This window comes from the organism of the source record quoted next, unplaced genomic scaffold (assembly GCF_019419815.1).
Source record: "Pyrus x bretschneideri cultivar Hongxiangsu unplaced genomic scaffold, Pyrus_bretschneideri_v1 Contig12, whole genome shotgun sequence".
In the NCBI taxonomy this organism is placed as follows: domain Eukaryota; kingdom Viridiplantae; phylum Streptophyta; class Magnoliopsida; order Rosales; family Rosaceae; genus Pyrus; species Pyrus x bretschneideri.
In genome coordinates, this window is record NW_025999413.1 from 5,276,042 (window position 1) to 5,418,374 (window position 142,333).

The following is a 142,333-nucleotide window of genomic DNA, read 5'->3' on the forward strand; positions in this document are numbered from 1 at the left end:
TTACCATATTTTATTGAACTTATGTTCTTTGTAGTATAAATGATGGATGACTTTATACTACTTATGAACATGCTTTTGCACACTTCTTTATAGTATAGATGATGGATGGCTTTATATTATGAAGATGTTTTTGAGATATATATACCTAGGTTTGGAAAGTCTATGTTCAATGTTTTGTGCTTATCTAGTGGTCATTATACCGTCATAGGCGACGATTATGGTTGTTGGCTGCGGGCTGGGAGAAATAATCTCTAGCTTCGGGTCGAAAGACATGGAGCTGACATTGGGCTGGGAGAAATAATCTCTGGCTACGGGCGCAGAGACATAGAAGCTGGCATTGGGGCGGGAGATATTATTATTGGATACCACTATTTATCACACTATATACGAGATATGATTTATGAAAGATTTTATGGCATGCTAGGGTTTCGGAAACCTATTACATATTACGCTATTGATGTTTTCATAAAACTTTGGCAGTTAGTATGTTGATAATTGTTTCACGCTATTGATGTATTATATATATATATATATATATCAACTTGGTCCACTAATGTTTGTTTTGCGCCTCCTCAGGACATAGGGATAAGGCTTACGATCCGACCTACAAGGCATTCCCCTACCAGTGACTTCGTGCCATCTCTTCTACTTTAACATCATTGTAATAGCACCTTCCGCTTGTATTCTTTCTAGATTATGCTCTGAACATGTCATGCATCTTGTATTCTTTCATTGTTGGCAATTGAATATTATTTATTATATTAGTTTTCAAACGAAATTTATATGCATGTTTTTCGTGTTCTCAGCATTTACATTAATTAAATGGCTTTCGTCACCCTTAGGTGTCGGCCAGTACATGACCATCCCGATGTCCCTTAGACATCGGGATCGGGGCGTGACAAGATTTATAGGTTTTTATCACAAATAGTCTCTGAAATTGACCCACACCATCAAGATGGTCCCTAAAATTAAAAATTGATGAATGTATCCTTGAAAATAGGTGTTGCAAATCAATATGATTCTTCCGCCACAATTCTGTAAAAAAAAATTGTTATGTGCTGATGTGGATTTAATAATTAATTAAAAAAGTTGTCTAAATACATTTTTGCACACTAAATTTTTTTTTCTTATAGTAGGGCCTACTCTGAAAAGAGATCACTTCCATAAATTCTCAAAGGCACAAGGTAAGACCAAGGCCTAAGAGGGGGTTTGGAAATAGTTTTCAATCAACAATAGACGTACCTAGGTTATAACCTCATTATCTCAAGACAAACATCGTTGTTCTTTGAGTCACCAAGCCATCAGCAAAGCGCCCAAAAATTCTCTTCAGGATTAAGGTTGTGAAGATGTTCATCGCATAAATGTTAACGGTGATGTCTCAGAAGTTGTTGCCAATTGGCCAAGTTGTCACCAAAGGTGATCTCGATCCAAGTTTAATTCGATGAAGGGTGTCGAAGTAAAGATGGGTGTACTGAGAAGATTTTGTTTTTTTTTTTTTAGAGAATGGACAGAGAAGGAGGTAGATGAATGTGGAATGGGATCAGAGGTGATTGCAAGACTGGGTTTTTGCGTTGACATCTTTTTATTAACTATTAAATTATTAGGGAATCGTTATTAGCACTCCAAAAATCTCATTTTACAGTCCAAACTTTCTATATTTAGAAAGAAAAATACACTTGTGAGGAGTGTAGAATGAGATTTTTAGAGTGCTAATAACAATTCCCAATTATTAAACCTATTTGTAATTTTTTAAATTTAATTAGACTTGTGTGACTCATTTATGTGTGCACATAACAGAATTTTTGACAGAATTGTGACGGAATGACTACATTAATGTGAGACACTTACTTGCTGGACTACATTGATCGATTTTCAATTTCAGGGACCATTTTGATGTTGTGGGTCAATTTCAAGGACTATTTGTGAGATAAAATAAAAAAACTTACGGGACCCATTTATGTGTCACATCAGCACTTAACAGAATTTTTAATATAATTGTGACAGAATGATCACATTGATTTGCGACACCTATTTTCAGAGACTACATTGATTGATTTTCAATTTCAATGACCATTTGTGATAAAAATCCATCTAACAAAAGGCATAAATTAACACAATTTAATACCTTATAACGTAAAGCATTTTACAATCTTATGACCCGTTTTGAAAATCACATCAAACCTCAAAATGTAAACTGTAGTAACCCTATCATTTTTTATCTTTGACCACAAATATTATATAGGTAATATTAGGAATACTAAATTCGTAGATTAAATTTTGCAAACTAAATGATATGGAAGTTATTGGTTGAATTATCACTTCAGTGTTGATAAACGTGCTCATTTCTATTGGTGACACATAATTTAGTTTGCAAATTTTGTCTACAAATTTAGTTTCCGTAGCATTACCCAACTTATTCTTTTTATGTATAGCAATTCTATTTTATGTTTTTGCATATATTTAAAGGAGGCCATGGCATTGGCAGACGGCAATCTATAGTAATTTGGCAAGGCCACATCACGCAACCATGATATCGTACCCGCAACAAAGAAACAATCAACTAGAGGAGATCACGCATATCGTTTTGATCTCGACCAAATTAATATTTTAACTTAGATAACCGCATGTGGACACATATTTATCTTATCAAGTCACACGCAAATTTGGATAGAGGATGCACACTTAATTAATCGATTAATTATAGAACGTAATAGTGATTAAATATTAATTTGATGAAGCTGACATCACATGTAGTGATGAAAATGATGATTCAGTGAAAACGATACTATATCTCTCCACAGAAAATGACGTAAAGTTGCGATGTCATCAATGGTTGACTAAGAAGCAATAGATTAAGAAAAAGAACTCTTCCTCCATTAAATATACAGACAAGTCTCCCGATAGAAGAAACAAAAGTTTAGTAGGCGGTTTCACACAATTTGAATATTTCGGTTTCACACTCTATTAATCTTGTATAGATGTCAGTATTGGTCTTGTCAAAGACTGCTATATACGCAAACAATAAAACCAACCTACTTAAAGAAAACACCAGAACAAACCACAATCCACAAACCAAAACACACATAGATAACACAGGATTTATAATAGTACTTAGGTCTATTTGTTGATCGTGTTTTAGAGTGCATGAAAAACCTTGTTTGTTGAAACCCTAAGTCTTAATTAATCTATCTCGGACTTGCTCACAACACTCAAAATGTTTTCACTAAAATTCGCTTTGAAAAAAGAAGTACATATCTCTAGAAGAATTTTTGAAGAAACCATTACTTTTTTCTGATGAATAAGCTTAACTAATAATTAAGATCGTGTTGTGTGAATCACATGCATATATATAAAACAGATACAATATATTGTGTAATTAATCATGTTGAATAGTCAATTATGGCGGCGGCACATAAGTTAACGTAATAGTCAAAATGATAATTTCTAAGATAATAACTCTGCCTATGGAGATATGTAGGGTCGTAGAAATAAAAACGAACAACTGACAAGGATGTAGAGACAAAATTTCTAATTTTTTATTTATGTTGGGGCCACAAAGCTTGGAACCTATCACTAAAACCTATGACTAAACCTACAAGAATTGGCAAATTATGGGTTTTCAAATAACATCGGGAGCATAGACTTGGAAGTTCTTCTTTTATTTAAATCTTTACATTAATTTGATATGAATTAATTAGTAACTTTATATTATTTTTGTTACACTCTAACAAAATAATAATTTGAATTAAATAGATAAAAGAAAAAATGATTTACAAGTGAAACTCTTTCATCTCTTTTTCCTACCGGTCTCTCTCCCCTCCATCCCTTCTCTCTTCCTCGCCCTCCCTTGTCCGTCTGAATTTTTTTACCAAGAAAAAAATATGTAACATCACATTCAATGCCATACCATGCATTTCATAATTGGATCTTTAACAGTAGGCAAAACATTCCATCAATTGGCCTTTTGTTCTAATAATTATTATCTGCAGCATAGGTTACATAGCTAGAATCACCCTATCGTTCTTCCATCATTTTTTCAAATTCTTCACCATCCAGATCCTTCTCTTTAGAAACGAATAGAAGGTCATGTACTTTCCCTGTGTCATTCTAGGCTACAAGTTCTGTTTCAAATCTTCTTCCATAAAATCTAAAATCTGCAATCAATCATTTCAAAAGAGACTTCCATTGTAAACATAGATTCCATTTGTACTGCTGCTCACAGCAAAAATGCTCAGGGGGAGGGGGAGGGAGAGAGAGGGGATGAAGGAGAGAGACGAGTAAGGGAAGAAGATGGAAGGGTTCACGCGTGAGCCCTTTTATTTATTTTTATTGAGATGATTATTTTGTTAGGGTGTAACAGGAATAATATAAAGTTATTGATTAATCTATTGTCAAATTAATCTAAGAGTTTAAATGAAAGAGGACTTCATATGTCCTCAAATGAGGACCTAAGGTGAGCATTACCGATTAAGTCCCTTGTACATTGTGTTAAGTTGGGCACAAAGCCGCACAACACAATTCTTTTCCATACTCGTGTCATGTCTTTTATCGCAGATTTGTAGTCTATAGAAATACCAAGTACAAATACGTTTACATTTGTCCACGTGAATAATGGTTTATTTTTGGTTATCAAGCTTGGTTATATTCAGTTAATGTACCATTCATCAAGTTAATAAGGTAGTCGCCAGCATGTTTAGTACTAATTGGATAAATAGGAGAAAGAATTGTAATTTCATCATGTTTTAATTTTTGATAGAGAGTTCTTGTTCAGATGTATATATAGGGAACACACACAGTATCCTTTATCAAAGGGATGTTGCTGGGTTTACATTATGAACTTTTATAATCTCTTTTCACAAAGTTAAAACACAATTAACAAAAAAAAAACACAAAATGCTGGAATTACATTGTATCTCCAAGCATAAAATTGATATTTTGATTAGATAAGACTGTCAGATATTCAGAGAAATAGAAGGGTCACTGACCCACTCTTAGCCACTGATATTGTCCCAACTTAACCACCTATTATTCAATATTGGGTTTTTATTACAAAAGACAATCTCACATTACAAGAAATCTCCATCAAAATAGTGGATACAAAAACTCGGAATCCATCAAGGGCGTGTAAAACCCACTTGGAATGTAGGAATTATCAGCCAAAAATGGCTCGGTCCAGAAATCATCGATGAACTGATTGTCTGCATATGCGTCCATGGAACTAAGATTAAAGTCTTCCACAAAATTAACCCAATTATCATCTGCACTCATGGACGAGACTTCACTCGATGACGGTTGTGGAGACGACGAAAGTTGGGAGCTATTATCAACACGATCATCACTTTTTTGGGTTACTTGGAGGGCAGTGGTACTTTCTGCATTTGGAAAAATAGCTTTCTTAATTGGTTGATCCACTGCTGCTTCTAGGTTTGAGGAACTGGGAGTTTCTTCAGTATTTGTGGCTGATGATGAAAATGATGAGTTGCACTGTTTTTTATTCGTGCGTTTCTTGAGGTTTGTATGCCAGTGATTTTTGATCTCGTTGTCCGTTCTTCCTGGTAGCTGAGCTGCTATAGCAGACCATCTGCAAATCAAGGAAAACAAGATTCATATATACATATATATATATATATATATATATCATGAGATTTTGCACTTAAATAATTACTGAATTCTAGACTTTGTTTATGACAAGCAATGATCTAAGCTGAATTAAGAGGACGGGGAATTGAATCCGGGACACAAGTTGAAGAGGAATGATCTAAGCTAAATTATTAGATCAATTACACAAATTGAATCCGGGATATTTTTACGGTAAGCTAAATTACTAGATTTTGTTTTCAACTTGTTTATGACAAGCAATGATCTAGGCTAAATTAGGAGGAGGAGGAGGAGTGGGGTTGGGGGGGGGGGGGGGGGGGGGGAGGGGGGGGTGGGAAGAGGGTGGGGGATGTGGAGGGTGTTTGAATCCAATACACAAGCAATGATCTACTAAATTTCAATCCTACAATTACTGAATTCTGGATTACAAAAGGCTTTTTTTTTTTTGTTACATTAAAGGGTTTCGGACCCTGAACATAGAAAACTCCTACCTCTCACTCTACGCCCACCCTCACTACTAGGCTAACCCCAGCGGCTTAAAAACATATGATTTTATGTGATCCAAGTTATCAAAGAATTAGGTCTTCATAGGGTACATAAATTAATAAGGGTTCATACCTATTCCCCAATTTTTCGTGTAATTTGACGATAGTTTCCTCTTCTTCTTTGCTGTAGTTTCCTCTCTTGATGTTTGGCCTCAAATAATTCATCCACCGCAGTCTGCAACTCTTCCCACACCTTGACAGACCTAATTCAAGTAAAACAAGATTAATTAGTGCTAAGAACTAATTAACGCTTTAGCTAAACACTTCAACAACTAAAACGCAATTGAATCATTATCTCTAAGTACAAGTTCATCCACTTAATCAATCACTTAGTGTCTCACCTGCAAATTTGGGAAGTTGGCGCCAATTCCAGCAGCCATACCTAGTGACATAAGCAATTAGCTTCCTGTCTTCCTCAGGTGTCCACGTACCTTTCTTCATTCCATTTTCATCACGGCAAGGAGTTCTAACCATTTTTCCTGATCAAATTCTCTCTACTCTTTCTCTATGGTTTCTCTGTTGCCTTTTCTGAAGTTTGAGTGAGAGATCCAGTGCTTGTTTTTTAGGTCTAACCGGAAGTTGAAACTCCTACTTATTTATATCATTCCCAAAAACGTGTGCCACACAATACAGCATTGACACGACCTTGCCCCACATTTGTTTGGGTCCCACATTCCTGACACTAGGACTTAAAATAGGAGCATGTGGCAATTTTCTTCTACTAGTGGGCCCCAAGACGAAGATTCTCGGAGCTACATATTTCTTTTCATTTTTATGTATAAAGCGTGACTTTGACTTTATGTTGTCAGGAGGAATTACATCAAGTAAACTATTGAACACGAGTGCAAAATAGCCAGCTTCAAGGAAACAGGGCAGCCTGATCCATGATGCTTCCTACTTGCACCACACCATGTGTTGCACCACGAACGCCTTCTTTTGCATGGGTTCATTGGCCTGATCCGTACAATGTATATGAAGTAGATAAAGTAGATTCTCTTCCTTCAAATTTTTTTAATTTAAAAAATTAATATATTTATTAAAGTAATTTAATCATAACTATTTAAATAAAATATAAATATGAAAGAATAATTTAGAGTGGAGATATTCTTTTTCTGAAGTCAACCCCTGACTTTTGCTGCGCACAAAACTATGTGGCCACGGATGGCGCCGATAAAGGAATAGCAAAATAAAATATTGCGCGTTTGGACAAAGGAAAAACAAGATATTTACTTACTTAGAGACAAACTATGATAACAATGTCACGGGTCGAAGAAGTTTGTCTGGCCATGGATCATCATCCTATTATACGAGGATGTGGTGTTTGGAGTATATAATGTTGAGCTCATGTTATCGATCATATTTTGTAATAGTAAAAATTATGCAGGTAGGAAATAAAATAAAGGGATGTTTTGAAATAGGTGCCTAAATTTTGAATTTTTTAAATTAAACATCTATGCTTTTTAGAGATTTGATTAAACTTTTATTCTCATAATTTTGGTGCCTGAATTAATATTTTTTTTTGTACCAAAATTACATAACTTGCCATTGCCCCTTAGTTCTTAAAACCTCACGCCAAAATTCCCTATAATCTAGCATTTTGATTACTCTCTCCCTCTTTGGAGATAATTGTAAAAAATAAAAAAAGAGTAGTTAAATACAATATTTTTTCACAATACTTCCTACAATTTAGCAATGATTATCTACGATTTAATATATATATATAATGTTTAATTTTTTTTTCAAAACGATTTAAAATACTTTTACATCCAACGAAATCAAACGTACCAAAAATAGGACTGACAACCGTATAAACGTACCAATAAATAATGTGTACAAAATCGGACGTACCAAAATTGAAAATAATGTACCAATATCAACAATATATATCAAATCAAACGTAACAAAATCGCAAATAAACGTACCAATCAACGTTTTTTACAAAGTCAAACGTACTCAGTGATAATATACACATAATATGTTGTACCTGATAATAGTTTGTCAACAACTATAAGTAAAAAAAAAATGCGAAGAAAAATAGTCTGACAAAAAAATATGAAAAAATTAATGTGGATCACCAAAGATTTGGAAAAAAAAAATCCATAAAAACAAACCATTTGGAAAAAAGAGAATATTTAATGTTTGTAGGACAAATCAATTTATTTTGATCGAAAGAATATAATTGGAAAAAGAGATAATAGAGTTAATAACTAATATCCCACTAAATAAGGAAAAAAAAACACATCCAATAACTTTGGGATAAATTCAGAAATTAATAATTAACATTTTATTTTCAAAAAATACATAATGATATGTAATTTAAATTAACTGAAAATGCAGGTGTTTATTGGTCAAAACACTTTAATCAAATTTTGAAAAGACACAAATGTTTAGTTTAAAAGATATTAAAAAATTGCAGAGAATTCTAATTTTCTCTAAAATAAATAGATAGGTATAAAAGAGAAGTAATAGGGAAGATCAACTATTTTTTAATACGAAGAAAGATCTGAAAATCTTAATACGAATGAATATAAAATAAAATAACCCTAAAACCAACCGATGCAGTTGGAGCGTGATGAAGAATATAATTGAAAATATAAGGAATATGATAGGATAGATAAAACAAGGTTCACTATCTCCTGGTGTAAAGAGATAATAGACCTACCTGTCATTTCCTTTTTATACTTATATATTTCTTTTATTTCCCACCCTGCATCAAAAAACTTATATTCTCATAATAAGACCATTTAATATTTTGTTGAAGCATGGGAAAATAGGAGAGTATTATGGAATTGAGAATGTTAGAGTTTTTATTATAAGTAATGTTACACTTATCATCTATTTGTACCATCATTCTAATAAAGGTAGGGCCATCAACACATATGGGTCTCATCTAATTAGAGGGATGGTACAAATAAATAGTAAGATTAGCATTTTTATTTTATAATTTTTTAATGACGACAACTAGTGGCAAGCCACGGTTATCCACCTCTCCCGGGGGCCGAGAAGACTCATAAAAGCATTTCAACCTCTCCCTGGCCATAAGCCTGGCTTCCACATTAGCAGCGGGTTTCGAACTTGAGACCTCCAGTTTTTAATTTAAAGGAAGTCTCACAATCCTTCCTTTATCATTGGTCCACCAGCTCGTAGTTATTTTTAAGTTACACTTTAATTTGAAGGAAACAAAATCTGGTTTTTTTTACCTTGTGAATTAGATTTGTTGTTCAATAACAATTGCTACATTTTTGCTTTAATTAGTCTTGTATCTTGTTTTATTGGAAATATCTCCTTATAGAGAAGCCCTTTATCCAAAGGGATCCCCATTTTTGGGTAAAAATGGAGACTTGTTGTAGGGCCCACTTCGAATTTCAACGATCTGAACCGTCTATTTTGTAAGTCTCGATTCATTAATCATCCTGGCAAATATTCATTTTAATCCGAACCATTTGCCTATTTAATTATCACAAATGAAATTTCATTGTTTCATATAGAACAAAGTGTTCATTAATTTCTTTGAACTCAACTAGTTGTCTCAAATATTTCCAATTGGGCTAATATTTTGCAAGAATGATCTATGAGGACCAACTTAAAAAATAGACGGTTCGGATCGTTGAAATTCGATGTGGAGTGGGCCCACAACTAATCCTTATTTAAAAAAAAATGGGAATCCCTTTCTTTAAAGGCCCTATAATAAAATAGTGTGTATTATGACATAAAATCTAACACTGTGTAGTCGTGTAAATCATTAGTGGATTGTATTTTGGATATTAGAAGATGTTATCCCTTTATGATTGTATTACCAACAAGGCAAGTAATCTTTTTTAGTTTACTATAAATAAAGGTCGATGAAATGAGAAATACACATCCAGAAATTCCTCAACTCTTTCTTTGTCACACCCTCTCTCTCCCTTAAAGAAAAAAAAGGCCAGAACAAGGAGAAATTTGTTTTGAGATTATGAAATATTGAAATTTACCCTAAAACTTTTGCTAGCATGTTTGTCAACGAAATTGATGAAAATGTTTAATATGTCTACAAACCTTAAATAGTGATTAATTGTCTGGATTACCTCAAAAAAATTATAAGAAGTTTGGCTTGGGTCAATAATTAATTTGTATTTCAAGTATAGATTGATGGCAAAGTTAGTATCAAAATGTTGATTTGGATCAAATCCTATTATAAAAACTACTAATCATATGCGCACATGTCATACATGTGTAATTAAATTTGTCTACTATTTGTTATAAAAATATTTATATCACTTCTTAAAAAAAAAAAAAAAAAAAAATTGGGCATGGAACTTTGAAGGGGGTTAGGGGGCGGTTTTGAAGTGGGAGACGTGGGCTTAAAAAAAAAAAAAAAAAAAAAAAAAAAAAAAAAACTCTTCCATTTTTATGTTTTAAGTAGGATATGTTGTGTTTACTCTGACTATGAGGTTCGTGTAAAAAATTGAAAATTTGAGTGCTATGGAAGAATAATACTTGGTTACTCAAAGATGAGTTGGAACTCTTACGTAAAATTTCTCAAAATTGTTCGTTGTCAATTTATAGAACTTCATGTTTATAATCAGAACCGTTCATATTATAAATCACCCTATAAAGAATGTCTTTGCTAAAAATCAATTAAAACTAAGGTCATTGAGTCATCAAACTGTTTAAAAACAAATGAACATAATTAGTAAAAACTTTACGAACCGTCTAAGTATTTGCTACAATAAATTGATTAAACAACCTTAGTTTTAATTTATTTTTTGCAGAGATGATCTTTACAGTGTGATTCATAGTATGAACAGTTTTGTTCATAATCACAAAGCTCTGTGATTAAAACACTAAGAGTTTTGAGTAGGAATTTCTACTCATCTTTTAATAGCCAAGTATTGTTCGTTATGGAATTACTAAATTGCCATGTCTTTTAATTTTGTTTAGATTTGATGAGAATGTTAGAATAGTAATTTCAAAAAAATTTGGTTGATAAACAGGATTTTATTAATAGGTAGCTTAAATTTTGTGATCTAAAATAAACTACTATTTCTATCAACATTACTCTTTTATATATATGTTTACATGATTGATAGTCTATCTCTTGTAATATCTATGTATAAGAACTAGGATGATTAATGTCAAGAACTCAGAGTCGAGTTGGTAGATCACTGCTAATCACACTGATGTTGTCCCAATTTAACCAGATGCACAGTTAGTTTGGCATTTGTTAGTTTTATCACAAAAAACCTCAATGCAATTAGGAGTGGAATAATTCAATGAGAGACTTTGGATATTGTCCCTATCTACTAATGTTCTATGACTAAAACCTTGGTATATTGTTATGTCCTGTTTTCGAGATGGGATTGTATCGCGTATGACGACATCAGGGCTTTGATACTATGTGAAGACTTAAGAGTCAATTCAGTGGCATACTACTAATCACACAAAATTATTCCAACTTAATCACCTACACAGTCTCACAGATGTTAAATTTTATCACAATTGGTACGATTACAAGTGAAACCATTCAATATAAGTTGTAATTTATTCTATCAAATTTTCAAATAATAATTAATTCATTAAGTAATTGCTACATATCATACAATATATGAATGCCTTATTTTTTAAATAACACGTAGTAATTTAACTGCCGATCGAAGCAACATAGTTAGTAAGAGGTTTCACACCACGTGTGAAAAGGGATTTGTTGTTATGTGGTTTGGAATCTTTGGATGCTTTCATGGTCAATGAAGAGTCTTTCTCTTTCAAGACCACCAAATGAAATGAGATGGAAGCAACACACACCATCTGCCCATTTGGGGTGTCCTAATAAGGCAAATTGGGAGGTAACATATGTACGGTCCTCACTCCATCACGTCTTAAAAAATAGGAAATAGAAGAGGTATTTTACTCCCTGATTGATTTTATATAGTAGTGCACTTTAATTAAGGACTCCTGTTGAGAAACTGAGAATGATTTCCCACCCTATTATTGAATAAAGGCATGGATTTTGAGAGGCAAACTGAGTGGTCAATTCACTTCAGGAAAGTCGATTGAGACCTGAAAAATGCAAAGAAACATCGCCTCAACTTTTCGTCAAGATTATTTTCTCTCAGATATGATGCGGTGGATTTTATAAATTTCTTTTTTTTTTTTTCCGGTAGACTTCAAAATCAATTACACTCCAACATAGTGGATTATAAATTAATTTTATAAGCATCAATACAATTTCAATAATAATTTTAATCCAAAGATGCGATGTTTTATTTGTTATATACTGAGCTCATTTGAGGTTGCAAAGGCCTGTAGCTTTTTAGTTGAAAACATTTGAATTTTTGCTTACCTCAAGGTTCAAGAATCAAATCCCTAATCCCACTTTTGGCTTTCCTTATTGTAAAAAGAAAAGAATATAAATTCCATGCACATAAAAGATATTTTTAACAGACAAGGTATTGCCATAGCGCTTACATGCATAATTTGGTAAGTAAATTAAATTAAGAACAATCTTAGTGCTCTGGAAGCACAGACTAGAATAAGGGGTGAAGATTGATTGGTAGCATACTCGGCACAATCTCTAGTATTATCATTTTTCTAAAAAGAAAGTAACGCCAACATGCACACAAAAGCTAAGTGTCGAACCAGAATTCTCCAAATGTATGTAAGATATTCTTGAATAATAATCTAGTGAGATTTTTATTTTCAAATTCTGTAAATTAGCTTCGAGAGTTTGAACATCCTTCCTCTCTAGCTTTGAGAGTTTGAACATCCTTTCAGTTCACTTTTTGAGACATATATAGAGCACTAACAATTATGTTTACTTTTTATATATTTAGAGTCTTTGTGTAAATTTGTTTTTAATTTGCAAATCTATCCATACAGAGTCGTGAATCACGTCTCATTATACAATTAGGAACTTTAATATCATGATGAAATAAAAAATTAAAATCAAAGAATTACTTAACACTAAAGCGAAAGTGTAGTGATATTAGTAGTTTACACAAGGATTTCAACTCATAAATTTTCGACACAAAGTTCCTCCATTATTCTTTTGTGTATAAAGAGACAAAACGCTGTCGTTTGTCCATGACTGATGACTCCATATTGTTTTAATTTTAAAACCCAGTCCCTGAGCCCCATATCTTTCCCCATTGTTCTCTTTTTCCCGTTGCTTTTCCTCCAATTCCCCGTTATTTGGTTCCCTCTTTCCCCCCCATTTCAAAACACTAAATTTCTAATCCATGACCCAATCCCATATTATAATTACATAAGTACAATATCATACCTCCACTTATTTCAATTCTCCACTCCACCACTATTTGGTTCAAAATTCAAGTAAGTTTTTTGGAATTCTAATCTAATCTCAATTAAATTATAGGGTAAATTACATAAAACTACCTCAACTATTGGGTCATTAACAGTTTCATACCTCGTCTTTAAAAAGTTTCGATGTCATACCTTAATTTTGAATTTGTTGCAATGTCATACCTTCCGTCAGTTGTCTGTCAATTCCTCTGTTAAATGCTGACATGGTTTGAAGCGGGGCCTATTTTATATTAAAAAATTATTAAAATAATAATTTACCCAAAAAACAAAAAAAAAACCCCCAAACACCATCTTCCCCGACCCCCCTTCTCTGTAACCCAGATCTTGTCTTTCCTGTAACCCACCTTTTTCTTCCCCCTCCCGTCTTCCCCAAACCCACCGCGCACCTATTCTCCATCTCCTCCTCAGCACCCACCCTCGCACCCATCCTCCACCTCTTCGCACCCACCTTCCGCACCCCAAACACCATCTTCCCCAACCCCTTATTTCCCTGCAACCCAGATCCTGTCTTCCCCCTCTGGTCTTCTCCAAACCCATCGCGCACCCATGCTCCACCTCCTCGCACCCACCTTCCCACCACTTCAGCCTCATCAACCTCATCGGCACCTCCTTCTCTGATAGCTACGTCTACCTCATCGCAACCCAAGCGCGGTTACATGGCTCTGGAGTTTCAGGAGCAAGGCAAGGAAAACAGGGTGGGCCCGGAGAAGATGACTAGAATGAGGATGAGGAGGTCGAGGGTGGCCGACGGCGAGTGCTTGCAGAAGAGGGTACAATTAGGGTTTGAGGATTTGGGTTTGGGGGTTGGATAGGAGGAAGAGGAGGATGACGTGGGTGTGAGTGGTTCTGGATTTGGGTTGTAGGGAAGGGGGGTCGGGGAAGATGGTGTTTGGGGTTTTTATTTTTTGGGTAAATTATTATTTTGGGTTAATCTCTGTTTACTACCCTGAAGTTTCATGGTTTTCAACATTTGGTACATTAAGTTTTTATCATCCCAGAGTCATACCTCAAGTCTTACTTTTGGGACAGTTTCATACATCCGTTAAGTTTTCTGTTAGAACTTCTGTTAACTGATGACATGGCGGCGCCAACGTGGACAATAACTGAGCGTCACGTGTTAATATGGGCCCACTTCAATATTTAAAAAAAATAAAAAAACCCACCCGTCTTCTACCTCCCCCAACCTCCATTCCTTCTTCCCACTGCAACCCGCACTCTCTCCCCCAACCTTCCTTCACCACCAAAACCAGTCTTACTCTGGCACTTCAATTTTCCAATTTGATTTATTTGATCAGTAGTATTTAATTTTCCAGAGGTTTAACCAATTGTACTTTTTATAGACTCGGACACACTACACCCCACCCCCTATATTTTCTCTCTCTTCTGTTCCCTCCCTCGTTTCTTCGTCCGGTCCGCTTCCCCTCCCGTCCCAATCTTTGATGTCATTTCGTCCATTCTCCTTTCTCTTTCACTCCTTAAATTCCTCTCTAAGCCCCTCTTTGTTTTTAAACCTGTCGTCGGTCTTTTCGCAACCAGCTTCCTAACAGTCCATGACTTTGAGCTCAGTTTCTTCTTTGCTCAGAGTCAAAGATCAGAACTGGAAGTCTTAAGGTTTCGGTAGATCTGTGTCGCTTAGTGTAGATGGGGATGAGAGAGAGGGAGGGTGGGATCTGGGTTGGGGATGGCTGATAGTTTCAGAGGGGATCCCTCCGGTGAGCTTGTAGCGCCGGCGTTTCAGCAGCAACCCAGCGACGATAGCAATAAATCAAAGAACCCAGAATGTTGAAGCCATGACTTCAAAACATGGTTGTCCCTCCTTCGAGGTTCCATAGTCCCCTAAAGGTCACGACATGGTTAAGAAATTTGAAGAACCCAGTCCTCGGGAACCATCCTTCTGCAAAGTCAAATAAACAAACCCTCAAGCAACTCACAGCTTCGTCGCAATCCCAACACTTGCAGCTACCAACCCGCAAGCTTTAGCATCTCGTCTCTCTTGCCACTTTAAAATCGAACAACGGCTGCACCCCTTTTGCAGACCCACAACTCCCAGATCCACACTTGCAGCCATTACAAATTCTAGCCTCAACCCACGACCTTCAGTGTGCGGATGGGGATGAGAGAGAGGGAGGTGGGATCTAGGTTGGGGGAAGATGGAAGCGGGGAAGAAAGTTGAGGGAGATAAAGGGTGGGTCCTCATGCGAAAAAAAAAAAACAAATTATTAAATGATTTTATTTTTTTAATGTTTAATTAAATAATTTTAATTTCCACTTGGACCTCTTAATGCCACGTGACGCCCAATCATTGTTTACATGAGCGCCACGTCATCAGTTAACAGAAGACTTAACAGTCAAACTAACAGATGTATGAGACTGTCCCAAAATTAACACTTCAGGTATGACTCTGGGATGAAAAAAACTTCATGTACTAAATGTTGAAAACCACGAAACTTGAGGGTAGTAAACAGAGATTAACCTTATTATTTTAATAATATTTTATTAATTTTTTAATAGAAAATGGACCCCGCCTCAAGCCGCAGTAGCATTTAACAGAGAAATTGACAGACAACTGACAAAAGGTATGACATTGCAACAAATTCGAAGATAAGGTATGACATTGCAACTTTTTAAAGACGATGTATGAAACTATTAATGACTCAATAGTTGAGGTAGTTTTATGTAATTTACCCTAAATTATATTAGATATTGATGGAGATTTTTAGTCTATTATTAATATGATTGTTGATATGTTTTATATTTGTATACTCGTTTTATCATTGGAATTTAGATGAAATTTTTGTTTATTGGTTAATTGGTATATGTTTTGTGGAGAAAGGGTTGCATCAAACATCTTTGGTTTTACCGATTGCAACCGCTTCAGTGGAGATGACATTTTCCGCTATGAATATCATTAAGGGTCAACTTTGCAACAAAATGGGAGATCAATGGTTGAGTGACAGCTTAGTTGTTTACATTGAGAAAGATGTTTTTTCATGTATTGGTAATGAAGCTATCATGAAATATTTTCAGACTATGAAACCTTGTCGTGGACGTTTGAATTAGGATTTTATAGTTTGTAATGTTGTTTTGCGTATGATTTTTGAATGAAATGTATTATACTTAACTTTTTAATGCTATTTTTGTCTATAAATTTTCTGACCTTTATTATTGAGACCTCTAAATTTAAAATCATGAATCCGTCACTGATTACGTTTGTGCGCGTATGTACCGTCGTCTCGCTAACCCATTTTCTATGCAGTACACAGAGGCCCACAGTGCGGATAGCGGTCATCATCAGGCTTGAATTCCATGCATGTTGTCCACACTAAAAAAGAAGAAAATCCATGCACATAAAAAGGTAAAGCATATTTCATGCGTCGTGTCTACCTTGTAATTCCATGTACGATGAAAGGTTGTTGACTTTGAAGTCAAAGTCAAGCTGCTCATGTGCTCCGAATTATTTTCTCTTTATATGCGTTTCATGTTTTCACGTATTCTCACTATGTCCCCTTCCCACTTCTTCCTCAAACGTCACTACGTCATATGTACGTGGAATATTACACCTAAAGCTAATTAAACACAACTTGTTTTGCTATTCTGTTCACATATTTATTTACACCAACTTGGTAGCTTCCTTGGATGCAAGGACATAAAATGTGTGAACATGGGGTTAGTCTATTGTGCCATTTTTAATAAAAATTTCTAAAAAAAGTTATACATGTCATTTAATTTGAACTTTGGGTAGTGTAATGCATGTAATCATATTTAAGTATAATAATCTCCTTCAGTGTAAAATGACATTCACAACATAGTCACTGACCTTGTTGTAGTAGTAACAACTTCATTTTGTGTATTAATTATAACCATATCATAATCGTATTACACGGGCTACCTCTAAAACATCTATAAAACAAGACATTACTCATGTATGTATACGTATATATGTATTTAGGGTCCGTCTACAATACCTTAATAAAAAAAATGGGTACTGCTATTCACATATTTTTTACCTCTCACACACTTTTGTTAATTTTCATCCATTGATCTTCTTTAAATCATTTGATCCGATTGCCGGAATTTGAGAGGGGTGTATGAGAGGTAAAAATAGTGTGTAAATAGCACTACCCTAAAAAATAAAATATCAGTACCATTTAATTTGAATGTTAAATTGTAATCAATAACGTCCAAGTATACTACCTTAACAATGTAATCTAACGTCCACATCGTAAAAGGCAACCTTGGTATAGTAATATTACTGTCATTTGGTGTAATTAATATAACATTAAAAAAATTATGTAACCTTGGAGTGTAAATTTGAATGATTACGGTGTATGTTAACGTCATATTGTAACATAGTTACGATGTTGTATAAGTTCATTATGTTCCCTAGCAATCATACGTCTATATTCTAATAGTACGTCATTGGTATATTAATAAATGTTAAATTTGTAATTCAATCATGTTGAAGTACAAAAATCTAACTACCTTGACAATGTAATAGAACGTCCACAATATAACCACCAACCTTGTTATAGTAATAATTGCGCCATCCTTTGTCATTAACTTGAACCTTATCATAATTGTATAACCTAGAGTGTAATGCTGAATTATCATAGTGTATCTTAAATACTACTGATACTTTTTTTTTTTTTTTTTAATAAGTTACCATAGAATCTTCCTATATTTATGATAGCCCTCATAATCAAAGTGGCTAGCTAACTAATTAACATGGTGATATAAAATAATTTTCTTAAAACATAATTTCATTAACCACTATGAATTATGTAATTATCTATGTATTGTGCAAGGCTCCCTTAGGATATTTGAGAACAAGTATTTGGATTTGACAATAAGGTTAATTAAATTTTCCAAAAAATTAAAAAAAGATATTAGATTGAATGTATTTATTATAACTAGATGGTGTACATTTGGAATTAGTGAATCTAAATGCAAGTGACCATTTACCACAGTGGTGGAAAGGTGTTGAGCCCTTGCATGACGGCGTGGATTCAAACTCCGTCGATGGCTAATCTAACATCTAATCTTACAAAATCTACCGTTAGACAAAAAAAAAATCTAAATAACTAGCTATGTGAATAGTTTGAAATCCAGTTGTTTCATCCATATTCCTTCTTATTCAAACCCTAGCATATATTAATATGGATTAAGCAAACAAGTTACCCTTTTAAATCATTAGATTTGAAAGCACTCTCCATCCAAATCGGTCCTAATCAAGAATGCTTGTGACTGTGTATGATCTAGTTCATGTAAGATTGACCTGGGAGGCAGAAACTTCTCCTCTTGTTCTATCCCGCATCTAACCAAACTATTTGTTTTATTTGCTGGAACTTAATTTGGAATGGTAAGGAAATCCTTTGGGTATTTCAACACTAGATCAAGGTCAACCCTAAGTACGCGCTTGATTGTTTTTATTTAGTGTTATCGGACTAAGTCACAGTCAAGCTTTAAATTATTTTTTTCCCAGAAAGAAATAATTCTGCAGATGATCAGACTTGACTCCATTACTTCGTTAAAAAAAACGACTTCAGTAATCCAAGCTACACCAAGCTTAATGCATGCATGTATATTCAATTAAACTTACTAATTAATTTGTTTAAACAAAGTGATACCTTGCGCGTTTAATTGTGAGGAACTTGACTCCAACTTTCTAATTCGTATGAAGACCAGTCAATACTGCTGGAATTTAGTATTGAGCCAGTCTTTTTTTATCCATAATGTCCTAACCTAATTTTCTAGTCAGGTGGGTTGGACTAGAAAATGCTTATATGGTTCCAGGCTACAAGATCCAGATGACGATTAGGGCTTTGAGTTTCTTGGCCCAAGGGTCATTTCTTGCTTCTTTCCTCAATTTGTTGGGCCATTAATCTCTATCCCCAAATTTGCTTAGTTAACTAGTTACTAATTAATGGAAAGAAGCGCTCAAGTGCTAACTAGTTAGTAACTTAATACAAACTTAACCATTCTTTTCGGCCTGCTCCACAAAGTAATCTCATTGATTTGAACCGTTCATTTTTAGGTTCTTATTCATAAATCATTATGTAGAAATTCATCCAAAGTGGAAATCCTTAGCCCTTTAATCATTATTGTGAACATTTCAAGGTTTATCAACAACATTACGTTCGTCTATTTCTCAACTCCCATTTAGAACTAAACGTCTCTCGATTTTAGTGAGAGTTTGTAAGATGACCTTCTAGTTATGACCTTAAAATGGGTTGGTTTAGATTATGAAAAATATTGTCAAATATATCTAAACAAGTAGCTAGTGCCGTATTAACTTACTAACTGGTAAGTCAAAAACCACCTTAGGCTTTCACGAGAAAGAAAGATAACGCAAACATGAGTTAACCCAGTTGACTATAACAGTGTGGATGTCTTCTTGCTCTCGAGTTTGAATCCCCTCTTCTTTTTTTTCATTTTTTTTTTGTCCCTTGTCTTTAACTTATTGATGTACTCACCACACTGGTAAAAGTACTAATCTTCTACCTCATGTGTACTAAGAAAAAATTACCATGATGTACAAGACATGAAAGACATTAGATTCATGCGTTATGGCCAATTTCTTCCCATTTACTTGTTAATTCTCAATATATAGATTCGTAGAAGTACCTGTACCAATTTAGAGACATAAAAATGATAATATTGGCATGTACTATGGACTGTAGACTATAGTAATTTACTCTTGCTAGCTTCCTTTGTATCGACATGTTATAAAGCCAACTCGCATATGTTTTTGTTTTGCTATTTTGTTCAAAGCACAACATTTTAAAGTAAGTAAAATGAGTCATGCAATGTCAAAATCAATATCTATATTCTGCAACAATATAATTAGAGCAGGAAAAAGAAATACTCAGTTCTTAATCGCATATTCATCAATTATGCTAAAAGACAATCAAATGGACGGCCTGCCACTATCTCAAACACTCAAACCATAAGTCTCAACCACACCAACCAACTCATTACAAATTGATAACCCATAATCCCCTCCCCCTCCCCCTCCCCCTCCCCCTCCCAAAAACAAATAAGAGTTTGGCCAAATTGGATTAATGGTACTCGTGGTGATAAGGTACTCAGAAGATAGTCCGTGTGGTAAAAAAATTAAGATTCAAATCCTCGTAGCAAAGACCAGTTGCAAATTTAATCCGAAAGTGGAATTTCCTTTAAATCTTTGTTAGATGCAGGGAAAAAAAAAGTCCATCACCACCCTTTTTTCTGTTTACCTTATTCTCTTGTTCATCTATCCCCTCTTTGTAATTGTAGCTTCGTCAAATCTATGTTAGCAGCAGCATCAAAATTGTGGGAATGGCCGTGAGCTTGCCGTCTCCGCCACTCAACCCATCTCTCACTCTCCTCCAAATTCACAGGTTGGAACAGGAGTCAACAGTGGAGATCTCGATGTGGAGGAGAAGAAGCCTGGTATTATTTCTTCATATTTTGATGACCTCCGTAGCACGAACCACATAGAGAAGTTCAAGAAATATGAAGCTGACTATAGCCGTTGGTTGACTGCAAAATACTTCTCAAAGAAGAACCTATATGGAGATTGGAGAGGCAACATCTTTGATGAGAGTGTGACAGTACATGATTAGGTTATAAAGTCAAGTAGATGGCCTTGCACCCGCTCATGCAGACCCGATGCTTGAGTACATGAACCTAAATTTTTTTATGCTTGCATCTAACTGATATTTGACGGAAAGTTTAAGTTTTAGATTAAATTTGTTAACAGTCTTCTCCACGAGGGTTTTAATCCTAATTTTTTTTTACCATGAAGCCTATCTTCCTGGTACCTTATTACATGGAGACCATTAATCCGATTCGGCCTAAGAGTTCAACATAACTTGTAACCCTAAACTTGTCTCCCGTGCAGAAAAAGGTTCTAAAGCGAATGTACATACAAGGCTTTCTCTCACAATAGTTAACTACGTGATTAGTTAAAAGACGATTATAATGTGATGACTCAATTGGAAATTATTAAATGGTAATAGGTTAAGAGGTTCGGATCTTGTATACATGAGGATTCCTTGTGCCAATATTGGAAAGCAATTCCTAAGGCTTGGGCCACTTGGCTATCAACACTGTAGTAGTCTGAAAACCAATAGAATGGTCCTCCCCTCTGTGCAACAAGAACACGAAAACTAAATCGCCCGATCAACTTATCCATGGAGCCAAATGCCCTTAATCAAGGTTAGTAAAATTGTGTGTTTTAATTGCACGAAACACTAAATTAACCACAAGCGCATGTCTTGGAGAGATTTTTAAGTGTGACCGGCACACGAGGTGGTACATCACATGTCGTTATACAAATGGTGGGATATGTATGCTAAAAAGTTAATAACTTAAAAAATAAAATTTTTCACCACTTATATAAAAACACGTGTTGTTCTAGTCATAATAAAAATTTCTCCATGTCTTGGGTCAAATATTATAGTTTTTATATTAAAATATGAGTCTCCAGCGAAGAATCAAAACTAACTAATTTAAAAACAAAATCTTGGATAACATAACATATAAATCATCTATGTGACAAAAGCTTTTAATTTTTTTGGATGGCTTTTACCAAGATTCAATAAATAAATTCCATATGGTACACTCTTGTTAAGAGAGAGAACCCCCTCGTATATATCTCCCAAAAGTCGCAAAGTTCCAACCGATCACTCTTTGTCTAGTAATTGAACAAGACACCAATGCCGGCCTCCAACACCCAAAACTCCCAAAAGAAAACAGAGTCTCTCTTTCTCTTCGTGCTCTTTCCTCGTTTTGACCAAAACCTTAACCCATTTACCTCCTCCGATATATGTAACCTTCAAACCCCAATAATTATCCCATCTTAAACAAGCCCGTTTAGGCGTTTCTTTTTGTTGTTGTTAACAGGCAATGAAGAAAAACGTCTCGAAGTCAAAACCCAAGTTTTTGCACTGTTTCCGACCGGTGGACGTGGACATGGTGTTCGAGACCAAAGCTGTCCGGAGGAGACAAGTTCGGACTGTCGAAAACAAGGAGGACAAGAAGGCGGCTCTGGTGACGAAAACCATGTCTCTGGACAGAGGGTTTTCTTCTCCGGCGGATTCTGAGAACTCGAAAATGCCTCCTCGTCCGAGCCGAACTTTTTCGAAGGCGGTGAAAGCCGTGGTGTTCGAAACTATCTTGGTCAGTGTTCTGAAATCCTTAATCTTTGATGGATTATAGATTCAGGGTTTTTTTTTTTTTTTTTTTTTTTTTTTTTTTTTAACAATGTTTTTCTGTATTTTGCAGGCGAAGAAAGCTCGTGATCGGAAAGTTTGCCGGCAGGACTCGTTCGGATCAAAGCGGTGTTTTTCGCTCAGAAGCGAGGCGTCTCTGAATTTGGGAGGCGATGAGTCGGTGAAGAAATTTGAAGAAACAAAACCAATTTCTGAAATGTCATTACATTCTCGTTCTTCCAGTTCATCATCGTCCGCATTATCTTCTTCGAGTTCGGTTTCGGAATCCAAAAGGTTGTCCAAAACTTTCTCGGACCCGACGAAACAAAGCCTCCGGAATCCTCAAAACCCCGCGGCGAAACCAAAGAATACGGAAGTGGTGTGCTCCGGCTTCAACTCCGGAACATATTTTCTTCTCATCAGCCTTGCAGTGACGGTGTTTTGGGGCAAGGCGATTGCAATCCTTGTCTCGTCGATCTGGCTCTACTTTTTTCCGTGGCGGAGTTCATGTAAAATATCGCCGGAAAATGTGAGGAGGTGGTCGGATGCGGAGTGCAGGGACAATAACAAGAGGGTAATAATGGAAGGGTTGATTGAGAGGAAAAACCACCTCCACCACCACCACCAGCAGGGGGAGAGAAGGCAGTAAATTTCGACGTGAAAATTATCTGTTTCGTGTTTGATGCAGCTTCTGGTTGGAAAGGACATCAGGGTTTTAATTGTGTAGGTGCCTTATGGTACATGAGGAGAAAAACAGAACAATCTGTATTTACATTTACTTCTCCTCTGTTTTGTTTTTTTTTTTCTTGTGACCTGTGACTTTTATGTGGTTTAAGTTCTATAGCCATGCCACACAAAATTGCAAGTGGTTTTTCGTATTTGTGTTTGATTGTGAAGAAAATCTTGATTGTAACCAGGGATACCTCTTAGGCTACAATTTTTATATTTAGAACCCAACCGATGAGCATCTCTTGCTTTGCTTTCGCTCTCTTGTGGGCGGGTACTCCCTAATCACAATATAAAAGTGTCTCACTCATCATGTGATTTATCGGTGACAAGGCAAAATCACTCCTAATTGTTGTTTAGGCAAATTTGAGAAAAATCCAATACTTATGAGATTTGGCACACCATATCTTCACAATGTTGATTTGAGAAGTTAAAACGTTAATAAAAACTTGTGCATAACCTTGTAAATTGAGATAAATTTCTATATAATGTCTGCCTAGAGTAATTCTCTCACATTAAGTGAGCTCAGTATGGGGTCAAATGTGATCAAAATAAACAGGGTTTCACACTTTTGCGAAACCCTTAAAGAAAATTAGAAGTGGGTATGTGTATTTAATTGTGAAAAAATATGATTAAAATCTCGATTGTAACCGGATATTTATCTAAAGATATGAATCTATATCCAATATGCAATCAAATGATTTCCCATGCTTTGTTTTTACTCCGCTCATGTACTTTGTGTCCCTTACTCGCTACATACAAGTGTCTCATTCATCACGTGATATCTCTATTCATCAATGTGCTTTCAACCTCTTTATGGTGTCAATATGAGGTCATTGTTTAGACAAATTTGAGAAACACTCGATGCTTATACTATTTGGCACACCATATACCACAATGTGGTGGATTTGAGCAGTAAAATCTTATAAAAACGTGTACATAAACTGCAACTGATGCTGATGCGCACATTGCACATTCTTATATATTTATTAAAGATACTTTTCTTTTTCTAATTTCTCAGCATTATTTATCGAGGAGGTTCCAAAGCATCTCTCCCATGAAGGATCAACTTAGCTATCAATGCACTATCTGTGCTTGTCCATTTTGGTTGGTGCTTTGGGCATATGAATGTACCTAAATAGGGCAAAATGGCCTCCTCGATTTAAACCACGCAATTGATCTCATGCCAATATCGAAAGATCTCAAAATTGAAAAATTGTATAGTGTGTCAGGAACGTAATTTAGTATACAAAATGTCATAGTATAAATGATTGTAAATTTCTTTTTTAAAGTATTTAACCACTTATATTATGAAACTTAATATCTGAAACGTATTTCTGATACATTAAAATATTCTTCGTAAAAATTTAAATATCATTAAAGATCTAGAGAGGCATACAATTCTTTACTACCCTCCCAAAATTCATAAAGATGGTTTGATTTGATTTGGAAACTTCTTTTGTCAAAAAATTACTGCGCCTGTCATAATATTAATCTCAGTATATTAAATGGGTGTTAGCCACGAGGATTGTAGGTAGTTGAAGTATTCGTTTCCTGTGAAGTTGTAATGTTAAAATAAAATGGGAGATCACATTTTTATTATAAGCGATGTGAAAAGTAATGCATGCGATGAATTATACATTCGATAAAATAATTTTATTAACTGTTATTATATGTACACATTACACATCATGTGATTCTCAAATGTGACACACAAATGTAGTCTTTTTAATATTTTCCAAACAAAGCATGAGAGAAGTATTGATTTGGTTTATGATATAACCAAATTATGTAACTTATCAATGGTAAAGAATGAGAGATTCTTAAGTGTCATCAGTTATATACTTATATGTGCTTGTTTCTCTTAGCAAACAAACTATTTGATAAGATAATACACATAATTATATACAATATGGGATATAAATAGATTTTTTGACAAGAAGTTAGAGTGCAAGGTATCATAGATTCATATATGGTTCACTGACCCATGACTGTGCTTTACAATGTTTGAGCTTTGAAGTTTTTTTCCTTCCCCCTATTTCTTTAATTAAAGGGAATATTTTTGCTCGTCTTTCTCAAGTGATTATAATGTTAACCACCTTATTTATTATCATAAGATGAGTTTATATTTCAAGATTTGTGTAATAGATTAATATAAATCTTAACATTTAAACTCATCTAATTGTAATAAATAAGCTGATAAATATTACCAAGATTTGAAAGTGCTGAACAAAAATACATCCTTAATTAAATCAAATCAAAATAAAAAAGTTGTCTTTTGCTCTTTTTCTCTACTCTTTTTTTTTTTCAAGCTCTTTTTCTCTACTTTGATTAATAAAAGATCAAGTGGCTAGGCAGGGATTTATTTAAGGTTTTTATGTCCTTCAACTGTAAAAGGAAGATCAGAAAGAAAGGGACAGCGTGCTCTGCTTTTATCTAGATATTTATTGCAAAAGCTAGAGAAAAAGATAAGTGTTAGGTCACTCACTTAATAAAACCCCGAAAAATCACACATATTCTTGTTTTTGCATTCAACTATTAATGGAGAAGAATTTCTATAGTACGAGTATATTGTTATAATAATGTTTCGTATTAATAATAAAAGTGTGGAACAAAAAATAATTTTGAAAAATGTTGGAGCTGACACATGAATGTTTATTCACAATTGACGAGAATAATCTTTATTAAATTAGTGAGGCTCACATCCATTCCGTGCTCAATTCAACTACAAGAAGACCTGAGCCATGGACTACACTTTTCTCCAAGCTCATATGTTCACGGCAAAGAGATAAGACGAGATTAAAAATAAAATTAATAACTAATTATTACTTCAAGTTTTCGTCGGCAAATACTTAATTCCTCTATTCAAAGAAGCACAGTTAAATTCAATCAAGTATTCTACGAGATAATTCTAAGATAATGTTTTTGAAATTATTTCCTGCTTCATTCAAAAGATGATACACTTTGGTCAATTAGATGGCGACATATGATGCGAGATCCCTCACTCCATAGTTGGCCCTAGTTCCTATGAATACCTCATTATATACCATTTTTTTGGTAAGCTTGTGCTATACAATTAAGTGCTAAACTCTCTCTTTTCATAGAAACTGATTTAGCCATCAGAGATCTATTGGCCAAACAACACACCCCATCCCACACCCCCCCCCCCACCAACCCCAAAAAAAAAAAAAAAATTAAGTGCATGTGGCTTTGGTCTTTGATCAAAGTTGTTTAATTGTCCTGTAGGTACAATTTTGTTAAGACTGAAAATGATAAATTCTTGTTAAGTATATGTAGAGAAAAACAACATTATCCGTTTATTATTAGCACAAAATGTCAATGTGGCAATATACAAATAACATTCAAGTCATTCTCAAACTTAATGAGCATTGAGGCAGGCACTGCAACTCTGCCGTGTGGCAGTTTCTTAACACCAATACAAGTCATAAGAGACGACTGGATGTAAGTACAAACCATAAAAAGGGGCACAATAACAATAATGGATGCAAAAAGGCACCCAACTCTTTGTTTTGCAGCCTTGGAGTTTCACATGTTCCTTGAGATTTAGTTAAAGGCTTTTGCATCAATAGCAAGCTACGGGATGAACCCTCTCAGGCCAAGAGATTCTTAGTTATCTTCGGTTTCATATCTCCTTTTGTCTAATTGTTTTATCAAAGAATCACCAAGTTACGTGATAAGAGGCAGAGACACGAAGGGATTCTCTCCTCCTGTGACATGTACACACTTTTCATGGAATTCTAGAACAAAGATGAAAAAGGAACATCACTAAATCAATTTCAATTTGTTATCTAAAAACTAAGACACAGAACAGAAGAACAGAAGAACAGAAGAGTACATTTCCTTCTCCTTTTACCCTTTACAGATCCTTATCCATTTACAATTCTTCTTCCCTTTCCAATTTTCGCTATGTAGGCCAACTCAGATCACAAAATCAGTTCACTACGCAGGCAAACTCAAATTCACAAAACCGGAAAGAGATGGTATTAGTTGTATGTAACTATTTATGATGTGTTCTTCGAGAAATGAAGACCTCGTAATCCGGCTGCCTGTTGGAGACCATGACTTGATCCTTGCAAACGCAAACTCTTGCAAAACTTAATGCATCAACCTCCAATGTTCTGAGCCTTTCTTTGAGAATTTCTGCACTGTTAGAAGTAGATTCATTTGAAGAATGTCAGAAAGGCGTTTTGGGATCAAACCAGCATTCACCCTACAAGAAGGATATCCAGAACAAGTTTCTAAGCGGGAATTTATCAACAAGTATCAAGAGTGAGCGAAGAGTCTATGCATGAAAAGTTCAACTTTTTAAATTCTAAGCCTCATACTACTAGGACTTACAGTGTTTCCAGACACTTGCAAACTGTCACGGAGCGTGGTTTTATGCTCGTCAGTATTAATAGTTGATGTCTTTTAATGGCTTCCAACCCTTTCAGTGACTAACTGTTACATAGAAAGAGTGATACTGACTAAAATCTAGAGCATGAAAGACAGAGTATTGATTTCTTACATGTGCATTGTGGGTTTGCAACCCTAACACAGGGCGGTGACTTGTGTACTTATTGGCAAGATCTACTGAAATAGGTCTCCGTACAAAATGTCCAAGTGAATGGTAAGTTAAGAATGTTGCGCGCAAGTTCCCTTCTGGAATTCGATACATAGGGTACTAGGCCACTGAAAACCTGAAAGCCAAATTAGCCCAACTTTCTTCACTATGCTAAAAATTAGTTACATATAAAGAAAATTGAGTAGAAAAACTGATTCTCACCAAGACTCAGGATGTAAATCGTGCAAACTCAGACAATCTAGCTTTGATGGATCACCAAACATGTGTTGATAGAAGTTTCAACGTCGGTTAGCTCCAGAATTCTGCAATCAAACAGGAATATCTAGCTATTAAACCAGTGACATTGTATGTCAGAAACAAAAGGATAAACAAGCAAATAAGAGAAGTGAAGAACATACAGAAGACCAAAGCATGAAACTCAATTAGGAACCAACATAGTTGTTATGAACACTTTTTGAGTTCTTTGAGCGCATGCCGAGATTCTTATATGTAACCTGTGTATAGGATATAGGGCAATTTCTCACAGCCTAATCAACTTACTTTTTTCCTTCCATTGTTGTTTCAAACATGAAACAACCCTACCATATCATTATTTTTATATTTTAAAGGTTCATTTCTATATCTTTGAGTTTCTATCTCTCAGTCTCAGTTCAATAACTTGATAATGTGCGTACAGAAACTGAACAGCTAGAGAAGTAAATGAGCATTGTTAACATCCAATCCAATTTTATTACTGTCTACACAAACTTTGCTAGTACAAGATGGATAGAACGATGATATCTTATCGTAAGAGTAGTAAGAACATACTTAATGCACAAGGGCTTTCGCTAACATGGCGTCTCAGATTCAAAAAAATTCAAATATGAGCTCAAAATCTGGTGAACATTCTAGACTGGACAGGCCACTTCCGTCATGTTTCTCTGTCCTTGCCTGAAGATGGTTCAACTCTGCTGCTTTTGAAGAATGTGTGAAATATAATGTCTTGGAACCATGGTTATGGGGTCGAAACAATTGAACAGCGGGAAAGTAAGGAACAAAATGGGCACAAGATGGCATTGAACCATTGAAGTTTTATGAATCATCTGCCTGGACCTCCAATCCGTCGTTCCCTGGTTTCTCGTACTAGTTCCAAACACATTTTTTATGCACATATGAAGAAGCAATAACAGGGGCAGCGCAGTGGATAAATCTTTCAACCTCTGCAAGTGGACACCCCATTGTAAGCTGACCAAGCTCGGATGCTAATTGCATTCTGTAACAAGCAAGTATTTGGAGCTTCCACTGCCATTTGTGAGCCTATCAGGAACTCGCCGGCGTCCTTTGGTCTTCAACCATTTGCTTCATAACCGTTACTTTCAATTTTCCGATTCTCTATTTCAGCAAAGGCCTTGTGAAATGTTGGCAGTCATAGGACGCCGAAGGCAATTGTTGGCTATATATTGGGCAGTCAACAGTATCATCTCACAACCTTGCATTTACAACCTTGTATTTGGAAGGAATAGGAGGGTTAGGGGGACTTTGCAGTTTAGGGTTGTGAAATTTGGGAATTTGGGGGTGATTTGGGAATCATTTGGAGCTAATTAGTGTGATTAAGGTTTCAATCTTCGTCTCAGCATTCAAGATGTTTATTTATGTCAAGAAAATGGTGGGGCCCAACTGACGACGATAAAAATTTGGGCGGGAGGTTTGGGTAAGATGGCCAAAATACCCTTCACCTTCTGTTTAGGTTAAGGAAAATGCCCAATATGAATGTATCACAGTGCCACTTAACGTCCTTCCTTGAGGATGGATTGACAAAGGTACCACGTACCATTCTATGATTCAAGTAAAATTTTCAAGTTCGAGAAAAAAAAAATAAAGTTTTCAAAACTAACGGTCTATCACTTATGCATTATGATATGAACCATTGCTTATTGGGATATTTGAATAATATTACAACATACCTCATCAGAAGCCATCTATACACACACACACACACACTAACACATAGAGATACACACACACACTAACACATAGAGACAATTACTTGAGGATCAAACTCAATGACCAGATAGAAAAGGCACATCAAAATGCTCACTGATGCTCTTCAGATCTCTTGGAGATGGTTGAAGATGGGGAGCTCTTGGTTTGAGAGGAAGCCGTTGATGTGTTATTGCTCCGTGGGCGTGAACTCTGGCTCGAGGATGACTCAGTGAAGAAGATTATCTGCTCCTGGTCGTCTCCTAACAGTTGAAGAGCTCTCGGAATTGGCGGCAAGTTGACATTGGAAACCGCCTCGAGGATTTGTACCACCAGCCCCATAGACGGCCTCCGGGCCTCATCATCCTGGACACACCAGCAAGCAACTCTACAAACCCTTGTGAGCTCTTCTACATCCACAATGCCATCGAGCCTCGGGTCTAATAGGCTCAGCACATCGCTTTCTGGAGTACTAATCTTGCTAGCAGCATAAGTTGGGAAGAACCTAACTTTCCCATCTTCAGATTGCTCAGAGTTTCTTCTCCCCGACACGAATTCAAACAGCATCATTCCGTAGCTGTACACATCCGCTTTCACTGTGATCGCCACACCCGAAATCCACTCCGGTGCAAGATAGCCTCTTGTGCCTCTCATGGTAGTCAAGACCCTGCTGAACTCTCTTCCAACAAGCTTTGCAAGGCCAAAGTCTGCCACTTTGGGGCAAAGTTCAGCGTCCAAGAGAATGTTTTCCGGCTTTATGTCACAATGTATGATGCAATCTCTGCATTTCTCGTGAAGATAAGCCAACCCTCTTGCTGTCCCAAGTGCAATTTGGTACCTTGTTTTCCAACTCAAGACATTCGGATGCTGATCGTTGAAAAGGTGAGAGTCTAAAGACCCATTCGGCATGTAATCATAAACCAACATCCTTTTAGCACCTTCAGAGCAGAACCCGCGAAGGCGGACAAGGTTGACATGTTGGATTGTCCCAATTGTGCTCACTTCTGTTCTGAATTGCTTCTCCCCTTGGCTAACACTTTCGAGCTTCTTCACTGCTATGACAGACGAATCAGGCAATGTCCCTTTGAAAACAGAACCAAAACCTCCTCCCCCCAATTTTTCAGAGAAGTTCTTCGTTGCATCTTGCATTTCTCTGTACCCGAATGCCATCAACGAACCCTCTACTGCTTTTCCCATTCCAGTCCCTCGCTTTCTCTGTCCCAAGATTACAAACACAATAAGGCCTAAAAGGACTGCTAAGCCGGCAGCTGAGCCTGCCACAACACCAACAATCAATCCCTTGTTACTTTTAGAATTCTTAAACTCAGAAGCTGCAAGTCTGAGGTATAAAGTTGTTCCCTGGTCGTCACTTGATGTTAGTTGTTGCAAATTCAAGAGCTCTCCTTCCCAAATCGAACATCCACTTGTGTTATAAGAATAAGCAGTGCAAGAGCAGTTTCTAAGGCAGAACGATTCACATTCCGCAATATTCCCAACCTCCACAGATTGTTCATTTTCAGGCAATGACATGCTAGGAAGTTCAAGAAACCGGTCTGGCTTCCTGTTCACACTAGTAGCATTTTCACAATGCAGATCGGTTTTTCTCTTACACCCACCAGAGTAGTCCTGCAAATTCCAGTCTCTCTTCGCCTTTGGCTCAAAACCGTTCAAGCAATTACAGGAGAGCGCGCTTACCTGATTGCAAGTTCCGAAGGCGCCACACAAATCATAAACTTGGCATCGTTGTCTTGGTTGAGACCAAAACATATTCCATTGCCTGGAAGGCTCCAACCATGTCAGCTGTTGAATCTGCCCCGAAGTATCCATCACGAATCGAGAAATTATCTTTGGATCATAAAGAGAATAGGTGAAGTAACTCTCGTTTGCGTTCGTAACAAAGTTGAAGTTGTATATATAATTGAGCCTCATTTCCGGAACCAAGCTGAAAAGCTTTGATTTTGCATCCCATGGTCCACTACTCCAATACTGCCTAGACCTATTCCACCGTAAGAAATACGCATCGCTCCCGTTCGGGTCTAACTCGAGCGAGAAAAGACCCGGTGCAGGATCCTCCGAACTCTTCCATGAAGTAAGAATTTGGGCTTGTTTGGTAACAGCGTTAAACCCAATTCTAGCTCCTGGCAGCCATGTATGAGCCGGATGATCAAAGCTTTGCCATAACGGCTCTGACGTACTATTACTAGACCCCTCTCTCAAGACCAGGTTTCCGGTATCCGAAAGAAGTGCAGTGGCGGCGGAGGAGGAGGTTAAATTCGTTGACCAAACGGGGGTTTTGGACTCGTTAAAGAGAACTAAATTACCATCTGAAATCCTTAAAACCGAAGAAAATCTGTCGGAAACAGGTTTTTCTCTGTTTGCCACCCAAACTATGGTCCTCTCGGATACTAGTTGTTTGGTGTACCATATGCCTATGTAGAAGTTTGAAGAATTACCTGGTGCGAAGAAACCGAGCTCGAAAACACCACCGGCGGAGACAATGGTTTGATCACCGGAGAGAGATTGGTTGGCGGTGATGGAGTCGGCTGCAAGGGAGACATGGGTTCTGAGGAAGCAGAAGAAAACAACTGAAAGCACCAATCTTTTCTTGGTTTTGGTATCCATGGCTGCTCAAAGCAAATTTGCAGACAAAGTTTAGAGAGAGAGAGATTTGGGCCATATAGTTTTGGTCATTGGGTGGAGGGTAAACTTGGGCAGCGACGTACAGGGTCAAAGTAAAGATCACATCCATGAGCGGCTAAAATTCAAAGGTGAGCTTTTTTCTTCTCCTTTCCAAAAATCCAACTGAGAATCCATTGCCGGTTTGAAAGTAAATTTTTGTCATGAGGTCAGCCAACCAAACAGTAGAATTGGACAACATCAACTATATTACTATGTGAGTTTTTTCGGTTCCGAAAGAATGAATTGTCGTGACGAAATATGATTGATTGTGTAAGTGAGAATTTATTCCGTCCGATTAATGTTTAATTAATGTCGTTTAGAGTTGATTGAGTTTTTGAAGCGGTTGTAATCTTTTTATACAAGTCATTTGTATTAAACATTGTAATCATTCAAAAATTAATCAATACAACCCTTTGGAATTTCTCTCAATTTTCTGATGGATTTCAGACTTTATTCTACAAGGAAGTACGTTAGTAACTCTTTTATCGCTTTGTACTGCGTCACATTTGAACAAACTTTATACACCACCAACAACAATTCATCGGTGAAGACCATTTCCACCAAATAACCTACGGAAGAGAACAAAGTTGAGAAATTGGACCCGACTGCAAGATTTTCCTTTCATTGTTCTGACGTGTTGAAAAGGCAACACAAACCCCTTTGATTAATTTTTGTTTCAATGCTAATTTCTGTTGTTGTAACCCTTCTTCCAGGGCAACTATTTTTCCATTCAAATTAAACATCTTTGTAACTTTGACGCTGGCGGTTCAGCAGGATCATCACATCACTGGGTTCACACGGAAGCAATCTCAGCCGTTCAGTTTGTTGTTTATGGTAATTTGATAAATGTTCAAACCTACCTTACTACTTATACTTCAGAGGAATGTACGAAATATTAAAGGCTTAATAATGAAAGGGTCATAAGCATTGCGTATGATTTGGTTGCAGGTATCCATCTTGACCTGGTCTAGGCTTTTTCTGCACTATAATAGAAATTAGGGTTTATTACACTTTGGACCTTTGTGATTAGAATTCAGCAAAAGTTTGGTTCATGTCCTTCAAAATTAACAAGAACAATCCTTAAAGTTATAAGATGTTTATATTATTAGCGTCTCGGTCTGTCTAACTATCAAGTTAACTATTATTTTATGACGTGACAATTGGTTGTTTTTTAACACAGGATTAATACCAAGTGGACTGTTTTTGATCAATTATTATATCTCAGAGGTTGAGGTACCATTTTAAGAATAAAGTTACTATTGTTATACAAACTAAGGGTGGGCTTGATTTCATTCGGTTTAGTTTCTTCTCAAAGCCAAAAATAAAACCGAAATTATTATTTGGTTCAGTTTTGCAAATTTTTTTTTTTTGGCGTATTGGTTTTCCGTTTAGTTTTGAAATTTTTCAAAAAAAAAAAAAATCTTTTTCTTTTTTACTTAGAAATTGGAGAGAAAATGAAGAAATGTTATCTAGGGAATAAGACTATCAACATAATTGGGCTTAAAGTTAAGTTTTTACCTAGCTTGGGATTGAAATTAGACTAATAGTTGACTTGAAATTAAACTTTAAAAAATGAATATCCAACATAAATAAAAAATATATTGATTTGTATCTCACTGGGTTCGGTTTTTGAACCACCAAAACTAAAACCTAACCAATCATTTTTGGTTTAGTTCGGCTTTCAACCGATTTGGATTTTCGACTTCGGTTCGATATTCGGCACAATTTTTTCAATCTTCAATTTTTCGAGCCCACCTCTCATTGAAATCTTAGTTGGGTCGGTCAAAGAAGATCAACGAGGAAAGACGACACCATGGCCCAATGAGAACCTCAAAAGGGAGCCGAACTGCCCGTAAGTGCAGTGAGCCCCAGCGGCATAAGAGGGCTCAATCATCCCACAAGTCCAAGGGGCAACTACGGAGTATGGACCGAGTCGCTCTGCGCCGCCAACAATTCCCTGCTGTTGGTAAAACCGAACCGAACTAAAATGGTCTTATTTGGTTTACTTACAGTTTAAAAATAGGAAATTTTAACAAAATTTTTTGGTACTGTTTACTTTAATAAAAAATTATATTTTTACACTAAAAAGTCAATCTTGGTACTATCCACTTTACCCTTTATTTTGTCATTTTCGTTAAAACTCAAAATTTTCTAGTCATTTTTATTAGTTTTTCTTTAAAAATATTATTACCGGCAAGGGACGTTTGATCAATGGTTCAGGCTTTGGACCAAAACGAAACTAGGTCATCGCAGCAACAGCAGACTTTAAGCACAATAGGGACTGAGAAACTTGAGCATTTGTTCTTGCACTCGAAGTCAACACATATTCATGGTCTCAATTTATAGAGTTTTGACAAAGATGGAAAAGAAGAATTTGTGGAGCGAGGAGTATGCGTTACATGATGACGGGAGCACCAAACTTGGTTCTTTTTATTTTTATGAACCTTGGTTTAGTTTGGTTTCTTTACGAGACTTGGTTTGAGATTGAATAAAAAAAGTGATGCCTTGTGACTATGCAATTTTACAATTAAGTCATGGGCACTCCTAATTCGTAAGTCACAGTATTTCAACCTCACTCTGTTGTGTATGTTATTTTATGTGGATGTCTGTACATAAAACCTTCTTCTAGAGAATGCTCTCAAACATAATGGTGCTGTGTCATCCAAGAATGATCAGTGAGTAGGGTTCCCTCGACTTGGACATGAGAGCCTTTCCAGCTATCTCCAGCTTCTATTTGTAATTGATAGTGTGATATGAATAAGATAGAATGGTAAAGGCCGTTCAAACACATGACTCACACTCTCAGCCAAAAATGACCTCCTCTTCACAATTTGGTTCCAGCGAGCTTTTAAAAGCCTACACAATTCTATACTGATTTCGCGTCGTTTATCTGAGTGAATAAATTAAACGAAAACAACAAACATCATTAAACAGAAATATACGAGAGACTATAAAATTTGTGTACCTAATGTTTTATGTTTTACCGTCTAAATAATTCATGCGACGAGAAAATAAATAAAAAAGATAATACAACAGTTATACGGTAAAATCTCTCCTAACCCTATATATATATGTGGATGATTGATTTATCAATACTTCAAATAGAACCTCCTCCGTAACAGTATTATAGTTGAGAACCCATCAAACTCCCACCGAAGTCCCAAGTACGCAAAGTACTCGATCGTAACTTCGAAACAATGAACCAGCCACCGCCGGTACACATCCAACCATCCTCCCCGCGGCTAACCAACACGATCACCCCAACACCTGATGGAACCCACCGGAAGGTCGCGATCGCCGTCGATTTAAGCGAGGAGAGCGCCTTTGCCGTCCGATGGGCCGTCCAGAACTACCTTCGACCCGGGGACTCTGTCGTCCTCCTCCACGTGCGACCCACCAGCGTCCTCTACGGCGCCGACTGGGGCTCCGTCGACCCCAACGACGCCGTCTCCTCCTCATCCGAGTCGCAGCAGAAATTGGAGGACGACTTCGACGCCTTCACCACCACCAAGGCAGCGGACCTGGCGCAGCCGTTAGTGGAGGCGCAATTTCCGTTTAAAATCCACATAGTGAAGGACCACGATATGAAGGAGCGGCTCTGCTTGGAAGTCGAGAGGCTCTGGCTCAGCGTCGTCATCATGGGCAGCCGCGGCTTCGGCGCCACCAAGCGTGCCGCAAAGGTCGGCAGGCTCGGCAGCGTCACTGATTACTGCGTGCAACACTGTGTCTGTCCCGTTGTGGTTGTGAGGTATCCTGATGACTCGGACAGGTCGGGCGCTGGCGGTGAACCCGATGGCCCGGTGGAGCTCCACCCGGTGCCGGAAGAGGACCCGGAGGAATTCAACGACGGTTCCTCCTCCGATAACAATGACGCTCATGGTAAATTCCTTTTGCCCTGAACTGTAAATTACACTAAATAATCGTAAATTGACCCCTTTTTCTCTTGTTCTGTTGCAGAAGTCGAATAAATTGAAGGTTGCGGGGTTTACATAGCAAATTGAAATGGATTTATGGCTACTCTTGTAATTTCGTATTTGTTCTGCAAGTGTTTTGACCTTGCGTTCTCTCATTGTCAGACTCTAAAAATTGTGGTGGTGAATTTGACTGTTTGTCTCAGTTTGTATAATTGCAATGCATTTTTTTATTTTATAGCTTTACCCTAGTAATTGGTAATTATCTTTTACGCATTTTAGTCAAAATGATCATGTAGATTGTGGAAGTTTCTCGTTGTGGTCCTTGAGATTTGAAATCAATAAAAGTAATTCATGAGTTTGTCCACCGTTCTATTAATTTTAAATCTCAGGTACCAAAGTGAGAAGTTATCTCGCCTTTGAGACCATTTTGGTTTTTTATTTTTCTACTCGGGAAACAAAGAAATCAAACATAGAACTTCGGGTGTAGGCAAATGTTGCCGACTTTAGAGGCAGACCAGGGCTTCGCCTCTTAGGGTATACAAGCATACATGCAAACACAGGACTAGACGTATAGAAGGACTACGAGGTAACTCGGTTAACCACTTGAGCTACAAACAAGACATCAATGCTTGCAAAAGATAATTCAACCATTCACTAATAGGGTGTTCGGTAAGCACACAAAAAATACAGAATTTCAGAAGTTACACAAAATGCAAATGTAGAAATCCACACACCGAAACTCAAGTAATGTATATGATCCGATACAAAGCTTGAAATAAATTTCACATGGCTGCCATAGTTCCCTCACTCCGACTCCTGCGCATCGAGAGATCCTGCTTGAGGTTCATAATTCTGCTGCCCAAGTCGAAGTAGTGCTGCCGACTCGTCGCTGTTACTTTTGTTCCACTCGGAGGGAGGTGGCTGTGCCTGCCCCGAGACTTTTTCAGTGACGCTACAGATTGACTTGCATGACCGTGAGTTGATGAAGTCGATGGCTTTTTAGAAGATACACCGTGACTAGCCTTCCTTGGAGCCTTGTGATCGGGTCTAAGGCTGCGATCAAACTGATGGTTGCTAATGCCTAAGCGTACTGACCGATCTGCAGCGTCCTTGAGAGTGCTGGACTTGATTTGCTGCCGGTTGTAGTAAACCATGTGGGGAAGAAGTCCTTGCAGGTATTTCTTCAATTGGTCATCGCCGACATTCTTCTGAGCTGGGTTTCCTTCCAGGCTGATGGCTTGTAAGGAATTGTAGTTAGCCGCCAGTTGACCAAGACATTTTGCCGTTGAGATTTTGTTGAAGCGCAGATCCAGAACAGTCAGTTTTAGGAGGCGATGAAGACCCTCCACCTCACTGATTTTGTTTCCAGCCAAGTACAATTCCTTTAGAGACGAACAAGAGCTAGGCCTTCAAAATAATTTAGAAAAAATGGAAAAAAAAAATATGTTAGGACAGGAATTATTCATGAGTAATCAACAAGAAAGCCAGCAAATATATTAATACGTAATTCGATATATGCAAACTACCATGTCCGATTCTCAAAATCCTGTTATAGCTCAGGTCCAGTACACGAAGTCTTGTGAGTTCACGCAAACCTTCGATAGTAGAAATACCGTTTTTTGAAAGATTCAACATATGGAGTCCTCGAGGAAGAGCTCCAGCAGTTATCCTTACTGCAGCAAGTTTGCAAATGGAACGCTAATTAGAATGCAGAATCAATTAATGCAACGAATCATCACAAACACCATAACGCAGAAGCATACCGTAAGTAATAAAATATTCGAATAAAATGGAACAGATGAGTTAGATAGGCAAACCTATGGAATTTCCTGATAAATTGAGCACCCTGAGATTTACAAAAGCACTAAGGAATGGGATCACTACCAATCCATGATTTGCAAGCTGAGCTGTGGTGGCAGCTGCACTCAGAGAAGATATATATCGCTTAGCAGCTTCCATGCCAGGAGTGACCTTACCATCCACCTTCGCAGCAGTCAAACTGTTTGAATCATTGGACTCTCTCTTCACCTGATCATTAGATTGGGACAATTCATTCGTTTCTTCCACCAGACTGCTGCTATGCTGAAGATTATTAACCCACTCCTCGATACGCTTATATTTAAAATCCTTGTTTGGCAATTCATCCCAACTTTGAACTGAGGATTCTCCTTGGAGGTTTTTCTCTGCCCTTATCTCATCTGCAGGTGGCATTATCCAGTCCTTTGCAAAACTAGAGTAGTTACAGGAATCATAGCCATCATCGATGGAGTTTTCAATATTATCGTTCTCAGCTTTACTTACAATATCATCTCTTTCTTGTTCTTGCTTTACCTGCATTTCAGTCTCATGTACTGAATTCCCTTTCCCCCTCATCCCTAGGACATGCATGTCCTCGGAAGATCTTGAATGCACTGCTAAACGATTAACAAGAGAACTCTCTTCAGTAGCCAGAGTAGAAGCACTAATGTTTGCAAGAGAACAAGATTTAACAAGCCCTTTTGCAGTACGAGGTGTGAGGTCAGCAGAGTCATCAGCAAACTCTCCAGATGTTGGAGTATCACAGTTTTCATGGCCGTCCTTTTCTGATTGTAATGGTTCTCCAATCGAAAAAATTGATTCATTATTGACAATTTCAGAACTTACTTGACCAAGGTCAGAAGCAGGAGTTGTCTTAGATGGTTGAGGTGGGCTGTCTCCTCGGTCCCTACTTCCCTCGGGTACCACCAATCCATTCCGATGAAGAGAACCGTCAGAAGAAACTCCTTGATCAGTCCCGTCCCCAGCATCATTGTCAGCAGAAGCCCTCCCCTCAAGGTATAATTCACTTCCTAGAGACCTACATTTTATGGGCCGTGCTGCCTGAGTAACCTTGCTGCTACTTTCATTGATATAGCTGCTTTCCATATCACCTGCTTTCCAATCAGCCTCAAGGGAAGACACATGCTTCCAACTGCTGTTAACTTGAGAAACTCCTTTAGACTGTGATGGGTTTACGCTTGATTTTCCAGGCGAATCCTTCAAAACTTGATTTCGAGAAGAAGTTTGCAATGTTTTATGCATTATATCAACAGAAGGTTGAATACTTTTCTGTTTGAAAAAGAAGACTCAGAATCAAAATAAGGAATGGACTATAAAACCAATCAGAATAAATCAGAAGTGCCAACGACCTGATATGATGATTGTTCAGCTTACCTTAGGTTTGGGGCAATGGACGTTAGCTTGGAAACATGAAAACCTAACCATTGCTGGAAAAATATAAGAGCTAGTGAGCTACATCAACACGCGAACTACCTTTGACTACGCCAGAAACTATCAACGAGAAACTATTGTGCTCATTACTGTCTGGAAACCTGTATGAACAAACTGACCTTGCTAAGTACACAGAAAAACTACCATCAAACTTCCGAAAGGGCAGCCACGAATGTCATTAGCCATAATCAAGCGTACAAACCCACTGAAACACGGCACAATCTCCAGATGTGTGATGATCTCGATCTCCTTAAAACACAAAGCAAAATCACTCTCTCATTATTACCCCACACCTTTTTAGAGGTGCGAGAGGGAATTGATTTTGCAGTAGCGGCCAGACTGAAAGAAAATATCTGTCAAATGGAGAAGAACCCCAACCAGAACATGCGCCGAAATGCTGGCCTGATAAAAGAAGGAAAAACAAAATACTAAGACTTAGCACCCCACGCAGTAACGCAAAACATACTATATATAATACAGTAATTCCAATCGAGGGACAGGCAAAATACAACTTTCTACGAATCCATGCCAAAAAATAGACTGAAATCCCGTGCTTCCTGCTTGAATTCATGACCTCCCACCATTTCCTCGTATGCACACATTATAGGCTCGTTTGGTGCATAGGATTGGATTAGACAGGAATAACTCATAAGATCCAAGGTATGTTAAAGTAAGAAACAATCAAGGTAGAAGTGAATGGATAATTTTTTTCTGTTTAGTCTAAGGTGTTGATGACAACCACTTTGCTAGGATTTGAAGCGATAAGTTTCTTTTGTAAGTAATCCATATTCTATCTTGGACCAAAATTTCTTTAATTTTTTCCTTCAACGTGCCTTAAAATCTAGCGAATTAGCCAATCCAATCCGAGGCAGCAAATCAACCCAAAAACCATAATGTTCTAATCATGTTTAACTCAACTTTCATTGTTTATGTTATACTTTGCAGTAGACAAACATTATCATATCATTAATTGAGTGTATTTTGGCTCACCGCCTTAAAATGATGGTGCCATCGTATTAATTACCGTTAAATTAATTAAATTTTGAGAATTGTGCAATAAATAGATTAAATCCAATTCACCTAGAGGTAATCAATGGGATGGTGAGCAAATATATTTCCAGAAAGATTAAAAAACATCAAGATTCTGTGAAAGGCAATCAAACACAACCCATTAGAGGAAACAACCCAGAAGTCAAAAATAAACAACAAGAAGACGTTTTTACATCAAAAAATAAGAAACCCACAAAAGAAACGCAAAGATTACAAATTTCAGAAGCAGAGATCTGACCTCCCCGTTGCCAGATTGTAATGGAAGGCAGCGGTGAAACGGAGAAAGACCTTGCCTTTCTGCTTCTTCGTCTGTAGCAGAGCCACAAAGTTGCAATTTTTATTTACTTTTTTTTATTTTTTGGATTTATTGGTTTGGATGTATTATTAATCCATGGTTTCGAATAAACGGCGCGAGAGCTAAATGCCAACCCTAAAGCTCGTCCTGGCTCCGATTTTATACGCCCCAAAAAAGCAACGGCTCACAAAAATTAAGGGAAACTACGAGCTGAGAAAAATGAAGAAACAAAAGAAGGACACGGAATTGGAGAGGAGATTGGATTAGATTCTGTTGATTTTTTGCTTGTGTTGGTTAAGTTCGAGGATTTTGCCAAGAATTTGTGCTTGCCGTTTGTCAAATAAATGGGGGAGAATTTGCGTCCACACACGCACCGATATGCGAGGAGGGTCCTTGGTCGCCAAGCCACTCTTTATTTTACCCTTCTTTTTTCTTCTTTGGTGCTTTTCTTTTTTCTTCTTTGGTTTTTATTTTTTATTTTTTTAATTTTTTAATTTTTGTGAGTACATCGATATTTTTATATTAAGGGGAGTGAAAGTTCGGTTGAGCCACACAATGGTAACCTAATTTGGTATCGAATTCGCCATTCATGAGATTTAACTTAAGATCTCTCACTTCCAAGTGAAGAGGAATATCAACTGATTGTAGTACTGAGTGGCTTGTATTTTCGATTTTAATTTCAAATCTCTTATTTTTCATTGAATAAAAATGTGTATTTTTATTTCATTTATTTTATGCAAGTGACATTTTATGTCCCAGGTTGGGGTAGTTCTAGGTCCCAGGTTCGAGACCTGGTGTGGGCGGGGTAGGGTGGGAAAAAAATATATTAAATTTATTTTAATTACTGAGAAGGGTATTGGTGTTTAAGAAGAGCACATTATTCTAGTCAATTTAGTTATATTTAGGTTAGGTCTAAAAAAAATGTGATATTATTTAGATACACTAACTAGCATACCTGCGCTCATACATTCTTTAATATTGGTGGTCCAGTTAAATATATGTCAAAAGTTTGTCAGTTTGTATGTCCAAATAATTTTATTGATAAAAAACACGTTAAAGCAACGTTGAATATCATCCAAGTTAGGGATTTTGCAACAATACTTACATGTTTAATGCAACTACTATCTCGATGGTCATATGATGATTTTATTAGTTACATATATCACCATGCATATATCTGACGACCAAATGATTATATTAAACACATATAAGTATTCTAATCAATCTCCTAAATTATATTATCATTTAATTGAAATATGATTCCTTTCTTACATAAATTAGAATAAATTAGCTAGAATATCGCATAATCAAAGAAAACATATTCTCAGTTTTCTTTCTTTCATAGAATCAAATTTTCATCACATATTTCACTTTAAATCTTCCTAGCAATTCTCACCACATCATATCTTGTTGTTTGTTTCACAATGTGAATCGAACCTAAACACATATTAATCATAACACATTATTCTAATTCCAAAAACATAACATGTGACAACTTTTGATTGTGTATTCTAAAGGTAATTTTACCCTTTTTTTAGAAACATAAATAAACAGAAAAATAATAACCGCACATTATTATTAATTTCTCGCACACTCTTATTTAATATTTTTCTGTTGTTTCAAATAAATTTTATTTAATTTCACGGCCGTACAAAATAAAAGATACAATATATTTAGGATTTAGGCCAGCAATATGGCCAATAAACTAGGCACACGTAATGAGGGTAGGTGTAAATAAAAATGGTGCGAAATTTAATTTTTAAATTATTAATTTTTTAACACACATAGCTCATTATTTATATAATGTAACACGTAATATATTATTTTATGTACCGATCACATTGAAAAACCTCTCGGGAGTTGACGTAGGCCCATAATTAGGAATTTAGGCCCATCCCGTCTTCTACCTCAAGCTTTAGCTCGAGAAAGAAGCTGTTGGCTTTCCGCTATGGCTTCAAAGCTGCTTCCGCTGCGACGGCTCTCGAGGAGGCTTCTCAGACCTCCATCTTCTCCTTCTTCTTCTTTCACCGCCTCCAGGTCGTGCTTCCATATTCTAGAAGCTAAGAAATCTCCTCATCTCTCCTCGAACAGCCACGACGGACCTCGTCGTTGGATAGCTTCCAGAAGCTTCTGTTCGAGCCCTTTGAATCTCGATGACGATACTAATATTCCCGCCGCCATCGATTACCAGTAAGTCTCAATTTTCCGTCAAAATTTTGTATTCTGCTTGGTTACTGAGAAAATATGGAACGAAAGTTTTGATCTTTTTCTCTAAGAAGTTGTAGGAAGCAGAAATGTTGCTCCAACTAAGTTAAGATATGCAGAAATAGTACAAGGTACACAGTTTTAATACAAAAAATAGAACATTAGTGATAATAAACCGTACATTAGTCGCGGTTTAGCGGCCTTTTATTGTCTGTTTAGTGTTACGCCAGTTTTATTTTTTACTAAAAGATTGTAACCGGTTCTATTTGCGCATATTTTTCTTTATTTTTTTCAGTTATTCATAAATTGGGAATTCTAAAGATACAGATTTTGTGTTCGGATTGGAATTTTAGCTGAAATTGCTGCTTGGTTCAAGGCGTAAAATGAATGTTGCTAATGAGTTGATGCGCATACAGTTCTGTACTACAGGAGGATGAATTTCACAGGCTAGCTGATTCTACAATACAAGACCTCCAAGAGAAATTCGAGGTATTTCATTTTTTCCGTTCCTTTTCGTGCGGAGTTATTCGAGTTTCAAACTCGTTATGCATTGTTTTCTTGTTTTGGTACATAACACATTTTGTATTGTTATGCATTATGTTTTCATTGATGGTTCTACCTGGCAGGAATATGGAGATTCTGTTCAAGTCGACGACTTTGACATAGACTATGGGGTGAGAGTGGCTGGTTGTTGTTTGAAATTGATTAAGTAAATAGGAAAGTAATGTAGTTTTTGGCAAGTAATTGGGTTTGCATTTGGCAGAATGAGGTGCTGACCTTAAAACTCGGGGATCGTGGTACCTATGTTTTGAACAAACAAACACCAAACAGACAAATTTGGTTGTCTTCCCCGGTGAGGTATGTTTTCTTCTGTCGCCCTTATTGGATTCAGGTTTGCTTGTCTGATTGTGTCTCGTATAGTTACACTTTTGTGAGTCTATATGTTGGTTCGTTCAAAATGTCTGCGAGTCTTCTTGATACCTTTGCTTCATGCCATTGTTCGGACTGCATGTTAATCTAAATTTACAATCGAGGATCATTTCTCTGGGAAGAATCAATCAAAGAATTTCATTATATCCCTTCTAAGATCATTCTATTTCGTCTGGTATTTCGTAGGAATAAACGGTATATACAGATAAAGTGGAGAATCCATTTTTTGTTCCTTCTATTAAAACTAATAAAAGAGACCTTCGAGGGAAGGATTAAGGATTTACCTGGTGTGAGATATCACATTGTTCGAGGAACCCTAGATGCTGTCAGAGTAAAGGATCTCTGAATGAGCAGTTCTGTGACGTGGGAAACTCTTCCATTATGTACTTAAGAATGAAACTGGATGTATCCTCAACAGTCTATACCTTAGTCTGTCACACTATACCATAGTGCACACATATATATTGAAATGTGTGAATGAACGTATTTTTTAATCATCCGTTGATGTATTACTGCGTGTCCATGAGTTTGCTTCTGTGTCCATGCTTCTTCATATTTCCTTGATAGCGGCATTATTTTTGAGCAATTTGTACACACCTTTGCACGTGCTTGTGATCAGAAATTAATGCCTTAAACTTATGAGTGAATTATAAATTACAGAAATTTGAATACGATATTACAATGTTCTAATACTGTCTAGGTTCTTAGCTGAAGCAAGAACGGGTATCAAATGGCGCAGGCTTGAATAAAACGTCTCCTACAAGATTTTGGAAAGGAAGCTAAAAATTTGAAATTGAAACTAATTTGTAGGAAATATTATCTGATTAGCGAGTGGTGACTAGAATCTTGAATGGTAGCCCTTCAACTGGAACCTGTGACGTTCCTTCTCTCACGTGGAAGAATGTCCTGATGCCCTTAAACTCATGAAAGGGAGGGAGTTTGATGGGGCGGAGGGTCTTTACTGTTTACGCATCTTCTATATGGGAAATCCCATCCATTGCAGCACATTTTTATACATAATCAATCTCAGAAATCCATGTGCTCAGTATTCTGTGGAGATGTGACTCACTGAGTTACCATCATGCATGTGCCCATTATTCTTGGCACGACGTTGATGTATAACATGTTTCCAATGTGGTGGCCATTGACATGTCTTTGTGGAAGCTAACTACATTCATTGTAGCTTTGAGCCTTGTGTTTACAGAAGTGGAATGCTTTACTATACTGCCATGTCAATTGTGATGTAAACATGGTCTCCCGTAATCACCATCTTGACAAGTACTTGTATTAATATTGTAATCCCATGATAGAAATTTTCGTGCTCATTCTCCTACCTGCATCTTGCTCATGTAGTGTTAGAAATCCACGGTCCTGTTTACTCCTTACTATTTTGCTCAACTTCTTAATAATTTGTCTTTCGTTTTGCTATAAGATTTATGTTCTTGATGCAGTGGTCCTCAGAGATTTGACTGGGATCGGAGTGCTCAAGCGTGGGTTTATAGGAGGACCAAAGCTTGTTTATTGAAAATTCTAGAGAGTGAGTTGGAGAAACTGTGTGGTGAACCCATCAGCCTTTCATAAACTGCCTCAAAAGTTTGGTAATATAGTTTCACTTGGAAATTCAACCGCCTCAAAAGTTAGATAATATTGTCTGAAAATTTGTTTTTGTGTAAATAAAATACAAGATTTCGAGCATTTCAATAAGCAACATACTTAAGAGGCAGGCAAGAACTTCATTTCATTTCTCCAATTTTCTTTCAATGCAATTATCTTTTAATTTCCCTTCGAGTTTTTTAGTCTCGCTAATTAATGTTAATGAAAATTTCGAAGCGCAGCTTATGACCTACTGTGACAAAAATTTATACATTTTGTTTTAGTTTCCTTCTCGCTTAAGCGGACGAGATAACCCTCTATTCGATTGAAAATTTGACAAATTTGACAGTTATACCAAGTTCAATGACCATGGTTCAAAAATATTGTATGTGGCTGGGCTATCAGGGCACTCTATAAACCCCAACGCTACCATCACAGCCACAAAACTGTAATTTGACTTAGGCATAGTGCTTTTCCTCACCGTGCTTTTCTGCATAATGCATGACGAGCACCTCCTGGTTTCATGCATTACACAAATAATGGATATTTTACAGAAGAATAAATCGCTGTGAAGTGTCTATTCCGATAGAATTAAGAACTTGCTTTTTGTGTGTTGTCCCTTTCGTTTGCAGACAAGGTAGTTTCAAATGTAAGTGGAGAAGCAGCTTTTTATTTGAAATCAAGATAGAATAATCCTCGGATTCGTACTGGTAAAAATATTTTGGCTGGCATACAAGTATGATCCTCTCAATTATTCACCCAACGTACAACGCGCATGAAAGAAATTTTTTTAAATAATTAAAAACGCTCTCAGACTATAAAAAATGTTTTTAAGTTACAAAGAAGTCCTTGCATTTTTATTAAAAATTTCGATGCGTTTCTAATAAAAAATCACTTATTGGAAATTCTTTTAAGTACAGGTGTTTTATAAGTTTTGTAAATTTGTACTATTATATCCACTTACAAGAAGTCGAGGATATATCTTTAATAGTATACAATAATCTCCCTTGAAAACTATATCAACGCATCAGTATATAAGATAACATGTATATTATAGTAATTTGGCGTAAAGGTAACACTCATTTAATTTTGGAAACCAGCTGAGTGGTTAGTGTAAAACGATGGCACTATTAAGTTTTTGTCAGGAAGCTAAAATGGGTAAGCACGATGCAAATATTCTAATCCAAAACAAGCCTACTATTAGCAAGGGCGGTGAAAAAGATTACTTTCTGCCAAGATACTCGTTGGATTCTTTTGGTGACAATCTTAGAAATTCGTAAATCGTGTCTGTTCATCATATATTGTATGATAAGTTTTTGTCAAGTATTGTTTATGTTTATTTTTAAATAAAAATATTTAAAATAATTTATAACCGTACGATGAACGATGAACAGACACAATTTATGAATCTTTGGGATCATCACAAAGAGAAACTGACGAGGGCATGGACCCTACTTTCTGCAGCTGGTTTTTTTATTCTCTCAAACATCCCCTTTACCAATTTTTGTGGCCAGAAAACCAAGTGAAAATTTAGATGAACCTCCATCGTTCAAGGTGGGAAAGGGTACAAACATTTCACCGTAAACCTTGTGACAGTCATTTTTTAGATATTATTGGTTAAGAATTTTATTTTTGTTCTAATGAAGAAAATTTATCCACAAGTGATCGATTGTTCTGATGGATAGAATTGTTCTTGTCAATAAATTGCATCAAGGATTCAAATCTTCCCTATGCCCCTTTCCTTAGTCGAGTTTAGAGTGGAAATATTGTTTGTAAGAACCATTAACTAGCCTTCCAAGAAGTGTACTTGACAATTGTCCAAACTCATGTTTATTGATTGGTAATCATTAATGGATGTAAACCCCACGATCTATCAATTGAGAAAAAACTTGAATAGGGTTGTTTGACTAGTTAGATAGTTAAGACACTCTCAAAGAATCAGACCCACACACAATATTCGATATCATCCAACCGTTCATTAGCCACAAGCTCGCTCTTTGAAGTGTGACCTAATCAGCGGGTTGATCAAGCTCTTCGAAATATTTTCTTCGGGCAACAACTGATAATCACATACGTGGGTTCAATCCTCCAAGACTTGTTAGAGCTCTCTTCAACCTACTCATGGCTAGATTGATCGGTTTCGGGTCAAATAGAAAGAAGATTCCAACTCTGGAAAGCGCCTACACCTAATGGTTTAAGGCAAGCTAGTATCACTTATCTTCTAATTTAAATAACATTTTACAAAGAATGGGATGGAAAACAACCCTCCCTTTTGTCACTCCAAGTGCTAGGAACATACTCCCTCTTTTGTCACCATCGTGGTGTCATATTTCATCAAGTTATGGTCAAGATAAATAAAAGCACCTACCATACTTTTGCTTTGGCTACTAGTAATATCTTCCCTTCAGACTAGGAATCTCTCTCTTCTTCTTTCCATTCCCTTCCATCTCTTCCTTTCACATTCTCTTATTTTGTCTTTCTCTTGTTATAAAAAATTAATATAAGATATTGACGTGGCTTAACCGTGACCGTTCAAATAAGAGGGGAGGGAAGGGGAGAGAAAACAAGAGGAGAGAGAATTCTACTCCCTTCCGGACTAGTGGGTTAGAAATTTTCATAAATAAGTACAACTGCAAACACCACCACCACATAACCATTCGAACCCTAAAAGCTTCAAACAAATATCCACCACAAGAACCAAACCTCTTGATCGAGTTCAAATCCTTTATGCTAATTTGCAGAGGTTATTATTCTTTCTCAATAGAGAAAATTGTAGCAATGATCCTTAAATTTTAACCTAATTGGAGCAATGGTTATTCAATTAAAAATTTATAACCATTGATTCTTTAACTTATCAAAACATATAGCTATGGTCATTTTCGTCAATTCCGTCAGAACTGCTGTCAAAATAAATTATGTTAGAAGAACCATTGGTACAATTGGACTAAAGTTGATGGACCATTGCTCTAATTCGGTTAGAGTTGAGAGACTATTTCTTCAATTGGTTTAAAGTTGAGGGGCTATTGCTACAATTTTCTCATTCGGTTTTTCATATTTGTCCCTGATTCAGCCTCTCATTTTGGCTAAAGTTCTAACAGAGTTGATAAAAAGAATCATAACTGCACATTTTAATGACTTAAGGGGCCACTAGACAAGAATTTTAATTGAATGATCGTTACTACAATTTCTACTTCTTAATAATTAACAATCCTTGAAGACGAACCAAAACAATGTATTAAAAAATATGATTGGTTGATGATCTTGTGGTGTTCTGCTGAGAGCCTCTCCAGCCACAACCTGGTTACTTGGGATATTTTTCTCGTATTATTCTATGATAAATCAAATTAATTAATCATATAATAGAGATTTAATTTCTCGGTTTTAGTAAAGTGATTGAATCCTTGCATAAACGTTTGGCCTACTTGATGCGACGGCCGGCCATAGACCTTAAATTAATCAACTAATAAAGGTTACGGAAAAGATACTAATCTTCATGTTCTTCGTTAATCAACTTTGTTTATGGTCTTGAGGTAGATATTTGTTGAGAGAAAATAATAAACAAACATACAAAGATATCCAAACCGGACAATGTTAGCAACTAAGATTAGAACAAATTATAGGTACTTAACAAAACCCACTAGCTTGTAAAAATCAAGAGGAGAGAAACTACGATAGGTTGAAGCATTTTATTAGCGTAGTTTTTAAATCACGTGAGATAAACGTGTTAGTTGAAACGTGACACGTCTTAGTTTTTTGTAAAAGCTGGTCTTATATTTGATGTAAATCAGGTGAGTAAAAACGTTTAGGATATTAATCAAAGGTTGAGAATTTGGACAAGAGCTATTACATCGTGACCGTTGATGCATATGATACCTACGACACATAAGTGGTACGACATTTACCTGCCTGTTGTTGATCTGATACTCACGACACAAGAATGGCTAGACTTTGAAGGTGATATAATAGACACCCCACGACACATGAACAATAAAAATTATTAGCACCAATTTTTTTTTTTTAGTACATTAATATTTTTACATTAAGGAAAAAATTATGTTAAGTCACATAATGGGCAGGCTAATTTGGTATCGAATTTCATTCACGAGATTCGAACTTAAGACATCTCACTTTCAAATGAAGTAGAATATCACCAGATCGTAATACTGAGTGACATCATTAGTATAGTTTAAATACCCACAATGTATTAACGATCATAATTCTCTCACACGTGCAGGATCGATTAAATCCGGAACATCACTATGAGTTGGTGCCTGCTCCCCATTGTGTTGTGACTCGTGAGACTATTATGCGTCATGGCATTGTGTGTTCAAAGGACAAACGCATTATGTACCTTCAGAAAGGTCCCAATCTGATGAGTTGATATGGATAAGATGAGAATTTTCTTCGGATTATCTTTGTAGGATCTTCGAAATTCTCACATCATGATCTTTCAACATACATTGTATGGATAATTTTCTTTAGCTATTATTTCGGTTTAATTTTAAATAAATAAATTCTCCCAACTTGAATCCAAATTCGTCAATATGGACTAGGGCTTTCTGACAACTGCCATAATTCTAGGAGGCAGATTGTCTGCCTCCACAATTCTAAAGACAGAGGCAGGCAGACCATCACGATTCACGCCACCTCCATCCATCATCTGCACTCCTCCACGAGGACTCGGTCTTTTCACCTCCACCACACTCAAAAGTCAAATCTATTCCTTGCAAGACCGCATCTAAATCAACCACCTCGAGCGGCGGTTGGGATGAAAATTTTAACCCGTATATAAAACGGACTTGAATTCCATTTTTCAGGCTTGTGAACAAACAATAATGGTTGCTAAAATACTTATAGGAAATTTTTTTTAGCTCTGAAAATATAAATTATTACGACGAAACCATTAACTAATTTATTTAATAAAAAATATATATATTCTTTTTTTGATCTCCATAAAAATAAACTGTGATGAAAAATCATCAATTGATTTTTTAAATGGCATCTAAGAGCTAGTTTGAATGTGCTTTTAAAATGACTAAAAACGTTTTTAGAGACAATATTCTGAGATTCCAGAAGCACTTTAAATGTTTTCTACAAAAAGCACCACTTATATTCCAGAAAACACTTTAAGTACTTTTCTAGAATTTATTAATATTTTTATTAAAAATTATTTCAAAAAAAATTTATCATGAAAAACGCTTTCAGTTATTTTAAAAGCACATAAATTTTTAGTTAAAACTTTCTCATCAAATCGTATAATAAGCTTAGCAAAATTTAAGGTACAGGAGACGTGTCAATCACGTGACTAATCAAAGCAAAACAGGTAACGTATTCTACCAAGTATCAAATTTCATTAACAAATTTGACGTTAAAATATGATGACATGTTATGTTGTCAATAATTTAAATCATCAAGAAATAAAGATTTAACTTGATTGATAATTCATATTAACAGCGGGGTAAAAAGTAAAAATAATCAAAACAAACCCAAAATTCCATTTTAATACAAGAAAAAAAAAACAGAGAAAAAAATTCAAACTCTCCTACAAATTACAAAGTACTGTTTTTTTTTTATAAAATAATGGCACGACATAAACAAGGAGAATATTAAACAAATTGTCTGACTAATACAAATTTAACTAGTGCTCTAATCAGGATCAGTTGAGTTGAAACTGTTGTTAGGTAATTAAAAAGAATTATCCATCATAAGCTACCTCATATCCGACGGCTACGACGGCTGCGGTCAAGATCGACGGCTTCAGATCCTTCATTAAAGGTTACGGATTGCCTTGCCGGCGAAAACTCCTCGGGGGCTCAATAACGGGCGAGGACGGAGAAGCCGGCCGGTTTAGGTCGATTCTCCGGTCTTTTCGAGGTCTCGATGAGTCAACCGAAGTGGCTCCGCCGTTGCGTTCCGACGGACCCGCTCGAGCAGCCTTAGCGGAGCCACACCTCTGGTGAGGACATGAACGGTCGAGATCGGCGATCTGTGATATAAACTTACGAATCTTAGCCGTTGAAAAATGAAAGACGATTCTGAAATCAACGGAAACGGAGAATAACGTACCTGGGAGCGAAGATCCGACGCGGTTTCTCTGAATCGCTTCAACGAAACGGCGGTGGCGGTTTTGGAATCACCTCCACCGCCATTGTTGAAAGCAGTCGCAGACTGCTCGCCGCTCGATGCGCTTGAAGTCGGCGGAGGCGGCGTCGCGGTGGAAGACAACGGCACCACTTGATTATCTCCGTCCTCATCGAAATCAACATCCTCATCATCATCGTCGTCATCGTCGTCGTCAATCTCATCGTTATCCGAATCGAATTCCTCATCATTGCCGCCCTGGCTCTCGTCGTCGTCGTCTCTGCCTCCGTCTAGGGAGAACGCAGCTCTCGCACACCGAAAAAGTGTGGCCGAGCTTTTCGCCGGAGGCCTTCCAAGGCGTGAGAGACTGGCAGCCGTGGCAGAGGAGGCTCCGGGAGTGGCGAGACACCAGGAAATTGGCGCCGTGAACCTTGGCGTCGCAGTCCCAGCACAGAATCGCCTGGTCTGATTCGCAGAAGATTCTCGCTGGAAGCCGGCAGAGCTCGCAATTCTTCATCTTTCTCTTGATTGCAAAGGACGCAGAGTCCGCCTTCAGTTTTTGGGAATTTTCTTTTCTCGCAGTTTCTGGGTGTTTCTCGGAAAATCTTATTCTCTCTCTTCTGCAACTTCAGGATGGGTAAGATGGAAGGGAAAACAAGGGAAAGGGCCACTTGCCGACAATAATAGCATCAGCCCTGCTTTTTATTTCAATTACGATTTTACCATTCTTGGAACATGTTTTTGACACATCAACTACTCAAATAATTAAATTTCAAGAATTAGCTTAATACAAATTACTTACCTCATTTACAGATGATTGCACGTATTTTAAGTTTATTTTTAAGCTTCAAGCCTATACGAGGTTGTGGACTTGTGGTTGAAGTTGTCATTGTCTACTAGATAAACTTCTCGCCTTAGGTTATGTCATATAATCGTACAGGTAATTAAATGATGAAAAAAATTATAGGCCAAGTTATAAATATAATAGATCGTTTGAATTACTTTTGCTTAAGAAGCTTTAAATACATTGAATGCATATTTTTCAAGTGATTGCATGTATCTAAAATTTACTCGATCAGACGAGAAAATAAAAGAACAGTAAATTCACTCAAATCTCTCACCAATTTCTTTTAAAAAAATAGAAAAAAGTTGAAAAGAAAGTGCCTTGAATACCACCAAGTAGACAAAGGGCATGGAGGTCATTTCAAGTACAAAACGCTGCAGAAATTCAAAATAGTCCAAAGGTTTCAATGGGAGGACGACCAAAGGCGGAGGCTGTGGTGCTCCGCGGCGCCAGGTGTCGGCTCCTGGGGGAACAAAAGCTTGTGTGGTCTGTATGTGCACGCGGGGGGGGGCCTTCGGTCTTTTCCCTCCTTTGGTTGGTGCAGACTCGCAAGGATATTTTCGAAAATCTGGCTGACATGGCATCCAGGTGGCGTATTTCTATGTGAGGAGATTCTATTCGCTTGCATGGCGGAATTTGAGCCATCGGACCACGTGGGTCTGCACCCGCAAGATTTGATTATTTATTACGTGTACTGTGGGTCCCGAATCCCCGAATAGCGCGATTTTCAGCCTTGCGTTTCGCGGCTCCGAATCATGTCCTCAATTCCTATCCTACTTTTTTATTAAAAATATTATAATAGATAAGAATCATCAAGCCGACGCGCTCAGCATAGAAACCGCCAATAGCCAGTCGTCAAATTAGGAAAAATAACAAAGATTGAAAACATATTTTTATACCATATTTTTGTACCACTTTAAGTGATATTTAATGTGAACAACCATATTATTTGAAAAATTTACAAAATTCAAGGAAATAAAGAAGAAAAACTCTTCCTATACCACAATTGTCATTTAATTAATTAGTTTTTTTTTAATTATTAGTTTATTAAATAATGAACTAAATTTAAAAATCTGATTAATTCAAATGATATGGCTATCCACATCGAATACCGCCTAAGGTGATATAAAAATATGGTATAAATAGCATTACTCGGAAATATAATTAGCGTCGTTTTAAGCTTCTCGAAAACTCTTGTTAAATATTGTCCGTTATTTTGTTCGATTTATTTAATTTTATGATTAGATATTAAAGGTAGTGTGTGTAAGGTTAAAAGGTGTAAACAAAATATCTCCCAAGATTAATATTACAAAATTCTAAACATATATTAATTTATTTTTTATTTTCTTGAATATAGGATCAGTACAATTTTTTTTTATATTTTTTTTATGTAATATGTACCAATTTTTTATATACCACTTTGTTATAAAACTAAGAACTTTGCAAAAATCTGACTTTAGTATTGGGATATGGTGTCGAAACGAAAAATGAAAAGTGCATATGGGTGTAATATCCTAATAGAAAGTGAAGGAGTGGACACAAAGATTCGCGATAGCATTGAGTGTGAAAAAAATTGAGGTTTCATTATAAAATTAATTGCTAATATAAAGAGTAGTTCAATCTTTTATAAATCCTTACGTCCCTCACCAAAGTGGAACTTCGTCCCCACATTCTCACAAAGTGATTGCAACAAGGTTAACATTTACCAGTATGAGGGTAGCAAGATCAAAGTACGTCATTGCAGCAAGGTTTGTGAATCGCCTGCTGTTTTCCATCTTCATTTCGTATGCAATAGTAGTCTTGTTGTGCCGGAGGAAGTTTTGAACTCGAATTCTTTACCCCTTCGCCAAAAGAAATAGGAAAAAAAAAAAAAAAAATCAGATTTCTTGCACTCCAAGACTGTAACGTCCACGTGTGGGATACTACTGGAAATAGTTACAGGGCAAAATAAGCGACTTCTTCACTAGTACAAAAATGTTGGGCCAAATCCGAAGCCCAAACGTTAATATGGCCGACAGATGGGTTCGAACCTGACTGCTGAAGCCCAGCATAACTATCGATGCCACCAAAATTTTTCCAAAATTGCCTATGTACCCCTCAAGGTGCATTGAAAATTGAAAGGAAATTTAATTTTCACAAGGAATAACAGCCATCGACAATGGGGCTCCGGATGAAAGGCAAGGACGGAGCCATGATTAATTTTTTTTTTTTGGTGAGTTAGTTGAAATTAATACTATAAAATTATATGTTTATTTTTTTATTATATAAAATTATATAATAATCAATATAAAAACCATAATAGAATATCAACAATTCTTGAAATCATAACCCTAACAGATAACTTCAAGGACCATATAAATAATTAACCTACTAAATAAATCAAGGAGAAGTAAATAAAGCAATTAAGAACGCACCAAAAGTTACATTCATTGGAAAATCGGTAATGAAAAATAAGGAATTGGGGATATAGGAATTTAATTGTGAACTAAAAAACATTCTTTTTCTTTTCTTGAGTAAGAAGTACAGAGGCTAAATCGCATAGAGTAAATGATCTTTTTCTTTAATGAATAGGATAGAAGGGAGAGAGGAGATAGAAACTAGTTTATTATTTTTAGCATAAAAAGTTCTATTTATTACCTATCCTCTACTAAATATACATGAAATGCTAACCTGTTTTGAGATTGAGTGGGCTATGCAGGCTACATGCATTAACATAAGCCATTAAAGCATGAGTTAAAAAAAAGATAGTGCTATTCACACATTCTTATTAATTTTTTGCCATTAATCTTATAATTTATTCCATCGAATGACGAAAACTAAGAAGGATGTGTGAAAAATGAAAATGAGCGTGTAAACAGCACTACACTTACAAAAAACCTCCCTAAGCTACAGCCCACCTTAGCCTTGTGGGTGGCTCCGCCCGTGCTGACAGGATCGTCATCCTCATGCTCACGGTTCGCTTCTCAACAACAGCCTCGGTGTGAGGTGGTGCAATTGGCCGAGCATTGGAGGTGGAGATACTCACTCGCCGGTCGCCACAGCATTCTCGATTTCCTAATAGTATGCTCCTCATTAGTCATTACTTCTTAATCTTGCTTATTTACTTCCTTATAAAGCACAAAATTAAACTGCTTCGCCCTGCATAACTGCCATATACTCCCCAAAGAAGATGAAGACCCAAATTAAATTCTAATTTATTTGTTTATTTTTCTTTCAAATTGCATTCATCGGTAAAATCGAAAGTTTTGGATAAATTAGCTTGGACTATGGACGCTGGATAATGTATATGCATTGTCTCGTTATTGACTATTCTTGTACAACAGAAAAATGAAAAAAAAGAAAAAAAAAGCCATTTACAAAATAAGAGGGAAAGCGAGAAATAAAGTTGTGGACACAAAGAAGAGATGATATACAACAATTCAACGACCGTGACCGTGCATTTGCCACATTGCAATCAGTGAGCTCAGTCTCTATACATGTAGGCCATAGCCATAACGACATCAGTGGAAACAAAGAAGAGTTGAAAAATCTACAGAACTCGACGGCCTTGACCTTTCACTTTGGGCCAACTACTGTTCAACTATGCAGCATTGAATGATTGCCACAGGATCAACATTCTCTACGATATATGTTAATTAAGTTGTCAATCTTTTGGTAGCAGTAGCCTCTCCTTAATTAATGATGTTTCTCAGAGGGAGGTTAACAAGATCAAATTACGAGGTTGCATGGTTTGCGAATCGCATGCTGTTTTCCATCCTCGTTTCATATGCTTTAGCAATCTTGTTGTGCTCATCGCACTCAGTTTGCTTTCGCTATACTACAGATACAATAACATACGACACTCCAATTATCGACGGTGTTGAATCAGGGACTCTTGTTTCATCTGGAGGAAGATTTGAACTCGGATTCTTTAGCCCTTCACCTACAGGAACTCAAAGATATGTTGGCATATGGTATCACCAACTGAGTCCGAGGACAGTGGTATGGGTTGCCAACAGAGAATCCCCAGTTCTCAATTCCACCAGAACCGGATCTCTTGCACTCCAAGATGGGAACCTCCATGTGTTGGATATTACTGGAAAGAGTTACTGGTCAACGGGGCTTGAAACATCCAAGTCTTCAACACGGACTGCGAAGCTCATGGATTCCGGGAACCTTGTCCTAAGCAGCGGCGATGATCAGTTGGCAGTGAATATTCTGTGGCAGAGCTTTCAAAGTCCAACTGATACATTCATTCCTGGGATTGTAATGAATAAAAGCTTGGAGTTGACTTCATGGACAGGCGAAGATGACCCGGCAAGCGGGCAATTCATCTTCAAACAAGATCCAGATAAAGAGAACCAGTATGTCATCACAAAATCATAATCAAAAATTGAATCGATTCCGTACTGGAAAGGCGGAGAACAGGCACCTGTTACATTTTACAGCTTTGATCAAATGCTTCCTGCGGTTACTTACTTACTATCAAATTTCAGCAAGAAATATGTTGTTAGAAATCCCAAAATTATCAGGAATGCGAGTCAAAACTCCGCTCATAAAAACATAGCAATTCCTCCACGATCAGAATACAATTATACAAGGTTGGTGATTAATATTACTGGAGAGATACAGTTTTGGACGTGGATTAATTCCACAAAGCAGTGGAATTTGTATTGGTGGGCGCCAAGAGATAACTGCAGTGTGTTAAATGCTTGCGGCAACTATGGCAGCTGCAATTATAATAACAGGCCGTTTCTGTGCAAATGTTTGCCAGGTTTCAAACCCCTGGATCTACAGCAGTGGAATTCTGGAGACTTTTCAGGTGGATGCACAAGAAAGTTCGCATTATGTGGCGACAACAAGAATGATACCTTCTTGAGCTTGAAGAAGATGAAAGTGGGAAACCCAGATTCAGAAAGAAACGTTGACAATGAAACAGAATGCAGGAACGGGTGCTTAAATAGCTGCTCGTGCAAGGTTTATTCATATACTAAATCTGAAAACAGTAGTAATCGAAATGAGGCGGCTACTTCATTGTGCAGAATATGGAACGCGGGAGATCTAAATAATCTTGAAGAAGAGTATACCAATACGGGCCAAGACCTCTATGTTCGTGTTGCGTTGTCTGATTTAGGTATTCTTCCTCTGAAGTTTTCCGAAACTATTAAATGAATGTGTGGATGGCAGATTTTTTTTTTCTGTGTGAACATTAGTTACATGAGTTTTATCTTTATGCCTTCTGTTGTTTCACGCTATTCCATACATGTATATAGTTTCAATTAGCATGATTCTATTTACCTTTGATTAAAAGTGGGGTTAAGCCCTTTTGAACATAATTGCAAAAGCATGAGATTATTCGATATGAACATAAATGAGGTAGTGATAATTTCTTAGCTCGTTATGACAGTCAATTAATTACACCTTGTGCAGAATCAACTGTAAGAGACTGTAAGCCTTGCGGCACAACCATCATCCCTTATCCCCTGAGCACAGGACTGGGTTGCGGTGACCCCATGTACTCCCGTTTCAAGTGCAACAACTTCACAGGTCAGGTTAGCTTTGTGGGACTGAATGACACCTCGTTTAGAGTTATTAGCATAAACTCAAGTACCCAGAGATTTTTCATCCAAGGCCCCCAGACCGAAAATGTAGATAACTGTGATCCTAGAAACAGTGCGGCTAATTGGCAGAACAATCCATCATTTCCATTTGAAGTAATCAGTCCGTGTAAGGCTGACCTGGGTAATTTTAGTTCTGAAGTACTTTCATCCGGAGGTCCTAAAGTAGTGGAGATGGGTTGGGAGCTACCAAAGGAACCAACCTGCACAACATCTGCAGACTGCGGGGGTTGGGCACATTCAATTTGCAAGAGTGCACGAGATGGAAAGAAAAGATGCCTGTGCGAAGCCAATTTTCGATGGAATGGCTCGATATTAAGATGTACTCAAGGTGAGAATATCATGTTAGGTATAAAATTTCGGTCATGCATGTGCCCTCTTGCAAATCAAATTTTTATGTCGATACGAGTGCTGCAGAATCGTTTTACATTGTACAATACAGTAAAAATGATTATATGACAATAAAAAATATTTTCTTTTCTTTCTTGCAGAAGGTAATCTTCTAGGACAACCAAAAGAAGAGCATACGAGAAGAAAATTGCCATTGCCTCTGATAATTGTAGCGGTGCTTTTAAGTGTGATTTTTCTGGCGTGCATCGTCATTTCCATTTATAGATGGCGAAGAAATATGAACAACAAACGAGGTAACTGCTTTTCTATATGCGTTATTGTCATGAAAGATCTGCAGAGTTGTTCATAGTTGATGTGAATAAATGTCTTCAATTCCCTGTATTAGATCAAATAAGACGAGGACAATTTGATAGTGAAAGGAGAGTCAAGGAGTTGATAACCACAAGCGAGTTCAAGGAAGAGGAAGGTATAGATGTACCTTTTTTTGATATGCAAACTATACTGGACGCTACAGATAATTTCTCAAATGCAAACAAGCTTGGACAAGGGGGATACGGGCCTGTTTACAAGGTAATCGAACAGTTGTTTACCATTCCTTAGTACTTGAATCACCTTATATAGCAACACTTGTTTGTCATTGATGTTCATCTGTTGTGGTTTCTTATAAATTTATATGTAAGGGATTTTGTTGCAGGGAATGTTTCTTGGAGGCCAAGAAATCGCGGTGAAAAGGCTATCAAGGGTTTCAGGACAAGGCTTACAGGAATTTAGAAATGAGGTGGTGCTGATCGCCAAACTTCAACACCGAAACCTTGTTAGACTTAAGGGCTATTGCATGAAAGGAGAAGAAAAGATCTTGCTCTATGAGTACATGCCTAACAAAAGTTTAGACTCCTTTATATTCGGTCCGTTCCTACTCCTCTTTTCATTATCTGTCACTGCATGATACATGGTTTCTTGATTGACTTAACTACCATAGCTACTAAATTTTTCTCTATATGGAAAATGGAAATTCTGCAAGATCATACAAAACGTATGTTTCTCAACTGGGAGATGCGTTTTAGCATCATTTTGGGAATCGCTCGAGGGCTTCTTTATCTTCATCAAGATTCCAGATTGAGGATCATTCATAGAGATTTGAAAACCAGCAACATTCTCCTAGATGAGGAGATGAACCCCAAAATATCTGACTTCGGTTTAGCGAGGATTGTTGGAGGCAAGGAAACTCATGCAAACACAAACACTATAGTTGGAACTTAGTAAGCTATTAAGTTCTGTGTCTATGATTTCATATCCTTGACCCTTTTAGGTGAAAGTGCTTTTGTGCCTGCATAAGTTACTAAGTATATTTTTTGATGCAGTGGTTACATGTCTCCAGAGTATGCATTGGACGGAACTTTCTCAGTGAAATCAGATGTCTTTAGCTTTGACGTGGTTCTTCTTGAGATAATCAGTGGAAAAAAGAACACAGGCTTTTATCAATCGAAACAAACTTTCAGCCTCATAAATTATGTAAGTGCGTCAAATATTCCATATCCATTTAAACCCCATCAAACCCTATACACAATTTTTGAATTTTACCATTTTCCCAGGCATGGAGACTCTGGACAGAAAACAAGGTGCTGGATTTAATGGACAAGACTCTGGAAGAAAGTTGCAACGAAAGCCAGTTTATCAAGTGTGTCAATGTCGGACTCTTATGCGTACAAGAAGATCCGAGCGATCGCCACTCCATGTCGAATGTGATCACCATGCTCGACAGTGAAACTGCAATGTGTCCAGCTCCTAAACAGCCAGCATTTCTCACAAGGAGAGGCAACTCCAGCACAGCTTCTTCTTCTAGTAAGCCAGAAATTATATCTGAAATAACCAATAGTTTGGTTGAAGGTAGATAATTAAAGCACGGCTGATACTCTAATTTTTCACTCTTTCATAAACCTTTGACCTTTTCACGTCGCATTTGTTTTCTTTCTGTATATTTAACGCTTAACGAGTAATTGTAAAAGCCTATCTCTAATGTTTCTGGTCCCAAAAGTTTGAGTTTGACCTCTTTGCTGTGTGACTTGGGCTCATCGTGTATTCTTTTCTTTCTTATCCTGGAATCAACTTGGAATGAATGTTTTTCTTTTTTATTTCCTTTCTTTTTATGGGGGTCGAGGAGGAGGTGGGACTTGTGATATTTTGGCTTGGGGCATAAAAATTTGGATGCATTATGGGAAAATAAAACTTCCATCGAAGAGAGCAACAAAATAAGGAATAGGTTTATTTTTCTACATGTTAGCATTATTTCTTTGATACTTCCAAGGGGATTTCCGCATATTTTGCTTGGGGTTAGTCTTTTTTAATTATATTAGAAATTCTATAAGAACTTGTTATAATTGGATTGTTTCATCAACGGTGTTGGGTAAAAAATTTGGAGCGTAAAGTTCAATTAGATCCTTTTTTTTTTGAAGAGTGTACAGATTAACATTATCAATTAGAATAACATTTAATATATTGTTTCAGTGACACTATCGATATTATAAATATGTATATTTGTCATGTATGTAAATAATAGGAAGTGCTATTCACACATCCATTTGTATTTTCCACATACTTTTGTAATATTTGGTTATTAATATTCTTCGATTCATTCGATCTGACCCACTATCCTAAATAATACATCATTCATCCATTATATAGTTGTCATGTAGAGCTGTGCTACATGCCTTTGCATGTGCATGTTAGAGAGTTTTTAATCAATTGGGTGACGAAATTAATGATCTTAGATTAATAACGCTCAATATTTTTTGTTTAGAAAACTTATCCTCCACTAGAGAATCGTTTTATGATTTACCCCTCTCATATTTGGCAAATGGATCGTGTTTGTCGTGTTCGTATCGTTTTCGTGTAACACCTATTATCTTAACGGATCGTGTCATGTCACATCGGTTATCTTAACGAGTCCTTAATAGGTCGGGTCACTTTACCCAATGGGTAAAATGACCCGACCCGTTATGACCCATTATGACCTGTTAAGAAAAATATATATTTTTTTCTTAAATTTGCACATACCACACATTGCCACATAAATATTACTTCAATAAAACATATTTATCGTTTAAGTACTACATCTACACTCGAAAATAAGAGCCTAATAAACAAACATTCATACACTATTGGTCTATTACAAAATATTAAATGTGCAAGGATATGCAAAATGAAAGAATTTTTGTTTTCAAGGTTGTGAAGCCTTTCTCAAAAGTTTAAACCTATTGATGTTGGGCCAAATCCGAAGCCCAAAGGTTAATATGGCTGACAGTTGGGTTCGAACCTACACTGCTGAAGCCCAGCATAACTATTGATGCCACCAAAATTTTTCCAAAATTGCATATGTACCCCTCAAGGTGCACTGAGAATTGAAAGGAAATTTAATTTTCACAAGGAATAACAGCCATCGACAATGGGGCTCCGGATGATAGGCAAGGGCGGAGCCATGATTTTTTATTTTTTTTGGTGAATTAGTTGAAATTAGTACTATAAAATCATATGTTTATTTTTTTATTATATAATAAAAAACCATAATAGAATATAAATAATTATTGAAATCATAACCCTAACAGATAACTTCAAGGACCATATAAATAATTAACCTACTAAATAAATCAAGAAGAAGTAATTAAAGCAATTAAGAACGTACCAAAAGTTACATTCATTGGAAAATCGGAAACGAAAAATAAGGAATTGTGGATATAGGAATTTAATTGTGAACTAAAAAAAGTTATTTTTCTTTTCTTGAGTAAGAAGTACAGAGGCTAAATTGCATAGAGTAAATGATCTTTTTCTTTAACGAATAGGATAGAAGGGGGAGAGGAGATAGAACTAGTTTATTATTTTTAGCATAAAAAGTTCTATTTATTACCTATCCTCTACTAAATATACATGAAATGCTAACCTGTTTTGGGATTGAGTGGGCTATGTAGGCTACATGCATTAACATAAGCCATTAAAGCATGAGTTAAAAAAAAGATAGTGCTATTCAAACATCCTTATTAATTTTTTGCCATTAATCTTATAATTTACTCCATCGAATGACGAAAACTAAGAAGGATGTATGAAAAATAAAAATGAGCGTGTAAACAGCACTACACTTACAAAAAACCTCCCTAAGCTACAGTCCAAGGCTAAGGTGGCTCCACCCGTGCTGACAGAATCGTCATCCTCATGCTCACGGTTCGCTTCTCAACAACAGCCTCGGTGTGAGGTGGTGCAATTGGCCGAGCATCGGAGGTGGAGATACTCACTCGCCGGCCGCCATAGCATTCTCGATTTCCTAATAGTATGCTCCTCATTAGTCATTACTTCTTAATCTTGCTTATTTACTTCCTTATAAAGCACAAAATTAAACTGCTTCGCCCTGCATAACTGCCATATACTCCCCAAAGAAGATGAAGACCCAAATTAAATTCTTATTTATTTGTTTATTTTTCTTTCAAATTGCATTCATCGGTAAAATCGAAAGTTTTGGATAAATTAGCTTGGACTATGGACGCTGGATAATGTATATGCATTGTCTCGTTATTGACTATTCTTGTACAACAGAAAAATGAAAAAAAGAAAAAAAAAGCCATTTACAAAATAAGAGGGAAAGCGAGAAATAAAGTTGTGGACACGAAGAAGAGATGATATACAACAATTCGACGACCGTGACCGTGCATTTGCCACTTTGCAATCATTGAGCTCAGTCTCTATACATGTAGGCCATAGCCATATCGACATTAGTGGAAACAAAGAAAAGTTGAAAAAGAACTCGACGACCTTGACTTTCACGTTGTGCCAACTACTGTTCAACCAGGCAGCATTGAATGATTGCCACAGGATCAACATTCTATCCGATATATGTTAATTAAGTTGCCAATCTTTTGGTAGTAGTAGCCTCTCCTTAATTAATGATGTTTCTCAGAGGGAGGTTAACAAGATCAAATTACGAGGTTGCATGGTTTGCGAATCGCATGCTGTTTTCCATCTTCGTTTCGTATGCTGTAGCAGTCTTGTTGTGCTCATCTCACCCATTTTGCTGTGCTAGAGATACAATAACATACGGCACTCCAATGAATGAATCAGAAACTCTTGTTTCATCTGGAGGAAGATTTGAACTCGGATTCTTTAGCCCTTCATCTAAAGGGACTCAAAGATATGTTGGCATATGGTATCACCAATTGAGTCCGAGGACAGTGGTATGGGTTGCCAACAGAGAAAAGCCAGTTCTCAATTCCACTGGTACCAGACGCCTTGCACTCCAAGATGATGACCTCCAAGTGTTGGATGCTACTGGAAAGAGTTACTGGTCAACGGGGCATGAAACATCCAAGTCTTCAGCACGGACTGCAAGGCTCATGGATTCCGGGAACCTTGTTCTAAGCAGTGGCGATTTGGCAGAGAAATTTTTGTGGCAGAGCTTTCAAAGTCCAACTGATACATTCATTCCTGGGATGGTAATGAATAAAAGCTTGGAGTTGACTTCATGGACAGGCGAAGATGACCCGGCAAGCGGGCAATTCATCTTCAAACAAGATCTAGATAAAGAGAACCAGTATGTCATCACAAAATCAAAATCAAAAATTGAATCGATTCCGTACTGGAAAGGCGGAGAACACGCAACTGATACATTTTACAGCTTTGATCAAATGCTTCCTGCGGTTACTTACTTACTATCAAGTTTCAGCAAGAAATATGTTGTTAGAAATTCCAACATTTTCAGGAATGCGAGTCAAAACTCCGCTTATAAAAACATAGCAATTCCTCCACGATCAGAATACAATTATACAAGGTTGGTGATTAATATTACTGGAGAGATACAGTTTTGGACGTGGATTAATTCCACAAAGCAGTGGAATTTGTATTGGTGGGCGCCAAGAGATGAATGTAGTGTGTTTAATGCTTGCGGCAACTATGGCAGCTGCAATAGTAATAATTGGCCGCTTCTGTGCAAATGTTTGCCAGGTTTCAAGCCCCAATATCTACAGCAGTGGAATTCTGGAGACTTTTCAGGTGGATGCATAAGAGACTCTGTGTTATGCGGCAACAACAAGAGCGATACCTTCTTGAGCTTGAAGAAGATGAAAGTGGGAACCCCAGATTCACAAATCAACGTTGAGAATGAAACAGAATGCAGGAACGGGTGCTTAAATAGCTGCCTGTGCAAGGCCTATTCATATGCTAAATCTGGAGAGTATAGTAATCGAAGGGATGCTAAATTGTGCAGAATATGGAACTTGGGAGATCTAAATAATCTTGAAGAAGAGTATACCGATGCAGGCCAGGACCTCTCTGTTCGTGTTGCGTTGTCTGATTTAGGTATTCTTCCTCTGAAGCTTCCTCAAACTAACAAATGAATGTGTGGATGGCATAACTATTTACCTTGTGAATTATGAGCCAAAATGTAGAACTGAGAATGAGCTTCAGTTACATGAGTTTTATCGTTATGCTTTCTGCTGTTTCATGCTATTCCTTACATGTATATATCGTTTCAATTAGCATGATTCTATTTATATTTGATTAAACGCGGGGTTAAACCCTTGTGAACATAATTGCAAAAGCATGAGATTATTCGATGTGGACATAAATGAGGTAGCTATAACAGTCAATTAATTACGCCTTGTGCAGAATCAACTGTAAGAGACTGTAAGCCTTGTGGCACAACCATCATCCCTTATCCCTTGAGCACAAGTCCGGATTGCGGTGACCCCATGTACTTCCATTTCAAGTGCGAAAACTTCACAGATGAGGTTAAATTTGTGGGACTGATTCCTGGGCTGAATGAAACCTTGTTTAGAGTTATTAGCATTAACTCGAGTTCACAGAGATTTTTCATCCAAGGCTTCCAAACCGAAAATGTAGATAAATGTGATCGTATGAACAGAGGGGTAAATTCGCAGATCAAACCATTTAAAGTAATAAGTTTGTGCAATGCTGACCTGGGTAATTTTAGTTCTGAAGTACTGTCATCCAGAGGTCCGATTGTAGTCGAGATGGGTTGGGAGCTACCAGTACTGGAACCAACCTGTGAAAAATCTTCAGACTGCACGGATTGGCCACATTCAATGTGCAATCCTGCAAGCGATGGAAATAAAAGATGCCTTTGCAAATCCAGTTTTCGATGGGATCACTTGAAATTAAGATGTACTCAAGGTGAGAATATCATGTTAGGCACAAAATTTCGGTCATGTACCCTCTTGCAAATCAAATTTTTATGTTGACACGAGTGCTGCAGAAAATTTAGATTATATGACAATAAAAAATATTTTATTTTCGTTCTTGCAGAAGGTAATCTTCAAGGTTCATCAAGGAAGACCGTACGAAAAGAAAATTGCCATTGCCTCTGATAACTGTAGCGGTGCTTTTAAGTGTGATTTTTCTGGCGTGCATCGTCATTTCCATTTATATATGGCGAAGAAATATGAACAACAAACGAGGTAACTGCTTTTCTATATGCGTTATTGTCATGAAAGATCTGCAGAGTTGTTCATAGTTGATGTGAATAAATGTCTTCAATTCCCTGTATTAGATCAAATAAGACGAGGACAATTTGATAGTGAAAGGAGAGTCAAGGAGTTGATAGACACAAGCGAGTTCAAGGAAGAGGAAGGTATAGATGTACCTTTTTTTGATATGCAAACTATACTAGACGCTACAGATAATTTCTCAAATGCAAACAAGCTTGGACAAGGGGGATACGGGCCTGTTTACAAGGTAATTGAACAGTTGTTTACCATTCCTTTGCACTCGAATCAACTTTATATAGCATCACTTGTTGTCATTAATGTTTATCTGTTGTGGTTAGTTGTAAATTTATATGTAAGGGATTTTGTTGCCAGGGAATGTTTATTGGAGGCCAAGAAATTGCGGTGAAAAGGCTATCAAGGGTTTAAGGACAAGGCTTGCAGGAATTTAGGAATGAGGTGGTGCTGATTGCCAAACTTCAACACCGAAACCTTGTTAGACTTAAGGGATATTGCATGAAAGGAGAAGAAAAGATCTTACTCTATGAGTACATGCCTAACAAAAGTTTAGACTTCTTTATATTCGGTTCGTTCCAACTCCTCTTTTCATTATCTTTTACTGCATGATATGATTTCTTGATTGACTTAACTACGATAGCTTCTAAATTTTTCTCTATATGGAAAATGGAAATTCTGCAAGATCATACAAAAAGCATGTTTCTCAACTGGGAGATGCGTTTTAGCATCATTTTGGGAATCGCTCGAGGGCTTCTTTATCTTCATCAAGATTCCAGATTGAGGATCATTCATAGAGATTTGAAAACCAGCAACATTCTCCTAGATGAGGAGATGAACCCCAAAATATCTGACTTCGGTTTGGCGAGGATTGTTGGAGGCAAGGAAACTCAGGCAAACACAAACACTGTAGTTGGAACTTAGTAAGCTACTAAGTTCTGTGTCTATGATTTCATATCCTTGACCCTTTTAGGTGAAAGTGCTTTTGTGCCTGCATAAGTTACTAAGTATATTTTTTTGATGCAGTGGTTACATGTCTCCAGAGTATGCATTGGATGGAACTTTCTCAATGAAATCAGATGTCTTTAGCTTTGGCGTGGTTCTTCTTGAGATAATCAGTGGAAAAAAGAACACAGGCTTTTATCAATCGAACAAACTTTCAGCCTCATAAATTATGTAAGTGCGTCAAATATTCCATATCCATTTAAACCCCATCAAACCCTATACACAATTTTTGAATTTTACCATTTTCCCAGGCATGGAGACTCTGGACAGAAAACAAGGTGCTGGATTTAATGGACAAGACTCTGGAAGAAAGTTGCAACGAAAGCCAGTTTATCAAGTGTGTCAATGTCGGACTCTTATGCGTACAAGAAGATCCGAGCGATCGCCACTCCGTGTCGAATGTGATCACCATGCTCGACAGTGAAACTGCAATGTGTCCGGCTCCTAAACAGCCAGCATTTCTCACAAGGAAAGGCAACTCCAGCACAGCTTCTTCTTCTAGTAAGCCAAAAATTATATCTGAAATAACCAATAGTCTGGTTGAAGGTAGATAATTAAAGCACGACTGATACTCTAATTTTTCACTCTTTCATAAACCCTTGACCTTTTCATGTCGCATTTGTTTTCTTTCTGTATATTTAACGCTTAACGGGTAATTGTAAAAGCCTATCTCTGATGTTTCTGGTCCCAAAAGTTTGAGTTTGACCTCTTTGCTGTGTGACTTGGGCTCATCGTGTATTCTTTTCTTTCTTATCCTGGAATCAACTTGGAATGAATGTTTTTCTTTTTTATTTCCTTTCTTTTTATGGGGGTCGAGGAGGAGGTGGGACTTGTGATATTTTGGCTTGGGCATAAAAATTAGGATACATTATGGGAAAATAAAACTTCCATCAAAGAGAGCAACAAAATAAGGATTATGTTTATTTTTCTACATGTTAGTATTATTTCTTTGATACTTCCAAGGGGATTTCAGCATATTTTGCTTGGGGTTAATCTTTTTTAATTATATTAGAAATTCTATAAGAACTTGTTATAATTGGATTTATTGGATTGTTTCATCAACGGTGTTGGGTAAAAAATTTGGAGCGTAAAGTTCAATTAGATCCCTTTTTTTTGAAGGGTATACAGATTAACATTATCAATTAGAATAACATTTAATATATTGTTTCAGTGACACTATCGATATTATAAATATGTATATTTGTCATGTATGTAAATAATAGGAAGTGCTATTCACACATCCATTTGTATTTTCCACATACTTTTGTAATATTTGGTTATTAATATTCTTCGATTCATTCGATTTGACCCACTATCCTAAATAATACATCATTCATCCATTATAGAGTTGTCATGTAGAGTTGTGCTACATGCCTTTGCATGTGCATGTCAGAGAGTTTTTAATCAATTGGGTGACGAAATTAATGATCTTAGATTAATAACGCTCAATACTTTTTGTTTAGAAAACTTATCCTCCACTAGAGAATCGTTTTATGATTTACCCCTCTCATTTCTGGCAAACGGGTCATGTTTGTCGTGTTCGTGTAACACCTATTATCTTAACGGATCGTGTCGTGTCACATCGGTTATCTTAACGGGTCTTTAACAGGTCGAGTCACTTTACCCAATGGGTAAAATGACCCGACCCGTTATGACCCATTATGACCTGTTAAGAAAAATATTTTTTTTTTCTTAAATTTGCACATACCACATATTACCACATAAATATTACTTCAAAATATTAAAACATATTTATCGTTTAAGTACTACATTTACACTAAAAAATAAGAGCCTAATAAACAAACATCCATACACTATTGGTCTATTACAAAATATTAAATGCGCAAGGATATGCAAAATGAAAGAATTTTTGTTTTCAAGGTTGTGAAGCCTTTCTCAAAAGTTTAAACCTTGCCAATGGAACTCAAAGCTTGTATGCTATTCCTTTTACAAAATCCTCAATTTTCATCGATCATCATGATATAAGATTTTGTGGTATCCACTAGTGTTAATATTTTAAATTGAAAATTGAATTCATTCATTGTATTCATATAGGGGCAGAGAGTGTAGCTGTAAAAAAATCATCAAATCGGAGTTAAAATAACCATTAAATCGTGATTTTTCGTTGATAACTGTCGAAAAGTTTTGTCCCATTACTCGATATCTGAATGTTTGTTTGTTGCGATTTTTGGCGTATGCGATCTTGAAGCATATACAAACAAGTTTAATGGTTGGATTGTTGAAATTAGTTTTGTAGAATGTGTATCCCATCAAAACGATAGATTCACTAACACTTAGAGTTTATTTATACTTTCATTAAGTATAACATAAGATTTTGTGGTATCCATTAGTGTAAAATATTTTAAATTGAAGATCCAATTCATTCATTGTATTCATATAGGGTCAAGGAGTGTAGCTGTAAAAAATTATCAAAATCGGAGTTAAAATAAACCGTTAAATTGTGATTTTTTGTTGATAACCGTTGAAAAGTTTTGTCTCGTTACTTGATTTCTGAATGTTTGTTTTTTGCAATTTTTGGCGTATGCGATCTCGAAGTATATACACACATGTTTGACGGTTGGATCGTTGAAACTAGTTTCGTAGAATGCGTATCCCATCAAAACAATAGATTCACTAAAACTTAATAGTTTATTCATACTTTCATCAAGTATAACATAAGATTTTGCGATATCCACTAGTGTAAACTTTTTAAATTGAAGATCGAGTTCATTCATTGTATTCGTATAGGGTCAAGGAGTGTAACTGTAAAAAATCATCTATGTCAGAGTTAAAATAACCATTAAATTGTGATTTTTCGTTTATAACCGTCGAAAAGTTTTGTCCCGTTACTTGATCTCTGAATGTTTGTCTTCTGTGATTTTTGGCGTATGCGATTTTGAAGCATATACAAACAAGTTTGACGGTTGGATCGATGAAATTGGTTTCGTAGAATGCGTATCCTATCAAAATGATAAATTCACTAACACTTAAGAGTTTTTATTCATACTTTCATTAAGTATAACATAAGATTTTGTGGTATCCACTAGTGTAAATATTTTAAATTGAATATCGAGTTCATACATTGTATTCATATAGGGTAAAGGAGTGTGGTTGTAAAAAATCATCAAAATCGAAGTTAAAATAACCGTTAAATCGTGATTTTTCGTTGATAACCGTTGAAAAGTTTTGTCCCATTACTTGACCTCTGAATGTTAGTTTTTTACGATTTTTTGCTGATTCTATCTCGAAGCATATACAAACAAGTTTGACGGTTAGATCATTGAAATTAGTTTTGTAGAATTCGTATCTCATCAAGTTCAATGGTGTGTGTGTGTGTGTATTTATTAAGTGGATTTAAATTTATTTATTTTGTACGTATAACACTTAAGAAATTGAATGATATATATATTTATGCTGATCCAATGATCACCAATTTTTAATATTTAATTTAATATATATATATATATAATTATTATAGTTTTTAGGGGTATAAAATTGTTAAATTAATATATATATATATATATATACATAATTATTATAGTATTTTTTTTGGGTTATAAAGTTATAAAATTAATATTTTGTTTATCGTATATCGTGTTAGCCACGTGTATACCCTAATCGGGTTACCCGATAACAGTGGTGAAAAGGAATTGAGTCATTGCATGATTGCGTGAGTTCGAACCCTATCAATGGTTAATTTAACAAAATTTATCGTTTAATAAAAACAAAAAAATCTATGACACAACCCATAAACTACACAATATTTTCGATAGTACAACAAAATTTAACAAATTTTCATGGTAATAATCAACTGATTATTCGATTAATTCTCATTTTGCAAATTTTTTGCCAAATTGCACTATTAAGTTCTATCATTGTTTGTCTATAAATCCCATGCAAAACGACAGCAATCCGACCTTAGCTCAGTTGGTAGAGCGGAGGACTGTAGTGGGTAATAATCTCTCAGCCATCCTTAGGTCGCTGGTTCGAATCCGGCAGGTCGGATTTAATTTTTGGTAACTTTTTTTTTCTTTTTTTAATTTAATAAAAATATTTCTTATACCTTCGAAGTTACTTAAAAAACGGGTGAAAACAAATCCAATTTCCTTTTTTTTTTTGGGTCAAAGTTTCCAATTTTCCTGATCATTGCATATTCTTAGCAGCATATTTCAACAAAATTCAGTGGTAACAAGGTTGCCCACAAACTGTTTCCAAATTTTGCATGGAGTTGTTTGAGATATGCTCGGCCAATCATACCTTTTACATTAGCAGAATAAGGTAGCACACCGAGTGCAATTCTCTAATGTAACGGATATTTAGTTTCAGTGGCGTCACTGTTCAATAAATGTTTGTCACGTGTTTAAAAATGGCATTATTCATCCAATAGATGATTGGCACGTGATAAATCAGTGATGTGAGACAATTTCTCGACTTAGTGGGTAGGTAAAAGGTATATTTGATGCTTTTTTTGTGCCACACCTGATAAATCAGTGGCGTGAGACAATCTCTCGACTTAGTAGGTAGGTAATACTTAATAGGTATATTTGATGCTTTTTTGCGCCACAGTGGAAGGTGATCATACTCACTTTGAACCTAATAAGTGGCTGGCTGGCCAAAGGGGACCGTGAAAAAGTACATGTGGACTCACATTGTCTATTAAATTGCCGTCACTACCGACATTTGGACTTAAATATTTGATGAAATTAAGGTTGTTCATGATGCGCATTTGCAATAGGGTGCGCACTTTCACTAGTTGTTGGGACAAATATTGTTGAACACTTCTTCTTCCTCCTTTGTATCTCTGTATCTGAATGGGGTGGCTTCTTCTTTGTGCTTTTATGTTTCTCCTATCTGTTTGTACAAGCCTTGACAATTTAGTACCGGGAGAATCTATCAGCACAGACCAGACCTTGATTTCTTCCAGTGGAACATTTGCATTAGGCTTCTTTAGTCCCGGAAATTCGAAGAAATTCTTCCTTGGTATATGGTACAACACAATCCCAAAGACCCCGAAAGTATGGGTTGCCAACAGAGAATTCCCACTTGATTCTCCGGGTGTATTAACGCTTAGCAGTGATGGAAATCTTGTGGTGTTAGATGGGATGACTAAAAAACTAGTTATCTGGTCTTCTAATGCATCGGTACCAGCTTCTGCAATGAATGCCACAACTGCTGTACTGATGGATAGTGGAAACCTTCAACTAAAACTTGGAGAAGACATTTTGTGGCAGAGCTTCGATCATCCCTCTGACACATTGTTGCCTAGCGTGAAGCTTAGCCTGAGCAAGATAACAGGTCAACAAGCGCGTCTGACATCGTGGGCAGCACTTGATGATCCACAACCGGAATGTTCAGCTTAGGCATTGATCCGAAAGTTCAGAGGCAGCTAATAACCTGGAAGGCAAATGCTACGTATTGGAGAAGTGCTGTATACTTCGACAAGGAGTCAAAAACATTCTTTCGAAATCAAAGCGGAGGCTTCTTTTACGTTGCGTACAGTTTTGATGCTAATGAGATTTATTTTACTTTTGGTGTGTCGGATAGTTCAGTAAAGCTGAGGGCTGTTTTGAGTCCAACTGGGCAGTTCCACCTACTGTTGTGGACGGAGAGAAGTAAGACATGGTTTGAAGCATGGGGAGAGCCTATCAATAAATGTGACTATTATGCTAGATGTGGTCCATATGGTGCCTGTGATAAAAATGGTGATCCCCTTTCCTCACAATGCAAGTGTTTGAAAGGTTTTAGGACCGAATTTCAGAAACAATGGGCTACAGGTGAATGGCCCGGTAGTTGTGTTCGGGAAAAGGCATTGACTTGTGATAAAGGGGAAGGGTTTTCAAAGTTTGAGAAGATGAAACTACCGGATCATGCTATTATTTTAGGAAATATGAGTATGAGTGAGTGTGCATATGAATGCCTTCGGAACTGCTCTTGCACAGCTTATGCCTATTCAAATGTGACAGAAGGAGGTACTGTAAAATGCTTGACATGGCTTGGTGACTTGACGGATCTTGTAGAGAATCATGGGCTTGGGCAAAACATGTATATTCGTGTTCACCGCTCTGATCAAGGTATGTTTGTTTGGTTTCTTTCGCTGTTTTCTGTGTCAATTAATATTCTTAGCATACAGCAAAAGTTACTCAGAAAACGATAATTAGTTGGAACCTTTTCTGTTCACTGCAGGTGGTAAGGGTCATGTTCATAAGCTGTCCCTTGTAATAACACTAGTCTCAGCAACAGCAGGATTGCTTACAATATTATTTGGCTATTTATTGTGGAAGAAAACTTTGAGAAATGAAGGCAGAGGTACCGCACGTTTGCACACACTGCCACCATCTCTCTCTCACTCTCACTCTCACTCTCTCTCTCTCTCTCTCTCACACACACACACACACACACACAGACGCAGGCACCGATTAACACACAAACAAATGGTGCTCTTATAATAAGACTCAAACAGGGAGTGCAGGAGGAAGTATGAGTGAGGCTATAAGCAATGTTAGCCTTGGAGGTGGAAAGAATGATAGCGAACTACCACTCTTCAGTTTAAGGAGTATAGTCGCATCTACAAACAACTTTTCTGAAGCTAATAAACTTGGAGAGGGAGGGTTTGGCCCTGTTTATAAGGTGACCCTTCCACTGTGCGCTCTTAATGCTAGTACATTAATGGTTCTTCGTCATATCTTTTGTATATTTCTTAACAATGTCCCAAATTTTCCTAGTTAAGGAGTCTAGCAGCTCTCTTATTCTGGAATTTTTCATCCTCTACAGGGGATTTTGACTGAAAATGAAGAAGTAGCGATAAAAAGGCTGTCAAGGAAGTCAGGGCAAGGACATCAGGAGTTCATGAATGAGTTAAAGCTTATAGCCAAGCTCCAACATAACAACCTCGTTAGGCTCTTGGGTTGCTGCATTGAAGAGGAGGAAATGATATTGATCTACGAGTTCATGCCCAATAGAAGTTTGGACAAATTATTGTTTGGTATATGCTCATCACTACTACCATTAATTCTTTCATATTGTTGACTTCCATGGCATCACATTTTTATTACCTTTTTACAACATTAAAATCATTCTTCTTCATGGTTTGCGTAATCAGATTCATCCAAAAATACAACACTGGATTGGGGTACACGCTTTCGAATTATAGAAGGTGTTGCTCAAGGAGTACTTTATATCCACAAGTACTCCAGGTTGAAAATCATTCACAGGGACCTAAAAGCAAGCAATGTTCTGTTGGATGGAACAATGAACCCCAAAATTTCAGACTTCGGGATGGCAAAAATTTTCAGCATGGATCAAACTGAGGCAAATACAAACAGGGTTGTTGGGACATAGTAAGTGCTTTCCTTCATATGTAAACCTTATGCAATTACTTGCTTGTTGCTGACTTCTCTACCCTTGATTCGTGCAGCGGCTACATGTCACCTGAGTACGCACTTTACGGCCATTTTTCAGAGAAACTGGATGTGTTTAGCTTTGGAGTGTTGCTCTTAGAGATTGTAAGTGGAAAGAGGAATTCTGCTTTTCATCGTCTTGAACAGCCGCTTAGTCTTGCTGGATGGGTAAGTAATGTTTTTCAGATTTGATTCAATCTCAAGAAAGTGAATGGTCATGCATGATTGATGGGTTTGTTTATATGTTAAAATTAGGCATGGGAGTTATGGAAAGAAGGTAGAGGAATCGAGGTGATTGATGAGTCAGTAAGGGAAACATGCTGTTTGGATGAAGCTCTGAAGTATATCCATGTAGGGATTTTGTGTGTCCAAGAAGCTCCAGCTAATCGACCAACAATGTCTTCTGTAGTTTTTATGCTAAACAATGAAGCTACATCACTTCCACCCATCAAAGAACCTGCTTTTCAACGCCGAGGAAGTCCAGTCATGTTGGCTCTTCTTTTTCTCAAAATTCGACAAGTTTTTCCAATAATGCAGTCACCATTAGTATGCCAGAAGCTCGATAATGGTTTGTTAGTGTTTCCTTTCTCTAAACTAAAAACCGTGTAAGAATTTCTCAATTTCAATATAATGTTGGATTGTGCTCTTTTCCATGGGTAATGTGGGAGCCGAAGGCCTACAGAGGAATACTTTCTGATATTTTTCATTAATCAGTACTTATTTTTGGTTCTTCTTGTCACATAAATATGCCAACAAGGTATTTGGAAAATAGTAAGTATATATTGCACATGTTTTCGTTCAAGTACTAAACCTTATGTGATCACCATTACTGCTTAATTTAATTCCTCTGAGAAATTGGATATTAATCTTTGGAGAGTTGTTAGAAAATGTTAGTGGAAAGAGGCATTGTTCGTGGAGTGTTGAAGATTCACCAACGCTTGATGATCGGGCAAGTTTTTAGAAATTATAGTTAAACTCATATATATATAAACCCTAGCTAGTACTAATCTAACACATATGCCTACTCTATTCATGTCCGTTATGACTTGGCTCGCAACTTTGCATTAGTCCTCAGTCTTAATTTTTCCTAGAAATAGAAAATGCACGTCGAGAAAGAAGACGTAGTGTTAGAGTTTGGTGATTTTAGATTGAATTTTGGAATGGATTTCTGTGTTGAGCGATGCAACCTCAGTGTTCGGTTTTTCTGAGAAAGAAGACGATGAAGGGGAATATTGCAGAGGAATGTCTAACATAACTGCATCATCACATTTATTCATTCACGCACACATGAGAGTGTGGTATTTGTTGCCATTGGAGAGAAAGGAGGGAGCTTCTCTCCCTTACATCATTTCAAACTAAATCTAGCCATTCAATTTCAAACTAAGTCATCATGTAAGATGCTTACAGTTGTCATGAGCTATGAATCAATACAACTAAGACTAAGACTAAGCAAGCTGAGTGTGAATGGCTAAATGACTAAATGACCCACATTTCTGATTTGCTGTGAAATTTAATAATTTCAGTGAGTACAAGGCATGATCCACATTTCTGAATTGATGTGAAATTTAAACCATTTCGGTTAGTATAAATTATAGCTTGCGACCGAGGCATTCTCTGAACAAATTTCTTCTTATTCCGCTACTTCTGTTTTATGTCCCTGACTGGAGATGGAGATGGAGTGGCTCTTAGTTTGTCTTGTTACATTACCATTCTTATACTTTACTATGCCGTCATGTGCCAGCCAAGCAACTTTAGTACCAGGGCAATCTGTTGGTCCAAACCAGACCATGATTTCTCCAGCAGGGAACTTCACATTAGGCTTCTTCAGTCCTGAAAATTCTACCAAACACTTCTTTGGTGTCTGGTACAGCAGAATGCCAAAGGCACCAATAGTATGGGTTGCTAACAGAGAATCCCCACTTGATTCTCCGGGTGTTTTCAAGTTCCGTGGTGATGGAAATCAAAGTGGAGGCTTTTTTTACATTGCTTACAGTTTCGATGCTGAGGCTATTTATTTTACTTTTGGTGCGTCGGATAACTCCATAAAACTGAGGGCCGTTTTGAGTCCATCTGGCAAGCTTAATCTGCTGCGCTGCATTGATGAAAGTAAGACATGGATTGAAGAGTGGGCAGAGCCTACCAATAAATGTGACTTTTATGCTCGATGTGGTCCACATGGTGCCTGTGATAAAAACAGTGATCCATTCTCGTCACAATGCAAGTGTTTGAAGGGTTTCAGGACCGAATTTACAAAACAATGGGCTATGGAGGACTGGCCCGGTGGTTGTGTTCGGGAAAAGGCATTGGCATGTGATAAAGGCCAAGTGTTTTCAATGTTTGAGAAGATGAAACTACCAGATCATGCTATAATTTTTGTAAATAGGAATATGAGTGAATGTAAATCTGAATGCCTTCAGAACTGCTCTTGCACAGCTTATGCCTATTCAAAGGTGACAGAAAAAGGTGGTCTAGGATGCTTGACATGGTTTGGTAACTTGACGGATCTTGTCGAGAATCATCGTTTTGGGCAAACCATGTATATTCGTGTTCACCGCTCTGATCAAGGTATGTTTGTTTGGTTTCTTTTTCTATTTTCTGTGTGTATGTATTTTGCCTGGAATGGAAATTACTTGGGGCCATCATTTTATTTGTTAAAGGGATCCATTTCTCTTCATTGCAGGTGGTAAGGGTCATGTTCAGCAGCTTGCAATAGCCATAGTCTCGGCAATAGCAGGATCGCTGACAATAATTTTTGGCTATTTCTTGTGGAAGAAAACTTTGAGAAATGGGGGTATAGATATCACACACACACAACATCTCTCTCTCTCTCTCTCTCTCTCTCTCTCTCTCTCTCGTACATGTGCAGTCACCAATTAGCAAACCCGATTCTATCCAAAGAAACGGTGCTCTAACAATAAGTCTCAAACAGGGAGCATCGGAGGAAGGATGAGGGAGGTTGTAAGAAATGTTAGCGCTGGAGGTGGAAGGAATGAAACAGAACTACCACTCTTCAGTTTAAGGAGTATATTAGCTGCTACAAACAACTTCTCTGAATCTAATAAACTCGGAGAGGGAGGATTTGGCCCTGTTTATAAGGTGACCCTTCCAATATGTGCACTAAATGCTAGTACACTATTTGTTCTTCATATTGCTTAATAAGGTTAGAATTAAGTTTAACAATGTTTGAATTAGGTTTCATAACGAGTCTATTGGTTCTCTTATTGCGGTAATTTTCATCCTCTACAGGGGATTTTGACTGAAAATGAAGTAGCGATAAAAAGGCTGTCAAGAAAGTCAGGGCAAGGACATCAGGAGTTCATGAATGAGTTGAAGCTTATAGCCAAGCTGCAACATACCAATCTCGTTTGGCTCTTGGGTTGCTGTATTGAAGATGAAGAAATGATATTGATCTACGAGTTCATGCCCAATCGAAGTTTGGACAAATTTTTGTTTGGTACATGCTCATCACTTCTAACATTAATTCTTTCATATTGTTTGGAAATCACATTTCATTATCCTTCTGCAAGATCTTTTCCAACTTTTAAAGAATTTTCACTAAAACCATTTTCCCTCATGGTTTTTGGCAATCAGATCCATCTCAAAAGGAAAAACTGGATTGGGGTAAACGCTTTCAAATTATAGAAGGCGTTGCTCAAGGAGTACTTTATCTCCACAAGTACTCTAGATTGAAAATCATCCACCGGGATCTCAAAGCAAGTAATGTTCTATTGGATGGAACATTGAACCCCAAAATCTCAGACTTCGGAATGGCAAGGATTTTTGGGATCGATCAAATGGAAGCAAATACAAATAGGGTTGTTGGCACATAGTACGTTGCATGCTTTCCTTTGCGTAGACCTTATGCAATCCCTTACTGCTGTTGACTCATCTACCTTTAATTCATGCAGCGGCTACATGTCACCAGAGTATGCAATGTATGGCTATTTTTCAGAGAAATTGGATGTGTTTAGCTTCGGAGTGTTGCTCTTAGAGATTGTAAGTGGAAGGAAGAATTCTGCTTTTTATTGTTTTGAAGATCCATTTTCTCTTGCTGGATGGGTAAGTAATAGAACCCCTACTTCATATTCCTTATATTTTAAACCTTGCAAGATTGATGGGTTTGTTTATATGCTAAACCTACAGGCATGGGAATTATGGAATGAAGGTAGAATAATGGAGGTGATTGATGAATCAATAAGGGAAACATGCCGGCCCGATGAAGCTCTGAGATGTATCTATGTAGGGTTTTTGTGTGTCCAAGATGCTCCAACTGATCGACCAACAATGTCTTCTGTAGTTCTTATGCTGGCCAATGAAGCTACATCACTTCCACATATCAATAAACCTGTTTTTTCAGCAAACAGGAAGTACAGCGCTGTTGGTTCTTCTTCTCAAGCACCTAAAAGTTTTTCCAATAATGTAGTCACCATTAGTTTGCCAGAAGCTCGATAGAGGTTCGATATTTACTGTTTCCTTTTCTCTGAACTAAAAACTGTGTAAGAATGTCTCCTTGCTTGTTAAGTGTAATATTTTTCTTTTGGTCAATGCTAGAACTTTGGTGTACTGTTAGTTACTTTCCTAATCAATGTATTGTTTCACCATGTGGAAATTAGTACTTGTTGGTTCGTTTTTAATATTAAATAAATTATAATTGTCTACGTGCTTCTTAGAAGAATATTACAATTTTCTTGTAATTTTCCCAACAATTTTAAGAAGATTCAATCATGGAACCTGTACTTGATATTTGTTTCTTCTAGATTCCTAGACATGCCTATTCCGACAGCGTTCTCTACAATACCATTTTAAAAGAAGATGGAGGATTTTTGGGATGAATCAAATTGTAGCATATACCAACAAGGTTGTTGGCACATGGTACAACACAAGTTTTCTTTCGTGTATATATGCGATCGCTAATACTGCTGACTTCTCTGCTATTTCTGTGAGAAATTTGTTGTTTTCAGCTTTGAAGAGTTGTTGCTAAAGAGATATGGGCCGTTCAAAAGCTTGATTTTGTGTGAAGTGGCCCAAGTGGGTCAGTGAGATGAGCTAATGGAGGTTGCATGATTTAAATTGAGTGGTTCAGTTTATAAGTCTGTTGACTCTGAACACAGAGATCAACAGAGAATCTCAATTCAAATGACCAAATGACTATAGGTCTAGCCATTACATGTTTACGTTGATTTCAGTCATAATTGTAAATATTTATGCAGTTCTATTTTAGGTTGGATTATGATTTGTAATTTTTAGGATTTAGTATCCTTATCTTTTGTAATTACTTTCCTTATAAAATATGTCATGTATCTATATATATTGTAAATCCAAGAGAATAAAGTAACAAAGTATTTGACGTATTGGCATCAAGACTTGGTTTCGTTCCGTATATAATTGGTGCGTGTTAGTAGCAGTATCATTTTTTGCGCCGTGCTGCTTGTGTACCGAGTTCAGTTGCTTTACTACAGCTGTTATGTAATTGGTATCTAACAACTACAGCAATCTTGGTTGTCCGGTGTATTGGCTTGTGGCTATGCCGTGTGGATATTTTGCTGCTACCTGGATTGCATCTTGGATTGTGTGTTTTTGGCCTATTGCAGCGTTAATTCTTACTTTAATTTTTTGGATTTTTTTTTCGTGAATTCTTGCTGTCAGTGGCAAGTTGACCGGTTGCAGTCAGTAAAATTGTCTGGTTGCTGTCCGTGCTTTACTGCTGCTGCATGCTTTACTGGTCTACCGTATTCTATTCCATCTGTTTGCTGTCTTGGTACGGCATATGCTGTAGTTTCTACCGTGGGCACAGTTCTTTTTATACACTTGGTACAGCATGTTCTGTTGCAGCTGTTTGCCGTTTGCAGTCTTGGCAGTCTTGCTCGTCTGCTAGTTGTCATCATTCCAGTTGCGGCGCTTAAGCAAGTATTTTGTTGCAAGTAGGTCTTGTGTGCAGTCCTTGTGGAGAGATAAATTTATACATCTCATGTTCGTCCAGATATTGCATATACTGCAAGTGTTGTAAGTTAGTTTATGCACTCACCGAGTGAAGATCACATGCCTGTGGTAATGCAAATTTTGGCATATCTGAAGTCAATGGCCGAGCCAGAATTTCGGGTTAGGAGCGGCTTATTACATATCTAAAGAAAACGCTACAACACCACCAACAACCCCTGCTCTGCAACAATGCTACAACTGACCGTAACGTACTGATGAAATGGAGTGAAAATGTTTAAACTCTAGGAGAACCAGCACCATGTGAAAGGGTTTAAACTCAGGAGAACCAGCTCTCTCTCACCTACTTCCTCTCTCTCTCTTTGGTTGGGGCCCTAATCCCATGAAAAATCTATGGAAAACAGAAGGATAACTCTAATTTCTTTTCCAATGGAAAAAAAATGTTAGGTAGGTCCAGGACCATTATGGTCCATTCATGGCTCCGCCCTTATTTGAAGTTTGCACCCAGTAAGAAATACTTTATGGAAAACATGAGCATTTAAAGGTTGAGGGGGCTGACAATGTTACTGACTGACGGTCTACATTTGAGTATTTTAATTTTTACGTTTGTTGGACATAATTTGGTTACGTGGTGTAGTAAGAAGCAGAAAATGGTGTCAATGTCATATGCGGAAGCTAAGTAGAGAGATATGGCACACGAAATATGTGAACATCTTTAGTTACGTAAACTTTTGAGGTGTTTTCGTTTTGAACCAAATGAAACCATGGAGTTATATTGTGACAATAAATCTTCAAGGTAGATAGCTGAGAATCCGATACAACATGATCAAACAATGTGAAGGTTGATCAACACTTTGTCAAAGAAATCTTGAAAGGAAAGATTGTGTCTATACCATTGATCGACACTTTGTCAAGAAAAATCTTGAAAGGAAGATTGTGCCTATAACGTTTGTGAAATTATCAGAAAGATGGGCCAAAAATGCATTCTTCCAACAACATTGATATTGTCCCCAACTTGGTTATCATTTGCACAATTCGTCAATTGTGGGGTTTGGTCACAAAATGTCTCGATATTAGTTGAAATGTGATTAGAATATTTAAACTCTATTTTCTCATAGGTACCGATGATGTTAAATATTTCAACCGTTTACACATATTTTTCCTCACTAGGACTCACTATTGCCACATGGCCAGTGGATGTAGGTGAACTACTCAAATCCCTTGTGTTATCTGTGTGAATGCAATCTTAGTAAAACCCTAACCTCTTTGACTTTGACCCGCTCGAAGTCCTTCGATGACCATGGTAAAAACATACGTCAACATTTGATGGCGTTTGTGAGAATAGACGTAAGAATTCAAGTCGGTATCTTTCTTTCAATCTCTCAAATTCTTCTTACTGTAAAATCACATAAAACCACCTCCAAAATCAATTTCCGGTCCAAATAGCTTATGAGAATTTTGGTGTTTCCAGAAAATATATGTAGGTAATTTGGGTATGAAAAATTTGATATCGATTCACCCTTGTCCAACCCGACCTTCTCCCTCCGGAATTCAATTTCTTCAATATCAAAATTTGGACTCCTAATTTTATGTGGGACCCGTACTACTGTTCATTCTACTTTGGTTGATAAACAAATTTTGAGTAATTCGGAATTGGAATAAGTCTCATTCCAGCCATTCTCTTTCCTTTCCGTATATGTAAACACGAGCCTGTAATAATAGGTATATTTGATGTTTTTTGTGCCACAGTGGAAGGTGATCAAACTCACCTTGAACTTATGAGGCTGGCGGACTCGGATTGTCTTTATTAAATTGATGTCACTACTGACAGCAGGAGGTGATAATAGGTATATTTTTCATTGTACCACTCGTATTTCTGGCACAACAAAAAAATTTCCATTACTTCAAATGATTGGTGGACTCAGATTGTCAATTAAATTGCTGTCATTACTGACATTTTGGACTAAAATATTTTTACAAGTTTAGAACACATGATGCTGGGTACGTACTTTCCCTAGATTTTGGAAATTAAGAGAAATTTCCACCTTGTTATATGGTATAACACAATCCCAAAGAACTCGAAAGTATGGGTTGGCAACAGAGAGTTCCCACTTGATTCTCCGGGTGTTTTAAAGCTTAGCGGTGATGGAAATCTTGTGGTGTTGGATAGGATGACTATAAAACTAGTTATCTGGTCGTCTAACGCATCAGTATCAGCTTCTGCAATGATTGCCACAACTGCTGCACCAATGGAAAGTGGAATCCTTCACCTTAATATTTGGAGTGGACATTTTGAGGCAGAGCTTCGAACATCCCTCTGACACATTATTGCCTAGCGTGAAGCTTAGTCTGTACAAAAGAACAAGTCAACAAGCACGTCTGACATCGTGGGCAGCATGAACCTGGGAATTGCTCAATAGGGGTAATGGGGTTTCTTCGATATTACTAATCGTCGATTCACTCATATAACTAAGTCAAACTCATCTAACGGTGATAAATAGGGTGGTGAGTATATACCACACTAAATGCTGGTGAGTAAAAATGCTCCCATATAGAGTGCATTTTTGCTTACCTACCATTTAGTGTGGTGTATGTTCACCACCTTATTTATCACCGTTAAATGAGTTTGAATTTTGAGATTTGTACTTATTAGAGAACCTTCGTCTTTGAACTTCACAATTCTTATGTGAATGTGTCGTAACTTCAAGGCTTCAATCGTGCTTCACGTACAACTATTATTATTTCAGAAAATGATCGTGCTTTGCGACATATGTTGGCCTGATTGAGGTGCGTTTTCAAAAGTAAAACACTTATTTATTCCTCATACTCATTTATTTGACTGGGCTTCTTTTTGTCTGTCGATTCTTAAATCATTACATACTTTAGAGCAATATATGAACACATTGTAGATCAGTTAATTATATGTTAGAAGAAACTGTTAGCTAGTTAGTCAATAGGGAGGGGTTTTGTTTTGTTTGGGAAATGCGGTATTCTAAACTACTTTGTTTACAGAAAAGGGAGTTCAAGATCGGATGAAATGAGGTTAGCACAGTCACAATTATGTCCTCGTTAGTAGATTGATCTCATATTCTCTCATGGAATGGAGGTGATTAACAAATCCGTAAGGGAAACATGCTGGCCTGGTGAAGCTTTAGTGTATCCATGTAGGGTTTTGTGTGTTCAAGAAGCTCCAGAGATGGACCAACAATGTCTTCTATAATTCGCACTGCTGCATCTCTTCCAACCTACAAAGCACCTGCTTTTGCAACACAGGAATTCCAGTGTTGCTAATTCCTCTTCTCAAACTTCTACAAGTTTATCCAATATAGTCACCATTAGTTTGCCAGAAGGTCGATAAAAGTTACGAAATTAGAATTTGGGAATGTGTAAATGTATAATATGGGAGGACTTCCTCTTTGGTCTTCATATAATTTTTATTATTTCGGCAAGTGAGCGTGAATCAAATGAATACCTGCGAAGGTTCAATTAGGTATGACATTTAGACTGACAGAAGCATGGAAAGAGCTAGAGGAAGAACACCATTTTTTTTTTTTTTATATATATAAAAGGCATATGTGTCGATTTACTCCCTGAACTTGTATGGAGCTGCCAATTTCCTCCCTGAACTTTAATTTTAGTCGATTACCCCCTTGAACTTTTATAATTAAGCAATTTCTCCCTTGAACTATAATTGTAGCCGATTACCCCCTTGAACTTTTGTAAATAGCCAATTTTCCATCCATCTTGATCGCGGAAACAACACATGACAACTATATGAGGGCAAAAAGGATGAAAAACTGAATGAAAGTTTTTTAAAATCTAACGCCAGGGGGAATTGGCTATTTATAAAAGTTCAAGGGGGTAATCGGCTAAAATTCAAGTTCAAGGGGAAAATTGGCTAATTAAAAAAGTTCAATGGGGTAATCGGCTAAAATTAAAGTTCAAGGGGAAATTGACAACTGCATACAAGTTCAAGAGACAAATCAACAAACACCTCTTTATAAAATCATGAGCTAAAACTGATGGGAATTGTGTTTTTTCGTACACGCTTTTCTGTGATACATAATGGCAGCTAATTAAGTGAACCAAGTAACTCAAGGAGTACTACCTTATATATCAAACTGTATGTGTCCACAAGTAGGTAAAGAACTTATACCTGTTCTGAAGTCTTTGGATCAATGTCTACTCGCATTGTCCTCTACACATAGTTGGATCAGTGTCTACTCGCATTGTCCTCTACACATAGTACCAGGAGGAGATTAGACCAACAAGGACTACTCTTTGGATGCTCTATGGAACTTGAAGGTTCTCGCTAAGTATTTTAGTTGTCTCTAGGTTTCTCCTCAACAAGTCCTCAGGAAATGGGAATTTGATAATTTCGAAAAAAGAAAAAGTAAGGAAAGGGAATTGGATTAACACCTATTCGTTTTCTTTTCATTTCCATTACTAATAAGTACACGAGCTCTTAGTACTGTTCTTCTCTCTTCTCTAAAGCTCACGTAGACGTTACGCAACTAATGAGTCACATAACTTGGTGTAGTTGTGAGCCATCTTCTCTAAGCTCTTATGTCAATTCAATTAGGCTCAACTGCTTACCTAAAAACTTAAGTAGTGAAAGATTAATAAAATTGAAGTTTTGATATTTGGACTGCTAGAAGCTTTGTAAGAGCAGTGAATAACGAGATGAGTAGGCCTCCCACGGTCTGAACGTGGATTGTAAGGAAACAGAAGAGGAAGAACAGGTAACAACTGTGGCAGGCCAAAAAAGTGAGTATGTGGTGGATGAGGAAAGTCATACCCATGTCTAAGACACATACATATACCCCAAAGAGCAATGGGCTACTCAGTATTATTTGTTTGTTTGTTTTTTTTTTTTTTTTTTTCTTTCAATTATTGTTTCTCGCATAAACGGCAACAGGCAACATGTGTACAAATTATACACAAGAACTGTTGAATATAATATTATGAGGTATGATGGAGATACAATTTTATACTTGCTAAAGTAATAGCTCGTGTAAGTGCTAGAGTCAAAGTGCATTTTTGCTTATCGCTCTCAAATTGTGGGAATGTTCATCGCTTTACTTATTATTAACGGTGATAAATAAAGTAGTAAGCACCACTTGAGGGTAATGTGCAAAAATATTCCCAAGAATCATCAACCTTTTACTTCTTTACCCAAAAAGTGGGAAGCTATACATGAATTCTCTAGTAGATAAAAATGGAAAGGAGGTAATTACAATCTCATTTTCACGAGGACGTCAATGGGTAAACTTAACGTTATCCTGACATCGAATTATTCATATAATATTTGTATTATTAATACGAAACATATTATATTCACAATAATGTAAGGAGGTGTTTGTTTGCCCTCACTAAGTGTCATTGGACTAGACTGGACTAACTATTAGTCTAGTCCTGTGTTTGATATTATGCGAGACTAGTGTTAATGAGATTAGCCCGGACTCGCCTAGACTAAAGACATCACTAAAGGTTCTTAGCGGGAGTCTCCGAAAACCATGGGACTAGCTAAGAACTGCCTCTCTCTACTCTCTATTCACTCTCTCCTACTCTCTCCCTCACTCCTTGCCTAGAACCTAGAATCATGAGACCTCATATCTGCTTTTCTCGTGCACATCTAGAGTTTATCGTCGAGATTGCTGTTGAAAGGCAGTGCTTCTCCTCTACTCAGATCCTTGGCTTCCCCAACTCCCAATATCGCTCTTGACCATCACCTTCATCCGTCGGGACATCGTCGGCAAACTCCACAATGCCAACCAAAAGCCAGAAACAAAAAATACCAATCTGCCAAAACCCAAATGAAATCCAGAAGCTTGTGAAAAATCTAGAAAAAAAAACCTATATGACAAATCATAAGCTTTTTTTTAGAATGAATGAAAAAGAACTGGAATTTGATGATGAGGGAGAAAGTGGTGAAAAAGAATGGAATTTGGTGATGAGGGAGAAAGTAAAAAGAGAGAGTCAGAGAGCAGTTGGACAGAGAAGTAAAAAATGAAGAGCATTCAAGAGAGAGAGGGTGTTCTAGAAAGGTAAAAGAAAAAAAGAAAAAGAAATAAAATGTAAAAGATAGAATTAAATATTATTATTTTTATTATTTTAGTTCTTAATCTAATACTACACCAAACGCTTCACTAAGTTAGTCCAGCTTAGTTTAATCTAAGCAAGTCCAGCTAGTACTCTAAAGTTAATCCAGTCCGAATTAGTTCGGTTCAACAAACGCACCTAAAGTTATTCTCTATTTTCCACATACTACCTTTCAATATTTTATAGTCTTGCTGATAATAAGTTGCAGGTGTAGAACAACCTTCTAAACTAAGCAAAGTGGGATGAGATTCTTAACACCAACGTGCGACCATTTCTTATATGTTGAACAAATTAAAGCCTATTTGAATGGAATATGTTTCATATCTATAAGTAACACTTTTTGGCACGTATATTTTCCGGGAAAGAGAACGACCGACCTTAAGGCCAACCAGAAAAGAGGTTGGTTTTTTTTTTTTTTTTTTTTTTTCAGCCCTTGACCAACTTTTCAAGTTCATTGCATGTGAACATGTTCAAAACTAGTTAAGTTATGCAAACCAACTTCCATCCAATGTGGTGAAAGTCAAAGGGCTCATAATCTGAAGTCTAAGTCATCTAACAAGTGGTGAAAGTCAAAATTAGAGGTAAATTCCAAGGGAAACTACTGATGATGTCCATCGCATGTGCCCCTCCTTGTCCGTTGCAAATGGGATTAACATATTTTAACCGCCGCCATTTCATGGTTAGTACAATTTATTATCTTAATTATTATTTACACATCATTTCTGTAAAATTTCAATCAAATAGATCATCATTTAGTCATTTATATATATATGTGTGTGTATGTGTGCGCGCTTATGCATCAAACAATGTAATATTTTTGTGATGAAACATCTATTTGTTTATACGTACGAATGAGCAAATAATTAATATTTTATTTGATTATTTTTTTTGTAGAGATGATTTATCTTTAGATTATTAAAAAAAAAACGAATAGATTATGAAATTTGTAAGGTTAAAATATACTAATCACGTTTGACTGCATAAAGAAATACACCTATATGGAGTCAATGTAAGTAAATTCCAAATACAAATATCCTAGTAGATAGGATATTAAATTTCCACCAACACATCCTCAATTCGAAATTCCCCTTCTCTACGTTATTGTAATAGGTTTGAACCCTCTTATTCCTTAATAATCATAAATTCTTAAACTCTTTTTTTTTTTAGAAAGCACAAAATGCCCCAAAAGTTTCTTCAAAAGTATAAAAACTGAAACAATGCCCCCTAATAGGCGGGAGAGAAGTGAGAGAAGGGAATTTCTAATTTTCTACTGGAACCCAACAACCTGTTTCTACCCGAACACAAAAAAATTTATTATTATTATTTTTTAATTTCTAATTCACCATTTGATTAAAACTGAAAAATGAAGAAACAAAACCAAAATCTCTTTGCACACGAGTAGTTCTCTTCCACCTCAAACCAATGGAGGATTCACGGGTGATTCTCCATGGAAACTTCAAATCCAATTCTTTTAGCATCACAACCGCGTTCCATGCCACCCCATTCGGTTTTCACTAGTTTTGACTTTAAAATGTACATACAACAAAAATGATCCCTCTTTGTCTCAACACCTTCCTGTCGATGACTCCACTTTCCCTTCTCCATTCTAGAGGCACTTGTGGTTCTCCACATCACCGACTTTGAACCACTCGGAAACTTTAGAGGCCTCCGATGTCGGCGTTATGGTTGAAGAGAGTGAGAAATAGAGGAGGGAGAAAATATGGACGAGAAGAAGGTGTGGTTAAGAAACGCTAACGACAAGAGATTCACCGACGTCAATGAAGGGGACGTCGGATAGTGGTGGGCATCAAGGTGGGGGGCAGATATATGGATTCATGTACTTTTAATTTACTTTTACTTTTCAAATTAATATAGGATCCAAATGGAGAATTCAATGGTGAAAATATTTACGTGGGGTGTGATGATAAGATAATTGGTTGAATAAAAATTTTCGAGAAAGAATGGCACCAACTTTGTACAATGACAGAATTACCCTTGACAAGTTTCTGAGAAATAGAGGAGGCAACTGCTGGCCCTTGCGGTTGCATAGAATCAAAGCGGACCAGCAATTTATCCACTGTTCCATTGCTGTCATCCGTAGGGAGACCACAACTCTCCTCTTTCCAAGAACCCCTTTCCAATTTCCACCCTCCTTCCCTTGTCTTTTATAATATAAATCCCTCCGCTCCCCTTCCATGTTTTCCTCACACAACCAAAACCCCACATCTCATTTCTCTCTCCAACACCCAATACATCAGAGAAAGAGCTTATCTCATTTTTAATCCCACAAGATTATCAATCATCACCAATGGCAGGAGTTGGAAAGAGGGCTGCTGACGATTTTGAAGACTTGCTGCCGGTGATGGCGGATAAGCTCGGCGGCAAGGGGCTGATAAGAGAGCTGTGCAACGGGTTTCAGCTGTTGATGGACAAGGACAAAGGGGTCATTACGCTGGAGAGCTTGCGGAGGAACTCTGCCCTGCTCGGTCTGCAGAACTTTAGAGAAGATGAGCTTGTGAGCATGGTGAGGGAAGGTGACATGGACGGTGATGGTGCTCTGAACCAGATGGAGTTTTGCGTTTTGATGTTCAGACTGAGTCCTGAGTTGATGGAAGAGTCTTGGACTTGGCTTGAGCAGGCCATGCAAGAGGAGTTTAGTGATGATAACAAGAGACCCTAATTTCTTGATCAATTTTGATTTGTTAGTTGATCAAGGAGAAGTTTTACTTTTACTTGGGTTAGGTGCATGGTTTTTATTTCATGGTTTTACTTTCAACGTCATTCGTCCAGAAAAAGTCAAATTTGGAAAATACAGAGAAATAACACCTTCTTTTAGTTGTAATTCTTGGACTTGATAAATATTCTTGTTTGTATATCAATTCTTTCTTTTTGAACATAGAAGAATTTCTACAGATTCTTAAATCATACATATCAAAATTAAGCCAAAGTACAACTTCATTAGAAAAATCATATAACCAAATACATGAGTAATTATATTTGTGATCTAAATTAGTTGTTGTCATATTGATTTTCCAATAAGTATGCTGAAATGTTATATTGAAATTTGTCTTGATAAATGCCAAATGTACTCTATAAGAGAGCGGATTCTATTCCCCTCGTACTGCTGAGGTTTTCTAAAAAAAATAAAAAAAAAAAAAAAAAAGTGGACTCTCCACGGACCAATTTTCTGAATTCTGATCTTTGATCTCGTTACTACAAAAAGTTTCATTTCACATGAGCTATACCGGCAGGAAAGCAAATGTAAAGCCATATATATTATATTACAAGGATCAAAACTGGTATTTTTTAAATTAAAGACTGCATTTTTAATATATCTGTCGCACGAGGAGCATGCAAACAATGCAGGCTGCCGCTGCTTTGGGTTTACTGATTCTTGTTTAAGAACTTGTCTATCACCGTATTAGATCACTAAAGTATTTGGTTATGTTGGTATGTACCCGTTAAAAATGAATTTCACGAAGGTGCCATAGCCACGCAGCCGTGTCATGTTAAGATGCCACAGCTGTCGTTGGATGATCATAGAGTACTCTTCGCTTTGGCGAAAGAATTGTCTCAACTCTTAAAGAATTTTAAATTATTTTTCTTGTTCCACATTTTCTCTCGTTTATTTAAATAAGTATATAGAAAAAGATGATCCAGAAATTTCCAAGGGCACATTTTCTTTCTCATTAAGCCTTTTGACTTTAGATGTGGCTATCCCACAAATCATGCATTACGATCGAATGGAGTAATTTTTATATGTACTCGAAAACTTATTATATACTAAATTATTTTATATGTTATAATATGCGTATATGATGAATTTTCTATATTTTTATGACATTTCTAGGCATACATAACAAAAAATAAATACATGTATCATAATTTGAATGAACAATGATATTATGCGACAATATTTCGAATAAAATAAATAAATGGAAAACTAATGAAAATGCTTGAAATTTTTTAGTTTTAATAATAAAGAAAAAATAAAAAGTAAAGCAAATAGTATCATGATTTATTTTTTAGTATAAAAATATAATTTTTCGTTAAAATAAATAGTATCGAAAATTTTTTGTCAACTAAAATAACTCTAGACGTGATGACCGATGAGTACTAAGACCAAGAAACTTCCGTATATGATAAAAAATATATTTTTTGTCTACTGTACATCCGAAGGAATTAATATACTTATGTAGGCCAGCACTTGCATAATAATATAATATAAAGTATCATTCACAGTGTTGTTCCCCAAAAAAAAAAAAAAAATGTATAATTCAGTGAATCGAATATATATGATGGCACTTCTCAAATTTAAACTCTCTTCGATTAGTGAATCGTACGTGATGATTAGAAAAAGATTGAAATATTTCTGTAAGTCTTTTTGACTTCTGAAAACGTATGGTGGTATTATTCGAATATTTACAAAACAACCAGCTAGTCATCTTTAAAATAAATTTAAAAAAAAATGAGAATTAATGAATATATTTAGTCTTCTTATGACATCTCACAACAGTTCTTTAAATTTATAGCCGTTGTCACATGTCAAATTGGATATATTGTCCACATCACATGCCCCAATATCTAGTACTGGCTGCTTAGGAAATTAGGAGGAACGTCGAAGCTATCCACAAGAAAAACAAGTGTCCTTCTTGTACTGATTGAATTTTAAACATTTCTTGCGATTCCGTAGTTCTAGTTAATGTATATTTCATTGTAGACTTTAATCGAATGGAGAAATTTTGTGTGCACTTTGAAACATTTGTCACGTAATACATTTTTCACAGGTCTTATAATATGAGCTGAGAAATAAACACACGTTATAACCAACGATATTTTGGATGCAGCTTACTGCTCCTCAAAATGAAGCAAGAGAAAATGGTTAACGGTCCATCCAAATTTATCCTAATAAAGTGAAAAAGAAGACATTAATTATTAAGGAAAAGTGCTTATATATATATATATATATATATATTCAGAAAAAGAACTGAAGAAGCAAAATAAGGTAGTACAATTCCATAAAAAAAAATTATTAAAAAAAGGTAGTACAAATTTAAGTTCAATGAAAGGCAATTTTAGCACTAGAAGACGCCCAAGAAAATCCCATCATCTGTGACCTAATCTTTTGTCGCTGGAGAGAATATCTAGCTTTGCAGTGTCCAGTGCACAGAATCATTTCTTCCAAGGCCTTTCCATGCTTTAGCAAGAACTTGGCTAGACTAACTTCATTCTCGTACTCTAAAAACCCATGAATCTTTACCACCTTAAGGTTTTGTAGGAAGGGCTTCAAGATTTGGGTTTGAGATTCCCAGTACTTTTCTTCCTCCGAGTTGGACATTTCCCACATATCCTTATTCCATTGCTAGATATGCATACAAATGAGAAACCAAATTAAATTAATTAAGAACATAATAGAAAAACATAAACGAAATAATCTCATTTGTAACACTTACTTTCCTTACAGTCTTGTAATCATTTATAATGTTGAGAATCAGTGTGTGGAGCATGGGAGAACTCTTGAATATGCACGCCAATCCTGGGACATTATTCTTGTTGAAACACGTATGCAGCTCCAAAGATTTGAGATTGTGAAAGGGATTTAGATAAACTGCAAAATAATTACTGTTTGATAGAATCTGCAAACAACAAAAGACTAACCATATAAGTCATGCCCCGCACTGAAAATGCCACCTAGACTGATGACCATATAAAGTTAGCAATGTCACACGCATTTACAAGATAATATTCTCTTGTCAAATGATGTTACCAAGTTATGAATCTAAACCACACATTTAGAAAAAAGCTAACATGATTAACGGTTAGATATTTAAAGCTTTCTTGCCACTTTTGTTGTCAGACTATCAATTTGAGCTTTAATGGTTTTGTCATAGAACGGAATATCTAGCAAAAGAATGTTACTTAAAATTAAAGTACCTCAATGCATTGGCTTTCAAGTGTCAAGCAATGGGCATGAGAGAGTCCCATAAAAAGATTGGACACACTATGAAGCTTTGCCACACTAATATCTTCCCGCACACGAAAGAAACCAACGTAAGCCTCTTGCAGAGAACTCAAATTCTCTATAGAACAACTATCAGTAATAGCATTATGTTTCCAAAGAATAATTCTAAGTCTCGGTGCATTAATCTTCACCCAACTCTTAACAACATAAACATCAAAACAACTCCCAATTTTCAACCTCTCCAATTTCCCACCCGAAACATCCAACCCTTGAAGCTGAAAACAGTTTTCCAAGGTTAAATCCTCAATCGCCCGGCACCCAACCAGAAGGTGTTTCAACCCGAAACAGGCATCCAGGCTCAGTTTCTTGAGCATAGGGAAAGAAGAGTCGGTGAACATATCCGAGAGAGAAGGCTGGTTGTTTAAAATAATGCGCGAAAGCGACAGTGATTGGAGGGATTTAAATCCACTGGTCATCACAGATGAAGGGGGCAATCTGAAACCAGGGTCAAGAGATTTCATTTTGAAAACTCGTAAAGACTCACTGGCAATCACACATCGAGGGAAGTTGAAGTAATCCTCGGTGGCTACATCCACGTCCAGCTCCTGCACATTGCGCCGGATGGCGAGGCGGATCAGGCCATTAAGGCGAGAGAAACTCAACCGAGAACGAAATCTGAGGATCCGAATACCAGAGTGCTTGTCGCGGAGGGTTAGGACTTGCCTTATGAAGTCGGCTTCTTTAGAATTTTGAGAGTTTGGCCTTGATAATGAATGCGATCTTCCGGTGGTGGTAGAGGATATTATGATATTCGGGTTTAAAGTGGTGAAGTCTAGGTCAGGGAATGAGGACCAGATATCACGCCACCGTTTTGATAAGACGCTGGTTTGGGCGACGGTTTTGATGGGTAGGAGGAAGAGGATGTGGTGGAGAACCGCGTCCGGGAGGTCACTTATTCGGTCAATGCTTCTGCATCTGCTGCTCTTGTCATCGTCGATTTGATCGTTTTGGTTGTAGAAAATGAGAAGCTTTCTTTTCTTGGCAGCAGATCTTGTTTCCATTGTGATCCGGCCAATGCTTGTGCTTCTGCTACTATTGTCGTCATCAATTTGATCGTTTTGGTTGTACAAGATCAGAAGCTCTCTTTTCTTGGCAGCCGATCTTGTTTCCATTGTGATGATGATTTTTAGGGTTTCATCTGGTTTTTACCGGTTTGTTGAAAGAATGTCCGTGTTACGTACTTTAGGGTTTGAATGGTTCAAAGATTCAGTGAGGTGAGGACGGGAACAGCGTTTGAGTTTGTTTCAAACTATCCCTACTTGTATAAAAGAGTTTAAGTACATTTTTACTGTCTCTTAATTTGCCTAGGTTTTTAAATATTCGCCATGAAGTTTTAATTTTTTTCATATTGCACTTTAAAGTTTTAAAATTGTATGAATTTGTGTTTTCGGTTAAATTGATTGTATAATAATTTATTATATATGTGACATGATGAGCTTCAGACTCCTATATATATATATGGTCTAACATGTAAGTCATATTTGTACTACCTTAATAAAAAATGAAAAAATCTCATCAATAATGTGGATGATTGTCTATTCAAAGAGACAAAAAGGTGTATAATTATACAATTTCAAAACTTTAAGTTAAACCTTGTTACCCTATTTTGAAAACCACCACAAATTTATATAAGGGTGTAAAATGTTTTTAGCCCTACATTAAAATAAAATAATGAAAAATATAAAATGAGGATAATCAACACTTTCTAGTACAAAACAAAATGAAATGAAATTATTAACACAATATGTATGGGTATCTGTTATGTGTGTGCATGTATCTCTATTAATTAATGAAACTCTCTTTGTCAACCAAAAGAGGGTGAAAAGACTACTTAGTCTTCTATCACACAAAAAAAATGGTGGGCAATAATGTAATTCACAATTCCAAATTTTACTTTTTTTTATTGAAACCTCACCTACAGGTGATGTTAAAATACCTCTAAAAAAAATTAAAAAAAAAACCTCCCACTCTGCCCACGTTCTCCCTCTCTCCCCTCTCTCCTTCTCATTTTCTAAACAAATGTGTTCATACACACAAAGTGTGTAGACAAATGCTAGAATATATTAAGATAATTCTATTTGTCAACCAAATAGGGTCGCATAACTATTATAGCCTTTAAATGCTAAAGAGTTGTAATATTTGCTTAAAAAATCAGGGCATTATAATGATTCAAATCTGTTTTGACACTCTCTCACTCCCTTCTTTTTTCTTCAAAGCACATTCATTGCATGTGTGAACATTGCTAGTAATTATTAAGAAAAGAGAGTTGGTATATTTTTTAGCAAGTTTCAAAACTCTGCATGTTTTGATAAGAAAACAATCTCTACTTAAATCAATAAAAATAGGTAGTGTTATCCACACACTCATTTTTATTTCTCACACATCTTCCTCAATGTTCGGTGGTTGAATCGAATGAATTAAAGAAGATTAATGGCAAAAAAAAAGAATAAGGGTGTTCGAAAGGTAAAAATGAGTGTGTAAATAACATTATCCTAAAAATACTAGTGGAACTGTGGAAGTTTGACAAAAATAAAAATACTAGTGGAAGATAAGTTTTAAAATAAATTTCAAGAACCTTATGATTCAATAAATAAGAATGCCACGGGAATATATATGTTTTACTAATTATATGTAGATTTATCCTTAATAAAAATCTTCAAGTATATTCGGAAGAAGACACCGAACCAAGTGCTAGCGGTTCGCCAAATCAGGGCCGAACCTCACCCAACTTGTTGGATTTTTCCTTCGATCTATTTTGAAACCACTGCTAAAATTAAACACCTTTTGGCGCCTTGAACCTGCTCCAACCAAATTTTCAGAGCAATCATGTTTGTTAAAGATATTGAAACATCCAGATATATCTGATTGCAATTTTGGTCTCACGTTTGAAGCCGCAGTGGGGGTGGGGTGTAGTGTGAGTTGGGTGCAATATTACCTGGTAATATAGGTTGGGTTGTGAGGGTAGTTTTGGAATATGGTTGGGTGTACTTATAATTACATTTTATTGTAAAAAGTTGGTTCAAATATCAAATTGGGAGAACTTAACTAAAAACTGAGTGCCAATAAAGCTGTCTTTTAGAAAACTAACGTCCTATTTTCATGGGAGACTATGCGGAATTTTCGGTAGAAATCAATCTTTAAATGATATCTTGAAATTAGGGATGGCAACGGATCGATTTGAGGACGGAACTTCTATATCAATCCCCATAACCACGAAAATTAACTGTATTCATAACCGAAGTTAACCATCGGGTATTATCCATAAGCATACCCACCAGATAACGGATTTCTCATTGGTTAACGGTTATATCTATCTTCGTTAATACAAAAATATATTCGCCCAATTGACGCATAATAATTTAGTAAATATTAATTTCGTCATTAAATATTTGATGTATAAAATGATTTAATTAATGGATCTGGTGGAACATAAAAATTAATGTTAAACATTGATAATGTTGGTTGATCCTTAATATCTCACATAAATACTAGTAAATTCTCATAGATTTTGATTCATATCAAAACTATTGAACTTTGCCAGAAAATGCAACTCACATAATGCAATTTTTGTATTCTCAAGGTAATGGATTCAGTGAATAATGAATATATATATATATATACACACATACACACACATATATACATATGATTATATTATATATTATTCACTTCAGATTCGGGTACGGATATAGATTGGAGCCCCTATAACCATATTCAAAATCATAACCGAATAATAGTCACGGTTTTTCCCCATACCCAAAATATACCCAAATTTTCATACCCAAATCCAATCCATTCAGGCAATTATCTACGATTATCGGGTTTAACGGTTATAATTGTCATGCCTACTTGAAACAAGAGTTACAAGTAATTCAAACTAGCAGACTCACACTCAACACCTGATGAGCAATATACTCCTCAGGACTCGAAACTAGGAAGGGTCTCAATGTTTGAGCTGGATGAGTTTCCAATGGTTGCGTTTCTGTAGTGCAAAGTTGGCATTGTCCAACGTTCCATTTCTGAAACTTAAAACAGAAACCTATCTTTTACTGATCAACAACTTTCTTAAACGGTATCTCATCACTGGCACTGATATAAGGCAATGGAGGGCGAACCATGGAAAAGGCGAGTAAAGGACAAGCCCATATATAGCTCCATCTTTGTGTGGATTTGACGGTTAAGGACGAGAAGCATAGAATATGTGAGTATGTCCGAGTTGGAAGAGATTCGAGCAATCGGATTGAGTTTGGTGAAGTTGAGGTAGGGAATGAGGACCACAGCCAACACTACCGTATTGAAGGGTAGAAGAAACCTCTACAGCTATATTGAGCTAAATATGCAATGCCAGTATGCATGCAGTCACCCTCATCTCATACTGACATGAATATTACTATATAGCTGCACACAAAAACTGGCATGATTGTAAAAGCTTACTACTGGTAACCGTCCATGAAAGTTAATAATCTTAAATTCAGGGTGCAGCTTTTTTTTAAAGAAAAAAAAAAGATAATTCATTAATTCCTTACAATCAAAAGATACGACTTGGGGCCTCGCTAAAACCTCCCGAAGAAAACCACATGGGAAAAACAAGGGGTTAGGAATTAGCAAAACCAAAGTCATTACATTAAGCAGAGGAGCGCTTGGGCTGAAGTTCAGCTAGCCCCTCGTCGGCTTGAAAGAGCTGTCATTAGTACCTTGACATGAGGAGATGCCGGGCGAAATCCTTCTGTTAGACCCATTTTGTCCTTCCAAGTATCTAGATTATTGGCATTAGATTGCGGTACAACAAGAACCATTTCTTGCAAGCTTGTACCCTGTTCAAGCAAAAATCTTGTCATCATAACAGCTCTCTCAAGTTCTTCTATACGTTCCCCAACATAAATCGTCACCATCTTTATGTTACACAGGATTGACCTCAAAGTTGGAACTTGTTTTTACCCAGTATTGCTCTTCAGCACAGTTAGCATTGTCCAACAAAATGTTGTTCCAGTTTGGGACCTAAGTTTTAGAATATATTAATTATTCAATCAGATAGTTGAACTGTAAATCTGTGCATAAATATATTATAGGACTTCTTACGTACTGTTTGAAATATAAACATATCGAATTACACTGAGCTTTACCTCATTGGTTGTTTTAGGGCATACCATAATTTTAAGAGTGTCGACGATAGGAGAGCTCTTGAATAAGCATAGCAGTCCAGGTATATCATAACCATAAGCAAAAATATCCAACGTCTTAAGTTTCATAAATGAAAATGGTAGACCGCCTTGAAAATATACGCTTGCTAAAACCTGCATAGATAAATATGCCAAATAAATCCACCAAACATACGAATTAAGGAAATTTTCAGCATAAAATATATGATGATGATAGAGACATGCATAGATAAATATGCCAAATTAATACACAGAACATGCTAATTAAGGAAATTTCCAGCATAGAATATATTAACATGGTCTCAGAGCTCTAGTTCTGATTTTTGGAACTGGCCATTACAGTCTCTGAATCTGTGAAGAAGAAAAGGGGGCAAAACCCAGGTCTCGAAGAACCCTAGCTTTCGACTCAAAGTCTCAGATGGTTGGATCGAACAATGTCGAGAAAAAATGGGTCATATCTTCATTGGATTCAACTATAATTTCTGGTTATCAAAATGCAGACCATATTCAAGTCTCATGATCTCTAGAAGCTCACGGAAAAAGGGTATGAAAACTAAAAAATGGAGGATGATTCGAGCGATGATGAACAACTATCAGTGAAGAGGATTGCGATGAAAGAAAATGAAACTAAATAGGCAAAAGCTCTTGGTATCATTCACGGAGCAGTTTCAGACGAGATATTTCTCCGAATCTCAAACTTGAAGACATCCAAGGCAGCTCAGGATGTTCTACAACAGGAATTTCGACGTGACAAAAAGGTTAGATCAGTCAAATAGCTCCAATGTTAAGGAGAGATTTTGAATATACTAGGATGAGTGAAGGTGAATCCTTGTCTACCTACTTGACTAGGATGTTCAATATTGTGAACCAAATGAAAACTTATGGTGAGGAACTGTCAAATCAGAGATTAGTGCAGAAAATCCTTATTAGTTTACCTAAGTCCTAAGATTCTATTGCGTCCATTGCATCCACTATTGCATCCAGGAGGGCATGTGCCCCTCTCATCCATTTTTCTCTTGAAATTTTATCATGTTAATCGTTGTTAAAGTGCTTCAAAGCACTTAATGAATTCTTAAGTGCTCCTTCTTTTTTATTATTTTCATTTTTATGTTCCTTAGATTAATTAATAGAACAAGTAATTATAGATTACACATATTAGTTAGGCTTTATATATATATTGTATGTTAATCTTGCTAAAATATTTTAGTTAGGCTTTGGAATAAGATATTGGTATGATATGATATCCTATCACACCAATATCTCACTCACAAGGCCCTCTTCTTGGAGCATAAAACCTAAACCAAGTAATGCTAGCTTGCTGAAAAAGCATTCCTTTTTGTAGACCAAAACTTTGGAAATATATTATCTTCCACTAAAATGTGTATGGATGTATCGTGAAATGAATTAAGTGGTTCTTCATAAATGACATGCACAATTTGAAGCACTGTTAGTACAGGTATATATAGGAGCAGATCTATGGACCCGGTTGGTTCCACAACTCTTCGAAAGTTCGAAGAAGCGCCTATAAGGACTTTCGAGGACCACCCAACGGTTTGGGTATGTGGTGGAGGTGAGAAGAGCATCATGGATGTGCATATGCTATGCAATAGAAGCCTTGACAAAAGAAGTCTAATTTTAGACTAAGAGGAACACATAGCTCTCTACTGTTCTTGAACCTTGGTTCCAACGAAGAAGAAAGAGAAAATGACTTTCTCTCTCCATTTTCACGTGACCAACTCCCCTTTTTTCTTTTTCTTCTTTTAATTGATGCCCAATCAGGTTGTGCCACCTAACATTTTGGTTAACAAAGGAATGATGTATCACTCACCCAGTTTTTTTATACCACTTGTTTGACACCGTTATTTCTTTTAAAATTCACTATAAATTATAAGACATGTGAAAAATATTTCGTAAAGTACTATATATGGACTTGTAATCACTTGAACTTCCTCCTACCATCAATTTCACTAAATACTAAAGAGAAAATTAGGATTTTTGTATGTTATATATGTTAAATAATAAACTTAATTTATCATTACAAGTATATAGTTTTATTTAAATGTAAATAGACACTTATTTTTATGACATATAATAAACTTTATTTAAATTCGTCTAATTCGGCACCCGCTTAGGCGCTAGGCTCCAACCCGTCAATGTCTTTTAGAATCTTAATTAGGACCACCAATGCTAAAATCATAGATCCGCCACTGGGTATACACACACATATACACGTAGCAATTAAGATATTCTCCACCAGCCAATGATGTTGGGAAAAGTTTATGGAGCATGTAGCCTCGTTTGGTAGAGGGGATTGTTTTGAAATGGATAAAACACTAAAATAACATTACGTCATGGCGAGGCACATACTTCTTTTTACCACAATATTTGCGCAGCTACTTGTTATTTTAGCAACTGTATATCTAGCAACTTAAGCTCGTCACCATAGTTTTCTGAAAACAAGTAAAGTCAGATGGGAAAAAGAAAAGTAAACTAACCCGAAGAAGGCCGAAGGATTGAATATCAAGGACTGAAACTTGGGATGATGCTGAGAGAAGTTTGACCACGTTTTTAATAATCACATTGCTAACATCGTCTTCTAACCAATAATGCATATAAAATGCATTCAGTCTAGGGAAGTTCTGGATTGAACAATCATCAGTATAGCCATTAAATTGCCAACGGAAGACTTTTAGATTGGGGGCAAAGATGTTTACCCTACTTTTGTTGTCGCCGCTGGGATTTTCGAAACAAAATCTAACCGTCAGATTCTCAAGTCTACTTCCAGAGATGTCCAAGCTATTTAAGTTCATATCAACAACTCGCGCATCTTTGAGCTTCGAACTACTGATTTTAAGATGCGTCATTCCTTGACAAGTTTTCATAGTCAAGTTTTCAAGGAATGGAAACGAAGAATCTGACAATAAATCCGCAGTCAAATCATCATCCAAGATATCCACACACTTGAGAGTCAAGGCTTGAAGGGAGCAAAGGCCACTCGTAGCCTTAACAAGGGAAAACGAAAAACAAAACCTAGGCTTTGAATCTTCTGGCTGAGATCGAAGCGGATGCGAGTGGCGTTAATTAACGCGAGGCTCCGCAAGGAATCACACTCATACACACAATGAGGCAAATTAAACCTTTCGCCGCAAGCCATCAAGAGATTGAGTTGGAGTTCTCCAATCTTATGATTCACCACTCTACAAATGCAATCTTCTAAGCAAGACAAACTCATTAGCCGACCCGAAAATCGAAAAACATTGATGTTAGAATTTTCGGGGCGGCTAAACAATACTCTGGGAATGAATGCCAAAGCTTTCATTTGCTCATCAAGAATTACCTGCAGTTCGTTTGCATGATCTAATCTTTTCGGCATTGGAGGACAAACCTGGTTGAAGTCGAGAACAGGTAAGGTAGCCCAAAGACGGCTCCATGTTCTTGATAAAACACTGTTTTTTGCAACAGATTTGACGGGCACCAAGGAGAAAATCTCATGTAAGATTTCATCAGGAAGATCGCTGATTCTGTCCCTTGCCTCAGTCATTGCTTCTGTTTTTTCAATCTGTAGTAAATCTTGTCCAAGATCTATGAATCTACAATCTCGGGACTGGGGCAGCCAATTTGTCCTCAAATCTAGGGTTTGGGCATTGAGGCCGTCTTGTCTTAACTTATATATATACATATGCGATGAGGATGGAAACTTTTGTTATTTGTTCGCTGTTTTCATTTCCTTTTAAGGGCCTTGGGTTCCTTTGCAACAAAAACCTAAGCCACTACCAGGTGATGTGGATATTAAAGTTTGTGTTCGAAAGATTACATTTATGCGCAATGATAAGGATATCATATTTTTTCATTGTCGGAAAAGATTATAAATATACTTTTATTCTGGAAAAAGAATATATATATTTTTATTGTCGAAAAAAATAAATTATAGGCCTATACAATTAGCATTAAGGCCGCATTATTGATATATAAGTTTTTTCATAAGAGTTTGTTATTGATGAACACAATTAAACAACTTAGAGCTACAAGAGTCTTATTTAGTTATAAAATGATTGTTGAATAGCAGCTAGTTTCTTAAGGAGACTATTTTTTTCTAAGCTCTTTGGCGAAGAAAAAAAATTCATCATGCTTAGGTTGAGCTTGAGTTTCCAAGAATTGCACCTAAGTAGTGAAGTTGAGATCGTCCAATGCTGTTCCATGTCTGAAATTAAAAACGGAAACCCCTTTTTGGCTTAAGAACTTTCTGAAATGGTACCTCATCACTAGCACCGTATTGATTTTTCTGGTTTATTGTAATATCTTTTTCATATCTGAAACATTCCCTGCTGTCCATACTTATACACAATAAAGGGAAGCTTTACACAGGTGCAACAGCAATAATAAAAAGTCCTCCCTGCTGTCCATGAGTCAGCAATCACATGTCCTCCTTGCTGTCTTTCCTTTATGGCAATGATGACTATAGTTGTAATGATGGCAGCTGTGCTGTCTATGCACGTTCCTAGCCGTGCTTCTTCCAATACTCCCCCTCAAGCTGGATCAAGTAGGTTGATGGATCCAAGCTTGGAGAGGAGTCTTTGAAACTGATGAGAAGCCAGAGGTTTGGTGAATATATCAGCCAGCTGATCGAGGCTTTTTACATAATGTGTCTGAATCACCTGCGACTGTACTTGTTCACGGACATAATGACAGTCGACTTCAATATGCTTCGTCCTCTCGTGAAAGACGGGGTTTGATGCTATGTGCATGGCAGCCTGGTTGTCACAAAATAAGGTCATTGGTTGAGCTGTGAACACACCTAAGTCACATAAAAGTCCTTTTAGCCATATCAGCTCACACGCGGTTGAGGCCATTGCACGATATTCAGCTTCGGCACTTGATCTTGCGATGACAGTTTGTTTCTTGCTCTTCCACGTGACCAGGTTTCCACCAACAAAGGTACAATAACCAGTGGTGGACTTGCGATCGATTGCGTTTCCTGCCCAATCAGCATCACAGTACCCCATGATTTGAGTGTTGTCATTCTTTGCCATGAGGATGCCACGACCAACAGACCCTTTTAAGTAACGTAAGATTCTTTTGACAAGGTTCAGATGCTCGATGGTGGGAGAGTGCATGAATTGACTGGCAATACTTACTGAATGTGAGATGTCTGGTCTGGTGATCGTTAGGTAGATCAGCTTGCCGACAAGCCTCTGATATAAGCTGATATCCGAGAGTGGCGTGCCTCCCAAGTCAAGCTTGAGCTTGCTATCAAGAGGGGTAAGTGCAGGCTTGGCATCACTCATATTGGCATCTTTAAGTAGGTCCATGACGTACTTTCGTTGATTAAGAAATAGTCCCTTGTAAGAAGATGCCATTTCGATTCCAAGAAAATACTTCAACACCCCAAGATCTTTAACCGCAAATTGTTGTTGAAGTGACTGTTTGAGTGTGGTGATTTCAGCAGCATTATCACCTGTAATTATTAAGTCATCCACATATATCAACACAACTAATTTGCTTGCAGCTCTTGTGCGAACAAATAATGATGAATCTGCATTACTCCTTTTGAAACCAATGCTATGAAGAACGGTACTTAGTTTTGCATACCAAGCACGTGGTGATTGCTTCAGTCCATAAATTGACTTATGTAACTTACACACCAAATTAGGTTCTTGGCTTTGAGGGTGTCCTGGTGGCAATCTCATATAGACTTCTTCTTCAAGATCACCATGTAGAAAGGCATTCTTCACGTCCATTTGATACATAGACCAACCTTTATTGACGGCAACAGACAATAGAACCCTTACTGAGTTCATTTTTGCAACAGGAGCAAATGTTTCCTTGTAATCCACCTCAAATGTTTGAGTGAATCCTCGAGCCACCAGCCTGGCTTTATGCCTCTCAATCGAACCATCAGAATTAAACTTGATCTTATAGATCCACTTACAGCCCACTGCCTTTTTTCCTTGTGGAAGTTTGGTGATGCTCCAGGTTTTGTGTTGGTCTAGTGCTTTGAGTTCATCTCTCATTGCTTCTTTCCACACAACTTGATTATTAGCCTCATAAAAGTTTTGAGGCTCACTGTGACTTGAAATGTTGTTAAGAAAGGCAGCATGAGATGGAGTTACCTTTTGATAGGACACGTAATTTGAAATTGGATGCCTCGGTTTATATGTGACAAAATCTTGAAACCTTGTGGGAGGTTGTCTATCACGCCGAGGATTGCGTCGAGGTACTAGGAGGTTTGTCTCATCCTCATTCAAATTGTCATCCACTCCTTCAGGATTTTCTATGTTGCCGTTGTCATCATCATGCACAGATCTTGGTAGAGGAATTAGGTCTAAGATGCACTCCCCCTGACTTGTGGCTTCATGTGATTTGCTGAAAAAAGGGTTAGCTTCATGGAATCGTACATCTTTAGATACAATTATTTTTCTTAGTTGAGGATCATAGCACTTATATCCTTTTTATGTTGATGAATAACCAAGAAAAATACATTTGAGAGCTCTAGGGTCCAACTTATCTCGATGGTGTGACTGTATATGAACAAAACAGACACAGCCAAATACTCTAAGATGTGAAAGGTCAATTTTTCTTCCTTTCATGACTTCAAGTGGAGATTTAAACCCCAAGACTCGGCTAGGAAGTCTATTGATGATGTACACAGCCGCCATGACTCCTTGTGACCAAAATCTCTTTGGTACGTTCATTTGTAACATTAATGCTCTCGTTTTTTCCAGAATGTCACGATTTTTCCTTTCAGCTACACCATTTTGTTGAGGTGTGCCGACACAACTTGTTTGATGCATAATACCATGCTTGCTCAAATATAATGACATGATATGGGACATATATTCGGTGCCATTGTCAGATCTTAAGGTTTGAATTTGAGAGGAAAAATGGTTCTTAACAAGATTGTGAAAATCCTTAAAAACTTCAATCACTTCACTCTTAGACTTTAAAAGGTACAACCATGTGGCTCTAGAGAAATCATCGACAAAAGTTACATAATACTTATAACCATCAAAAGATTCAAACGTTGGTCCCCATACATCTGAGTGAACTAGTTCGAAAACTTTACTAGTCCTAGATAAGGATGAGGTAAAAGGCAATCTGGTGGCTTTAGACAAATGACATGTTTCACACGAAATTAAATCATTACCTAAGTTTGGAAACAAGGAAGACAAAACAGGTTGGGAAGGATGAGCTAAACGTTGATGCCACAATTGACTATCTTGGGATGGACTGGACTTGGCTTGAAATCCTCTGGGACTGTTTTTTGATATGTAATAGAGGCCATCAAGGTAAAACCCTTCACCAATCGTCTTCTTGGTGAGGCAATCCTGAAAAATGACATTGTAAGGAAAGAAAATGGCCAAACAATTTAAGGTATTGGTGATTTTTCCCACAGATAAAAGTTGAAATGGAAAAGAAGGAACAAATAAGGCTACTGACTCAATTTTGTTCGATATTAAATTGATATTTCCCTTCCCTAAAACCTTAGAACTCTCACCATTGGCAGTTGAGACTGTAGACATCAAAATTTCGGTGAAATAAATGTTGACCAATAATTAAAATTTCAACGTTCACGTGTCACATAAATTTTACATGTAGCGTGTGATTCAACGAAAAATCGAAATAAATTGGAAAAGTCATCAAATATGACACGTGTCAATACCTGGCAGAAATGATTTATTTCATCTGATTATTTAAATCCAAAAATCAAGTTTTGGAATTCTATAAATAGGAGGCCAAGACATTCATTTTGGAGAAAGGAAGAAGGAAAGGAGGAAGAAGGAAAAGAAGGAAGAAAGAAAGGAAGAAGCCTTGAAACTCTAAAGCTCTCAAGCAAATCCCGAAGGATCAAGAAAGCAATCTTCGTTCTTCGTCAAATCCACCTTCAAGATCAAGCCCCGACGGCCCTTGAAGAACTTCCACCTTCAAAATCAAGCCCCGACGGCCCTTGAGGAAAGTGTTCATCGTTCATCATCCACCTTCAAGATCAAGCCCCAACGGCCCTTGAAGAACTTCCACCAACTCAAGATCAAGCCCCGACGGCCCCTTGAAGAAAGTGTTCATCGTTCATCATCCATCAACCTTCAAGATCAAGCCCCGACGCCCTTGAAGAACTTCCACCAACTCAAGATCAAGCCCCGACGGCCCTTGAAGAAAGTGTTCATCGCTCATCATCCGTTCATCCTAAGATCAAGCCCCAACGGCCCCTTTGGATCAACAACCTCAACAAATCCACACATCCGTTCATCCTTCAAGATTAAGCCCAAAAGCCCTTGAAGATCCGTTCATCCGTTCATCCTTCAAGATTAAGCCCAGAAGCCCTTGAAGATCCGTTCATCCTAAGATCAAGCCCCAACGGCCCCTTTGGATCAACAACCTCAACAAATCCACACATCCGTTCATCCTTCAAGATTAAGCCCAAAAGCCCTTGAAGATCCGTTCATCCATCAACCTTCAAGATCAAGCCCAACGCCCCTTGAAGATCCATTCATCAAGCTGTGCATCCTTAGATCAAGCCCCGACGGCCCTTTGGATCAACAACTCATCCACAAACCCACACCCTACGAAGATAGAATCAGAGGACCAAATTACAAAGAGATTGTAACCCCAAAATCATTAATACAAAAAAATATATTTTGTACACGTATTCTTGTCGCTTGTTTCAGGAATTATTCGTGTTTACAAATTTGGCACGCCCAGTGGGACAATCTCTACCTCTCATCTCTATCCTCAAATCATCAAAAAACACAAATGGCATCAAGAAAGGATCAAGCTGTTCCTGCAATCAAAGCAAAGAACAAGAACATTATCGCCGCAACTGGTGATATTTCGGGTATCACAACCCGAAGTGAAGCAAGAGCTTTTTTTGCCGCGGCTTCCGCCCCTGCATTAACTCTGTCAAAGGAACAAGAGCACCTGAGGCACGAGCCTGTGATCACCCTAGCCTCGCTAAGGGCATCAAGAGGGGAAAGCCTGAGGAAATACTCAGAGTCCCTACCCTCCGACGCTGATTCGAGCGGCAGTACAACCATGCAAGTCATGACCACTGGAGCAACTTCAATCGAGGAGCAACTAGCTCAGATGAATGAAGCAATCACGAAGCTCACACGGACTGCAGAGGAGAAAAACTTGCAAACCGCCGGACTCATCAACCGTCTTGAGGCACAGCATGGCGTCAAAATGAAACCAAGCTCTCTTCCAACTAAGAAGACCGAAGAAGGCTTTAACCCAAATGCCTACGAACCCATGTCAAAGGCTAGGCATGACTTTGCTTCCTCTTCAAATCTTGGAAAGAAGGTTTCAAACACCGTCAATGACAAAGAACTTAACCTCACCAAAACTCAAAAGAAGTTGAAGGAGCATGGTTACGGAGTTGACAACAACAAAGCCGGACTTGGCTTCACACCAAATGCACCCGTGAAGATTTCAAGCAAAGTGAAGAAAGCTAGTGCTCAACACATCAGCGTGAGCATTGAACAAGACCAAAAGGAGCCTAAACCCGCCCCTCGACCGTCGGTCTTCGATAGGATGAGCCATTCAAGCTCCAGAATTTCAGCGCTTAATCGCATTGGTAGTCAAGGCCGAACCTCTGTCTTCAAGAGGCTTAGCGTGCCAACATCCCAAAGCTCTGTTTTTGAAAGGTTGTTAAAGCCTAAGAAACAAAGCAACACAGCTATCTCTCCTCTGCGACCATCAGCTTCGGAAAGATTTGAAGATAATGAGAAGCCTTTTGGAAAGAGGAAGACAACACCAAAGGAAGAAAAGTTCGATGGGTTAGCAGAAAAAGGCGATGTTCAAAGCTTGATTCCTTCAAGGATGAAGCGCCAAGCAATCCTAGAGGTCGACACAAAAGGACCACTGAAGGTAAGGAGGCGCATCGTCGTCCACACTGGCAAATCTTCATGCCAACAAACCCAAGAGGACGGCACTGAAGATGAAATCCCTAAGAAAGATGTCACTTCTGGCTCTTTCGACTCAAAGTCTTCACCTCGACTGTTGGGGGCATGCTCCAAGTCAAGTGAAATTGAAGGATGGACTCATGTCGCTTCGAAGAAACTGCACGAGAAACATATGTCTTCTCCACAAGTGCACCAATCAGAAAGGGGGGAAAGCAGCTTTCGCCAACCTCCAAAGCAATGTGAAAATGTTGAAGATAAGAAAATTTCAACACAAAGATCGTTCATGCGGGATCTTTTCTTCCTCGAAGACTTATTCAATTTCTCGATCAAGACTCCTTGCTATGAAGATTGTGAGGAATGCCTTTCGAAGATCGCTGCGAAGAAATTGGACAAGCAGCAACCATCTTGTCCACAAGTTTATCAGTCGAAAAGGGGGCAAAACAGCTCTTGTCAACCTCCAGAACAATGTGAAAGTGTTGGAGATAATGAAATTTCGACACAAAGATCGTCCATCCCCATCACAATGTGCGACATCTTCCCAGAAGACTTCTTCAATTACTCGGTCAAGGCTCCTTCCTATGAAGATTGCGAGGAACGCCTCTCCCAGATCGCTTGACAAATCCACAACAACAACCAAAGCTCCTCGTTTGCACGAGCCTAAAAGGCGACAACCAAAGCTCCTTGTCCGCACGAGCATAAAAGGCGACAACAAATGCTCCTGGCCCGCAAGAGCATAAACTGTGTACGGCAAAATCATCATCAAAATCATCATCAAAATCATCATCAAAACCATCACTCATTTGAACTACGTTATGACTTGATCTCTTCTTTGGAAGAGTACGTAGGCAACTTGAAACTTCAAAACTTCAAGTACAGTCACATCAAAATAAAAAATAAGGGTTTTATTAAAGACTTACAAATAAAAGTCATTTTTATTACAAGGAAAAAATATTACTTTGTATTTAAAAAAAAATTACATATTCTTTGACACCTACAAGTGGTCATTGTCCACTTCAAAAAAAAAAACAAAAAAAAAACAAAAAAACAAAAAAACAAAAAAACAAAAAAAAAAACAAAAAAAAAAAAAAAACAAACAGAAGGAAATATATACAATATATATACAAATCCAGGCCCGGGGGGCCCGGCCCTCAAAGCCCCACCACTTCTGTCTTCTTCCTCTTCTCCTTCACTCCCACTCCTTCTAGCTACCCTTCCACTTTACCAGACCTTCCTCGCCGCACCCACCAGGCCAGCTTCCCCGTCGCCGGCCTTCTCTCTCGACCCTTCACTGCCACCAGCAATCCCGGGTCCGATCTCGCTGGAGAAACCGCCGCCGCCATGGCGGCTGCTTCCATTGTTTTCCACCTCCCCGAATTCCCAAATCGTCTCCCAACTTCCATTCCGCTTCTGCTCTCCGCCGGAAATCAAGAAATGAAGAAACTTTTCCGGGCTTGCGAATTCTGCGACCAGGAAGCCTCTTTCTACTGCCCCACAAACTCCCCAAAGCCTTTGCCCTCTGGGACGAGCTCTCCCCCGACGAACGCCAGCTTCTCGTCAATGAAATCGAGAGTTTGGATCTTTCGAGAATCGATCGGATCATACGGTGTTCGCTTCGATCTCACGGGCTGCCGACCGCGGCGATTGAGCCGGTGCCGGAGAACAGTGTGTCGGCGGTGGAGGAACGAACGCTAGAAGACAAAGTGAGGTGATGAACCCCAGAGCCGTTGCTTCAGAAGGATCATTGATTGGTGCTCACGGATCAAATCAAGGCAATAACAATTTGACTCTGAAGGGATGGCCTTTAACGGGACTTGATCGGCTTCGATCTGGGATTCTTCAGCAGCAAAATTCTTTGATGCAGTCCCCACAATCCTATAATCAACTTCTGCAACAGCAGCAACTTATGCTAGTACAACAAAATTTGGCTTTCCCATCTTCCAATGACTTGGACAATAGACGGATGAAAATGCTTCTCAACAATCGAAATTTGGTTATTGGGAAGGATGGTCAATTAAGTTCTGTCGATGTACTTAATGTTGGATCACCAGTGCAAGTTGGTTGCTCGGTCTTACCTCGTGGAGATGCTGACATGCTGATGAAGTTACAGCAACAGCAGATGCAAAGCAACAATCAACACCAGCAGCCATATTCGCAGCATCCGCTTTCAGACTTCAATATCGTTCTTGAAGATCAAAGTGGAAAGAAAGTGGAGTTGGGATCTGAGACTGATCAGAGGGCAATTATGATGGGCCTGATGTTTCATACGAATGCAAAGCAACTAATTCAAAGACAAAATTACAAAGACGCGTTAGAAGTGCTTACCATGGGAGAGGAGGCTTTCTCTCTTTGTGACCCGAAGGTTATTGAGCTTGTTGACAATCCTCCTATACTCCAAATCAATATGGTTTGGTGCTATTTCATGCTCCGAGATATCAGCTGGCCTGCAGTGGCAGGAGTTCGCCTTGAAAAAAACCAGAAAAGGTATTGAGAGAGCTCATGGAAAGGACTCTTCTCGTGTCAGACTCCTTCAGGGAGGTCGCTATCCAGAGCTTGCACTTTATTTGAGACTGGAGCTACTGGAAGGGGTGGTTGCGTATCATAGTGGCCAGTACGATAAATCAAGGAAGGTGCTGACTTCTGCACAAGAAAAATTCACCAAGCTACAAGTGCCAGATGAAGCTCTATCACTTGTTATGAGCATGGGATTTAAAGAACGAGATTCTAAAAGGGCATTGCGGATGAGCAATCAAGATGTATCTAGTGCTGTTGATTTTCTTGTTGAGCAAGACAAAGAGAGCCCAAAAACGGGAAGAAGATATTCAGCAACGAGATGAAATTATGGAGCAAAAGAAGTATGGGACAACGCCATCGAAGAAAGTCTTGGAAGTAATTGTCGAGAAGGGCATGCAAAATGGGCAGATGATAACATTCCCTGGTGAAGCTGATGAAGCGCCGGACACCGTTACAGCTTCCCTGCAGGACCTTTCCGTCCCGTCGTCGGCGGCTGTTGCTGTTGTATAGACTAGGAGGATCGACTGAGGTGCGTCTGCTGCTGCGGATCCAGCGAAACTAGGGAGTTCTCCGTCTATACTCGTCTTCTTCAGTGGCCATCGTCATGCTCTCCGCCCAAAACTTCACAAATCCGTCGCACACCACTTGTAAAACAACGGGAAGGTCAAAGCTCCCACATTTGCACAAGGCATCTGGTTCAGATTGTTCAATCTATCAAAAGCCGTCATGTTCCTCGGGTGTTGCTGTTCAGCGAGGGTGTTAAAGGAACCATCAATTTCGTCCAGAAGGGTTTCCGAGAAGCAGGGGAATCTGCGTGCTGCTCTGTAAAAAAAAAAAAAAAAAAAAAAAAAAAAAAAAGGGCCTTCTCTTCCATGGTGTTCATAATCCGAGAGGTCCCTCCTCCTTCGATCATCGACCTCCTTACGGCTGTGCTCCATCTTCAAACTCTCCGAACTCCGCTGCTTCAGCTCTTCAAACTCCATAGCCGCAGCAACAACATCCACTAACTACCTCGAGCTTGTCATTCTGGCCACCATGGTCAAAATCAACGAAGAGCTTCATTGACCGCCGTCAAACGACTAGCCGGTCTTCAAGCTCGACGCCTCACACTCTGCCTCAAGCTCTGGCTGTTTCTGCACCTCCACCATGGCTGCTGCCTTTGAATGTGATCAACAAAATCAAAGTTTGTCAACTCACACTCAAAGATCTCATCCGTCTGCTTGCCTCTGCTGCTGCCTTTGAATGTGATTGACAAAATCAAAGTTTGTCAACTCACACCCAAAGATCTCCTCCGTCTTCTCTCGGACTCGCCTGGGTTTTCACCCACGAACTCAGCCTTGCTGATGGCCTTATAAAGAAAAAAAAAAAAAAAAAAAAAAAAAAAAAAAAAAGTTAGCAATGATTATGCCGGGAAGCATATTTCAAAAGTATAATAAATAAAAGCAGCAATGATGATGCTGGAAGCATCTTTTAAAAGAATAATAAAAAAAAAATTAAAAAGAAAAAATGATGGTGCTTCTGGAGCCATGTGCAAAAAGAAAAAAAAAAAATATATATATATATATATATAATAAAAAGAAAGAAAAAACAATGGTGGTGCTTCTGGCACCATCTGAAATATATATATATAAATGAACGGTGGATCAGCGCCACCGAAAGCAAAGAAAGAATAAAAAAATAATGATGGACGGTGATGTACATGTTTTCTCTGTATTTAGCACAATACACTAAATAAAACAAAGCATGTTCATTGATTTTCGAGAAATTACAAATGTGTACAAAAAAAAAAAAAAAAAAAAAAAAAAAAAAAAAAAGAGAAAAGTTGAAGCTTTCACAAAGGATGTGTACGTGAAGCCCCACTACGTGGCAACACTCTCGGAGCAGAAGGCATTGGAGCAAGAGGCATCGGAGATAGAGCATTCGAGGCCTCAATACTTGGCGGAACGCTGGATGACCCAGGAAAGAGGTGCCTCTGGAAGAAAGCTGCAAACCGTTGACGATCATCAAGCTCCTCAAGCTTCCTCTTCATGCCCGACGAATAGTTATTTGCAAGCACATGCAAACTTCTATTCTCGTACTTAAGCTGTTTAATCTCCTGCTTAAGATCTTCCACCTCTGCCATCAATGATTCCACTTGACGGGACCGAGCAAGCAGGCGTTGGCCCATGTTGGACACAGAGCCCGCACACTGAACACTAAGAGCGAGGGACTCTTGAACGGCCAACTCATCGGACCGTCCTGAAAGCAACCTACTATCTTTTGGTGTGAGGAGGTTCCTAGCTACTATTGTAGCTGTTGTGGCGTCCTGCATCACGGAGTCTTCACCTGTAAGAGGACCGTTAGAAGATAAGAAAGAAGGGCACCATACATTACCTTGAAGCGGCGCAACCGGATCACTACTGAGACTCAATTCTAAGCTAAGGTTCGATGGGTTAGCCATTTTTCAAAGGTATTAAAAGGGATGGGTGGATGAAGTTAAAACTCAAAAGGCCGGAAATGATTTTCAGGAATGAGCAACCTTCAAAGTGTGCATGTTAGAGGTGATCAATACCTCTATAAAGAAAGAAGAGGCGCTTGCTCAGAAATCGAAGAGGCGCTTGCTCAGAAATCGAAGAGGCGCTTGCTCAGAAATCAAAGAGGCGTTGGTTCAGCAATCGAAGGGCCGCTTGTTCAAAAGTGAAGAGACATCGCTCTGCAAATCTCAAAAGCTAGATTTTCCGGCATAAGTTAGGCGACGCTTTCTCGGCTTTCCAGAAAACGCGTTCAACTTTGTCAAAAGATCTCCGACAAAGTTGAAAACACGTGGAGGCTGGCGACGCTTTCGCGGCTTTTCAGAGCACGGGTGCCACTTTGTCAAAAGATCACGTGGAGGTCATCATCGCAGCTACACATCTTTAGCTGACAAGCGCAAAGTTCGGCGACGCTTTCTCTGCTTTTCAGAAAACGCGTGCCACTTTGTCAAAAGAGACGCTCGTTCAGAAATCGAAGAGGCGTCGTTCAGAAATCAAAGAGGCGTATTCAAAGATCGAAGAGCCGTCACTATTTCAAAAAGCCGGATTTGCGGGATCAAAACGTTTGTCGACAAGGGTAAAAGAACAGTACCACCACTTGCTATTGGGAAATCCCTATATATGTCGACCTTCATCTTTTATGGCAAGGCAAACCTGCAAACAAAAAAAAAAAATGCCCAACTCTTCCTCACCTCCGAGAGTACACTCCCAGCAAAGCATCTCAAAATGCTCAGTTTTCTTCCTCTCCGGGAATACCCTTGCAAACAAATGACACCAAGGCAAAAGTATCTCATATCATCAAGGGCGAAAGCAAAGGTATCTCATATCATGCTTTTCCCCTATCTTTTCCTTTGCCCTTGTTCTCACCTGCCAGGACAAGGACAGAGAAAGCAATATGTCGGAACCTCCACTCAAACTTGCGCTGCCGCCAAGAAGTGATGGTCCATTCAAATGCAAGGTTTGCATTCAACTCCTGCATCAGGAACAAATAGTACAAGAGAAGATGCTAAACCTGCATAAGGAAATACCACTTCTGCAAAGGGGAGCAAGTAAGGCAAGTGAAAATGATGCATTGAAGCATGTGGAGACAAGCTACGACTGCATATGCTGAGCTATCCTCTAACCCTCTTCAATACGAATTGGAGAGATTGAACAAAGAAACAGAAAAAAAGGAGTAAGCTCAGACCTTCGGGGAAGACCAAAAGAATCCTGCTGCCCAGTTCAAGAGTAGCACAAAGGAAAATCAACGATAGGGGGAGACCAAAAGAATCCTCCAGCCCAGTTCAAGATCAAGCCTCGATGGCCCTTGAAGAAATCACAAGTCCGATTCAAAATCAAGTGTTCACCACCCTTGAATCAAATTCAACTCCAGATCAAAGGAGTAAGTTCAAACCTTCGGAGGAGACCAAAAGAATCCTCCAGCCCAGTTCAAGATCAAGCCTCGATGGCCCTTGAAGAAATCACAAGTCCGATTCAAAATCAAGTGTTCACCACCCTTGAATCAAATTCAACTCCAGATAAAAGGAGTAAGTTCAGACCTTCGGGGGAGACCAAAAGAATCCTCCAGCCCAGTTCAAGATTAAGCCTGCGGAAAATCAACGATTGGAGGAAACCAGAAAATCTTCCAGTCGAACTCAAGATCAAGTCTCGATGGCCCTTGAAGAAATTTCCAGCCCAATTCAAGATCAAGCCTCGACGGCCCTTGGGTTGACATCTACATTAAGGGACTTCAAAACGCATCTTCTACATGTGACAAGCACATGTCTACGACGCGCCTTGAAGTGGGGGCATTTGTAGACATCAAAATTTCGGTGAAATAAATGTTGACCAATAATTAAAATTTCAACGTTCACGTGTCACATAAATTTTACATGTAGCGTGTGATTCAACGAAAAATCGAAATAAATTGGAAAAGTCATCAAATATGACACGTGTCAATACCTGGCAGAAATGATTTATTTCATCTGATTATTTAAATCCAAAAATCAAGTTTTGGAATTCTATAAATAGGAGGCCAAGACATTCATTTTGGAGAAAGGAAGAAGGAAAGGAGGAAGAAGGAAAAGAAGGAAGAAAGAAAGGAAGAAGCCTTGAAACTCTAAAGCTCTCAAGCAAATCCCGAAGGATCAAGAAAGCAATCTTCGTTCTTCGTCAAATCCACCTTCAAGATCAAGCCCCGACGGCCCTTGAAGAACTTCCACCTTCAAAATCAAGCCCCGACGGCCCTTGAGGAAAGTGTTCATCGTTCATCATCCACCTTCAAGATCAAGCCCCAACGGCCCTTGAAGAACTTCCACCAACTCAAGATCAAGCCCCGACGGCCCCTTGAAGAAAGTGTTCATCGTTCATCATCCATCAACCTTCAAGATCAAGCCCCGACGCCCTTGAAGAACTTCCACCAACTCAAGATCAAGCCCCGACGGCCCTTGAAGAAAGTGTTCATCGCTCATCATCCGTTCATCCTAAGATCAAGCCCCAACGGCCCCTTTGGATCAACAACCTCAACAAATCCACACATCCGTTCATCCTTCAAGATTAAGCCCAAAAGCCCTTGAAGATCCGTTCATCCATCAACCTTCAAGATCAAGCCCAACGCCCCTTGAAGATCCATTCATCAAGCTGTGCATCCTTAGATCAAGCCCCGACGGCCCTTTGGATCAACAACTCATCCACAAACCCACACCCTACGAAGATAGAATCAGAGGACCAAATTACAAAGAGATTGTAACCCCAAAATCATTAATACAAAAAAATATATTTTGTACACGTATTCTTGTCGCTTGTTTCAGGAATTATTCGTGTTTACAGAGACTTGAGACGGTTTTGAAAATTTTTCAAACTTGTGAAACTTAGAAACATGGTTAGTCATATGATCTGTGGCACCCGAATCAACAATCCACAAATCATGCATCATATTTACATTAAGAGCAGTTTTAAAAGCAGTCATGATACCTTGCATGTCATCTTGGGCCATGTGTTGTGTTTCTGTCAGAAATCCAGCAAACTTGCCTAGCAAAGCTATTGAATTTCCATCTTCAAAGCCGACAGTTTGGTCACTCTTAATCCTTTCTTTCTTGCTTTGAAGATACACTGCAAACTCATTTATGAGTGTAGCTGGATTTGCAGTGAAGCTCTTGAGTGCATCAGACCTATGAGAGGTTGAGGTAGTTGCATTGTTGGCTCTATGTGGTGCACGGTTCAGTCTTTGTGAGCCCTTGTTATCCTTCATGAACTCTGGCTTTAATTCTGGATGTAAAATCCAGCATGTCTCCTTAACGTGACCAGTATAGTTGCAGTGTTGGCACTTTAAGTGTGGATTCTTCACTTTGTATTTTCTTTCGTTGGCTAGATAAGCCCTTGCTTCAGTTACACTGGTATTTGTGCCAGTGTTCATGACTTTTCTTCGTACTTCTTCACGTTGGATTGTTGCACATACGCTGGTGAAGGAAGGCAGTTCGGGGTTCATGAGTATGTGGCTTCGTAGGTCTTCGTATCCTGGATCGAGACTTGACAAGAGTTGGAATATCTTGTCTTCTTCTGCCCTTTTCAGTAGTAAAGACGCCTCAGTTGTGTGAGGCCGATACATTTCCAGCTCATTCCACATGCTCTTCATGCTGCCTAGAAGTTGAACAAAGGGTTTTCCTTCTTGTTGTATGTTGGAAATGTTCTTCTTCAATTGAAACACACGTGCAGCATTGTTCTGGCTGCCATACATTTCCTTGACTGTCTGCCATAGTTTGAATGATGATTCAGAATAACTGAATATTTCAGCTAGTTTACGTTCCATGGAATTTAGGAGCCATGACATAACTAGCTGATCCTTGCAAAGCCAGATTTCATAAGTTGGTGAAGAAACATCAGGAACTTCGATGCTTCCATTTATGAACCCTAGCTTGGACCTTCCACCTAGGGCAAGACTCACTGCTCTCGACCAAGGTAAGTAATTAAACTCATTTAACAAGACCGAGCTTAATCTTTGATTTGGATTGACATCCACCTCAGACACTGTTGAGGAGGAAGGTATCTGGGAATCTCCAAACGAATAAGAATTCTCTTCCGCCATGTAAAGACCTATAAGAATAAAGAAAGAATTTTTCTTACTTTTTTTTTTTTTTTTTTTTTTTTGATCTTAACAACGTGCTCAAAATTAATCCCAAATTATCCGAAATGGCATACACTCCAAACCAAAAATTTAATTCAGCAAGTTGGGGGTTTGCGGGCCGGCCTTGTATTGGCGGTTCAAGAAGACCGTAAAGTTGGGGATTCTAAAATATCTTGCCCTTCTTGCAACTGCGATTGCCCTCCTCCTTTGTCTCTCCTCAAGATTGCTCCTGGACTGGCCAATCTCACAGTCACAGATTGCGGAAGTGATGACCCAGATCTGAAGCAGGAGATGGAGAAGCAGTTCGTGGACCTTTTGACAGAGGAATTGAAGCTGCAAGAGGCTGTTGCCGCAGAGCACACCGAGACTTAGGTTCCGAGAATCTCCTTCACCGTGCCGGCGAGCTTCTTGGCCATCCTCGAACACCTCGTCAAACCCCGATGCGGCAACCCTGACGTAGTCAACGGCACCACCACTATGAACTCCGGAAAACCGGCGTCGTATAACTCCACCAAGTTCCACAGCGTCTCACACTACTCCTTCTTCCCCAGCACCCCCGTCTGGCCGCAGAACCGCTGAGACCTGACCTATGCTTTCTTGCCGGAGAACGAGCTCTCCGACGCGGAAAAAACCGTGTTCGTCGGCGCCTTCCAGCGGTGGTCGACGGCGACACCGTTAACTTTCAAAGAAACTACCTCCTTCTACTCGGCGGACATCAAGATCGGATTCGGTGATCACCCAGTTCTCCGTGAAGTCAGCCGTGGACCTTGAGTCCGTGGCGGTGCACGAGACAGGGCATCTGCTGGGATTGGGGCACTCATCGGTGGAGGATCCATCATGGATAAGATGATGCAGAAGCAGGTTATTTTTCCTGCTCTGATACCATATTGATTTTTCTGGTTTATTGTAATATCTTTTTCATATCTGAAACATTCCCTGCTGTCCATACTTATACACAATAAAGGGAAGCTTTACACAGGTGCAACAGCAATAATAAAAAGTCCTCCCTGCTGTCCATGAGTCAGCAATCACATGTCCTCCTTGCTGTCTTTCTTTTATGGCAATGATGACTATAGTTGTAATGATGGCAGCTGTGCTGTCTATGCACGTTCCTAGCCGTGCTTCTTCCAATACACCGACATAGGGCAAATGGTGGACAAACCATGGAGAAGTCGAGGATAGACAAGAATCCCATATGTATAAGTAACGGACACTGCAATGCAACGTATGTTTTGGTAAATAAAGAATAAAAATTCCAAATTAAACAAGTTTCTATTTTACGTTCATTGTCTCACCATGCTTTCTAACCCCAGCACTCTGAAAAACCAATTTTCCCACCTCACATTATCCTATCCTTCCCTTATCAATAGAAAGGGGGGAAAAATCACATTAATCTCAAACTGGCCTATTTACTGCTTTCAAAAGTTGCTCGTACAACCTCAGCTATATGGGTTAGTAGCAAACAGAAATCAAATCACAAAGTTGCTCTAGCAGAAAACTGAATGAGCTTCCAAATTGTAAATAATGGGGTTGGGAAAAAGCAGCAATAAACGCTAGAACCACTGACTGAATAATGTTGAAGCTAGCACATCTTCATTTATCTGAAAAAGCTATACAATCATTGTCAAAAAGTCGGGAGAAAATCAAGGGAAGACATCAAAACTTAATCCATAGTTTAGGCATGACATTTTGACATCAGCCTATGCCCAAGGGAATCCCTCTATTTCCTAATTTTATCCTTCCACACGCACATAAAGCAACCTGAATGAATGGAGGAAATCTAACACAAGAGCACTGATGATGAATGATCGAGAAGGAAAGGCAGGCACTAGGCAGAGGGAGAAATGAAAATTAAAATATAAAAAAGAAAAATCAAACACAAGGGCGCTGATAGGTGTAAGAAAATGTAAGTATTTCAATCTAATTCCAGTATTTTTTTTTTTCCCGCATCCTAAGCTGTTCTACTAAAACGTCTAAAACTATAGCTAGTATTCAGGTAGAACTTCAATGGCAACATACATGAAGCCAACCTTATTTACACAAGCACATATCGCTACAGTAGACTAACTCTTACAATATAGATAAATAACGAATTGGGTATGGTTGTAAAATCCTGCTACCAGTGTACTTGGAAGTAGCTGGAAATAACGATTGCTTGACATGAGGAGATGCTGGGACACATCCCTCCTTTAGACCAATATTACAGTAGTCCCAGATAGCTAGATAATTGGCTTTAGATTGCGGCAAATGAAGAACAACTTCTTGCAAGCCTGTACCTTGTTCAATAAAAAATTTTGTGATCTTAACTGCAGTCTCAAGTTCTTCTATGTAGGCCTCAACAAGTAATAGGTGACCCAAGAAAGAGCTCGAGGTTTGGGCTTGAGTTTCCCAGTAATGCTCTTCAATGCAGCGAGCATCATCCAACAAAATGTTGTTCCATTTCGAACTCTGGGTTTTAGAACAGATAAAATGAATCAATCAGATAGGTAAACTGTAAACCTTAAGGTGCACAAGTATATATTATAGGAATTTGGAAGTAGTATTTTAAAATATAATTAAAAGCATACTGAATTATTCCAAACCTTGCCTCATTTGTTCTATTGCGGGATATTAGAACTTGGAGAGTGTGAACACTAGGAAAGCTCCTGGGATTTCATACTTTCTTAAGCCATAGGATTAAATGTACAGTCCCCAAAGATTCATAAATGAAAGAGTAATATTAGGTAGGCCGTCTTCAAAATATATTCTTGATAACCTACATAGATAAATATGCCGCGTGAATTGATCAACAAAACATATTTAATTAAGGAAATTATCAGCCCAATATATATTTAGATGATAAGGTATGATCTCTGACATGTCCAAATGATTGGAGAAATAGTTACCTTCACTTAAATGCATTTGTATATGTAGCATGAAATGGTGACAGCTCTTCACGATTGAACTGCACAATCTGAAGCTCTTCACGATTGATGTTAATTGGGAACATTTATGGAGCCTGAAAATAGTAAGAACTAATGCATAAAAAATACAGTCTACCTAGCATTACACTTTTGAAAATAAAAGGTGAATCAAGGATGAAGGCAGTTAGTATAGTATACTGTAATCTAAATACCAATCTCAAGCCTACATATGATTATATCTCATCACACCATAGCTATACAAATCCAGCTTTACTACAGTATCTTAAACAAAAGAACATTTTTAATGTTATTGCATTAGTCGTCTAAAGAGGGGATCTATTTTGATAAGAAGGCTCCACAATGTGGTCCAAATCAATGATTCAAACCGTCAGATTTTTATATCCTTCCTAAAAGAGTGCGAAGAGGAAAAGTCGTCATTGAGGGTTTTGACGCACATAAATAATACAACAATACATATATCTTAAATAACCCCCATGCCGACATTCTCTTCACTTCCTTTGGAGTCTAGAGTTTAAATACATCTTAATTAGGGTTAGACGAACATACGATAATATCTCTCTCTCTCTCTCTTTAATAACAAGAAGTAATTAACAACAGACTTTGTTAATGATCTAAAAAGTCAAAAGATAATTAACCTAAAAAAGCTCCTTAGCGGATCATGGTCCTATTGTACCTATCAATCATGAGAAATCAGTAAACTACCTTCAAGTAGTGTGCTAGAAACACCATGTATGGATATTAAAAATTGCGTCATGAATGGTTACACGCGCGCACACATATATGTTATATATAACCTAACAGCATGCATAACAGTGCTACTCATTCTCCAAACAACTGCATATTGTTATTTAAGTCATACACATGCTCTAGAAGTTGGAACTGTTAGACGAAGTCAACAATCAGTTATTATCCATGTAACTTGAGGAGTTTTGGTGTGTTTGGAAATCTTATTCCGTTGGTCTTCCACGTTTGTAGGACTTATTTTAAAATGTCTTTTGTAGTCAAACTGTTTGTAATCTGTTTGTAATCTTTTCATCTTTCTGTTTGTAATTTTCAAATTCAAAGTTCCATGTAATTTCAAACCCACGATGTAATCTTAAAGTTATTATAAATACATGCAACCCATAGTTGTTTGGGTATGCAACTGAAGTGAAAAACCTAAGTTCCTAAGTTTTACATGGTTTCTAGAGCATTTTTTGTCTAACGACAATGATCCTAGACCTGTTCTTTTTCCATCACTGCTTCCATGGCTCAAAACAACGATACTGTTTCCCAAACTACCAACCCCACCCCCCACCCCCCCAAAAAAAAACAACCCTTTCCATCATATTTCATGCTCCATGACTACTGTAGTGCACATTAAGCTTGATAGGACCAACTACCCACTGTGGTTGGCCCAGATTCTTCCCATCCTAAAGAGTAGGGATTTAATGGGATATGTTGATGATTCTCTGGTGTGTCCTCCTAAGCACTTACCTAGAGTTACGACTGTGAATTCTGCGTACACTTCCTGGGTGCAACAGGACCAATGATCCTTAGTTGGATCAATGGATCTTTGACTGCTTCTGTTTTGTCTGTGGTGGCAGGCAAACAGACTGTTCAAGCTATCGGGGAAGCTCTTGAGCAAAGGTATGCATCTTCTTCACAGAATCGCATTTTGTTTTTAAGAAATGAAAACATGCTGGTTTGAGGAGATGCTTACTTCAGCAGCTGCATTAGTTAAAAGTAACATCCAAGCTAGCCAGCGAATTTGACATAATCTTCTCAAACGAAGTGAACAAGCAACAAAGAAAAACGGTGAACTAACGTGACCACATTATGAATAATCACATTGCTAGCTAACATCTACTTCTAAATATATGTTACATGCTCTCAGTTTTGGGAAGCTCTGGATTGAGCACCCAAAGAATGTTAGATTGGGGGCGAAGATGTTGACCCAACTTTTGTCGTCGTTGTGCTTTTCAAAACAATATTTGACTAGCAAATTCTCAAGTGTCGTTCCAGAGATGTGCAAGTTAGTCCCATTCCAGAGATGTCCAAGTTATGTAAATCATAGTAATAACTTGCACATCTTTGGGTTTAGACAACTAATTTTAAGATCCGTCATTCCTTTGCAAGTATTGATAGCCAAATTTTCGAGGAAGGGGAATGACGAATCTGAAAACAAATCCACAGCCTAATCACTATCCAAGTCTCCAAGATATCCGCATAAGTTAGAGACAAAGTGTGAAGCAAACGAAGACCAGTGGCCTTAACAAGAGAAGATGAAAAACAAAACCTAGATTTTGTATCTTCTGCTGGCTGAGGTGAAATTGGAATGTAACTGGCTTTACTTAATGTGAGAGTCCTCGAGGAATCACACTTAAATACAAAATTAGGCAAATCAAACCTGTCACCGCAAGTCATCCAGAGATTGATTAGGAGTTCTTCAACTCTATGCTCCACCACTCGACAAATGCAATCATCTAAACAAGAAAAGCACAATGGACCCGAAATCAAAAAGCTTTTATGATAGAGTTTTCAGGGCTAAACAATACTCCTTGAATGGATTCCAAAGATTTCATTAGCCGATCAAATACTTTCTTGATTTCATTTTCATCGACGTTCCACGGAATTGGAGGACGAACCCGGTTGAAGTCGAGAACATGAAATGTAGTTCATAAAGAACTTCATTTGAAGAACAAAGCACTTGTTTGTTCAATATATTTGGGGGTAGGAAGGAGAGTATATGGTGCAATATTTCATCTGGAAGATTGCTGATTGTCCTTTGCCTCATTAATTCTTTGCTTTTGGTCTTATCCCGATCTATGAAGCTACAGCTCTCGGGATTAACCTCTACGGCAGCCAATTTTCTGAAATCTAGGGTTTCGGGTGATGGGCTAATTTACCTTGAACACGAACAAAGAGACGTGTGCAAATAGAAACTATATTTTGTGTGCCCTTTCCTTTAGTGGAAACTTCTATTTAATTTTTATTAATATTTTGTTTCACACCAAACTGATGAAAAGAAAGAAAAATATCATTAGAAGAAATTAATTAAGAGAAATGATAACAAGACTCTCTTAAAAAGTAAGATTTTCCATGAACTTTCCGCCATCTCATTTTTGGCAGAATTTTCATGTTAACATTATAAAACAAAATTTATGAGGTGACGGAGAGTCTATTGAAAGTCTCACTTTGAGAGTCTCATTAATTAAACGGTAGCGTCTCGCCACTTAATACTATAGTCTGGACCATACTATTGTCAACCCATTATAAGACTAAGCCCACCCCTTCTACATTGTTTGTTTGGATTTTTTTTTTTTTTTTTGAACAAAAGATTATGATGAGGGAGTGGGTTTGGCCTCACAACAGGCTAGTAATTAATCTAGTAAAAACAAAGTAAATTGTTCTTCAGTGCAGTGGGGCAGGGTCATTTTGTTTTTCCATTTCAGAAATTAAATTTTACAAAATATGTGTAACTCAGACATACAATAAAAATCTATCAATTTTAGTTTATAGACATATATAAACACGTAATGAGATTCAAATACGGAATTTAAAGTTTTATGTGTACTGAAGGCATTTGTAAATGAGTGGCAGCCATGGGTTATGGTTGGGTGTGATGTAGGATAGAATTGGGCATCGGAATATATAGTAGTTTAACGGAAGCAATAATACTGAAAATTAAACAAAAGAATATAATTGAGATCTCTCTATATAAACTCATATTGCACGAAATTTAACTCAGAATTGAAATAATCTGGTCTGGCCTCTATGAAATTAACTTAGAATTTAACTCATGGAATAGAGAGGGAGCGTGCAGGGTAAAAAGAAGTGTGGATAACACTACCATATTTTTATATTTTATTGAAATGTTAATATATAAGCCACCATCAATCAAAGTGACCGGAGGTAAAAAAATTTGGCAAGGTGGTTGGATTCCGGCGAAAATTTCGGGCCTAAAAAAATTCCGGGGAATGGAAACATGTTCCGGCAATGTTCTGGCGACCAAAAAATTTCGGCAAACTTCCAGTGACCTTTCCGGCAAACGAGTCAGGTAGGCTTAGGCCTTGTGCAATAAGGCAAATGTGTAAATAAATGTACAATCCTTATACTTGTATCGACCCACAAATTGTAGCTTAGTCCAAAGAAAACGGGTTGGGCTTGGTACTTTTTCTTAAGTACCTATTTTTCCTTAAAACCTGTATACAACTAGATTTCTTGTTGAGTATCAAACGGGTTGGGTTTGAAATAACAGATTGTCCTAGTGGATAGGACATTCCTCTTTAACTCGCTGGATTCAAAGTTCTTAGTCTACCCATGATTTTTTTTTCTAAAAGATTGATGAATTCGTATAGATTATCCCATTGTATGTCGTAAAAAAATGACAATGTAAACAATACCAATTCTTGTGGAATCAAAAAATGAAAGAGGGAACATGATGGAAACGTTTTGCAACCCTAGCTACTATCTCCAATAAAAACATGCCATTTCTATGAAGAAACAAAACGGAAGATAATCGTAATCAAACCCCAGATAACATTTGATCTATGCAATTATCATCTAATCTAAGAAATAACACGGAAACTGGCTGAGCCGATGGATTCCCAATTTAAAGCTCAGAGTACATCTGGCGTTGCGGAGGAGAGAGTACTTCCAACTTTGTGAATCCTTTTTATACAGAACGATTGGGGGAACCTGCATCAGAACTATTCCGTTCTCGCCAACTTGGCCAGGAACAAGTACAATCTTTTCTAGGACAACTCCTTGCTCAGTCAAGATTTTCACAAAATTACCTTCATCTTCTGTTCCTGTATACGGTTTGATTGTAACCTGCTTGAGACTTGGGATGCTAAACTCAACGGATTTATCCGACAACTCTTCTGGTAAACTCTCCTGGAAATTAGAACATCAAGTTTTAATGTGCAGCAAGGAACATAAAAAAGAATGATAAGCAATAGTAACACTGAAACATCAAGCATTGCTATAGTTATGTTTGTAAAAATACTCACATCTTCCCCAGCCTTGAAAGGGTATTCTAGAATCATTGTCTCCAGATTGGGACAATGTTTAAGCAGTGCAGCCATGCCAATGAGATCATGCTTGGTAAATCCTGTTTGTAGCTCTAAGAACTTCAGATTGTGGAGCATAAAACTTTCGGGGAAGGAGTCCGTTGATGTCAGAAACTGAGGGCATATGCAAAGAAAACGATTAGGAATATAAGAAGATGTTAACAACATAGCCCATTACAAACCAGTGGTTATCGTATGTAGGAGAAAAAAGGCAAAAGAGGCTAAGCAGTAAAAAATGAAACTTGAAAAATCCCCTGTTCATGGAGGTTAAAGCAAAGAGATTGACCATCTGAAAATTATCTAAGAATGTAATGTTGCACACAAGTGAGGTGGACAAAGTTAGAAAGTGACTAAAGATACATTCCGAATGAGAACTCCATACCCAAAGTGAAGAGAGGTTTAAATTATCTTAACAAAGTCGCATATCATGTAACTATCTCACACTCACACCGTTCTTAATGAGTGCTCCATACCTGTTATGAGTTTAAAAACCTATTGCACTGCAGGCAATGAGGAACAATAAGCCGAGTGAAGTTTTACGTTTCTTAACAGACTCACCTATGGTGTCACAATGCCAGCAGCAGAAACCTAATGACCAATTGGTATCCACTTCCCTCGGTCTAGACCAAATGCTTACAAAACTGAGGAGAGTTTCAACAACTACTCACCTTTTCCATCTTTCAGTCGACTCTTAGATTCAGTGACAAGCTAAAGAGCCTCACTATCTATCATGTTGTTGTCTCTATCAATCTCATTCGAAAATACACGGCTAAATCACCAAATCCGAAAACACAAGAATTTAGCCTATCTATGACTATAAGAAGCTTTCTACATGATCAGAATACCAACCATACTGTTACATATTACTCAAATCTTTGACATAACTACCACAAACAAAAAAACCATGATCGAGATCGAAAAGCTTTGTTTGATCAGCACAGAGATGATAAATAATTAAAAATTACCTTAAACCACCAATTTAGTGCATCGAGATGCTTAAGATTAGGCGCTTGCTCAATTAGCTTAACCGTCCTGCTCCACAGGTCATAGTAACGTTCCATTATGTTCACAATCTGGACACGAAAATAAACCAGGGACGCAGCATTCTTCAGGGCAAACCTGTAAAAGCTACAGCAATCAAAGCTAATCGAATAAAGATTTGGGCAATCAATCGAAACAGTCTCTCTGATTTCGGAATCATAGAAGAACCCAAATGCCAGCCTCTTGAGTCTTTTGCTACATATCTTCAAGTGATGATGTCCCCAGCAGTTTTGAAGCTCCAAATCTTCCAAATTAGGGCAACCCAATATCAAATCATTCATCATCTGGTCCTCCAAACAAACCATATCGAGAAGCAAGGACCGAATCGTCCAAAATCGCATGGTGGACAATTTCGCCGGCAGAGTGAGATAACACCGCGTGAGGCTCAATTTCTCAACACACCCATTTCTCAGAAAAGAGAAAGGGAAATCGTAATGGTAATTATGGGTTTCGTCGTTGTGAAAATCTCTGTGGATGAAGAAGTCGAGGTGGAGCTCCCGGGCGCGGAGGTGGGTGACGGCGGATCGCACCCAGGAGTCGACGTGGGAGTGGTAGTGATCGTGGAAGATGAAAGTGAGGCGGAAAGTGTGGACGGGAGAATTGGGGCGGGAAATTAGAACGCGGTCGACGAACTCGGCGTAGAACTGGCAAGTGTCCAACGGCAGCTCGCGCGGCGGGAAGAGTTCGAATCTGAAATCGAGGGAGGGGACGAGGGACCAGAGAGGGCGCCATTTTTGGGAGATGATGGAGGTTTGGACGGATTCTAATGTGGGGAGGAAGGTGAGGATGCGGAGGAGGAGGTCCTCCGGCAGATCGTTTAGGCTTCGGTGTTGATCGTTTGCCTCTGCTTCTTCCATCTCCTCTCTCGTGTAAAATGTTTCTGCAATCGGAAAAGCATTTTTAATTGGTAATTTGCATTTTACTGTGACCCAAAAAATACTTTTTTTTTTTTTTTTTTTTAACAAACGATATTATCTATAAGGAAATGATAGGATGGGTTAAGCCTCACAATGAGCTAGTAATAATGTAGTTCAAATTCACCTTTGGTGAGAATCGAACATAAAATCTCTCACTTACAAGTGAAGAAAAATTTCACTAAACTGTAATATTAAGTGGCTTTATTTTTCCTCTTTTAAAAAGGAGACAACTAGTGGCAAGCCACACTTATCCACCCTTCCATGCCCAGAGAAGCTATGGATAATTTCACCCTACCCATGATCACCATGCACAATAAGTTGATCACCCGAGGTCCCCCCTTATATTTTTCGACGTCCTGAATCTGTTTATGACGTCTGTTTTCCGAAATTCAATCGTTTGAGTAGAATTTTACTAATTGGACCCTTTATGTGCTTAGGGACAATTGTTTGTGGCGTTTCCGTCTTCGTTTGTTTGCATGGCTCTTCGGTGGCGAAGTATTTGTGAGTGGACTCCTTTCTAAAATGCATGTTTTAATAGTAGGAATGTATACGTGAAAAACATGATTTAATGGTTACGTTTTATGATTAAATTAGATTTACACTTTACAATTATCATGCTTTACTGAGAATATTTTGGATTACCATACTTTATTGAAATTATGTGCTTTGTAGTATAGATGATGGATGACTACTTACTATTTATGAACATGTTTTTACACTTCTTTGTAGTATATATGATTGACGACTATATGTTATGAAGATCTTTTGAGATATATACCTATGTTTGGAAAGACTATGTTTTAATGATTTTGTGCGTATCTAGTGATCATTGTTCTGCCTACAGGCAAAGATATATGTAGATGGCTTGGGCCAAGGGAGATATATGTAGATGGCTTCGGGCCGAGGGAGATATATATACTGGCTTCGGGCCAAGATATATAGTGCCTATGGGCGATATGATGCCACTTTTTAGCACACTTTATTTGTTATATGTTTTAAAGGTTTTATGGCATGCTAGGGTTTTCAGAAAACCTATTACATAATATGCTATTGAGTTTTCATAAAACTTTAGGGGTTAGTATGTTGATAACTATTTCAGTATTATATATATACATCAACTTGGTCCACTCATGTTTGTTTTGCACCCCCTCAGGATTTAGAATCGAGACGTACAATCTCTGCGTTAGGGCACTTCCACATCAGCATCTGCGAGTCCTCTTGGTGTAGACCCATCCTCTTATTCATTCAATTTTATATTAATTTTTTTTAGTGTTTTAGATTAGTTGTATGCTCTGAACAAGTTCCTAAGTTGCATATTCATTGTATTTTAATTCATAACTTTTATTTATATTCGTTGTTCTCATGCATCCTAATATGGCTTCGTCACTTTCAGGTGTCGGCCAACACATGCCTACCCTGATGTTCGAGGAATATCAGGGTCGGGCGTGTCAATTTGTGTTAAATGATGGCATGACAGGTGAGTCAAAACTACGTCACATCGTTAGTTAACAAAGTACTTGAGAGAAAAACTAACATAAATCTAAAAGTGGCATAAAAATTAAAATTAAAGTATGAAAGCGACGCTGAGAAGGAAAAAAAATAAGGGTATTAAATTCAGAATTTTGAGAAACTTGAAGGTAGTTGAGTGAAATTTATCCTTAATTTATAAAGCATTTTTAGGTTTAGGGTTTTTTTTTTTTTTCCAAGCTTAGAAAATTTGTTAGAATGATCGTAATTTCTTTTTATTGTTAAATGATGTAATCAAATTGCAAATGATGGATTCTCATAGTGGCTAATGATTAGAATTTTCTCTTTTAACCTACAACATTCAGAGTTCAAATCATCCCTTTCCTCTTAGTGCACTTATAAGAAGGATAGTACTATTCATAAACTCATTTTAACTTTCTACACACTATTAATTTTTTGTCATTGATCTTCTTCAATTCTTTTGATCCGACAGTCGAAAATTGAAAGGGATGTGTACTAAATAAAAATAAGTGTATAGATAGTCACTATCCTATAAGAATATCGCTTATATTTTAAAACAAAATTAATCAAATTTGATTGAAATTTTTTGTTAGTTGAAATGTAATAGATAAGCATCGTGAGAGATTTTGTTGAGATTCTATGCATTGTGAGAGATTGCAGCTCAAGACTTCGACTTCCAGCGTTGCTTCCTGTAGCCCCTTCTTTGGGAGTTTACCACATGCCCAATCGATTCCATGTAAATTGCTTCGGCGATCATACTTGTAAACTCTGAGTAGACAAATGAATCGATCGAAGACTGCCATTCCATTTCCACCTTCAACTAAGAACTGGATTCGGGTTTAGATGGACGGCGAACTAGCTTTTATCCTTGTGTGAAGCTGAAACTGAACCCGAAAAGAGATTCACTGCAGGCCTTCCCTTTCACCAGTAATCTCCACAGGAACAACATCCATCCTTGAAATGATGAAAACGCTTTGCATCCCTAACAACTATCTCCCTGTTGACAAGCTTCGATATTAGCTTGGTTGCTGAATGACAATTCACACATGCTCGAAGATTTTTGGTTATCCGAAGTGTAGTTCCTGGAGCAGTGCTGATGAGGCCATAAGCAATTGCCAGCCTCTCGCTGTGATTACAAAGTGTCTCTTCTGTCTCTTCATGATTCAAATCATGCAGAACAGAATCTGTATGCGGGATGAATCCTGCCTCCTTCAACCTCCTCTCCAGACTTTCGAGCTCTTCATAAATTTCCTTAGACCTTGGATGAGACTTGTCTCCCACATGAAATGCCTGAAGCTTCCCATTGACCTCAATCAAACTATGTCCAAGGTCCTTGATCAGTCCTTTTTCCCTCATCAATACTCGTACCTTTGCAACATGATCCCATAAACGGGCTGAAGCATAAAGATTTGAGAGTTGAACATAATGCCCTGTATTATATGGATCTATAGAGAAAAGCTGTTCTGCAGCGTATTCTCCCAAAGTTACATTACGATAAATCTTGCATGAACTCAGAAGTGCTCCCCATACACTTATACCAGGTTCAATTGGCATCTTTCTGATAAAATCGTAAGCTTGATCCAAGCGGCCTGCACGTCCAAGAAGATCAACCACACAAGAATAATGTTGGTTTCCAGGCTCAATCCTGCAGTTTACCATGCGGTGGAACAGCTCCCATCCTTCCTCAACAAGGCCTGAATGGTTGCATGCAGTGAGGAGCCCTAGGAAGGTGACATCATTGGGCGGCACTCCTGCCTGCTGCATAGAATGGAAAAGATCAATGGCTTCTCGTGCTCGACCATGTAATCCGTAGCCTACGATCATTGCACTCCACACCACAACATCTTTATTAGGCGTTCTATCAAAAACCATTCGAGCAAAATCGGTACTTCCACATTTTGCATACATATCAATTAGGGCTGTGTTAACAAAGACATTATTTCTATACTCACTTTTATTGATATAATCGTCCATCCATTTTGCTAGGTCAAGGGAACCCACCTGGGCACATGCAGAAATAGCAGACCTCATTGTTATTGAATCTGTTCTACAATTTTTTGTGATCATCTCCCGGAATAGCTCTACAGCCTCGTTAGCATAACCATTCTTCGCATAACCAGATATCATAGCATTCCACAGTATTACGTTCGGCGTTTGCATCTGATCAAAAAACGATCTGGCAGCCATCACCTGCCCACTTTTTGCATACATTGCCGTGAGTGCAATGAGCAAGTCAGGTTCAAATTCAAGACCCATTTTAATCAAACAACCATGAACAGATGTCCCCTGTCCCAAGTCTTCTACATCAGTATAAGCTTTTAGAACACTAACAAGAACGATCCAATCAGGTTTCACATTCAATTTTCTCATCAGACCAAAAATTCTCAAAGCTTCCAAAGGCTGGCCATTCTGGGCATGCCCTGAAATCATCGAAGTCCAGGAAACAACCGTCCTCTCAGCTAAACCATCAAACACAGCCCTAGCACGATCTATTCGACCACATTTAGCATACAACGCCACGAGACCATTCTGCACAAACACATCTGATTCAAACCCATGTCTAAACACCTGTCCATGAACCCGTCGACCCATTTCGAGGTCCGGCATGCCACTGCAAGCTTTAAGCACATGAGGAAAAGTAAACCCATCTGGACTGACACCCATTACTTGCATCCTAGAATACATTTCTATAGCCTGAGAAAACACATTGTGCCTAGAATAACACCTAATGATCGCGTTCCACTGAAATACATCTGGGTCAGTAAATTCATCAAACACTTGGCGGGCGTACCAAATATACCCGAGATTCGAGCTTGCATTGACCAATTTGGTGATCAAAAAGCCACTGTCTATCAAACCTAATACAACTAACTGGGCATGGATTTGACCCAACTGGCTCTTTCGGGTCGAACTATCGATCAGAGACGCGAAGAAGGAGTCCGGGTCGTGGCCGTGACGGAGGTGTTGGTCGTCGTAGCAGTATGGATCTAGACGGAGAGGAGACGAACAGTAGTGACGGAGGAAGGTGAATGAAAACGACGCCGGAGTTTCAAAATCATGAGACGTCGCCGTTTTGGGAGCCAACGTCAGGAATTTGGCGGGAAGGGGAAAGAGAGAGACTCTCCTCGCGAGAGCCATCTCAGGGCCGACGCTGATGTTAAGCTTAAAGGCGCAAAACGACATAGCTGCGTTTTTCCACTGGTATTATGAATTTAGGACCACTGTATTTTGGATCCATTGCAATTCTGGTCATTATAGTTCTATTTTTTTCCAATTTGGCCACCGTATTTAATCTTGTTTGTGAATCAAGTCCAATTGATAACTTCTGTCAACTTTACAAGTAAAAATTACTTACATGATACAGGTTCACTTCCATGTAGCGTTCTAGTCCAATTTTGCTATATGAAGAGAAATTTACACATGGCATGACTTCATTCGAGTGCGACTCCACCAGTGGCGAAGTCAGGAATTTAAGATAATGAGGTTAAAAAACGGCTTTCAAAAATCTATCATACTTTCATTTATAAATGTTCACGACATGTTCTCATATTTTGGAAACGTCATATTACAACATCATTATCAATAGAGTCAAATACATTTTTCTCAATGTACACAACCAAACTATCATTCGACCATTGATCACCCACCCTATAACGATGTGGATTCTTCACAATTTTCATCACCAAAAAAACTCTTTCAACTGAAATATGCGCAACAAGTAAAATCATACTAATTTCACTAGCAAGTACACCAACTTGGATCGCTGGGCTCACATGTTCCATGTTGGGTGACCTAACTTGGATCAATATTTGTTGGCCATTGTGGCCCACGCAACCAAGATTGCAATAGCAACTTTATGTTCCTGGTGATGTTGCAGTGCTGCTGCTGCAGTGCGATTATAATGGTAAAAAAAAAAAATTATATATATATATAAAGGGAAAAGTTCACAAAGTTATTGGGGTCAAGGGAGCCCAATGCCCCCACATTGGCTCCGCTAGTGGACGCCACGGTTATAGAAAACTTTGTTCTATGTATAACCACTTTAGTCTCTTCCCACCGCATCAACATCTCACGAACCCCAACTGCTCTCAGCCATAACCCACCTCTAGGTATAACACTCAATCCACTCTCGCCACAACCCTAAAACTCATGTCTTCTTCAATTTTACCCTCTAATAGAGCGATGAGTACAAATAGATGATAAAAATAACATTTTTGTTTTTTAAAATGTAAGTCAACTTATATGATTAAATAGCTATCGAACTTCAATAGCATTGCATGAATGCTCCACGTTTGTGAAAATAGTCAAAATTTAGCAATTCCACTTGAGAGAATTCCACTAGGTTCGAAAATACAATATGGATCGAAATAATGGAAGGCTGAATATGCGATAAAAAAAATTCAATTTATACTATACATCAGTGTAAAGTAGAAAATACCTTGAGCATAATTCCAAAGGAATCAAAATACCGCAGCCACATTAACAAAAAATAAAATTGCAGTGACTAAATTAAAAATCAAGGCAAAAAGAACAGGCCAGAATTGCAATTTTATCAAAAACCGAGGTATTTTCTAAAAATTCAACTGTCGGAAATTACGACAAGTGTGGCGACTTCCAGCAACGAAGATCCAGTTTTCTACTCAGACCTCCATCGATACAAAGCTTTCTTCCGGTCTCCTCCGTTATGGAGAGGCACATCGAGATTTTCCTGAAGAGGCTCTCCTACGTCTCCATACTCATCGGCACCGTCGCCTTCGTCTTCCTCCTCCTCAAAACCCCCGACACCTGCGTCGCGCCGGACTCTCCGCCGAAGCCCCACCTCCGCTTCCCCAAATCCTCCTGCGACGCCTCGCCGCGCGTGGTCCTCACTCTCCACAAGAAGAACAAGCGCCTCTGGTCCACCAAGACGTGGCAGAACAAGGTCCACTCCTTCTCCAACTTCTTTCGCGCATTTTATCAAATGGGTCTCCTGCACAACGAGTCCAAGGTCCTCTGCGTCTCCGCTGGCGCCGGCCACGAGGTCATGGCGCTGACCCAGTTGGGCGTCGCCGACGTCACCGGAATTGAGCTCCTCGAGTCGCCTCCGCTGGTGAGCCGGGCGGATCCCCATAACTTGCCTTACTTCGATAATGTGTTTAATTTGGGATTCAGTGCGCATTTCGCGGAGGCGTTGTTTCCGAACCGGTTCGCAGCGGAGATGGAGAGGACGGTGAAGGCCGGCGGGGTGTGTGTGGTGGTTGTGGACGAATGTGGGATGAGGATGTTAGGGAGATTGTGGATTTGTTCACGAATTCAAGGTTTGTTGGTGCTCGTAATGTTACATTGACTGGATTGAGAATGACAAGGATTATTATGAAAGTTAAGCATTCGCCTTAATTTCCTTTTGGTAATTCTCTCTTTGCTTTACATGTTTATGTCATATGTTTCGAATTCGATTTCTTGTTTGTGTGTGAATTGGTGTTTCTCTTTAGGATCTGGGGTTAGTGAGCTACTTATACTGTGAATTTGTGATTTGAAAGCGGATTAAGCAACCGCGTATGAACTCGAACGGATCTAGGTGAAGTTTATAACCCTTGTGGAGAAGCATGGCTTTGAGAGCGAATGGTTTCGCTGCGATGTACGCTTTGCTTTCCTCTCAAGTCTCGTCATTTCGGGCAAGTTTCTCTGTTTTAGTTGTGTTCGTTTGATCTCTTTCTTTGTCTGCTTGAGATCACAAATGCTAGGCACTCTTCGATTGTAAGGATCTTAATGATATATGCAATTTAGGATGTTCTTCTTGTTGGAAACAAGCATGTGTGCTGAATGTGAGTTGGCCTGAGAACATGTATGATAACATCTTCTTTGAGAATCTATGTCAACACCTGAATGTGAATTGACTCAAGAACATAGACGATAACATCTTCATTGGCGGGTTGGTGATGATTGATGCCTGAGGTTATCGTTCATATCGGCATCTGGTTTTCTTGAGTCCGACCTAGTTACAGATTCTTAGGTTCTGTCAGTCTTGAAGCACTGGCTTTGAGAATTTGGACACGAACATAGTTTCACAATTTGTCACAAATTAGAGTTGAAGTCGATGGTTCACAAAATGCTTCTTGAGTTGGTTTCTTTGATTCTTTCCCTGCCGATGATTTTCACAATAAGTTTTGAATGACAAGCCAAGGAATTTGGAAGCGAGCAAAACGCGAGTGGGTTGATTAATAAGTCCGGGAATGGATGTTAAAACAGAAACACACGAACTTCGTAACTTTTCCATGCGGATTCGTCGATTGTCAAGGACAATACCAGATTTTACATCCTAAACCTCATGTTGATTCACCAAGAATGCCAAGAAGTTTACCACACGAACGTTGTTGATTCTATGAGCTAGAACGAATCAACACAAGAATGCCAAGAAGTTTACCACACAAAAATTGTTGATTCTCTGAGCTATAACGGCCAATGATCGTCGGGATGTCTATACCTCATTAATTCCGTGGAATATCGGAGTTAATACAACAAGAACAAGAGTGAGAAAACTCTCTCAAACTGCACTCGGTTTTCAGTTCAGTTCATTATATTATAATCTTCATCCCCATCTAGAATACAAAATACTTTTATTTAAAAATTTAATCTTCCTAGCATTAATCAATTTGAAAAGCCAAATGCATGTTCTCGGAAATATTGTCCTACGTGCTTCACAACATGTGTATGCTTCTGCATCATTAACATTGTCACCAGTTCACATTGATGAATTAGTAATACTCGGCCTCACTACTTAAAAACATAAATTCGTTGTTATTTGAAACCTAAACTTTGAAGTTATCATTTATAGCACTTTAATGGACAGGTCTAGTTACTTTTATAGGTTTAATTATATGTAAAGGGACTATCAAAAGTGGGACTCTTCATGGACTTCTTGCCATCTTATTGTTGTGGCGTAATTATCGTACTAATATTATAAAATAATGTGTTAAAAAAATAAAGTGGCTGAGAGTCCAAAGATAACCTCATTTTAAAAGTCTCCTTAGCATTTCTTTTCAAATTTATTAAAAATTAAAAAATACATATCATCGTTGAGTTAAAGTGTCATTGACGTTAAATCTTGGATATCATAGAATGTCTGAAATCTATTTGGTTATAGGTCTTTTCTGAGCTAACACTTTGTGCAAGCTTGGTCTTACCTAAACCTCATTTTGGTAAAAGTTTCCCCTTTTAAATTAAATATTGGAGATGAATAATTGTAATTGTCAATAAATTAGTGACAGACAGACCTCCAAGCATTTTGAAGACACGTGATTATTTCTTAACAACCACAAATACAGGATTAGTGGATATTAATGCCAATATTCAAAGGTTGTGTCCCTAGTTTCTTCACTAAATTAGCTGGACTTGGACTTGATTGCAAACCTGTATCTATTAGATTGTGGTCTAAATTCAATTCGCTACGCGTAAGGGGGCATGTAAATATCTCTCCAGATCGATGAGGGGCCAAACCGTGCATTTTCCTATTAAAATCAACTTAGAAATCTAACACACAACTCCAATCCAATTGCTAAGTACATGATTTGTCCAAAGTTTCAATCTCAAACTAATTAAGACAACTTTTTAACTCTTTAATAAGACCGTTTCAGACCAATTCCAAACATTACGATCAGTTCTAACTCACATTATCATACTCACATTATTATAACTCCTTAATAATATACTGTAAGAAGTACCATAAAATGTTACTTAGCACAAGAACATTCGATCAAGCTACTATGACTACGTTAAGCAAACTAATAAAGTGAAAGAAATTAAAGCAGTGACTACAGAGAAAAAGTAGCAGGAAAGAGGAATATATGTAGTTCTACTTCCAAAACAAAGATTTTGGTCTTCTGCTTCACGTGTGAACACCTGGAGAATTTGTCTACTTCTTCTTCTTTGACTCCCAACTTTGTTCAAAAGATTCAGTCTCCGTTAGGTTACCATCTCCAATCTCCATAGATTATTCTCATATATTTATTTATCTACCTGGCTGGTTCCGCCTTCATTTCTGATACAACCTCCACAGGAAGAACAACTTCATGCACATAAAATATCATAAAAATGTTTAACAAATTTAATATTTTCTCCTTTATTTTCGGGAAAATAAACTAAATGCAGCACCGTCATCTTCACAAAACGCAGAGTTTTAAGCTTTGAGCTTTGGCAAAGGCGGCTGCAGCCATGCAGGGGTGGAAAAAATTCCCAAAATCCTGAACCGAACCGAAAAAATTCCAATCCAAACCAAAAATTTTCCAAACCGAAATTCTCGAAATTTTGGTACGGGATTCGGAATTGACTTTTCGATATTTCTGGAATCTCATACCGAACTGAAAATATATATTATTAATTATTATATGTATATTTTTTTTATTCTTTTATAATTGATGCTAGTAGTTTCTAATTCATGCTCTGCAACCTGGAATGCCCTACACCTTGCATGTTTTTCATGTTCTGTTTGATATTCATTTGGATTTTATTATCGTTGCTGTCATGGCTGATGATTTCAGAAGGCTTGATTCTTTTGTCTCTCAACAAATTGCCAACAAGGTTTAATTAATTTGAATTTTGACTCTGATAAAAATAGGCAAGCATATTAGTGTTCGATTAAATGGTAATGTGAATGAAATGACATTCTTAGTTCTTGAATTATATATTTGAAGAATAATTTATAATTTCATATTTTAATTTGGGATTTCCGATTTGTCCCAAAATCCCAAAAATATTTCGGAATTCTGAAATTTGGGATTCCCAAAAATTTTGTTTAAGATTGATCTTCAAATTTCTGTTCCGAAAAATTTTAGTTTGAGATTCGTGATACTAGTTTTCGATTCGGTATCTCATACTGAACCATCCCGAGCATAACAGAGGCACCAACCCGACGACTCTTTAATTTTATATGCGAAATCATGTGGTTTGGCAAATATCCCACTGTCTTGGAGGACTCGAGTTTTTCGTGTCCGCGACGCGCAATGCAGACACTATAATTTTGCTCTTTCTTTTGGAACCCCATGAGCCATGACACAATCAGCTTTTGGCTCCTTTTTTCTGCAGACAGACCAAGTGAATTAAAAATTAAAATAATAGCTTCATATTTTGGGTGAAGATTTCCTAGCAGATTTCTGGGAATCTTTTTTTTCTTTGCTTAGAGGGGAAGAAAACAAGTCCTTACACCCACAAGTTCACTGCAACTGTGACGTTATAAATACAAACTACAAAGGCATGTGTAAGACATTTTTATATTAGAGATTAAAGATATTACGATGGCGGTTAATCCATTTCATAAAAACTGGAGATACATTTCCCTCTCTATTTACGATTTCATATAAAAATTTAGCAATATTTTGATAAAATGGATTCTGTGACGAGAGAAATATAGAGAAACAAAAAATAGAGAAGGAAAAAAAAGAGAGAAAAGGGACAAGAAAACAATTAGAGAATTCAAATGCAGAAGCTAAAGAATACCGATATTTTCATAGAAATCACATTTGATAATATTCACATTCATAATTAAACCCACAAAATAAATTTAAACTAAACTAGATCACTAATTCTGATTATAATCATGTATTTGTGCGGATCAAAATCACCTCTTCACTGCTTTACACTAATCCTCATATAATCTCATCTAATCCATCAGGAAACCTTAATTAATCACACCCCTTTTTCTGGTGACCCTGATGTAGCAGAACACAGCTGCAAAAATGGTAGTGACAAGCCCGCCAATGATAATTCCTCCACCAGCCACCGACTTATCAGCTTTCTTTTCAGCAGGCCCCAAACGCCGGAAAGTAGGAGCTTCCGCCACCTCGCCTTCTTCCATGCTTTCAGTATCGGACGGCTCTGCCGCAATGGAAGTAGAGTGCTCTGTTTCTCTGCCCAAGTCATCAGATTTGTCGGCAGCCATTGCAGAAACCAGAAGGAACCCAGTAAGGAGGAGGCAAATCAGACCAAGTCTCGCCATTTGGGTTGAAATTTTGGGTATTGTTGGTTTTGGAATTTGATGATGTTGGGTGGTAAAAGATTGAATCTTTGGTTGGGGTTTGGGGAGTTTATATAGCGGAGAATGAATGTGTAGTGTTCGTTGTTGGGAAGTGGGTCCCATGTGTGATGTGCGAAGGTAACTATTTTGGGGTAGGGATCTGGGAAAGATTTGATACGCGGAAGAAATAAAATAGGAATAAAAGTGGTTCTCTGTGTGCATGAAAAGTTTGGAAAGGGATAATTTCCAAATCTCTTCCTCTAATTCATAAAATCAGCACATTCGGACCATTAAAATTTAATTAAAATGCTACAAATATGAGCTCATTTTAAAAATTATAATAATTTTAACCGTTTAATTAAATTTTAATAACCTGAATCTTCTGATTTTGTGAAATAGAAGGAATATGAATCTTGGGTAGGTTAAAGCTTTAGAGAGAGAGAGAGAGAGAGAGTGTGTGGTTAAGTGCAAAACGACATGCAACTACAACTGGGTACACACTGTGAACTCGAGATTTGTAGTAGACTAGTCGTAGGAGTGCTTTGATCTTTGGGAGGATAAAAGCTGGAAAGCAAATAAATTGAAGAAAGTAAATTGCTGTGGCTGTGGAACGTGGGAAGGATTCGCTTTGGGAAAGAAAGAAAGTAAAATGTAGGAGGATTGTTACATGTATCCAATCCGAATACACTATGTATCATAATTCATATAGTGTATGATTTCTTTTAAATTATAATATGTTTGTATTAATACGATATACAATTTACAATGATTCATGCAGTGTACAAATACATACATTCAAATTATAATGCGTATTCAATTACTTTTGCAGTTTCCTTTAATTGGTTTTAGAAAACTGTACTCAAACGCATTCATGAAAATCTTACTAAACAGAAGTTTAGAGAGACATTTAGGCTTGCAACTTTTGGTGTAGCCTCCTGAAAGTTATGACAGTAGCTTTCAATCGACAAAAAAAACTACAGTATTTTGCAACCGTTAATTCTTAGTTTTTGTGTTTTAGACTACATATCGGTAAAAACTTTTGAAGTATCCTATAATCTGGAGGACTATAGAAAATCTCTTTATTGGATTGGTGCTTAGTTGCCTTAGGCTTTTTTTCACACTTTTGACTTCATTTTCTCTTCTCTTTTTATTATTCTTGTAAAAAAAGTAACCCTCGGTCTTATATTTGAATTTGATTATTGTCTCCACCAACATCTCAACTATTTAAAACGAAAGTATACTTTTACTTTTCTTACTTTTGTAATACCATAAGTATTAACCATAACCACAACTCATTAAGTCCAAAGCACCAAAGTTTAATACTGGCCGAATCGAGAAAATATTATTGGAAGGGTCAATGAGAATTGAGAGCGCAACGCACAAAATTTTTTGGTCAAAAGCATACAAATTGGCATTTCATTAAACTTTGGTAGGCTCAAGGTATTTTTCAAGTCATATTGCACATTTGTCGACAGATGTTAACAACTTTCAAACGAGCATATTGGTTGATAATCGTAACTTTTGAGTGAGGATGCCAATAAATGTTAACATATGCTAAGTGAGTTTATCAAAAAATGTTCATAGTACCTCATACGAAAGTATGAAGCTAACAGCTAACATGCTCTATGGCTATGCTTTGTGCCAGCTCTCCTGGAATGCTGAATTTGAATATAATTTGGAGTAGTTATATTATTTTCCCCTTTTAGTGTTGGATTAATTGCACACAGCTGGCCTCCCAGCTGGAAATATAGCAACCGCAAATTGGTCTCACATAACATTTTCCAGTTGGCCAGGGGTCTTTGATCTCGAACACTTCACCAACTTACTTGGCAAACACTACGATATAGTATACACCACCGTCTTGTTTGGATATTAAAGACATGTTTTTTTTTAGCACATTGAATCGATATTTTTACATTAATGGGGTGAGAAGTCTAGCTAAGTCACATAATGGACAGTTTAATTTGGTATCGAATTTGACATCCATGAGATTCGAACCTAAGACCTCTCACTTCAAATGAAGAGAAATACCACCAGATCATAATACTGAGTGTTAGATATTAAGGGCATATTTACTTAACAAAAATGAATAAATAAAGAAAAAGGAGAACTTAAAATTAGGGTAAGGAAAATGAATCCGATCAAACAAAATTCTTGATTTTAAATATTTGATTGCGAATTTCAAGAGAAATATTACACCTTAATTTCATATGTGTAACGCAGACGAGTAAGAGAAATTTAATGATACTCATACCCATGTCATATAAACACAAGAAACTCAAGAATCAAAATGATTTCAATTCCTAATTCTTCTAAGAAAACTTACCTTAATTTCTTGATATGTACATTTTTTTTTGGCCATTCATCTAACTCTCTATTCATTCAATGCATGCCAACATACTACTATATAAAATTCTCAAAAATGCTATATGAAGTTATGAAGGCATACCCATTTTTGACCACACATTCATCTATTCATTCAGTATATATTATACACTTAAATACAGTGGAATTCTCGAAAATATAACTATATTAAGTTATGAACGCAACGACTCTTTTCATGCACTTGCTTCATTTTCCTCAACATTCATGATTCATGTGAGTTTGGTTTAATTAGGTGAACTCACTGGCCAATGCTCCCTGTGATCAACCACTGTAATTAATTAAAGAACAAGGACAAATTAACATAAATTAGTGTTTCATAATTAAGCTTTAGATTTTAACTTTATGAAGGAATTGGTATTCACCAAAGGGATTCCATCATGGTAAATGATGCCAACTGTGAAGTGTGAACTTCGCACTCAAGACTGACCCCGAATCCTAAGAGTCTCAACTGCCTAAAGATACCTCACTGGCTTTGCCACATTTCTCGAATCCCATCATGACGATGTGGGTCAACCAGACTAGTCGACTGTGTCAAAGCCTCTCATATTAAACAGGCCGACTACTGGGACCATGCCACTTATCCGTCACACTATATAAAAGAGCAAGAGCAATTGTAATTTGAATCATCTCTAGACTTTAGTGTTTGGAGCTTCAGAATTAAGGAATCCGAGCTCTTGATTTGTGTGAAAGAGAAATTGGAGTCCTTAGTTTGTGTGAGATGGGTCAATGGAATAAGTTAATGGGAATCGTCATATTCAATTTGAGCGGTCCGAATTGTTTGGTCCTTGTCTTCCAGACGATGAGATCCAGAGTGGATCTTTGTTCAGAACAATTGTATTTGGTCTTATTCAATTCCATGTTAGTTTTATACATTTGAGTCATGATACCCTAAACAAATGAGTTGTCGCCTGTACATACCTCTTCAACATATATCCGCTAAAAATTTCAATGTGTGATCAAGATATATCTCGTTCAGGTACAGCTCTCTCACGACCACTCATTGCTTTTTGAAAACTTAAGAAGGATTACTTATTTGGATTTATTATCTTGAACTAGAGCGATACACGAGAACAATAATAGTGATATACGTATTATTTGATTGTAATGTCTATTGGGAGTTTGTGGTCCTATAGTGTTAGTGGCCATATATCGGACTAGTCAGTTGCAAGTCGTAGTTCCTTCTTCAGGCCAAGACTTAAGTGCTTAATTAGGTTGGTTGGGGATTTGTGGCCTTTGTTTTTCAGTTGAGGTATGCTATCGTGCCCTTAAATTCGAATCCCATGTTTGCCTGGCTTGATAGATGCAGCAGATTTGTCGGCATGTTTGTGTCCATAATATCAATAGAAAACCTTGTTTTTTTTTTTTTCACAAAAAAAAGAAAAAAAGAAAAACCCTAAACCCTAAACCTTGTCTTTGGCTTAGTAGCATTGGCAACGACTATCTTATCCAAACTCTGAGAGCTTAAGATCTGTTCAAAAAGGGTTGGCATTTGGGCAGCTTAATTATTCATCATTTCGGGCTATCCCAAACTTCAATTGCCATTTCAGGCTCAAGTAAGAACAACTTATATGAGAAAAGAGTATACCGTCACCATAACGTCCTATGTCATGTAAGTCATTCCCTGAGTACATGGTAGGTTTTGTTTTTAGATTGATCATGGAGTCCGACTTCAACTTCCGTTTCAACTTTCTAAAGTAGAATGGTT

At 37.6% G+C, this 142,333-nt stretch overlaps 15 protein-coding genes, 1 long non-coding RNA gene, 1 other non-coding gene and 1 pseudogene across 25 annotated transcripts; 9 read left to right on the forward strand and 9 right to left on the reverse strand.

The window, feature by feature from the left end:
• Window positions 1–4,778: 4,778 nt before the first annotated feature.
• LOC103944477 (transcription factor MYB4-like) lies at window positions 4,779–6,695 on the reverse strand. The gene is made up of 3 exons (XM_009354938.3): window positions 6,485–6,695; window positions 6,217–6,346; window positions 4,779–5,581 (listed from the first exon to the last, which is right to left on the reverse strand). Exons 1-3 carry the CDS (start codon window positions 6,615–6,617, stop codon window positions 5,083–5,085), a joined length of 762 nt encoding a protein of 253 aa, XP_009353213.1. The 5' UTR covers window positions 6,618–6,695; the 3' UTR covers window positions 4,779–5,082.
• A 15,402-nt stretch (window positions 6,696–22,097) lies between these two features.
• On the forward strand, window positions 22,098–23,720 carry LOC103933492. The gene is made up of 2 exons (XM_009343185.3): window positions 22,098–22,604; window positions 22,710–23,720. The coding sequence occupies exons 1-2, from the start codon at window positions 22,332–22,334 to the stop codon at window positions 23,283–23,285; spliced, it is 849 nt and encodes a 282-aa protein (XP_009341460.1). The 5' UTR covers window positions 22,098–22,331; the 3' UTR covers window positions 23,286–23,720.
• A 3,480-nt stretch (window positions 23,721–27,200) lies between these two features.
• LOC103944480 lies at window positions 27,201–29,157 on the reverse strand. 4 transcript variants are annotated; one of them, XR_007255815.1, is made up of 5 exons: window positions 28,755–29,157; window positions 28,149–28,249; window positions 27,891–28,062; window positions 27,722–27,823; window positions 27,201–27,528 (listed from the first exon to the last, which is right to left on the reverse strand). It is a non-coding gene; the product is annotated as an uncharacterized LOC103944480 (long non-coding RNA). The 4 variants fall into 4 exon arrangements; XR_007255814.1 differs by having other exon boundaries at window positions 27,201–27,593; XR_666840.2 differs by having other exon boundaries at window positions 27,722–28,062.
• A 645-nt stretch (window positions 29,158–29,802) lies between these two features.
• Window positions 29,803–32,713, reverse strand: LOC103933486 (G-type lectin S-receptor-like serine/threonine-protein kinase At2g19130). The gene has a single exon (XM_048578119.1). The coding sequence runs from the start codon at window positions 32,526–32,528 to the stop codon at window positions 30,021–30,023; it is 2,508 nt and encodes an 835-aa protein (XP_048434076.1). The 5' UTR covers window positions 32,529–32,713; the 3' UTR covers window positions 29,803–30,020.
• Window positions 32,714–35,767: 3,054 nt separating this feature from the next.
• LOC103944482 (universal stress protein PHOS32-like) lies at window positions 35,768–36,742 on the forward strand. The gene is made up of 2 exons (XM_009354942.3): window positions 35,768–36,464; window positions 36,543–36,742. The coding sequence occupies exons 1-2, from the start codon at window positions 35,783–35,785 to the stop codon at window positions 36,551–36,553; spliced, it is 693 nt and encodes a 230-aa protein (XP_009353217.2). The 5' UTR covers window positions 35,768–35,782; the 3' UTR covers window positions 36,554–36,742.
• Window positions 36,743–37,125: 383 nt separating this feature from the next.
• Window positions 37,126–41,412, reverse strand: LOC103933488. 3 transcript variants are annotated; one of them, XM_009343183.3, is made up of 6 exons: window positions 41,037–41,410; window positions 39,868–40,150; window positions 39,692–39,744; window positions 38,317–39,586; window positions 38,026–38,172; window positions 37,749–37,906 (listed from the first exon to the last, which is right to left on the reverse strand). In XM_009343183.3, exons 3-6 carry the CDS (start codon window positions 39,740–39,742, stop codon window positions 37,884–37,886), a joined length of 1,491 nt encoding a protein of 496 aa, XP_009341458.2. In that variant the 5' UTR covers window positions 39,743–39,744; window positions 39,868–40,150; window positions 41,037–41,410; the 3' UTR covers window positions 37,749–37,883. The 3 variants fall into 3 exon arrangements, with proteins under 3 accessions (XP_048434077.1, XP_009341458.2, XP_018499572.2); XM_048578120.1 differs by having other exon boundaries at window positions 37,126–37,900; window positions 38,019–38,172; window positions 39,692–40,150; window positions 41,037–41,412; XM_018644056.2 differs by having other exon boundaries at window positions 39,692–40,150; window positions 41,037–41,409.
• A 1,559-nt stretch (window positions 41,413–42,971) lies between these two features.
• LOC103944488 (frataxin, mitochondrial-like) lies at window positions 42,972–46,009 on the forward strand. Of its 3 annotated transcripts, none has more exons than XM_048578121.1 (5): window positions 42,972–43,283; window positions 43,715–43,787; window positions 43,925–43,972; window positions 44,062–44,156; window positions 44,415–44,737. In XM_048578121.1, the coding sequence occupies exons 1-5, from the start codon at window positions 43,042–43,044 to the stop codon at window positions 44,572–44,574; spliced, it is 618 nt and encodes a 205-aa protein (XP_048434078.1). In that variant the 5' UTR covers window positions 42,972–43,041; the 3' UTR covers window positions 44,575–44,737. The 3 variants fall into 3 exon arrangements, with proteins under 3 accessions (XP_048434078.1, XP_018502296.2, XP_009353224.2); XM_018646780.2 differs by lacking the exon at window positions 44,415–44,737 and adding an exon at window positions 44,929–45,613 and having other exon boundaries at window positions 42,977–43,283; XM_009354949.3 differs by lacking the exon at window positions 44,415–44,737 and adding an exon at window positions 45,680–46,009 and having other exon boundaries at window positions 42,985–43,283.
• Window positions 46,010–51,239: 5,230 nt separating this feature from the next.
• On the reverse strand, window positions 51,240–52,487 carry LOC103944487 (zinc finger protein CONSTANS-LIKE 2). The gene is given in 3 exon segments (XM_009354947.3): window positions 51,240–51,807; window positions 51,888–52,193; window positions 52,195–52,487. Coding segments are annotated over 3 exon segments (741 nt in total). The 5' UTR covers window positions 52,420–52,487; the 3' UTR covers window positions 51,240–51,597.
• A 3,810-nt stretch (window positions 52,488–56,297) lies between these two features.
• Window positions 56,298–67,986, forward strand: LOC103933505. Its single transcript, XM_048577674.1, is given in 16 exon segments — window positions 56,298–57,859; window positions 58,156–58,674; window positions 58,835–58,987; window positions 59,080–59,264; window positions 59,389–59,599; window positions 59,716–59,953; window positions 60,056–60,206; window positions 60,287–60,581; window positions 63,762–65,030; window positions 65,340–65,864; window positions 66,241–66,425; window positions 66,551–66,761; window positions 66,876–67,113; window positions 67,217–67,344; window positions 67,347–67,366; window positions 67,447–67,986. Coding segments are annotated over 16 exon segments (6,066 nt in total). The 5' UTR covers window positions 56,298–56,424; the 3' UTR covers window positions 67,750–67,986.
• A 3,121-nt stretch (window positions 67,987–71,107) lies between these two features.
• TRNAY-GUA lies at window positions 71,108–71,200 on the forward strand. Its single transcript has 2 exons — window positions 71,108–71,144; window positions 71,165–71,200. It is a non-coding gene; the product is annotated as a tRNA-Tyr (tRNA).
• A 741-nt stretch (window positions 71,201–71,941) lies between these two features.
• LOC103933502 lies at window positions 71,942–73,641 on the forward strand (annotated as a pseudogene).
• A 31-nt stretch (window positions 73,642–73,672) lies between these two features.
• LOC103942967 (G-type lectin S-receptor-like serine/threonine-protein kinase At4g27290) lies at window positions 73,673–79,232 on the forward strand. The gene is made up of 12 exons (XM_048577675.1): window positions 73,673–73,822; window positions 73,967–74,177; window positions 74,295–74,532; window positions 74,610–74,697; window positions 74,848–75,197; window positions 76,334–77,157; window positions 77,273–77,383; window positions 77,522–77,688; window positions 77,839–78,046; window positions 78,184–78,421; window positions 78,501–78,651; window positions 78,736–79,232. The coding sequence occupies exons 1-12, from the start codon at window positions 73,673–73,675 to the stop codon at window positions 79,042–79,044; spliced, it is 3,045 nt and encodes a 1,014-aa protein (XP_048433632.1). The 3' UTR covers window positions 79,045–79,232.
• Window positions 79,233–88,815: 9,583 nt separating this feature from the next.
• On the forward strand, window positions 88,816–89,510 carry LOC103933482 (calcium-binding protein PBP1-like). Its single transcript, XM_009343177.3, has one exon. The coding sequence runs from the start codon at window positions 88,940–88,942 to the stop codon at window positions 89,309–89,311; it is 372 nt and encodes a 123-aa protein (XP_009341452.1). The 5' UTR covers window positions 88,816–88,939; the 3' UTR covers window positions 89,312–89,510.
• A 2,180-nt stretch (window positions 89,511–91,690) lies between these two features.
• Window positions 91,691–93,654, reverse strand: LOC103944605 (putative F-box/FBD/LRR-repeat protein At4g03220). Its single transcript, XM_048577676.1, has 3 exons — window positions 92,566–93,654; window positions 92,085–92,267; window positions 91,691–91,993 (listed from the first exon to the last, which is right to left on the reverse strand). Exons 1-3 carry the CDS (start codon window positions 93,652–93,654, stop codon window positions 91,691–91,693), a joined length of 1,575 nt encoding a protein of 524 aa, XP_048433633.1.
• Window positions 93,655–124,130: 30,476 nt separating this feature from the next.
• On the reverse strand, window positions 124,131–126,809 carry LOC103944491 (F-box/LRR-repeat protein At3g58900). The gene is made up of 3 exons (XM_009354951.3): window positions 125,775–126,809; window positions 124,750–124,923; window positions 124,131–124,633 (listed from the first exon to the last, which is right to left on the reverse strand). Exons 1-3 carry the CDS (start codon window positions 126,705–126,707, stop codon window positions 124,301–124,303), a joined length of 1,440 nt encoding a protein of 479 aa, XP_009353226.2. The 5' UTR covers window positions 126,708–126,809; the 3' UTR covers window positions 124,131–124,300.
• A 1,920-nt stretch (window positions 126,810–128,729) lies between these two features.
• On the reverse strand, window positions 128,730–131,462 carry LOC103944607 (pentatricopeptide repeat-containing protein At3g12770). Its single transcript, XM_009355087.3, has one exon. It carries the CDS (start codon window positions 131,436–131,438, stop codon window positions 129,177–129,179), a length of 2,262 nt encoding a protein of 753 aa, XP_009353362.3. The 5' UTR covers window positions 131,439–131,462; the 3' UTR covers window positions 128,730–129,176.
• Window positions 131,463–132,937: 1,475 nt separating this feature from the next.
• Window positions 132,938–134,041, forward strand: LOC125474420. 2 transcript variants are annotated; one of them, XM_048578124.1, is made up of 2 exons: window positions 132,938–133,641; window positions 133,727–134,041. In XM_048578124.1, exon 1 carries the CDS (start codon window positions 132,940–132,942, stop codon window positions 133,579–133,581), a length of 642 nt encoding a protein of 213 aa, XP_048434081.1. In that variant the 5' UTR covers window positions 132,938–132,939; the 3' UTR covers window positions 133,582–133,641; window positions 133,727–134,041. The 2 variants fall into 2 exon arrangements, with proteins under 2 accessions (XP_048434081.1, XP_048434082.1); XM_048578125.1 differs by having other exon boundaries at window positions 133,775–134,041.
• Window positions 134,042–137,907: 3,866 nt separating this feature from the next.
• Window positions 137,908–138,225, reverse strand: LOC103944608. The gene has a single exon (XM_009355088.2). It carries the CDS (start codon window positions 138,223–138,225, stop codon window positions 137,908–137,910), a length of 318 nt encoding a protein of 105 aa, XP_009353363.1.
• Between the last annotated feature and the right edge of the window lie 4,108 nt (window positions 138,226–142,333).

Excerpts from the sequence above, each read along its gene's own strand:
- LOC103944477 (XM_009354938.3), bottom strand. The coding sequence starts at position 6,617 with ATGGTTAGAACTCCTTGCCGTGATGAAAATGGAATGAAGAAAGGTACG. Across the intron at positions 6,347-6,484 it reads CCAACTTCCCAAATTTGCAG|GTCTGTCAAGGTGTGGGAAG; the intron begins GTGAGACACTAA and ends TACTTGAATTAG. Across the intron at positions 5,582-6,216 it reads CACGAAAAATTGGGGAATAG|ATGGTCTGCTATAGCAGCTC; the intron begins GTATGAACCCTT and ends CTTGATTTGCAG.
- LOC103933492 (XM_009343185.3), top strand. The coding sequence starts at position 22,332 with ATGAAGAAAAACGTCTCGAAGTCAAAACCCAAGTTTTTGCACTGTTTC. Across the intron at positions 22,605-22,709 it reads TGGTGTTCGAAACTATCTTG|GCGAAGAAAGCTCGTGATCG; the intron begins GTCAGTGTTCTG and ends TGTATTTTGCAG.
- LOC103933486 (XM_048578119.1), bottom strand. The coding sequence starts at position 32,528 with ATGGATACCAAAACCAAGAAAAGATTGGTGCTTTCAGTTGTTTTCTTC.
- LOC103944482 (XM_009354942.3), top strand. The coding sequence starts at position 35,783 with ATGAACCAGCCACCGCCGGTACACATCCAACCATCCTCCCCGCGGCTA.
- LOC103933488 (XM_048578120.1), bottom strand. The coding sequence starts at position 39,742 with ATGGTTAGGTTTTCATGTTTCCAAGCTAACGTCCATTGCCCCAAACCT. Across the intron at positions 38,173-38,316 it reads TTTATCAGGAAATTCCATAG|TAAGGATAACTGCTGGAGCT; the intron begins GTTTGCCTATCT and ends AACTTGCTGCAG. Across the intron at positions 37,901-38,018 it reads AGAATCGGACATGGTAGTTT|CTCTTGTTCGTCTCTAAAGG; the intron begins GCATATATCGAA and ends TTGAAGGCCTAG.
- LOC103944488 (XM_048578121.1), top strand. The coding sequence starts at position 43,042 with ATGGCTTCAAAGCTGCTTCCGCTGCGACGGCTCTCGAGGAGGCTTCTC. Across the intron at positions 43,284-43,714 it reads CCCGCCGCCATCGATTACCA|TTCTGTACTACAGGAGGATG; the intron begins GTAAGTCTCAAT and ends ATGCGCATACAG. Across the intron at positions 44,157-44,414 it reads TGGTTGTCTTCCCCGGTGAG|GAATAAACGGTATATACAGA; the intron begins GTATGTTTTCTT and ends GGTATTTCGTAG.
- LOC103942967 (XM_048577675.1), top strand. The coding sequence starts at position 73,673 with ATGAGTGAGGCTATAAGCAATGTTAGCCTTGGAGGTGGAAAGAATGAT. Across the intron at positions 75,198-76,333 it reads TTCTCTAAACTAAAAACCGT|CCAAGCAACTTTAGTACCAG; the intron begins GTAAGAATTTCT and ends GTCATGTGCCAG. Across the intron at positions 77,384-77,521 it reads GAAAACTTTGAGAAATGGGG|GGAGCATCGGAGGAAGGATG; the intron begins GTATAGATATCA and ends AGTCTCAAACAG.
- LOC103933482 (XM_009343177.3), top strand. The coding sequence starts at position 88,940 with ATGGCAGGAGTTGGAAAGAGGGCTGCTGACGATTTTGAAGACTTGCTG.
- LOC103944605 (XM_048577676.1), bottom strand. The coding sequence starts at position 93,654 with ATGGAAACAAGATCTGCTGCCAAGAAAAGAAAGCTTCTCATTTTCTAC. Across the intron at positions 92,268-92,565 it reads TTGAAAGCCAATGCATTGAG|ATTCTATCAAACAGTAATTA; the intron begins GTACTTTAATTT and ends TGTTGTTTGCAG. Across the intron at positions 91,994-92,084 it reads ATTACAAGACTGTAAGGAAA|CAATGGAATAAGGATATGTG; the intron begins GTAAGTGTTACA and ends ATGCATATCTAG.
- LOC103944491 (XM_009354951.3), bottom strand. The coding sequence starts at position 126,707 with ATGGAAGAAGCAGAGGCAAACGATCAACACCGAAGCCTAAACGATCTG. Across the intron at positions 124,924-125,774 it reads CACTAAATTGGTGGTTTAAG|TTTCTGACATCAACGGACTC; the intron begins GTAATTTTTAAT and ends ATATGCCCTCAG. Across the intron at positions 124,634-124,749 it reads CTTTCAAGGCTGGGGAAGAT|GAGAGTTTACCAGAAGAGTT; the intron begins GTGAGTATTTTT and ends TCTAATTTCCAG.
- LOC103944607 (XM_009355087.3), bottom strand. The coding sequence starts at position 131,438 with ATGTCGTTTTGCGCCTTTAAGCTTAACATCAGCGTCGGCCCTGAGATG.
- LOC125474420 (XM_048578124.1), top strand. The coding sequence starts at position 132,940 with ATGGAGAGGCACATCGAGATTTTCCTGAAGAGGCTCTCCTACGTCTCC.
- LOC103944608 (XM_009355088.2), bottom strand. The coding sequence starts at position 138,225 with ATGGCGAGACTTGGTCTGATTTGCCTCCTCCTTACTGGGTTCCTTCTG.